Source organism: Paroedura picta, chromosome 3 (assembly GCF_049243985.1).
Source record: "Paroedura picta isolate Pp20150507F chromosome 3, Ppicta_v3.0, whole genome shotgun sequence".
In the NCBI taxonomy this organism is placed as follows: Eukaryota; Metazoa; Chordata; class Lepidosauria; order Squamata; family Gekkonidae; genus Paroedura; species Paroedura picta.
The window spans coordinates 161,214,952-161,341,783 of record NC_135371.1 but is presented as its reverse complement, the minus strand read 5'-3'; the positions used below and the strand labels follow the sequence as shown (position 1 = coordinate 161,341,783).

General features: G+C 46.7%; 3 protein-coding genes across 10 annotated transcripts; 2 read left to right on the top strand and 1 right to left on the bottom strand.

The window, feature by feature from the left end:
• The first annotated feature begins 17,714 nt into the window (after positions 1-17,714).
• NFE2 (nuclear factor, erythroid 2) lies at positions 17,715-39,066 on the top strand. Its single transcript, XM_077329074.1, has 4 exons — positions 17,715-18,147; positions 31,311-31,392; positions 33,437-33,649; positions 36,062-39,066. The coding sequence occupies exons 2-4, from the start codon at positions 31,342-31,344 to the stop codon at positions 37,052-37,054; spliced, it is 1,257 nt and encodes a 418-aa protein (XP_077185189.1). The 5' UTR covers positions 17,715-18,147; positions 31,311-31,341; the 3' UTR covers positions 37,055-39,066.
• Positions 39,067-43,163: 4,097 nt separating this feature from the next.
• Positions 43,164-48,934, bottom strand: HNRNPA1 (heterogeneous nuclear ribonucleoprotein A1). 7 transcript variants are annotated; one of them, XM_077329076.1, is made up of 11 exons: positions 48,220-48,409; positions 47,360-47,476; positions 47,077-47,223; positions 46,438-46,648; positions 46,213-46,305; positions 46,032-46,124; positions 45,295-45,366; positions 44,917-45,075; positions 44,125-44,253; positions 43,736-43,798; positions 43,164-43,496 (listed from the first exon to the last, which is right to left on the bottom strand). In XM_077329076.1, exons 1-10 carry the CDS (start codon positions 48,265-48,267, stop codon positions 43,743-43,745), a joined length of 1,125 nt encoding a protein of 374 aa, XP_077185191.1. In that variant the 5' UTR covers positions 48,268-48,409; the 3' UTR covers positions 43,164-43,496; positions 43,736-43,742. The 7 variants fall into 7 exon arrangements, with proteins under 7 accessions (XP_077185191.1, XP_077185193.1, XP_077185195.1 ...); XM_077329078.1 differs by lacking the exon at positions 48,220-48,409 and adding an exon at positions 48,763-48,934 and having other exon boundaries at positions 43,164-43,798; XM_077329080.1 differs by lacking the exon at positions 48,220-48,409 and adding an exon at positions 48,763-48,934 and having other exon boundaries at positions 43,164-43,798; positions 44,917-45,033.
• A 363-nt stretch (positions 48,935-49,297) lies between these two features.
• CBX5 (chromobox 5) lies at positions 49,298-109,812 on the top strand. Of its 2 annotated transcripts, none has more exons than XM_077329073.1 (5): positions 49,298-49,317; positions 82,422-82,599; positions 85,351-85,534; positions 97,792-97,889; positions 102,145-109,812. In XM_077329073.1, exons 2-5 carry the CDS (start codon positions 82,463-82,465, stop codon positions 102,293-102,295), a joined length of 570 nt encoding a protein of 189 aa, XP_077185188.1. In that variant the 5' UTR covers positions 49,298-49,317; positions 82,422-82,462; the 3' UTR covers positions 102,296-109,812. The 2 variants fall into 2 exon arrangements, with proteins under 2 accessions (XP_077185188.1, XP_077185187.1); XM_077329072.1 differs by lacking the exon at positions 49,298-49,317 and adding an exon at positions 49,426-49,616.
• Positions 109,813-126,832: the final 17,020 nt, after the last annotated feature.

The following is a 126,832-nucleotide window of genomic DNA, read 5'->3' as shown; positions in this document are numbered from 1 at the left end:
TTCCTCAGTCCTACGTAACAAAAAGGCCATGTTTAGAATAGGTAGTCAGTTGTCGGTGACAGAGGGGTGCATCTGTCAAAAAGCCACAATTCCTGATATGTTCCAGAAGGGCAAGCTGGAAGCAAAAGCATTGCTGAAACTCAAAAAGGCATCAGATTTATTGTGGCATGAGATTTCATGGGCTGTAGTCCATCTTGGTAGTAAGGCTGCAGTCTGCAGAAATTTATTTCCCAACGAATCTTAGTATTTAAAGTGGCACGGCTATTTTATGTTTACACAGTTTTCATCTTGGGGGAACCAAATGGCTACAAGGCAACACTTGGAGGAAAAAGCAAATAAACTGAGATGACCCTGAAAAAGGACAAGAATGCAATTAATAGGTTGGGAAGAATTTCACTGGATTTAAAACAAATATGTGTGTGATTTTGGACAACGATGTGGAGGGCTAGTGTCGGAGAAGTGCCCATAGAGTTGGCATTGTTTGCACTGAAAGAGGATGTTGCCGAGGGGAGGAGCCCCTTGATCAAGTGCGAAGCAGGGCATGTGGTTTTTCCAACAGAATCACCAGGCTATAAAAAGGAAGAAGTTCAGTCAGTTCAATTGCACAATATAGTAGCAAAATAGGCTCTTGCTCCCCCTGACAAACAGCCATGATTTCACTGCTGGGGTTTCCCATGTTTTCCACAGAACAGATTCCTCCCAGGTTGTGGAGTCACATGACAATCCATGTAAAAGCTTTTGCTTGAAAACACAACCTCTTTTGCCTGAGTTAGTCCAAGTGAAATTTCCAAAAATTCATAGGAGGCGGTGGGGGGAGGCAATAAAAGGGTTGGGTATACAGCTCTGGAGGTGAGTGAAGCTGCCTGCCTACTGTACAGAAATAGCTGGCTACAGTGAACCAGTGAGGAGGATTGATGGTTAGAACAGGAGCCAGGGGTCAGATTTGAAACCCTCATGATACCTTTGGGCCAAACACTTTTTCTCAGACTAACATACCTCATGGGGCCTTGAGGGAGGAGAAAAACATGTACATTGCTCTGAGCTCCTCATGGATAGATAGATATAGAAGAAGAGCAGTTGTTTTTATACTCCACTAAAGGTAAAGGTAAAGGTATCCCCTGTGCAAGCACCGAGTCATGTCTGACCCTTGGGGTGACGCCCTCCAGCGTTTTCATGGCAGACTCAATACGGGGTGGTTTGCCAGTGCCTTCCCCAGTCATTACCATTTACCCCCCAGCAGCAAGCTCGGTACTCATTTTACCGACCTCGGAAGGATGGAAGGCTGAGTCAACCTTGAGCCGGCTGCTGGGATTGAACTCCCAGCCTCATGGGCAAAGCTTTCAGACGGCTGCCTTACCACTCTGCGCCACAAGAGGCTCTTATACTCCACTATTCACTACTAAAAGGAGTCTCCTCCTCTCCCCACAATAGACACCCTTTGAGGTAGTTGGGGCTGAGAGAGCCATAAGAGAACTTCTCTGTGAGAACAGCTCTAAGAGAAGTGTGACTTGTCCAAGGTCACCCAGCTGGCTGCATGTGGAGGAGTGGGGAATCAAACCTGGTTCTCCAGATGAGAGGCCACCACTCTTAACCACTACCCCAAGCTGGCTCTCATATAATAGTGCTCTTCCATGCTGTATTGTTTAATAAAAAGACATGAGAGAGGTCTGTCCTTGCCCCTGGGGTAAAATATAGCTGGAGAGAGTAATCCAGGCAGCTTTTTCTTGTCATTTAGACAAAATCTGAGCTAAGGATCATAGGACATGCATTTGGACTGAGTAATCAGCACAGCAGGAGCCTCTTTCTTTTTCTTCAAGGGTGGGGGAGAAGATTGGAGACAGCAGAGGAGGGGGAATAAATCTCAGAGGCAAACCTTTGCCGAGAGAAGTTAGGGCTTCTGGAGCTTCTGCTGAGAGAAGTTATGGCTTCCCCTTTAAGGGAAGCTTGCAACCTGGGAAGCCTTTGAACTGATGCTCTGGCCAATCAGGGCTTGGAGGCTCAAGGCAGCAAGCTATTTCGGGACAAGAAGAGAGCTGCACACTTTCTCATGCTGATTTTTCAAATACCGAGGGTTATATCCACTCCAGGATATTTCAGGGGAAAGGTGGGGTCACTCCGTATCAATCATGCTTGTTGCAGAGGGAAGATTTTAAATCAGCCAAAATGAAAATGGAAATCACATTCAGTGGAGATGGCAGGGACTGACTCGACTTGGGATTGGAATAGGAATAAAAGCTCTGTGCAGATTAAGCCCTGGTTATGGGGCAGGATTTCAAGGAACTAAAGCGTAGACTTTTTTACCCCTGATAAAACTGAATAGAGCTGAATAGTTAGTTCCACCGAGTTCTTCAGATACTTGTCACTTGTTCCCATAACCAATATTCTCCTGAAATGTGCAGTTACAGGAGACTAGGGTTGCCAACAGGCCTGGGGGGGGGGGAGTCTCTCTTTAACAGAGGCTAAATGTATCAGGTTACCACCATGCTATGAAAACTATCACCTGCCCATTTCCACATGCTGAGATTCTATTCAAGGAACAGCATTTTTATCCCTCTGGATTGTGAGCAACAATACAGGAGAGTGGTGGATATACTCTTTGGCTACTTCTACACAGAGATGCTTTTCTGTATATTTCTCTTTGCTGCTGCAAATGCGGCAATTCACATCAGTGGCAGAGGATGCAACATTTAGCCCTGGCAGGATTGTTTTTATAAGCCCCAGTAGAGGGACAAGGGACCCCAACCGAGATTATTCTGCCTCTTTCTGAATCTGACCAAGGAACCATTTGCAGAGGTGATGAGCAGCCTGATTGCAAGTCTGGTGCTTGGAGGATAAGTGCCCTGTTTGCCAAATGCTCCGGGTTCCTTGTGTTGCAAGAAGGGCTGCGCGGATGCCAAAGTCTGCTTGTGCAGGTGAACTTTTCTTGAACCTTCCAGTCTGAACAGTGTCAAAACAGGTGCTTAGCTCTGTCGTTTGCATTACAAAGGTTGGGACTCTCAGACTCACCGCAAATAGGGTGTGATCTCAGCACACAAGCGTAAAACTGGTCGGAACAGAATGGAACGGAGAACCCTGTCCTGACATTGCACTGGGTGAGGTCTTTGCGGTCCACGTTGTAGAGGTGCCCATCTCGATAGAAGGCACGGTTCCAGAGCTCCTGCGCAACATTCAAGAATATGATCCTTCCGCTTTCTATTACCTGCAGTAGCCCAGGAGGCAACCCTTTCCTTTCAGGACTCTCTCACATTATCTTCTCAAGATGGGTAGATGTGTTAGCAGCAGTAGAAAAGAGCAAGAATCCAACCGCACCTTCAAGATTAACAAAATTTGGGGCAGGGGAGGAGCAGTCACTGGCAGTCTTCAAGCAAAGGTTGGATACGCACTTTTCTTGGATGCTTTAGGATGCTTTGGGCTGATCCTGCATTGAGCAGGGGGTTGGACTAGATGGCCTGTATGGCCCCTTCCAACTCTATGATTCTATGATTCAGTTACTGCTCACTGCTTCCGATACAGCAGCTAGAAGAGATTCCTTTGCTTAATACTCATTCCTCCACCTTCCAAAGGCAACGTCAATTTCACACATGGCTTTTCATAACGCCTTGCTTCACTTTGTTTGCAACGGGCAAGATTTTATAACTTTATTTCCTCATTGAGCAGTGCTTGGTCCCCGACAAAGAGAAGTGTCACATCACCTCGGAGGTCCCTGCAGCGTATAAAATAAAACAGCATGAAAACATGGAACACAAAACATTCTTAACAAAGTCAGCATTAAAGACACACCAGCACGTTAGAACATAGGTATCTATGTTCTATTTGAAAGGTTGTCACTTGGAGGAGGGCAGAATGCTGTTTCCATTGGCTGCAGAGGAAAGGACGCACAGTAATGGGTTAATTACAAGTACAACGATATAGGTTAGATATCAGGGGGAAAAAATTCACAGTCAGAGTAGTTCAGCAGTGGAATAGGCTGCCTAAGGAGGTGGTGAGCTCCCCCTCACTGGCAGTCTTCAAGCAAAGGTTGGATACACACTTTTCTTGGATGCTTTGGGCTGATCCTGTATTAAGCAGGGGATTGGACTAGATGGCCTGTATGGCCCCTTCCAACTCTATGATTCTACCTGAACAGCTTACAATGCACACCAGTTTCGAAACCATAAAAACAGTGGTAAAAAAATATCCCCTTAATGCAAAAGCTTTCAGCATTCCGCAGGGCCTACAAAACGGAGCTCTTCCACCAGGTCTATGGTTGAGGCCGGACAGCAAGGAGGATCATGGCCCCCCTACAGGAGTGGCGGTAGCAAATTGTACCTGCATCCTCTATGTCAGGGGTAGTCAACCTGTGGTCCTCCAGATGTTTGCTGGCAGGGGCTCATGGGAATTGTAGTTCATGAACATCTGGAGGACCACAGGTTGACTACCCCTGCTCTATGCACCCTTCCCTTCTAGAGGATATTGGGAGTTCTTAGGACTGGGGTTTTTTTCACGGCAGCATCTTTGTTTTTATGGGGTTATTTGTATTTTATTGTTGATCTGATGTCAGTTTTAAGGGGGTTGTATTGGGGTTTTGATCTGAATGTTGTAACCCGCCTTGAGCCTTCGAGGGGTGGCAGACAATCATAATCATAATCATAACATCTGACAAACAGAAATTTTTGGGCTTGTTGCCAGGCAAGCTTCAAGGGGAAGAGCATTCCACCGGCAAGGTGCCACTACAGAAAAGGCCCTGTCTCTGGTTGCAGCTGTCAGAACCCTCATTGATTGATGTACTTTGAACCTTATGTGTAACCATCTTGAAATGTATTCCATACTCCTGTTTTACTGTCTGTATCGCTCTTAGAATTAGGTGCTGTTCTCCAAGGTCACTGCTGCTGCTTGTTATCTTGTCTGGCTGGCCTCCCGGGCCTTGCACCTGCATCTCTAACTATTGTGTCTGGATGAGATGTGAATCTCAACCGGTCTGGGAAAGGCGGGAAACTGGGGGGATAAGAGCTGGGGTTTGAACTGTGCTTGTTAGAACGTCCAGGGAGTTCTGTTTGAATAAACTACAGCTGCCCACCTTAACTCTCAAGGCAGACATTTGTAAGGCAGATCTTAAGATGGACATGGGGGCTAAAAGATAGCAACTTCAGAAATGGGATTGTATGCTCCTACCATTTTGACTTGTGATTTACTTTGGACTCTTTCTGCTCTCTGATCTCTGTTCCTGGAAAATCACTCTCCCTAGTCTGTCCCAATTTTTGCCTTCTTAAAATAGTGTTGACTTGAATGAATTGATCATGATGTCACGCATCAAAGTGTACCCGTACACAAGTGTCAAGGAGCCATGCAGTGCCTACTATGCTGTTTCTCATACTGCTTCTCTGCTGATTCATCGGAATATGCTCCCTAACCAAAGTGGTCCCAAATCCTTTCTCTTTGTTCTGGGTGAAGGGGGAAATCCTTCTTGCTCAGAACAATTGGGTCTGTGTCCTGGGTGTAGTCTGCACGAGGCTTTTTACCCACCCCCAGTCTGCCGTCTACACTGAATTCGTTTTCCACTTTGATTTGGGACACTTTAAATTTTCCCTTTGCAACATGCATGATTGATTTGGAGTGACCCTACCTTCCCCCCGCGATATCCAGAAGTGGATATAACCCTCAATATTTGGAAAAAATCGCCATCAGTAAATGTGCAGATTTCTGCTTTTTGTGAATTAACTTGCTTCCTCGTGCCTCCAACGCTGACGTAGCAAAGCAGTCTTCCCTGATTGGCCAGGGATTCAGTTCAAAGACTTCAGAAGACCTCTTCCTTGCCGTTCTGAATGGCTGTATGCCGCTGTTAAAGATGTCTCCAGCACTTCCAACTGTGCCAGTTTCCTGCCGCCCTTTTCATGGCGTGATCTCCCTTGAAATCGACAAAGGGAAATTTATTGCTTGTAGAATTCTCAAAGGAATCAGAAAGGGATGGTAGAGGTCACAAAGGAAGATGTTTCGACCCGAAATGGATCCTTTCCAGTTCACCATTGTCTATGGTTAACCTCAAAGATACTCACACCCTCAAGTATGGTAAGATAAGTTTCTTGTGGTTCCATCGAACCTCAGTAAGAGATCACATCTTCCATTTTGGTGTGTTTAATATCACCACAACTCAATCTACTATGTCCAAATGATGATCATGAGTGATCATTAAAGTCATTGGTGACTTGTGAGCATATCTACTGATTTTGCCCATTGCACGGTATATTTCTGTTTGTGATCTTCCTTGAACCTTCTTTTCAGAATGTTTTGCATTGAGCGCTACAGCACCAAATCAATATGGCACTTCAGCATTACAACTGCACCACTGAGATGCATTGGGATTGCAGCTGATGTTGTGTGGAGACAGGAGGAGAGAAGTAGCTCACTGGCAACGGTGCTTCGAGCATCAATGATTCAGATTACAGAAGTTGCTAACCTGAAGTGTGCATAGGAAATGTCCTGATGCTTCATCCTCTCCTCCTATATGCAGGTAACAATAATCTCAAAGTATCTCAGTGGTGCTGCTGTATTGGTATAGCACAGCCTTTCTCAACTTTTTCACCATTGGGAAGCCCCTGAAATATTTTTCACGCTTCAAGAAACTCCAGAAGTGGCGCAATCATGCAGAATATGGTAAGGAAGCATAGCTGCATAAATGCCCATGTGAGGCCCCTCCCCTTCCCACCCCCTACAGGCCCATCATTGGCCATTTTGGGGAGGGGGGGCTCAACATGACCATATATGGTCATATAACTCAGTAAATGTTTTAACAAATTTAATATAAGGAGGTGGTGAGCTCCCCCTCACTGGCGGTCTTTGGGCAGCGGCTGGAAGGATACTTAGGATGTTTGAGGCTGACCCAGCACTGAGCAGGGGGTGGGATTAGACGGCCTGTCTGGCCCCTCCCAACTCTATGATTCTATGATTCTAAGCAGCAGCTGGACAGATACTTATCCTGGATGCTTTAGGCTGATCCTGCACTGAGCAGGGGGTTTGACTGGATGGCCTGTCTGGCCCCACCCAACTCTAGGATTCTAGGATTAGTTGTGTACAGTGCCAAGCTTCTCCTGCTGATTCCTACATACCAAGCAACTGTTAAATGCACAGTGTAAAGGCTTGCTAAAATGCCGATAACCATGCAGGGCGGCACTCTTGTCTTTTAGCGGCTTATGGTTATTTTTAACACACCATGGATGTGCATACCTAGTGCTGCAAGAAAGCACAGCTGCTGGAATGAAAGCCCCAGTGGCCACAGCTAGGGATGCCAGTCGCCTGGAGAAGAAAAAGGGCTGTCCCCTTTAACAGAGGTTTAGTGGGTTGTTGTTAACCTCCATGCCATTAAAGGCTGTTCACTCCCACCCACTATGAAGGATGAGACTCTAATCTCCAGGCCTGTTGGTACCCCTGGTCATAGCAAGCAACAACGACAGGAGACAGATCAAGCCACTTCTTTTTAATGGAAAGAGATTAAGTCCCTTTGAGGATCTGAATGAGAAGGCACAAGATCAACAGAAGTTTTTTTTGGGGGGGGCTGCTTTTATGGATGTTGTTTTTGTCCCTTCCTGCCTGTTGCAGGAAGACATTCAGTGGGGGCAACTTTCTTGAGTAGAATCATAGAATAATAGAGTTGGAAGGGACCTCCTGGGTCATCTAGTCAAACCCCCTGTACTATGCAGGACACTCACAACCCTACTGCTCATCCACTGTGACCTGCCACCCCCTTGAGCCTTCACAGAATCGGCCTCTCCGTCAGATGGCTATCCAGCCTCTGTTTAAAAATTTCCAAAGATGGAGAATCCACCACCTCCCGAGGAAGCCTGTTCCACTGAGAAACCGCTCTCACTGTCAGGAACTTCTTCCAGAGGTTAGACAGAATTTCTTTTGCATTAATTTCATCCCATTGGTTCTGGTCCGTCCCTCCGGGGCAAGAGAGAACAACTCTGCTCCATCCTCTACCTGGCAGCCTTGTAGAGTACTGCACCTACATGCTTGGGAAAGCTGTACTTGTTGAATGTTTTCCTGCCATATGGCTGTTAAAGCAGAGGTGGTTTGCTCTCATTTTGGGGTGGGCTGGCAAGGGTTGGCAAAGACAAGGGCCTTTAGGAGAACAAATTAAAAACAGAGAGGCTGGAATGAGCCCCCTGTGAACAAATCTTGTCCTCTGCTCTCGGGGAAAAGGCTAAGCAATTATTAAAGGAACAAGGAGTAACATTGCCAAGTTCAGTTCCCAAGATCAGGACTGAATCTTTATGGCAAGCATTCAATGAAAAGTTTTACTGTGTCTTTCCCCCATCACAGTGGTGGGAGAACCTACCTCTGGCACACACTTTCTCTCTCTCTCTCTCTCTCTGCAATTCTTACATCTCCAGAAACATTCTTAACATCTGGATATATCCACTTTAGCACTGCAGCCCACACCTGTTTGTATGGCTTCAAAAGCTCTGTCTTTAAGTTGGCTTTCTTCCTAGTGAAAAGTTGCCAACTCTGGATGGAAACATTTCTGGAGACTAGGGCCTAGTCTGCACACAATAGACAATGCACTTTCAATGCACTTTAGAAGTAGATTTTCCTGTTCTGCACAGGAAAGTCCAGCTGCCAAAGCACATTGAAAGTGCATTATCCTAAGTGTGCAGACTAGGCCTAGGAGGGTGGAGCCTGGGGATTTAGAGACAGGAGGGACCTAAGTGGGGCCTAATGCTATACAGTACACCACTCAAAGCATCCGTTTTCTCCAGGGGGGAGTGACTTCTGTTGCCAGGAGCTAAGCTGTAGTTCCAGGAAATCTCCTGGCCCCTCCTGGAGGTTGGCAACTTTGCTGAGAGTTTCTTTGCACCATTGCATAGACCTCTCAGTAAAGTCTAAGGCCCTGTCCTCTTCAGTATGATGCAAGGAAGAAGATTTTCAGGTGGATCTCTTGGGGGCTGTGACTGTTAGCTGGGGGAAGCGTCTGGCTAAGGAATAACGGCCACCGGAGCATGTTGCCTAGTTGTACAGGAAGTTAGGAAGGCGGATGCTTTGTGAGGAGCTGATAACTCACCCGAGGCTCCTTCCTGCCTCTGCCAGCTGCCTCCTCTACTTTGCTGCTTGCATAATAGACCACAAGCTGTGGGGAGCAGCCTGGAAGCAAGGGGGAAAGTTAGACTTGGGGCCCTTTGATGTCACACTGACCTTGCATAACCTTTTAAGGTCTTGTTTCTGGGGCTGGACTCTCAGACTTCCACGCTGCACACGAAGATACTGAGTTCCAGACCTCTTGGTTTGCCATTCTCCAGGGCTTGGCTGGAGAGCTCCCAGAATTACAACTGGCTTCCAGATAAGAGATCACTTCCCCAGGAGATAAATGGCAGCTTAGGATGGTGGACTCTTTGGTACTCCGCTGTGGTCTCTCCCCTCCCTAAACCCTGCCTGCCCCAAGCCTCATCCATCAAGTCTCCAGGAGTGTCACAACCCAGAGGCAGGCATGTCAGCCTCCAGGTGGGACCTGGGGATCCCCCGGAATTCCAGTGTCATCTCCAGGCAAGATCAGCTCCGTTGGAGAAAGTGGCTGGCTGAGAAGGTGGACTCTGTGGCAGGGGTAGTCAACCTGTGGTCCTCCAGATGTCCATGGACAACAATTCCCACGAGCCCCTGCCAGCATTTGCTGGCAGAGGCTCATGGGAATTGTAGTCCATGGACATCTGGAGGACCACAGGTTGACTACCCCTGCTCTATGGTATTATAGACCTTGGAAGTCCTTCCCCACCTTCTTCAGGTTCCACCCCCCAAAGTCTCCAGCTTTTTCCCATCCCAGAGCTGGCAACAAAACAGAGTTGACATTCCTATCCATTAGGGTTGTCAGACTCCACATGGGGCTTGGAGAACTCCCAGAATTATACCTGATCTCCAGATGCCAGTGATCATGATGTCTGCTTTGGAAGGTGGACTCTGTGACAGGGGTGGTCAAACTCTGGCTTTCCAGATGTCCATGGACTACACTTCCCATGAGTCCCTGCCTCATGGGAAGTGTAGTCCATGGACATTTGGAGAGCCACAGTTTGGCCACCACTGCTTTAGGGCATTATAGCCCACTTAGTTCCCTCCCCAACTCTGCCCCCAGATGGAGCAAAATGCAACTGCTAGGGTCCTCTCTAAGTCATCTTGGAGGACCCCCTGAGGCCAGCTGGGCAGGCAGTGCAGGGGATGGGCATTTTTGGCCCACACTGGACTGGTGGATTGGGAGGGAGAAAAGAGGGATTACACTGCCAGGGCTTTATTTTATTGGAGTTTTATTGTAAACTGCCAAGGGCCAGCTTGGACCAGGAGAGGCAGTCAATAAGTGGGTGGGTGGGGTGGACGAATCCATGAGTTCAGTAAAGACACGGCCACTTCAGCTCCAAACAATCAACTCTTTACTAAGAACACTGAACATCAACAAGCAAAACTGAACTCCTATACATGTTTGAGGCTCCTGCCATGACACAGGATTGGTCCTTAATGGAGTCCTCTGATAGGTCCATTACGAAGTCCAATAGATGATTAGGAATGGAGACGAATGCCAGAGCCCAGGATCCCAGTCTTTCATTCCAAGCTGCCTGCCTCAGATTGTCCACATACACAACACTTCCCTTCCATAGAGCCACTGAAGATCTACTAAGGATCCTTCTGGGAGAATGGGGGAGTTTTTCAACCCTAAGGGGAATCAGTTGGGTGGCCATCTATCACCCTTTCCAAATGCTGCCACCTTCTCAATCTTTAGTGTCTAGCTACTCTCAAAACAATAACTCTATACACCCCTTACATGTTGTTGTCTTCTACCGCCCATGGCTCTCCCCATCCCACCCCAGCGTGTGACATCTCTCCGTCTTCAGACCACATGTGCCCGAATTCCTTGGCTTGATGTAAAGAAGTCTCCAGGGAATATCCAGAAATAGATCCGGCCCCTGAGGGTTCTGAGGTGTCCATCTGGCAGAAAAAGACAGGGGGAGCCGCAAAAACCACACTAACTGCCTTCCTGTGGCAAACAGTGAGAGATCTGACGGTGGTTAGCCCAGCAAATTTGGACAAGGACTTGGAAGAAGAAGAAGATGATGATGAAAACAAACATTCCTGGCCTTGTTTACCCCCATTTTGCTCCACAGTAGAGGTTAGTTATAGTCATTGTGTTGCAGTCCTCTCCACCTCACAAAGCTGCCCCTATTAGGGCCATGTGATACTGCATAGCTAGAGCAGCTGTGGGCCATGGCTCCTTCTCGTCCTCTTCCCCGGCTGTTGCCTCGGGGGCTGCCCTGCCACTCTGCCGCCGGCTCACCTTTGGTGCTCTCCAGTGGCCGCCATGGCTGGGGCTCCCCCTCGGCTTGGCACTGTGCAGCTGCTGCTGGCAGCGCCCCCCAGTGGGCAGCGGGAAGTCAGGGGTGCCGGCGGGAAAGCAAGTGGAGCAGGGACTCAGGCGGCGCCGGCGTCCCTCAGCAAGACTACCCCCATCTGGGCCTCAGTTAAATTGTCAATCGTTGACCTGTCCCCGATGATAGAAAGGTTGGGAACCACTGGACTAGATGACCCAGGAGGTACCTTCCAACTCTATTATTCTGTGATTCTAGCAGGCTTTCTCAACCAGGGTTTTGTGAAAGAGTACCCCCCCCCCGCCCCGGGCCTCCGTAAAATTGTCAAGTGTTGACCGATCCCCAGTGATAAAAAGGTTGGGGACCACTGAGCTAGAGAACTCAGGTTCACCCAAGGTACCCATATTGCCTTATATTACTGGAAAGCTACTTGTTATGGTATAAAGACCTCTCTCCCATGGATATACACTTCATGCATCTGATGAAGTAAGCTCTGACTCATGGACATTTTCTTCTGGAACAAACAGTTAGTTGTTGTTTTTTTAAGCGCCACTGGGCTCATCTTTAATTTTGCTGCTACAGAGTAATGCAGCAGCAGCAGCAGCAGTAGTAGTAGTAGTAGTAGTAGTAGTAGTAGTAGTAGTAGTAGTAGTAGTAGTAGTAGTAGTAGTAGTAGTAGTAGTAGTAGTAGTAACCACCACCTTAAGTTTTGTAGCCTGCCTTTCCGGAATAGCTCAGAGCGGGTAGCAACATGGGTTAAAGCAATCACATCCGGTTATAATAATTTTTTTTTAATGTACTTGACATAAGCCGCATTTCATTTGAACTGGGGGTGGGGGACAAGCAAGATCTTTAGAGAGCTGGATTTCAGCAGTGACCAGAGAGGTGGACCAGCACTTCATGATGTTCTATCTGACCTCAACCACAGGCCTGAGTGGAACAGCTCTGTCTTACAGGCCCTCTCGATATGGTTGAGGTCCTGCTGGGCACTGATCTCATTCGGCAGAACGTTCCTCCAGACTGGGGCCAAGACTGAGAAGGCCCTGGGCCTGCCCATGGTCAAGTACACGTGTTGCTCTTGTGGCGGGAGGGGAGCATTCTACAGCTTTGAGACTCCTTCGGGCAGCGAGAAGCGGGGTATAAAAACCAACTCTTCCTTCTTCTTCTTCATAGGTAATGCTGTACAATACCTACAAGTTAATCTTCGTGGTCTCTCATGTGGATACGCTGGCTCCACAGTCCAAAATGTAACCTGAACAGAATCCAGCTGCTTTTTGCTCTGTAAAATACCTTCAAGGATATAGAGAGATCGTCTGTACCTTTAAGAGAAACGCCTGTGGCCACACGGTTTCCAGGTATTGGGGGGGAGATAAAGAGGCCTTTGTTTTCCTGCTGGAGTGGGATGGCCCCTTGGGGAGGGGGGCCCTCCGCAGCAGGTGGAGGAGGGCAGGGGATTCTTGGATGGCCAGAATGTTTGCTTGTAGTGCGTTTCTGTGCTTTCTTCCAACTGTTTTCCACATACTTTGTAAAAGAGCCAAGAGAGTAGAGTACGGCATAGAATAGTCCCTGTTCTGAGACCTCCTTTCTCTGGAAAATGAAGATGAAGAAGAGCTGTTTTTTTTTATACCCCACTTTTCACTACCCGAAGGAGTCCTAAAGCAGCTTACAAACACCTTCCCTTTTCTCTCACCACACCCTGTGAGGTTGGTGGGGCTGAGAGAGCTCTAAGAGAACACCTTGGCAAGAACAGCCCTAAGAGAACAGTGATTAGCTCAAGGTCTAGCTGGCTGCATGTGAAGGAGTGGAGAATCAAATCCAGTTCTCCAGATTAGAGGCCACCGGTCTTAGCCACTGCATCAGACTGGATGTATGGACAGAGTGGGCTACTTTGATGGCTTTAACAATTAGCAACTTTGGCAGAAATTGGCGTTACTGCAGAATGCTGGCCCGGTCAACACCTTATTGGCTTTCAAGACAGAACTACCCCATACACCTTTAGATCAGGAAGCATCTAGTCCGCACATACATTAACATGTCATGCTGGTGTAATGGTTACAACGGATTTTCTCCACTTTTTTAACATTGAGAAACCCTTGAAACATTTTTCAGCCTTTGAGAAACAATTAGGCAGAATATGGCTGGGGGGCAGGTCTGTGGAATATGCCCACCTGGGGCCCCTCCCCTTCCCACCCCTTCCAGACCCATCATTGGCCATTTGGGGGGCCAGGTAGACATGACCATAGTCTTATCACCTGATAAATGTTTGACACATTTTAAAAATATACACAAAATGAATTAAGTCCCACCCATTTAGGAAACTTTTCCAGGGTCATCAAGAAAGCCTGGGTTAGAGTGTCAGAATAGGACCTGGGTTAGAATCATCACTTGTCCCCTGGAAGCTCATAGAATCATAGAATCATAGAGTTGGAAGGGGCCATAGAGGCCATCTAGTCCAACCCCCAGCTCAACGCAGGATCAGCCCAAAGCATCCTAAAGCATCCAAGAAAAGTGTGTATCCAACCTTTGCTTGAAGACTGCCAGCTCACTGGGTGACCTGGCGCCGGTCACACCCACCCACTCAGCCTGATTGATGTCACTGGCTTGGAGTGAGGATCAAATGGCAGAGAGGGAAATGCTGTAAGCAGCTTTGGTCAACATTGGGAAGAAAAGCGGGATGCAGGTGGAGTACATGAAATTATCTGTTGTGCTCGTTATAGGAAAGGAGAAACAGGAATGCACAACCTTTAAACCTGACCTTTACCAATTAGCTAGTACCTCCCTTTGGCATGTCCTTACCCATTTCCATGCCTATCTTCTAGAAGAAGTGCTAGAAATCTGCTTCTATACAAGTTAAATCTCCAGGAGGCCAAATTTTGTGCCCAGTTTGGTGCAATACAACAAAACAAAAAAACACCAGCTGGAGAGACAATTCCAAGCGTGGCAGTTGTGTGTGTGTGTGGGGGGGGGGGGTGGATTCAGAGACAAGTGTCACAGGTGGGGACAGGATTTGTGTTTCAACATCTGCCCTTCTCTTATGCCTGAACACCACTTTTAATTAAAAAAAAAAACATTTACCATCCCCATCTCTTTAGGACTCTTTCCCTCCCACACAGCATGTCAATAACTTCCTCCTCTCCATGGTTCAAAGGCTGCCAGGTCTCCCTTGGCCAATAGCAGGGATTGGGTGGGTGGGTGTAGAGTTGCCAACTCCTGGAGATTTGGGGATGGTGCCTGGAGAGGATGATCTCAGTGGGATGCAACGCCAGAGAATCCACCCTCCCAAGCAGCCATTTTCTCTAGGAGAACTGATCTCTGTAGTTTTGAGATGAGCTGTAATTCTAGGGGATCCTCAGGCCCCACCTGCAGGCTGGCACCCTTAAACTCTTCCTTTATAAAAAGGTAAAGGTATCCCCTGTGCAAGCACTAGGTCATGTCTGACCCTTGGGGTGACGCCCTCGAGCGTTTTCATGGCAGACTCAATACGGGGTGGTTTGCCAGTGCCTTCCCCAGTCATTACCGTTTACCCCCCAGCAAGCTAGGTAATCATTTTACCAACCTTGGAAGGATGGAAGGCTGAGTCAACCTTGAGCCGGCTGCTGGGATTGAACTCCCAGCCTCATGGGTAGAGCTTTCAAACTGCATGTCTGCTGCCTTACCACCCTGCGCCACAAGAGGCTCATTTATAGTATCTCCTAAAAGAGACATTCAGGTCAGACAAAAAGAAATGCTTCTTTACACAGAGTGGTTAGCATGCGGAATTTGCTGCCAGAGGGCATAGTAGGGTTGCCACATCTGGGCAGGGAAATACCTGGAGACTTTGGGAGTGGGGCTGGGAGTGGGTGGGATTTGGGGCAGGGAGGGAAGTATAAGAAGTATAGAAGAGTTATAATTCCATAGGATCCCCAGGTCCCACATAGGGACTGGCATAAACAGCTTTAAAAGGGGATTAGATAGATTCATGGATATAGGTCTTTCAGTGGCTACTAGCCTTGATGTCTGAGGGGAACCTCCACGTTCAGAGGCACTAAACCTCTAAATCCCAGAGACAGGAGGCTACATCAGGGGAAAGTCTCAGCCTCCAGGTCCTGTTGTTGGCAACATCAACATCAATAAAAATAAAAATAATACTAATAATAATAATAATAATAATAATAATAATAATCTAACCTGCTGTTCCCCAAAGGTTCAAGGCAGGTAACACCACATATAAAAACACTGGTAAAATAGCAACAATTTTAAGCATTCTACATTGAGTTGGTTCAGACTGACGATAATTTCCTAGTGGGGGGAGCTACCAATGGCAATATGGGGAAGATCTGGCTGATGTTTGGGGCAGGGATGCCAGAATTTCAGTGCCGTTCCTGGCCTGAACCATAGGCCTGGTGGAACAGCTGTTTTGCAGGTATTACGGAAGGATTCCTAGTCCGGCAGGGCCCTGATCTCTCCAGGGGAGTGTTCCACCAGGTTGGGGCCGGATAGGAACTGACCGGTCACTGGGTGAGACAGAATGCTCCGTTGGACGGACCATTGGCCTTTACCCAGCAGGGCTCTTTTTATGTTCTTACGTTCATTCCAATATTTAATTTCTCCCTGGCCGGGCCCATCACGTGTTTGCAAAGAAATGAGCAGCTCCTTCAATCAAGCTCCAGGCCTCCTCTTCCCTGTAGACTTGTGGAGCTCTAGCTGCAGGTAGAACAAGAGCAACTGTACTAACTGGCCATGCTCTGACCTCTTGGCCTCCCTGGGCTGTAAATTACAAACCTTACTGTAGGAGGTAGGAGAACTCACTCAGAGGAGGAGTGGGGTTCGGTCCACCCCAGCCCCTGCTGAGGGTAGGGTTGCCTCCTCCAGGTTGGGGAGATCCTGGAGTTTTGAGGGTGGAGCCTGGGAGGGGCAAGGGCTTCAGTGGGGTATGAAGCTATAGAGTCCACCCCCCAAAGGAACCATGTTCTTCAGGGGAACTGATCTTTGTAATCTGCAAACTATAATTCCAGGGGATCCCTAGGTTGGTTGGTGTCCCTGGGTTCTGTTCACCATGGGGCACTGATGTAATGCACTTCCAGAGGGGCTGGAAGATGTACCTATAAGCCTGGGTAGGTAACTGCTACATATTGAATTGGTGGTATCCTCTCCTTATTCTGCACACTCTGGTGTGCACACTTATTCTGCACACCCTTTCAGTGTGCTTTTGCAGCTGGATTTTCCTGTGTGGAGCAGGAAAACCTACTTCTAAAGTGCATTCTTCCAGCATGTGTAGAATACGGAATTGCCCACAGTTTCCCCACCAGGCCAGAAAAACCACTTTTGGGAGGGGGAACACTGAAGCCATGTAATCCTCACATGCTGTGTGCCTGACCCAACGGACGTCTGGAGGTTGTCAACCCTATTACGGCCATAGAGTCCATCCTCCAAAGCAGCCAGGGAAACCATTCTCTGTCGTCTGGGGGTCTCTACATGGTCAATGTAATTTAACCTGGTTGAAGGCCACAGCTTTCTCCCCCAAGGAACCCTGGGAACTGTAGTTCCACAAGGGGATTAAGACTCCCCCTCAAGCGAAATTGTCAACACTGTCCCAAAACTATCCTTCCCAGAATATTTCTTTGATTCTAGGAGGAGAGAAGAGTTACCAGTTTTTAAAATCATTTAGGTAGGTATCGTAGGGCCCAATGAAACATTTGGGGTTTTAAGGAGCTGGAGTTCCCTGCAGCCACGGAACAAGTGTGGTGATAGCCATCTGACGGAGAGGCTGATTCTGTGAAGTTTCAAGGCGGTGGAAGGTTACAGTGGATGAGCGATTGGGATATGAGTGTCCTTCATAGTGCAGGGGGTTGGACTAGATGATCCATGAGGTCCCTTCCATTATTCTATGATTCTAATGGCTTTTAAATTTTTTAAAGGAGTACCCAAAGAGGTGCAGAACACCATTTCAGCGGGAGAAAGGGCTCCTGCCCTCTCCCCAAGCTGTTTTCCATCATGGAAATAATCCTGGGAAGGGGAGTTATTTTCCCATTTTTGCAAAAAATAGGGAATTAGCTCTTTCCCTTGATGACCCAGGAGGTCCCTTCCAACTCTATGATTCTATGATTCTATGGTTTTAGAACCTGCATCTAAGTTATTAAAAAAACAAACAAACATGTAGTTTGACCCATAAATACGTTTAGTAAACAGCTGTCTTTCTTTAAGGGACGGTCTCCTGTGTGACCAAACAGAAGCGTACCGTTTGTATCGAGTGTCAAAGCGAAGTCCTTTGCCTGTGTGGGTTGCCAAAATTCAATTTCTGATATGTTCTTTGACTTCCTTCCTCTCTCTTCTCTGTCTTCCCTGTGTGAGATACGTGCATGGCATGTACGTCTTAGCCTTTCCCCCTTGTCAGGCGTTATGCACGTTATGTGCGCTGTGCAGTTCCTTGCACCCTCTCGCCGGGAGCCCTGTGGCTGCAGATAGGAGCGTCTGTGGTGTCCTTTCCTGGAAAGGCAGGGGGCAAGGCGCAGCTTGGGGAGGGAAGAGAATCCTTGGGCCATCTCCGCCACAGAGCCTGTGTGGTTTCCCTGCCCCTCGCATGGGGCGGCTCCCGTTATGTAATATCAGCAGCCCCCAGCGAGGCGAGGCAAGGCGGAGCGCACCGACCAGCTCTGGGCCACCCAAAGCCTGTGGCACTGCCGGAGTGATGATGGAGGCACCCTGAGGTCCCTTAGCAACCCAGCCCGACAAGGGAAGCGGCGCTCGCAACGTGGGGGAATTTTGAAGGTCCTTTCTCCTGCATGCTCAGGGGGCGAGCCTTTTCTCCCCACCCCGCCTGCACACCTGGCTCAACGGCTAGGAATTCCAGCAGGTAAGGGACCATGCCGTGGCCTCAAAGGAGACCATTGTTCCTGTTCCTATGAGGGGGGTCATTTGTGTACTTGGATGTGTGAGGGCCGAAGGAAGGGGGGGACGAGGCCCAAAGTACGAGCAGGACGGGTGGAACGCCGATGGAGCCTCTCTCGCAAAATTTGCCCTTCTTCCGAAACTGGGGCGGCTTTCTGAAAATATTTGTTTCCCCGGCTTGCAAGGCTACGCATTAGAGCTCTCAGTGTGAAGAGAAGCTAGTTGGATTGTGGTTCCTGACAGAACTTTGGGGGCTCTCTCTGTTTCAAGTCCTTCTCTATGAACAAATTCCTTGCTCAAAGGGTCTAAAAATGCAACCAAGGTTCATGAAACTCCTGGTGTTTGTGTGTGCAGGGCGGGGGGGGGGGGGTGTTTATTAGAAAGCAAAGGAAGTTTCTATTGCTGGAGGACTTTGATTGCCGAGGATGGATGCATACACTCCAGTGGAGTGCTCAAGAAAGTCTACAACCCCCCCCCCCCCGCATAAGTGTACAGGTTCTCTTGTGCCAACAACCTAAATCCAAGCATTCTCTTGCCCAAACGGCATTCGGTAATCCAGAGAAGCATACGTGGGGTGCCTCCTGTGTGTTTCTCCCACATACCCAGCTGTTGGGAAGGAAAAGGCAGAAAGTCGTGGTCAGCCAAAGGTACAACTGCGAAAACATTTGGTATTTGCAAAATAAAAGGTGTTCTCTCCCCTCTCCCGGTTTATCCATGTAGCACGTCCTATGGTCCCCTCCCCCAGTTGTCTGAATATCGGTGTTAGTGTTCATATTTGGAATGGTTTATGCATTGTGAAAACTTGGACGTTCAAACCTTGCACTCAAGGCAGGGCTCGTAAGATTCACAACACGTCTCCTGTCCATGGACTGGCAAAACCCAGACGTGCTTATTTCCGTATCATATCAAACATATTTTGCAGTATTCTGCACTGGGTGGAAGCTCTGTGAGGCTGACAGTCTTCCTTTTGCTTCCCTAAGCTGCCTTGAGCGGGTCAGGACCCAGGATTTAGACCTAGAAAGCAACACCAGGTTCTGGGGAACATGTAACGTGTGGTGTGGCGGCTAGCACGCTTGTTTGGGAAGTCGGAAGCCCGGGTTCAAATCCTTGCTCAGCTAGGAAGCTCCATGGGTGACCTTGACCAGTGGCTCTAAATAATGTAGAGAGATGACCCGCGTTCAAGTGGTGAGCATGCCACTGGCCATCTGTGACCGAAGAGAAAGGAAACTTGTGTTGGGCGGTGGGTGGGTTGCATATAGAGAATTGATGGTGGTTTGAAAAAGGGTACCCGGCTCGCCGTGTGTATATTCATCCGCCTTTCTCTTTGTAAAGAAGGTTTTGCATTGCTTCAAAGAGTCTGTGGAACCTTTTCGGCCAGAGGCAACAGCGTGCCAAAAGAAACGTGTGCCACTGCCTGTACTACAGGAAGGGAAACCTTCCTCAGCTCACTTTCCACAAAGTTGCAAAGCTTTCTCCTGCCTGTATCTTCCGGCAAAGCGAATTGTACCCGTACCCTGCTTCCCCGGATTGCTAATTGTCTGCAGACGGCAGGGCCAGTTTATTCATGTAGCACGTCCTACAGACCCCACACCTCCAGGGGTCTCATGTAGTGCCTTTCCCCCCCCCCATGGATCGGGGCTGTGTTTTTTCTCCTCCCCTCTTTCCCTCTTTAAGGACACTCAGAGTGACACCCCTTTCCACTGGGGGGGGGGGAGTCCTCTGTCCCTAATCTGACTGCTTCCTAATTCTGCTAGGGCCCCATGAATCCTTACATTGGCTCTGGTGCGAGGGGCCCTGCGAATCCTTAAACTACTCCTGGCAGACAGTATGGGATCTCTCTGCACAAAATGTCACTCTGAACTCCTTGAAAGATGAGCAACATCTTAAAAAAAAACAAGTGGGTGCAGAGCGTCTCTTCTTAACCTTTAAAAGGTAAAGTTATCCCCTGTGCAAGCACTGGGTCATGTCTGACCCTTGGGATGACGCCCTCCAGCATTTTCATGGCAGACTCAATGCGGGGTGGTTTGCCAGTGCCTTCCCCAGTCATTACCGTTTACCCCCCAGCAAGCAAGCTGGATACTCATTTTACCGACCTTGGAAGGATGGAAGGCTGAGTCAACCTTGAGCCGGCTGCTGGGATCGAACTCCCAGCCTCATGGGCAGAGCTTCACATAGCATGTCGCTGCCTTACCACTCTGCGACACAAGAGGCTCTATTCTTAACCTCCCCCCACCCCCAAATCACAGCTGGGGAGTCAGCTGAATTCTAGAATCATCAGTTGAGCAGATAGAAATGTTTCTCTGTGTGCAGAGAAGAACCTTGAATGTGTCTCCTCCAAAGTGTATGGTACATTCATCTACATTATGCAAGCTCTAGCATCTGCTGGGTGGAGGACTGCCTATTCTTGCGCAAGAAGAATGGGGGTTGGGAGAAGGCCCCTGAGTCTGGGTGGAGGATTATTGGTTTCCTGACCAGCTTCCAGGTGATTGCTCATATCTGTAGCATCACCCTTTTCCTCCAAAGCTGCTGTCTCCTCCGGAGTTCTAAACAGAGGCTAACAGCAAAGGCAGAATGAATATAATTTGTATTTTGCAGAATAGCTCCATTTTACAGGCCCTGCGGAACCCTGAAAAGGCCTGCAGCTCACCCGGGAGCTCATTCCACCAGGTTGGGGCCAGGCGTGCTTCTTGGGGATGGAAAGGTCTCTGTAGGATGCTGTCAATGGCCTTCAGCAGGGGAAGCTGCTTTCTAGGTTTGGGAGCTGGTCAATGTTGCATAGGATTGGAATGCTGTATCAGGTCCTCTTTACAGGCAATGCTGGAGCCATTTCAGTATGATAGGTTCTCAGGGGTCCATGAGGGTGAACAATGCATCCAGTTCTTTCTAACAAGACTGGCGCCAGTTTGACCACGAACCCCCACACAACCAGCCCTAGCCACACATTTGTGTTATTTTGAGGTGCTCCACCTGGGTGTGTGTATCGAAGGCATTTTAGACCTGGTGTGGTATCATGGTCAGGGTGCCGGACAAGAAAGGCCCAGGTTCCAATTCTCACTGTGCCATTGAAGCTCACCAGGTGACCTTCACCTGATGACACACTCTCAGCCTGGCCTACCTCACAGGGTAGTAGTATTTGTGAGGAGAAGATGAAGAAGAGGAGACATTGTTATAAGCTGCTTTGGATCCCCAGTGGGGAGAAAAGTGGGATGTAAATAAAGATCCGGGCTCAAAATGCCTTACAAACCCCTTTTCCTTCCTCTCCCCATAACAGACACCCTGTGAGATAGGTGGGTCTGAGATAGCTCTAAGAGAATTGCTCTGTAAGAACAGCTCTGAGGGAACTGTGACTAGCCCTAGGTCACCCAGCTGGCTGCATGTTGAGGAGTGCAGGATCAAATCTGGTTTTCCAGATTAGAGGCCAACACTCTTAACCAGGGGTAGTCAAACTGCAGCCCTCCAGATGTCCATGAACTACAATTCTCATGAGCCCCCTGCCAGCGTTTCCTGGCAGGGACTCATGGGAATTGTAGTCCATAGTCATCTGGAGGGCCGCAGTTTGACTACCCCTGCTCTTAACCATCCTGGCTGTATATAGTATTTAGCATATTGGATTAGATTCCCAGCCTGGAATCTTTGCTCTGTCGTGGAAACTTGCTGGTTGTCATTCTCTCCCAGCCTAACCTGCCTCACAGGGTTGTTGTGAGAATAAATGGAAGAGTGGAAAATTACATAAGCCTTTTGGGTTCCAGTTAGGAAGAAAGGTTGGATATGAATAAAGTAAGTAAATAAATATTAGTTGTGACTTTCTCCAGTTCTTTGCCCCAGCATCTGCTTCTGAGAGACACACGACTGGCCTGTCACCATTCGTGTAGGTTGGAAGACCTCAGGGCTTCTACATTTGCTTAATAAAGGGTGGCTGTTTGCAGTGATTCCCTACTCCTACTGCAGTCTCCCCCACTGCTGTTCCTGAGGGTTTGCTGCCCCCCTCCAAACAGCATTTTGGAGGGCTCAGTTATCAGCAGCAAGAGGGGAGAAACTGGAGGAAACTGGTGCTCCGAAGAAAACGCAAATGCCCTTAAGTCTTGGAACTCTGTGGTTGGATACAGGCTGTTATGTCCGTGGGCATTTGGCCACTGATGCAAATGAGGGCTTCTGCCAGCCAAGGAACTAACCAATCAAAGGAACCTGTTAAGGTCCAACCAGATAGCTCTGCTTAGGGCCAATCGGATTGCTCTGCTTAGGGCCAATCAAAGGCAGCAGCGGGCTGCCTGAAAGGTATAAAAGTGCATGAGTTTGCCTGTTTTCCTCTGTTCAGTATTCGGAGTTTGTTCCTGGAGTTGCTAAGTAAAAAGAGCTGTTCTGAAGAACTGGAGTCTGTGATCACTGAACCCGCAGACTTAATACAGGCCATGATCTCTCACTGAGCTTCGGTTTGGCTTTTGTGGCTGGCAGCTCCTGACAGCCGCCTCCTTTATCTCATCCAATGCTTTCCCAAAAACCATCTCAGCTGGCAATATCACCCTACATTCTGTCTCCTGCAGCCGCCATCTTGATGCTGCAAGGGATCACAAGCAGCATGTGCTTGAAATAGCCATGCCATGTTGTTTGACCCCTACATCTAGTATCGTGGGGGGGATATATACTGTCTCTGTATGTGGAGGCTCCATAGATGTTTCAAAGCTAACAGAATGCAGAGAACTTATTTCCACAAATGGTATCACCTACTGAATCACTTATCCAATCATAAGTAGAGTTGCCAACTCTCTGGGTTGGGAAATGCCTGGGGAATTTGGGGGGTGGATTCTAGAAAGGACAGGTTTTAAGGAGGGGAGGGACTTCCATAGGCTATAAATGCCATGGCGCACCTCTTCCAAAGTGACAATTTTTCCAAGGGGAACTGATCTCACTTGCCTGGGGATCAGCTCTAATCCTAGCTCTCCAGCCACCCCTGGAAGTTGGCAACCATACCATCAGGCTAATGACCAGAGGGGCTTGCAGCAAACTGGATAAAGTCTTGTTTCTAATGAATGCAACTTTTGTCTCCTCCTCACCCCCCCCCCCCCCCGGCTGCTGCTGCCACTGGCCTCCATAGACTTGAGGTATCTAAGAAGCATTTGGTGTGGTTTTTCTTGGTCTTATGCAACATCCAAGCAAAGGGTGAGGAAATTGCAGGGCCCGTGTCTGTCGAAACACGCATGGGAAGAGCGGAGGCTGAGAGGCGATAACGGACCACAGAGGCAGGGTGGGGGAAGGAGGATTGGCGACATTTGCTTTCAGATCCCTGGGGCTTCCTAGAACAGCGGTGTTTGGTGTGGAGCGCAGCAGACATGAACCAAAATAAAAAGTCCCGGGGAAGGGGTGGGGAGGAAGCAAGCGCCTTACGGTTACGCTGGAAAACAAAGCTGGTGGTCAGTCGCTAAAGAGGAGGCTCAGAACTGCCAGGACTCAAATATGATTGGAAACTGCCAGGACTCAAATATGATTGGCACCCTGACCATGACACCACACCAGCGCTCACATGCCCAGCTCTAGTAGTTCATAACTGCCAAAACGTGTATTAGTCTAGGGATGCCGGGCCCTGGGGATCTTCCCTGAAGTACACCTCATCTCCAGGCATCAGAGGTCAGCTCCCCTGCGGAAAATGGCCACTTAGGAGGCGGGCTGTATGATGTCATATCCCACTGAAATCCCGCCCCTCCCCGAACCTTGCCCCTCTGCAGGCTCCATCCCCAAAGTTTCCAGGTTTTTGCCAATCTGGAGCTGGCCACCCTCTTTAAGGTGCTTCTGGACTCTTGCTCTTTTCTCCTCCTAGACACTAGGCTTGCCAACTCCAGGAGATTTGGGATACACGGTGACTTGCCACCCCCTTGAACCTGTATAGAATCAGCCTCTCTGTCAGATGGCTATCCAGCCTCTATTTAAAAATGTCCCAAGATGGAGAACTCACCACCTCCCGAGGAAGCCTGTTCCACTGAGAAACCACTCTGTCAGGAACTTCTTCTGGAAGTTTAGACAGAATTTCTTTTGAATTAATTTCATCCCATTGGTTCTGGTCCATCCCTCCGGGGCAAGAGAGAACCACTCTGCTCCATCCTCTACATGGCAGCCTTTTAAATACTTGAAGATGGTGATCAGATCCCCTCTCAGTCGTCTCCTCTCCAGGCTGAACAAACCAAGCTCCCCCAACCTTTCCTCCTATGTCTTGGTCTCCAAACCCCTCACCATCTTTGTTGCCCTCCAGTAATTTACCCCAATGCACAATTGGTCTCCTTCCCTTAAGGTATGCCATAAGAAAAAGAGTGGAGTGGTTTGACAGTGATATACAGAACTACAGTTATGTTCAGTTTTAAAAAAATATCTAAGGGGGGTCACTGAATACTCAGGCTCATATTCCTTTCGAGTAAATACGGTAATGCCATCCAAACTTCTTAGGTAAATGCGCTAGATTGCTAGATGCACAGGCATTTTGTTGTCTGGGGCTTTACTAGCTCGGGTGCAGCTCCGTGCATGCCCAGCGCTCATCTCCAGCCATTCATGGCGCACCCTGCTGAAACTCAATGACCACCTTTTCCATCACATGTCCTGAAATTAATGGGTTTCCTGTTGCACGGCCTGACCCAGACCTTCCTGTGATGGCTAGACAGGATGTAATTTCCCCAATCCACATCCCCACAAGCAGAAGCAAGCAAGGCATGATGTGTCTGCTTGGAGTTTTCCATTCTCACCATGTATTTATGTATTACGAGAATTGACTCAAAGGGGTTACCTATCAGGGTTTCACGGTATGCATCTTATTCTAATAATACACTTCCCCTTTCTGCTTCACCTAGAAATCTAAACAGATCTTTAACATGCCCTGCTCTACACAAAAAGGCCTGGGGAGGGATAGAGTCTGTAAGGGTTGCCAACTCTGGGTTGGAGATTTGGAGCATACCTTGAAGATGGTGGAGCTTGGAGACGTGAAGCTATGATACTATTGAGTCTGCCCTCCAACGCTGCCATTTTCTCTGGGGAAATTTATCTCTGAAGTCTGGAGATCAGTTGGGATTCCAGATCTGACCCCACTGAGTTCAGGGCAGCATGTATGGCTGTCCCCTCCAAGACGTTCAGCTGAAGGACCGCGTTACTGGATGAAGGTCAACCAGGGAGCTCCATGGTCAAGAGGGAAACTGAATCTGGGTCTTTCTGGTTAAAAATCTAGTTTAGACCTTGGGCAAGAGCCTCTTGTGGCGTAGAGTGGTAAGGCAGCAGACATGCAGTCTGAAGCTCTGCCCATGAGGCTGGGAGTTCAATCCCAGCAGCCGGCTCAAGGTTGACTCAGCCTTCCATCCTTCCGAGGTCGGTAAAATGAGTACCCAGCTTGCTGGGGGGTAAACGGTAATGACTGGGGAAGGCACTGGCAAACCACCCCGTATTGAGTCTGCCATGAAAACGCTAGAGGGCATCACCCCAAGGGTCAGACATGACCCGGTGCTTGCACAGGGGATACTTTTACCTTAGACCTTGGGCAGGATGGGTTAGACAAGTCAATGAATAAATGAAAAGGAAGCACATCCATTCCAGTAATCTGAGGATTCTGTCTCTGTAGCATATCTGCATGGGAGGACCTTAGCAAGTGGCTACTGCCTGGCCAGGAAGTGGTACCTGCCTGCCTGCCTGTGCTAGAGGAGCATGCCTTCCTTCCCTCAATGTGGGAGGGTTTTAGCTGACCTGAACGAAACACCCCAGCACTGTTCTTTATGGCAATGTTTTTTTCAGACTTTGCAATATCCAGGGCTGCTTTTCTGGGATGTTGCTTCTTTCTGGTATGTTTCTTCTTTGCACACCTCTACATTTTCTTGAAGATATACTTGAAAGTCTTATGAACAATGGCTGCATTTCTTTTTAAGGCAGGGATCTGACATGCACATGGATGATGGGGAGCTGTGCAAACATCAACACTTTTCCGCACCATTAAAGGCCTTCCACCACCCTCAGGATGGGTGTACCGCCCACTCTGAGAATCCCTATCCTAGAATTACAAGTGATCTCCAGACTACATGGACAGTTCTTCTGGAGGAATGGCAGGTTTCAGGGGAAGTCTCTATGGTATTCCATAGAGTCTAGGAGAAAATGTTAGTCCCAGAGTAATGTCATATTCCTCACAGAGCTCCTTCCCCAAGCACTGCACTTCACAGTTACCCTTGTCCCAGGAATGGCTAGATCCAGTGGCGTCAACTCTGCCTATGTACCTTGATGGCAGATCACTGCAAAAAAAACTGCACGTTGTGTACTTATTAGTAAGTCGAGAGCCAGCTTGGTGGAATGGTTAGGAGCACGGAGTTCTAATCTGGTGAGCCGGGTTTGCAGCCAGCTGGGTGACCTTCTGCTAGTCACAGTCCTGATAGTACTGTTCTGACTGAGCAATAATAATAATAATATCAGGGCTCTCTCAGCCCCACCTCCCTCACAGGGTGTCTGTTGTGGGGAGAGGAAAGGGAAGGCAATTGTAAGCCACTTAGAGGTTCCTTCGGGTATAGAAAAGTGGCATATAAGAATCAACTCTTCTTCTTCTAAATGAGTGTCCAGATTTCTGGAAAAAGCCAGTACCAGGGTCTGTTCCATCACTCCCATAAAGGTAAATGGTATAGTTCCCCCAGGACTATACCACTTCAGAACACTGAAGGGAAAATGCACGTGTTATCTTTCAGTAATGGCAGCCAACTGCTTTGACTTAATTCTAGGCAAAGTTTTCCAGTCATTGTCATTGAATGGGTAAATACATACCTACAGAACTGGTTGCCTTTATTTAGTTGTAAGCTGCACTGCTTGGAAAAAGAGTAAATCTTCAACAATGTCAGGAATAAAGACTATAGGAAGAGTTGTGTTTTCATACCCCACTTTTCACTACCCGAAGGAGTCTCAAAGCAGATGACAATCATCTTCCTTTCCTCTCCCCACAACAAACACCCTGTGAGGGAGGTGGGGTGGAGAGAGCTCTGTCAGAACTGCACTGCGAGAACAGCTCTAACAGGACTGTGGCTGACCCAAGGTCACCCAGCTAGCTGCTTGTAAAAGAAAGGGAATCAAACCTGGCACTCCAGATTAGAGGCTACGGGGTTTGGTGTTGTGGTCAGAGTGCCAGCTAGGATCTGAGAGGTTCAAATCCATGGAAGCTCATTGGGTGACCTTGAACCAGGCACAAACAGTTAGGCTGACTTCAGGGTTGTGGTGAGGATAAAATGGAGGACTTTGGCCACCCCCGAATTATGCAGTGTGGATAACTGAGCAGAATACAAAGGGTGCCCTGCAGAGGGCATTAGAGGAGATGTATATTTAGCATTGATTGGATAGGAACTTCCTGATCATTTTCAAATTATCCCCTCCAGTAGCCTGATTGGCTCCACAGGAGACTTCCTGTTTTTTGAGCCCCTCTGGATCCCTGCTGGGAAGAAAGGCACGGGTATAAATGAAGAAATGCATTTGGGGCATGGCTGGTTCTGGTGTGCTGTCGATAGCTCCAGTGTCCTTACTAGACTCTCCATTTGCAAGGGATTTTGATCAGGATGATATTCAACCAGCATCCCCTGCTCTTTCACTCCATGCCAAAATCAAGGTCTGAGATGCAGGCGGCCACGACGTTCAGTTTGAAGTCCAGGTTCAGATTCCCTCTGGAAATGGATGGGTGTCATGCTCAGACTAATTTCCCCAGCCGATTTGCTTCTCAAAAGGCAGATCTGTGTTCTCCCAAGTACAACTGGTTGTTTTAACGTTTATGATAGCTGACGGAGTTCGATTAGGGATTTTAGGGAAGGTACAAAAGCATTAATCGTTGTACATTGAAAAAAAGCGACAAAGGGTGTGTGTACAGAAAATTAGCTTGGCCAGGCCAGCTCCTCCCCTTCGCTTATCGTGTGGCTTGTACTCAGCCTGACTTCTGACAGCTGCAAAAGGAGCAGCCAAATTTGCTCTTTGTGCACAGTGGGGATGGATCCCAGCCAGGGTCTGTGTCCCAAAAAGAAATGAGGGTCAAGAACGAGTGACTAGTTTATGTCTGTCAGTTGCTGGTTGGGAAATTCCAGGAGATTTGGGGATGGTACCTGGGGAGGACAGGGTTTCGGGAGGGGGGCAACTTCAGTGGGGTATAACACCATAAAGAAGCTTCTTCTCCAATCCCCCAGAGGAGAACTGGTCTCTTTAATGTGGAAATCAGTTGTAATCAGTCTCCAGCCCCCCACTGGAAATTGGCAAGACTGCACCAATCTAAACAATTGGCTCCGGTGTCTCTTGTTTTCCACAATTCATTCTGCTTTGGCCAATCAGAGGGAGGGGGGAACAGCTGTGAGCCCCACCGCTGGCCACAGGAAATCTGATTCCAAAATGCCTCTGGCTTCTGACATTTCAATGAGCAGCACAGCACACGATCCGCTGTGTAAAGAGCCCATCAATTGCTTCCCATGCCATGCAAAACGGCTCACTTTTTGTTGCCTGATAGAGCTGCACTTCCCTTCCCCGTTCATTTTTTTTAAGGTAACATACAATGCGCAGGTTATGTAGGTTCAAAAGTGTCATCGAGCGTCAACTGACTTATGGTGACACCAGCAAGGGTCTTTCCAGGCAAGGGAGAAGCAGAAGTGGTTGGCCATGAGCCTCCCTCTGCAGAGCCTTCTTGGTGCTCCGGAGTACAAAAATATATCATGCCTGGCTACCAGTTGCAAATTGTAGGCACGGGATAAATAGGTGTGGAGGTTTTGCAGAAGTGGTTTGCCACGAGCCTCCCTCTTGTGGAGCCCTTTTGGTGGTCACCCTTCCAAATGCTGCCCCTGCTTTGCTTCTGAGAGTTGAGGTGATTTGCCATGAGCTATGCACCTTCCCAAGATGCAGGTTCGAGCAGGGGTAGTCAACCTGTGGTCCTCCAGATGTTCATGGACTTCAATTCCCATGAGCCCCTGCCAGCGTTTGCTGGCAGGGGCTTATGGGAATTGTAGTCCCTGAACATCTGGAGGACCACAGGTTGACTACCCCTGGGTTAGAGGATCCCCCATCTGGAATGAATTTGGCTTCCACAGGAAACAATCTCGAATGCAGCTGGGAGGGCATTTTTCAAAATGTCCCCTGGATGCAAGCATGGGAAACTTCCTAGGAGGACACAGTGTTATTTGGCAGGGCAAAACAGCCCTCTTGTCAAATTCTTGCCTGGCCCCACATAGATTTTTAAGATTCGGCTTAGCACATCAGAATCTCATGGCTGAGAGGCAGCTGTCCACTAAGTGGACCTTAGGGCTGTACTGTTGAAAGTCACAACCAGCTCTGTGGCCATATCCTGCTGCACATGGCACCATGCAGCCCAGTGGGAAATCTGGTGGGAAATCTGGTTGTTTCTCACAGTGATGTAGGGAGAGGAAGGCAGGTGCAGCCTTCATAGCTCTCTGCACCCCAGCAGGAGACAAGGAAGGCAGGGGCCATTTCCCCACCTTCCTTCAGAGCAGAGGGAGACAGCTTGGGCATCCTAGGCTACCGAACCCTGTCTTTGCTATCCATACGGTCAAAAGGAAGCCCCCAAATGCTCAGTCTGAAGGCGCATGATCCAACCACCTTGCTGATGCCAAGGCAGTTCCTGAATGAAAGATCTGTTGGAGAACATGCAAACACCATTTTGGGCTCTGGCAGGGAATAAAGGCAGGATGTAAACAGACCCCACAGCACTTAAATGATGCCCTGTAGAGCAGGGGTAGTCAACATGTGGTCCTCCAGATGTTCATGGACTACAATTCCCATGAGCCCCATGATAGTGTTTGCTGGCAGGGGGCTCATGGGAATTGTAGTCCATGAACATCTGGAGGACCACAGGTTGACTACCTCTGCTGTAGAGCAAGAAACAGAACGTTTGGTCCAGTCTAGCAGGCCTCTTCATCCGTGTCTTTTCTTCTGCTGCCGCCTCTGAGCAAACAGGTGCTCCTTGTTTTTGGAATAATACTAAACCCGCTTACAAGAGATGAGGATGGGATAAACTGTACACACTCTTGATGATACCCTGTACACACACACTTGCTTTCTGCTCTGAAAAATGATGCTCTGCCATCCCCAATTGTCTATTATCTTTATCCTTGCTGTGCAAAGACAGAAGAATGGATTCTGCTGTCAAGCTCTGCTAAATGCAGAGGCTTCCTCCAGAGGAAGAACCACTCTGGTCTCCCAAGAGGGTCTGCACTGAGCTGCAGGGTAGGCAGGGTTCCCAGCACCAGGTTGGGAACTACCTGGATATATTGGGGGTGAAGCCTTAGGAGAGAGGGGGCTTGGGGAGAGGAAGGAGTTCAATGAGGCAAATGCCATAGAGCAGGGGTAGTCAACCTGTGGTCCTTCAGGTGTTCATGGACTACAATTCCCATGAGCCCCTGCCAGCAAACACTGGCAGGGGCTCATGGGAATTGTAGTCCTTGGACATCTGGAGGACCACAGGTTGACTACCCCTGCCATAGAGTCACTCCCCCAAAGCAGCCTTTTTCTCCAGGGCTGATATCTGTTGCTTGAGATTGTGATCCCAGCTATCCAGCCACCACCTGGAGGCTGGCAACCCTAGGAGGGTACAGACAGCTGCCTTTGTTGCACCCTGTAAATATTTCAGGGGAATGATTGAGGAACGGTCCAAAGGGGAGATGGATTCTTTGCCTCCTGGAATTCAGTCTGAACAGATGGGAGATGGAAAAGGGGTTGCCAGCTCTGGATTGGGGAATACATGGAGATTTTAGGGGCGGAGCCTGAGGAGGACAGGGCTAGGGCAGAGCAGAGAGCTCAGCAGGGTATAATGTCATAGGATCTACCTCCCAAAGTGGCCATTTTCTCCAGGGGAACTGATCTCTATTGCCTGATTAGTTGTAACAGTGGGAGATCTCCAGCCACCACCTGGAGGCTGGCAACCCCAGTTGGAAAGGGCTGTCCCAGTGTAGAGACATTAGTAGAGAGAAAATTCCAAATTTACTCCTACCAAACCGTAGATTAGCACAATGCTTTCCCCAGCTATTCGTACTTCCCGTGTTGGGCTTAGGCCATTTCTCTGGGGATGATGCCTGCAGTGGATAGGTAGAGCAGCGGGTGCGAAGTTTCCCATCGTAAGTGGTTGATATGAGGACTGTTATCTTTTCCTTGCAGGGACGGAGCGGGCACCCTTGCGGCTTCATGAATGTCTGCTCCAGGCAGCTGCACGCTGCAGATTCGCAGAGCCGGCTCTGAGGTGAGGAAAGACAACTTGGGTAGCTTATCAAGGAACAGATGGGCGTCTCCACCCTCACCATGCTGGGGCCGAGGACTGGACCCCCCCCCCTACCCCACCCCAAGGATTCTGGAGAAGACAACCACACTATACGTGGCAGCAGAAAAGGAAACATGCCTGGCTGCCATTGAGACCTGCAACCTGCTATATATATAGTTAAGAAAGGCTAACATATATAAATACACAAACACACACACACACACACAATCTTAGCCTTTCTCAACTTTTTTTACCTTGGAGAAACCCCTGAAACAGTATTCAGGCTTCGCGAAACCCCAGAAGTCATGCAATTGTGCAGAATACGGTTGGGAAGCAGAGCTATAGACATGCCCTTCCACCCCTCCAGGCCCATCATTGGCCATTTTGGGAGTGGGAGGGCAGTTGACATGACCATATATGGTCATATCACCTGATAAATGTTTAACAAAATTATATATATGCGTGAGAGGAAATTGAGAGAGATCAATTTACTTCGACCCATTTGGGAAGCCCTTTCAGAGCTGTCAAGAAACCCCAGGGTTTTAGGAAATCCTGGTAGAGTTGAGAAAGCCTGATATATCTTAAACCCTACCTGATTTCTAAATTTCAAATCAACCCTCTAAAAAATTCATCATAAACAAATTTAATATTATCCTTCTGAGTAATTATCATGGAGAAAAATTTTATTCCAGCTAAAGGAATCCCTGGATCCTCATTAAAAAGGGAACAATCTGATTTTTGTCCACAAACCCTACATTTCCCAGCATAGGATCCAACCATTTTTGCTCTGTACAGGTCATACCACGGGCAATACAAGACTGTAAGATCCAGTGTTTCACACTCTCCCCATCGACATCCACAAAAATCTGTCCTAGAATATGATTTTCATATCGTGTTGTTTTAGGATTGTGGATGGGAACACATTAATCCAGGCTAGAAAAAAAATGCTTAACTATAGGTGGGAATTGTTCAAGCGACCAAATACGTTCTCACGGGAGCGATCTAATAATGCAATAGAACTAGCATTAGAACAATTAGAAAAGATGCAAAACACCATTTATGTTTAAATAGATGCAGAAGATGGCATTACAACAACAGAAAACAGTGAAGTAAGAGCAAGGTAATACACAGTGGCAGAGACTGGAGACCTGTGCCTTTTATAAAAAGTGTTTCCCCAAACCATTGTGTTACACCGTAGTCCTGGCCCCTTAATAAAAACACACTGCTGAACAATAATGTTTTGTATTGTTGGCTGTGTTTGTCTGCACAGCCTCTCTCTCTGGGTGTGGCCTAGTACAACCCATTTCACACCTACATTTATTTATTTAAATTAACATTCTTTGTTAGCCTTTCTCACTGGGACTTAAGACGGATTACACAGAATCAATAAAATCAATAGGATGGGAAATTTAAGAAAACAATGGGATAGAAACAAGATTAAAAAAAAACCAGCAAAGCAGATTCTTAGCATGGCACATTAAATGCAGCAAAATTTATATAGTGAGATCCAACAGACAGCAAACTAGATGCAGTAGTATAGGCCAATGGTCCCCAACCTTTTTATCACCGGGGACTGGTCAACGCTTGACAGTTTTACTAAGGCACGGGAGGGGGTAGTCTTTTGCCAAGGGACATCGCCGCCACGACCTGAGCCCCTGCTCCACTTGCTTTCCTGCCGGTGTCCCTGACTTCCTGCCACCCGCTGGGGGGACTGGGAGTTGGGGACCACTGGTATAGGCCACAGTCCCCGTTCATTTTCCCAAGTACCTTTGTGAACCATTGCCAGTTAAAAGGATCAGACACTAGACAATGGGAAAGACCTCTGCCCAAGACCCTGGAAACCCACTTCCAGTTTGAGAAGAGTGGACAATACTGACTTTGATGAACAAACTGTCTAATCGAGTATAAGGCAGCTTCATGTAACAATGTTCCTGCATCATGTGCCTTCAGAACACATCTTAGGAACTGGCACAGAGAATGGCTGAGATCAATCCGGTCAACTCTTTGTGTCTTTTTCTCTTTGTAGAACTTTGCTGCCACGGCTGACTTTGGGGGCACCCTGCTGGAGCAGACGCTGAGCAGGGCCCGGCCGGACAAAATGCCCACCTGCCCACCACAGCAAGGCTGGAGCCGGGGTACCTACCTCCCCTTGTACAATCCCCTGGCAGGGGGGGAACCTGGGCCACAGGGGGAGATGGAGCTCACTTGGCAGGAGATCCTGTCCATCTCTGAGCTGCAGGTAAGCTAAAGCAAAGCTAAAACCTGAGAAAGGTTATGAAGGTGATGGGGAAGAGTTACAGGCACTAACCAGAATGGCAACCAAAAGGAGATGGGGTGACTTTGGCCAACTGTTCTAAGAGGATGTGGTCAAAGGGAACAAGCAAGGAAGATGAGATAGTGTGTTAGTTTTCTTCCAAGGTATGGAAAACCATCATGGTGTAGGCAGGAGTGGCCAAACTGTGGCAATCCAGATGTCTACGGACTCCAATGAACATGAGCCCCTGCCAAGGGGTGGGGCATTCCTCCTGACTGGCCATTTGTTTGATGGCAGGCCAATCAGGGATGGGACAGCTGGGACAGCCTCCCTGATTGGTGGGTAGGCGATGAGTCCCAGCTCCTCCCAGCCCCCTTGTACCCTCTTATTAAGAGGGACAGATAAATGCATCGTAAAAGCAGTTTCTACCACCTTTTCCAGAACAGTCTGTAAAGTACGAAGCTTTTATGGTGGAGAAACTATCTAAAGGCAGTGATTCAAATTCTATCACACATCAAATTGCCTCAGAATGTTCAAACATGACAATAATGGGGACAGTCAAGGGAGAGGATTGTGCTGTTGGGTGCTGACGTCACAATAGCCATTCATGGCACTCTGAAGGATGCTTCTCATTATCCTTTGCGGGACGTGGAACAAGGGTGTGCACTGGTCATGCTCTCCAAGCTCAGTCTATTAACTCCCTGCTCTCTCTCAGGATTTCTGACAATCCCTCCCCGGGGTGTGGCAGCAGAGAGAATCCAAAGGCAGACAAATGTCTTCTCGGACATATGACTGTAGATATTATTAACTAATCTGGATCAGCCCTACCATCAAGACTTGGATACAGAACTAAGGAGCACAAACAGAAAGCAAGGCAGCTGACATGGGGTTTAGTCCTTCCCCGGAGGTGTGGACCGAGTCCCTGTCAAGGGGTGGCAGGTATCCATTACACACAGCTGCCTGTCTTTAATCTCAGCGCTCCCAACAGTGGCCCATTCAGCACCTGACCCAGGGGAGAAGTGGGGTAGGGGAAAACGGCACACAATGGGGGATCTGTGCGACGAGATGAATCACCCTTTTGTTCCGAGGGGGGAACGCTATCGACCCATCCATCGCTGCCAGCCCGGCACCTGCGTACGCCTCTTCAGCTCCCCCCTCCTCCTCAAAGGATGAGAGAGAGAGCACACCACACTGGCAGGAAGTCCAGCAAAGGGCACTGGGGGTGCTAGGCCCAGGATCCTACTTAGGCAGGGAACTCAATTAAAAACAAAAGGCAGAGCGACTTGCTTGTTAGAGCCATCTTCTGCCATGGAATGGAGCATGCTCAAAAGCAGCAGTGGGGTTCCTAGACCAACAGCGTAACCAAGAGTATGAGAGAACACGGAAACAATACAGCAAAGCGAAAGAGAGGATGAATCGTGTGGCCAAAGCGATGTCTTAGGAGCACAATGAAGAAAGGGTAAACAAAGTCTCTTGATTATATTTCATTTAAAACAGTGGTTCTCAACCCTATAGAATCATAGAATCATAGAGTTGGAAGGGGCCATACAGGCCATCTAGTCCAACCCCCTGCTCAATGCAGGATCAGCCCAAAGCATCCTAAAACCTTCTTAATGCTGCGACCCTTTAATCCAGTTCCTCGTGTTGTGGTGACCCCTCCAAAGCATAAAATTATGCCAGTGTTCTTTCACAGAAATTAAACCAAAACTGACTAAGGGCTTGAAGATCCCTTGTTCATGACTGTATATAAATTGGTTATAAATAATAAATTGTATATAAATTGTTGTGAAAGGGTCATTTGACTCCCAAAGGGGTTCCCAACCCTCAGCTTGCGAACCACTGCTTTAAACAATGATGAAAATTGAAGGAAACACAATCGAGAGACTTTTTATTTACCCTTTCTTCTCATTGTGCTCCTAAGACATCGCTTTGGCCACACGATTCATCCTCTCTCTTGCTTTGCTATATTGTTTCCGTGTTCTCTCATAGACCGTTTACGCACTGGAGATTTCATGTTGGGCTGCAGGCTGGAGTTTTAGTTGTGGCAGGTTGCCTGACCTCTTCTTGAACTCACATGGGGGAGCATTTGGGCTCCTGCACGGGAGCTGGGGCAGTGAAGTTCCCAGGGCATAAACGGTCATACTGCTGCTCTTGGTTACACTCTCCAAGCGTAGGGGATGGGGACCCACAGAGTGCTGTTAGTCAGGAACAGTCTGGGCGGTGTGTGTGTGGGAGGGGAGAACGCCTGGTTCTATTCCAAGCTCTGCTGCTCAGTGTCTTTGATCTCGCCTCAGCTATGCCTCCACTCCCTGCCGCAGGGGGAAGAAACAGGGTTTTTAATGATGCCTCCAGAAGGACGCCTGCTGTCCCTTAGTGTGCTTCTCCTTTTCCTTGCAGGGCCTGGAACTGCCAAGCGAGAGCTGCTACGACCCTGCGCTGTGCGGCCTTGTGCAACCAATAGGACTAGCTTCCAATTACGGGCCATGCACAGCGATGGGAGAGAGTTCCGGGTCCGCCTACGGCCACACTGCCCCGGCGTATGAACATCCGTACCTGGAAACCATACCCACGCCCCGGGGTTTGTACAGCTACACAGGCATGCTGATCTCTTCCACTCTCGAGTCTCCAGCAGCCACCACAGCAGGAGGGTGTAAAGGACTGGTCTTGGAGGGGGACGTGGTTAGTGCTTACGGACCACAGGGGTCTTGCAAGCCACAGGAAGACCTGGAATCAGACTCTGGGTTATCCCTCAATTACAGCGATGCAGAATCACTGGAGGCAGAGGGGATGGAGCGGGCAGAGTACACACCACTTTACCCTATGGACCACACCCAAGCCTACCCCATGTTGGCCTCCGTGCCAGAGATGCCTTTCCCCAGCCCGCCAATGGCCCCTCTAGAGAAGGGACGGAGCCCCCGCGGGGAACTGGCAGGCAGCCGTGACGAGCGCCGAGCACAGGCTATGAAGATCCCCTTCTCTGTGGAAAAGATCATCAACTTGCCCGTGGACGACTTCAACGAGCTGGTGTCGCGCTTCCCCCTGAGCGAGCCCCAGCTGGCGCTGATCCGGGACATCCGCCGCCGGGGCAAGAACAAAGTGGCCGCGCAGAACTGCCGCAAGCGCAAATTAGAGACCCTGGTGCACCTCGAGCGGGAGCTGGCCGAGCTGAGCCGCGAGCGGCAGCGCTTGCTGCGAGACCGCGGCGAGTTCGACCGGACTCTCGCGCTCACCAAGCAGAAGTTGGGGACCCTTTACCACCAGGTCTTCTGCATGCTGCGCGACGAAGCCGGCAACGCCTATTCCCCGGAGGAGTATTCGCTGCAGCTTGCTCTCGACGGCAGCGTCTTCCTCGTGCCACGCGGCAAACAGCCAGAGAACGGCGCTGATTGACAGCGTGGCAAAGAAGCAGACAGCAGCTGGACCGAAGCCAAGGGATTCCCCAAGAGTGACACGAGGTTGTTTTCTAGGCTTTTGAGGTCAGGGTCAGAGATTATCCAAATGCCAGGTTTGAAATGGCAAGGACTGTGAGCACCTGAAAAATTTATGCCGTGGGAGATTTAACCCGTCTTGTGCCTTGGGCGTTATACCCCCTCAAACCCACGATAAAAAGGAATGAGTTTCCATGCATCTGGGGAAAACAGGTGTAGGGACTGGGATGGGCAACTATTAGTCCTAATCATGAAAATATTAAAGCACAGCTAAGGAATAGAAGTGGCCAGGCTAGAAGATGGCTAGGTTTCTAAAACTAGGATCAATTACCTCAAGAGCCCCTTGCTTCTCTCATACAAGCGTCAACAGCATTGGGGATGTATGGTACCCCAAACAGGCTGGCCAGAGGGAGACTAGTTGCCTGCTCTATTCCACCCCTGCTGAAGGCTTTGTGCCATCACAGCCCTAAGGAATTGCTTTCCCGGTCTTCAGCATCACATCCAAGTCTCTTTCCCCCTCCGTGGTGAGCTGAATGGCCCCCAAAGTGGGCTGAAGCGATGACAAGGGGCCACCCACATTTCCTCAGGAAACGCTATACAAACACAAACTGTGCAGAACTCCACTCTCTGTATAATCAAGCACCTAGGCTTCATTTTAGGCTGAGGTGGACAAGCCGAAGTGCACATCCCTAATTCAGATTTCATCAGGCTGATACATTGATTTCAGTTTTTTCTTTGGGAATGAGTACAAACAGGGCTAGATTGCAGCACATGACTTTCACCTCTTAAGTGGAATTCAGCTCATCTCGATGAAGGAATCAGAACTAGAGAATACACGGCTGCTACCAAAGACAGCCAACTTTTTGTACCTTCTGCTGTCTTGCTTTAAAAACAAGGTATGGAGCAACTAGCTAGTCCTGGCTGTGTCAGGTATTTGTGCTTCCAATACAAAGCAGTGTTTGTGTAAATTAAAAATTGAAACAGTCCCTGGATGAGGGTGGTACAGCTATCAAAATCTGCTGAGCCAGGTGAGTTCTGTGCATGTCTCTTGTAAGTCACTGCGAGAGTCATGCTTTGAACCACATCAGTGTAAATATCCACAGACTTTGTATGGAATACACCACTGGTGAACATCTTAAGTGTCCCTTACTAAAAAACAGGGGATGTGTGTGTGTGTGGAGTAACAAAAGTTTATTTTACCAGATAAGTTTCACAGGGTAACAGTGTTGGCCTATATATTTTCAAATTTGTTAAACATCAGATCATTTATCGGATGGTCATGTTGACCTCCCTCCCCCTCAATCCCTGCAAAAATGGCCTATGATGGGAAGAAGGGCCCTGGGTGGTCATGCACACAGCCAAGCTTTCCAACCATATTCCGCATGATGTCTGGGGTTTCTTGAAGCCTGAAGAATGCTTCAGGGGCTTCTCAATGGTAAGAAAAGGCTTGTCTGCAGTTAGAACAGGGAATTCAAGGTCCATAGCACCTGGTAACATTTTCAGGGTATAAGCTATTGAGTGGTATCTAACAAAGGAACCTTTGGCTCTTGAAAGCTTATATCCCAACAATCTTGTTGGTCACTAAATGCTCCAGGGCTCCAAGCTGTCCAATTAGCTACCAACGTTTGCGCCCAGTCGTCACATCACATGAAGCTGCCAACGCTGACTCAGACCCATTGGTCCCTCAAGGACAGTATAGTCTATTCAAGACGGGGAATGGCTCTCCAAGGCCAGAGGCTGTTCACATCAACCTCCTATCTGATCTTTTGAAATTGAGATGTTGGGGGGGGAGGCATTGAACCTCTGTCCTTCTGCATGCCAAGCAGATACTCCACCTCTGAGCTACAACCCCAAGGAATGAAAGATCAGCCAGGATCAAGGTAAGGGGTCTACTGCTGGGAACACATGCTTCATAAAAGCCCATACTCAATAAAGCTCTTTACTTCTCTGAAGATTAAACCTTCTGTGAAACAATGCTTCTTTCTTGTACTGTCATAAACAGGTCAGGGAAGTGGCAAGAAAGAAAAGCCGAACTGCTGCAGGGGGGGGTGGGGGTGCGCTCATTTGCCCTAGGGATGAATCAGGACAAGAACCCTTAGGGGCCTTTTTGTTATTTCAGGCTCCTTACCTCCATCCCCTAACAAAGAACCGTGGATGGGCCCCACACCTAACTGGCTCTCACAGAAATTTCAGGTTACAGAGGAAAGAGCGTTTATACCTTCCTTGCTTAGAAGAGGCAGCAGGGCTGGCAATGAATCACTGGATGACCAGAGCGTGTGTTAGAGAAACAAAATATATTAATATGAAGCCATTTGTTCTTGGGCAGACATGAATTCCTCCTGGTCCCAGCAGAACTGTACTAAGGTCCAAACTCCATGTTACATAACCTCACTTGAGCACCATGGAGACTCATAGCAAGATACCAGCTGCAGATTTCCTATAGCTCAATTCAGAAGTGTCCCAGGGGCCTATATTGGACTTTGCCTGCAGTAGGGGCGGGAGGGAAGGCTTGTATTGTTTTCCTGACTCAGCATGACCTTCAAAAAAAACCTTACTGGCCCCGTGGTGGAAGACAGCCCATTGTCTGGGATGATTGCAGGTGCAGCCCATCCCAGACACGCATTTTCAAGTAAGACAGCCCTGCTTGCAGAACAAATCACCCCCCTACACAGTGCTTCTCGAGCGGAGTGGTGAGGCAGCAGACATGCAGTCTGAAAGCTCTGCCCATGAGGCTGGGAGTTCAATCCTAGCAGCCGGCTCAAGGTTGACTCAGCCTTCCATCTTTCCGAGGTCGGTAAAATGAGTACCCAGCCTGCTGTGGGGGTTAACGGTAATGACTGGGGAAGGCACTGGCAAACCACCCCGTATTGAGTCTGCCATGAAAACACTAGAGGGCGTCACCCCAAGCATCAGACATGACCCGGTGCTTGCACAGGGGATACCTTTACCTTTATAGTGCTTTTGGGTTTGGTTCACACGCAACTCACAACTCGCATGCAGTAGTGACATTTATAGGGTACAGAGCTGAAATGAGTTCTAACCTGCCTTGCCTCCTTGCAAACCAAGTACCCAGCTAGAAGTGATAAAGTGTCTTTGCTTAATCATTGTTTGTTCCCCCCACCTCAGGTACTGCAAGGAACCCACTGGGAATGCCTCAGCTATTAACAAAACACAAAGCAGTTACTACAAAAAGCTTTATTGAATACAAAAGAACGGTTCGTAGGAATCACTGATACGTGTAGCTACCCAGTAGCTATTTAACTTTCACTGAAAGATACAGGGTATCCAAATTGTGTCCTGCAAGAGAAGAAAAATAACCACCTAGTTATAACACCATGATAGCAGCATTAAAGCATATTTTTGGAAACACATCCTCAGTTTTACCAGCAGCCTCAAGTTCCCTTAGCTAGAAACATTAAGACCCTTGGAAAGCCCACCCCTAGCCCTACACACTGACCGGAGAGCTAGTGTGACTTCTCTGGCTTGTTTATATCAAGCAAGCTCTCTGAATAATGCCCTGATACATTCTACTTTCTCACATGTTGGCTTTACCTTTTTTTGAAAAAGGGAGATCCACAGACATCCTAGTTCCTGCGCAAGTACGTTTGACACTGGGCAGCTCTTCTCCTATAAAAGGAAAGCCTGTTAATTTCACTTGATCCAAGCTCTCCGCCTTACATTCAAGAGATTCCTCACATGAGCCTCCCCACTCCCCCCCCCCAAACATCCTGCCGCATTTATAAGCAGCGCAGCCAGTGCATTGAAATACTGGTCTAAGTTTTTAAGCTGGCAAGGCCACCCAAAGAGGGTGTTTAAAAGAGGCAACACTTTTCAACATTAGGTAAATTTCACCAGCCACTGTCATTCAAGGCCTGCGAGCAAATATTTTTAATCTTCCAATCGGCATTATATTCTAACCCATCTACGGCTTGTATATTACAGCACTGGGCAATGTTATAAAGCAGTAGCTGAACCGATATTTAGAAGGTAAACTTTCAGCCTCTGAGAAAGTTTAGCAGGACAACAAAACTGTATATGACATAAGTAAAATCTGTTCTTACCTACCAGTACAGTAATATAACCTTTCCTTCCTTCTGCGTCTGACTGCTAGTCCTAAGAGCAAGGATCCTTACTCTTGTCTGCCTCCTTCCGGTGGTCACTGAGCACTCCCTTCTAGTCAGCAGAAGCCTGCACCTGGCTTATCTGTCCACTCGACTCAACACACGTGTCTACTCTCAGCTGTGGTAGCGTCTGGGCTGGAAGCCATTCGGAGCTATGCTTGCTAGCCGTTCCTAGTAGCTCAACCATCTGCATGCCTCCTGGATTTGTAAAGCTACTTAGTTTTCGGTTCCTGGCGAGCTCTCCTCTGTTGTGGGTATGCTACCATGTCAAAAACGAGCATGGCTCCATGAATCCTGAGGTCTCGTCTCCCTCAATAGAATAAGGATCCACCTGCTATTGCAAACTCAGCCACATAAAACCCATCAGAGCTAATCATTTTTTTTGCAATCTAAAAAGCCATTTACTCATCAGAAAAAAGAAGTTATACATACACACCCCACTGTAACTTTAAGCAGTTTTTAGCACACTCTCAATGGTCCCTTGTCCACAAGACATTTGATGTGTGCTCACATCACTGAAGATCAACTGGACTTACAGTCCTCTCCACCACTGTTTAAAGTTTCAGCTCATGTAATGGATAGAGGAAATAACTAGAAGGGAAGATGGAGCCAGAAACTGGCATCCAACTCTCAGTTTCTGTTGCAGACAGGAAACGTGAACAGATTCCACAGCAGCTTTGAGGATTCATACCTCAAAGGGAACACTAGTTGAGATGTTCCAATCACCTCCTCACTGGAAGAACCATTGGTGGAAGAAATACAAATATCTGAGTGGCTACAGAAGACAGCTAAATCCCTAAGGGCCCATCTTATCATTGCTTTATTACTCCAGTGAGAGGATGAGAGGATTGTCAATTTCACTGTTGCTCTGGAATCTTGCTTCCTGACAGAGGAACTTAATCCAGGGGTAGTCAAACTGCAGCCCTCCAGATGTCCATGGACTACAATTCCCATGAGCCCGTCAGCAAATGCAACCCACCAGTTCAAGCTGTACGTGCACATGCTCATGGGAATTGTAGTCCATGGACATCTGAAGGGCCGCAGTTGGACTACCCCTGGCTTAATCTAATGGCAGCGATAAGGAACACAATATTTAATCTGTGATGGCTTTTAAAGCTTTCACCCAATGTATCCAAATCTAGTCCAGTTGCATTCAGCACAGAACCTGACTTTTAATTATTCTACAGTGTTACCCCACCACATACCATAGAGTATGGCTGCTCAACAGTTTTCAGATTGGTTTTAGCAAGTGATGGGTGCTTTATGACCAGTCTCAAAACATAGGACTAGGAATGAATGGAAGTTTGTTTTGCCAGGAGTATTCCTGCTTCCTTGTTACAATTCTAGAAGGAAAGCTTTGTGAGGGTAACCCTTCCAAATCTGGCAATAGCTCCTGGAGAGGAAATCCCACAACCCCGTAGCAAGCTGACCCTCTGTGACCATTTAAGAAACTTCTTCGGCAAGCCAATGATATTGATACAATAAGAATAAATTACATTGCAAGAAATGAGGAATACTGGATTTGGTGGTGTTAGGGCTGTCTACACTAGCAAGAATCACACCCATTAAAGCTAAAAGAAATTTGGTAGCAACCTGTCTCCTTACTAATCTGCTCAATGTTTGGAAACTTCCTCCACCTCTGGTGGTACTTCTGAAAAATTAAGGTGGAGAAGATAACAAGCTATTAAAGGCTTGTTGTTGTTGTTAAGATGGAGAAAAGTTTCCAACTTCTGCTGAACAGAATGGTAGAATCCAGGCCAAAAATCCATCCTGGCTGCTGTGCCAGTTTGCAAGTGTGGACAGCCCTGCCATTGACTTTTAATGCAGCATTATCAGCAAGATTCCAGTTTCAAGGCATCGGTGCCCTTCTGAGCTAACCCAGGTGGCACCAGCCATGCAGCTAAAACCCACACATGTTAAACTTACAGTAAACTAATTTTACACAGCATGTTTAAAAAAAGAGACACATTTATTCAGCGTCATGATCAGTCTAATACAGTTAGCAATCGAACAGCATGGGTGTGGAAAAAATTAGTCTACATAAAAGCCCTCGTTGGAATGCTTTGCACTTTCCACAGAACACAAAAAAAAACTAAAATATCCTGTTATACAGTTAGTCACAAATACAGTCCTGATGTTTGTCAACAAGCGTTTTTTTCTAACACATGTCTTCATGAGGCAGCTCTACCCTGCCACAACTGTGTTTGGCTGAGTTCACAACTGTGGTAACCTGTAGCTTCCCTGTCACTTCTCTGGCTCTCCTCTCCTGCTAAGCTTTGTTTCCTGTTGAATAATACGGAATAAAGTTGTTAATCTAAACACATTTGAGACTCAAGGCTACAATCCAACAGCATGTTTGTTCCCACCGACTGCCAATCCATACATTAGCTTTTTAACATCTGCATTTTAGTCCAAATATGCTTAAAGCTACTTGAATAACTTGCTCGGCTACATTAAGCATTATGGTTTACAGTACATTGACACTGCACGCTAGCGGAGGGGGTTAAAGAGGAAAGCCTTACCGAGGAATTAAAATCTCCTTCCTCCACCGTAGCTACTGCCACTGCCAGAGCCACCATAGCCACCTGCAGGGGGGAGAAAAAAAGAGATTCCAGTTTTCAGCACAGAAAATGGGCACTAAAAAGCAACAGAAAGATTAGAGTAGGTAAAGGGTATAAAAGCTCAGCAGAATGGCTACAGGACAGAGATATAAAGGGGAGGGGGTAGATTACCAGAGGAAGAAAAACAGGCAGAGATAGAAGCACATGATTGAAAACTACAACTGTCAAATCTTTTAATTGGTGGCCTTTGGTATGTTTCTAAATGAAGACGGAAGAGTACAAACTTATGCATGTTTATCTTTCTGGGCCCGAGCATGGTAGAGTTTTCATTTTTGTTTAGCAGCACTTACCACCACTTCCACCGTATGGTCCTGAGCTCCTGCCTCCAAAGTTCCCACCTTTCATGGGTCCAAAGTTTGAAGACTGGCTGTTGTAGCTGCCAAAATCATTGTAGTTTCCGCCTCCTCCAAAGCTGCTTCCTGAATAGAGAAATGTTTTACATTGCCTTGTCACAGATGAATCTCCATGCGTCAGTACACTCATATCTACCCTTCCCCATTCCATCCAGGCAGCAAAGATGTAGTTAGTTTAATCCAACAAGCAACTTTTAATTGACCATTATCCTCGTTACAAATAACATACAACTTCTCCTTAGGTGGCCACAGCAAGTGACATAACATCAAGGTAAGTTTTCAAAAATCAAAACAAATCATCCCATCAAGACCAAGCTAGATTTCCATCTTGTTAACCCTAAAACCTTAAACTCGTAATAGATCTTTTTACACATAAACCACAAAGAAAGGTCAGTGTAACAATATCCAGCCAGGTGGCATTCTATCATAGAGTCCGAAGGGGCCGTAAAGGCCATCAAAACGATTTGTTTTGCTTTCGTATCAAAATAGTGCAATCCCAAATATATACGTACAAGCTAAGCCTGGATTCCTTTTTTTTTTAAAACACTGTAGCGACTTTTCTGCTGTCACTTCAACAACCAACATGCTACCCAACAGCCAAAATGAGATTTAGATCTCAAACGATTAGATCTCCCGAGCCTATCGGGAGAGGCGGGAAATAAATATAATAATAATAATAATAATTCATTTGTTCAAAGTAATGGCAGACAGAAAACTGGCCATACTTACCACCACTGCCACCGCCAAAACCTCCTCCTCCTCCTCCATTGTTATAGCCATCATAGCTACCACTACTGCCATAACCCCTGCTTCCTCCAGAGTAGCCAGGGCCACTGCTCCCATAACCTGTAGGAAGGTCAGACATGTTCTTGGATCCACTGGAAACTTCTGCTGGTGGAAGGGATTTGTCAGCAGAGGATGGCTTTCTCCTGCCCACCCTGCTGGAGCCCAAACCACTTCTCCCAGGGATTAAGAACCCCTCCCCCCCACAAGGGGGCATTGGCAAAAGATGACCCCCATCATGGACAGTCTTACTTGGATCCAAACCAAGGATGACTTTTTAACTCCCCATAACTAACCAGATGGCTCAAAGACAGCTGAGCTTACCATCATTGCCAAAGCCGTTGTAGCCGTCTCCGCTGTTTCCGTAGCCACCTCCGCTGCGACTACCAAAGCTGCCTGAGAAGAACCGGTTCAGTCATTATTATATTCCCAACATGTAACCCAAACATTATTGATTAAATTCAGGCCAGAACACTCAAGGCAGCACTTAAGCACAAGTGCAGACCCTGAGGAGGAACTCCTACTTTAACTCCCCTGCTGCCACTCCCCACAACCCAATAGTGCCAAGCTCACCTTCCCAACCCATCTTCTGGTGTCCCTATCTTTCCCCCACTAGTCATTGCTATAACAACCTAAATGCTACTTAGATGGAGTATTTTTCCCTGCAATGTTCATAGACAGGTGTACCCATTTAACAAGGGTAAGGGGGCTACTCTCTAATCCCCAGCCAAAAGAGCAGATGAAAATACGAGAAAGCAGCCTGTAAGTGGCGTATTCTTCTACCCCTGTTCTGGGAATGAGCCTTGGTCTGCAGTTACTAGCTGCTCTCAATTTTACAAGTTGAACCAAAGCAGCAGAACAAAGTTGGCAGTCCAGTGGCACTAAGAACAAAATTTAATTTTATTCTGGGTATAAACTTTCATGTACGCTATGCTTCAGAAGTGTACTGATGTAACCTGTGAGACTACAGTTCAAATCTTCCTGAAGCCCATTAAGTGGCCAAACAGTCAGCCATGAAAAAAATCTATCAAAATGCCCATATAATACTTGAAATTAATTACCACGGCTACCAAAGTTGCTACCACGGTTGAAGTTGTCACCGCTGCCAAATCCACCTCCTCGGCTACCACCAAAACTGCCAGAACTACTACGACCTAAGAAGAGCAACTATCAGTAATTCTGAAGAGAACCTACATCACAAGGTTTGGGGTGGGGGGGTTCTACCAATGAAATGAAATTCACCTCTTTGACTGGATGTTGCACTGGCCATTTCCTGCTTTGACAAAGCTTTCCTGACTTCACAGTTGTGTCCATTCACAGTGTGATATTTCTGAACTAAACACAGAAGACAAAAAATGGTGCCAGTGTAGCTTTACAAGTTGATCAAAGCATATGGATAAATTCAGGTGGCCAGCCAAAGTTGGCCTAGAACAAAATCTAAGTCCAGCAAGCTACTAGTATACTTACTGACTATCTTGTCCACAGAGTCATGGTCATCAAAAGTAACAAAAGCAAACCCCCTTTTTTTGCCACTTCCACGGTCAGTTAGTATCTCAATCACTTCAATTTTTCCATACTGCTCAAAATAGTCCCTCAAATGATGTTCTTCTGTATCTTCTTTAATTCCTCCCACAAAGATTTTTTTCACTGTTAAATGAGCTCCAGGCCTTTGAGAATCCTACAGTAACGAAAGAGCAAACACACCATCAGGCTTTCAAAACAGCAGGTAAACAAGTCCCACTGAATTAATTGGAGACATTGTAACCAAAGATGTTTAGGATTAAGTTGCAGCTACCTAATAACTAGGCATATTTATACAAAAGCTACTCTAGTTTTGAGTTAAGTAGCTAACAAGTGTTTTAGACTAGGGGTAGTCAACCTGTGGTCCTCCAGATGTCCATGGACTACAATTCCCATGAGCCCCTGCCAGCAAATACTGGCAGGGGTTCATGGGAATTGTAATCCATGGACATCTGGAGGACCACAGGCTGACTACCCGTGTTTTAGACCTTCAGCTTGGGGAGAGCAGCATAGCAATGCATTGCTTTATTTTTTAAAGCATCACATCTAGAACAGGTTTTTAGATTTGGAGAAAGCTGTGCTTACCTCTCTGGATACGGCTCGCTTTGGTTCAACAACTCTACCATCTACTTTGTGTGGCCTGGCGTTCATGGCAGCATCAACCTCTTCTACTGTGGAGTAAGTGACGAATCCAAAGCCCCTGGAGCGCTTTGTGTTGGGGTCCCTCATTACCTAAGACAGCAAAAATTAGTGAAACTAGATCACATGCTCAGTTTACTATTTCTAAGACCATATTGCACAATCCATTTGTGAAAATAAGGGTCACTAAACATTCTAAGTAAAAGCTATTTTTCAACCCTTCACCTACCACACAGTCTGTAAGTGTGCCCCACTGTTCAAAGTGATTACGAAGGCTTTCATCCGTTGTCTCAAAACTTAGGCCACCAATAAACAGTTTACGAAGTTGTTCAGGCTCTTTAGGGGACTGCAACAGAAATAAAAAGGAATCAGGCAAAAAGGCTGCCTACATATACATTCCCCCTCCACCCATGCTAGCTGAGGCTGTTGGGCAGACCCCCAAAAAACTACTCCGTGAACAAGCAGGCACCAATTGTGTGACGTCTCTATAAAAACCATCAAGAACACATTAACTTCCCAACAACAGGAGGAAGACAATTTGGACAGGAGTTCTTCCACCCACCCTTATAGCATTTTAACTGCCTATGGTCATCTCTCTCATTCAATATTCTGGAAATTTCAAGTATTATATGGAGTCAAGCCACTGACCTATGTCAAAATAGGAAAATTGCCAAATAGCCAATAAACCTATGCATGATGCCCACACAGTCAAAACAAATGGATAATTCACCCTAGTTTCTATAATCGCTACTTGAGTGGAAAGATAAGTGATAAGAGAATTATCAGAGGCTTTTTGGGTGGTTTAGTCTTTTATAATCTCCCTTTCTTGCTGACTCAAAACAGGTAACTATTCTTGAATACAGCTGAAATTACTTTTTTCTACCGTGAATTAGTCTTCTTTCATAAAAATGACATGCCCTGAAAGCTAGTGGCCAGCATAAAGCATTCAGAAGACTGACAACGAAAGGAGTAGAAAACAAAGTATTAGTTTTTATGGTTATATGTCACTGTACACAGAACCACTATTTCACAATGAAAACATCCGTTCCTATTTCTAGCACAAAAACTTCGTATCCTGCGCATACTTACTTGGGAATAACCCCATTGGTCTCTGGGGTTTTTCTCGTAACTACGCATTACTTTCCTCTCTCAAGGAAAACCACAGAAGGTAGAAGCGATTCGGTGCACCGTGCGATGCTGCCGAGGGGAGAACCCGCAGACAATGCGACCGAGCACGTGGCACGCCCCAACCCCCACAAAGCTCCAAAGGAAGTGAGGAACAGGGATATACGCAAGCGCCTGAATGCCCACCTCCCCCTCATTGCGCAGGCGCCTCCCAAGGAACTTCGGGGAACGCCACGCAGCGTAAAAAATGGCGCCTTCCCTTTGCGCACTAACGCGCATGCGCAGCTCGCACATAACGAACGAAGAAGGCCCAGAGAGCAAAGCTCCATTAAAAAACCGGCACTAGAAAGCGAGATAGCAGGACTAGTATCAAAGGCGGAAACAGGCTTTTGATCTCACCAGTAAGCGGATAATTAGTAAATAACAAAAAAAAGCATAGAATTATACAAACGAGGAGAATCGCAAGGGAACATCCAGAACGAGAAAACGCCAAGGCCGAAGCGTTACCTCAGACTTCGACATGATGGCGGCGGTAAACCGACGAGGCCTAGCCAGACTTCAAGACGAACGATGCTCCCTCCCACTACAGCCGAGTTAGAAAGGGAGTGAGTCACTCCTGCGCCGTCGCCTAAATATCAGGGCCCGCCCCTTGCTCACTCCTATTGGCTAGTCGCTCCCTCCTCGGCGCTTCTGATTGGACCAAGGCCCAGTCGCCGATCTCTCATTGGGAAAGCAGACAGGGAGCCGCGCCTGCTTGTCTCCTTGTCCCCGCCTTCATCCTCTTTCTATTGGCTAGTTGTTTCTTACGCCCTTCCCTCCAGGGGAGCAGTCTTGCCCTCTTTTTCCCTCATTGCCAATCAGAAAAGCGGGTTCCCGCCTCCGCCACATAGTTTCTCTGTGATTGAGTAGTTGGGTATCCGGGTTTTATTCCCCATTGGCTGGGACAACCACACCTGGTTTCTGATTGGCTAGTCTTTTCTTCGTTCTAGTCGAGGCAGAAACTCAGTCCAACGTTTATCAACCTTCATGTTTAGTGATGGCTTCACTTTTGAAGTAGTGAAAGTGTGTGGTAACGGAGAAAGGCGGGGGCGGGCGAATTATAATTGCAAAAAACGCTTCCAGACGCTACAGAACCAAGCGAGGCGGAACAGACTTACTTGCGCATGCGTCAAGGGTCGCGTGGTAGGGAGACAATTGCGCGCGCCTCACGGCAGCGCAGTGAGCTTGGGAAAGGGCGGAGGGGTTGGCGCGTGCGCACTGGAGGGCTATTTTGGCGGGCGTTGCGCAGGAGCCGCGGCTGTGAGGGGTTACAGCCCAGGGAGGGGGAGTTGGTTTCGTCTCGAGCCCGTTACTTTCTCCAGGTGAGCGATCGCGGGAAACGGTCTGGATGGGTAGCTCGTTACCGAGAACGGGCAATTCTTGAGGGGAGGGGGCGTGGCCTCGGGGTTGGGGAGCTGAGCCGTGAGGTACCGTTGGAAAAGGGGGCGGGGACTGTCGCTGGGGCAGGGCTCTGGGAGGTGACTGACAGCGTATCGGGTCGAAGGTTGGGATGGTTGGAGGCGCGGGACCACGCGAAGAGCGGCAGGCGTTTCCGCCAATGAAACAGCGGGGCTTGCGCGGGAGGGTGTACCAGCCCCCTTTGATTGACATTCAGGAAAGCCAATGAATGCGCTCCCAGCCACTAGCGGTTTGGAGTGTGTAGCATTCCTGCGGGGTGGAATTGAATGCAAGATACGGGGGGGGGGGGTAGGGTTTCCTGCCAGGAACCCCCTAGAGGGGTTCAAGCGGGTAGCCGACTTGGTCTGAAATAGCACAACAAAAACGGAGTCCAAGAGCAGCTTTAAGACGAACACAGATTGATTCAAGGCGTGAGCTTTCGAGTGCATGCACATTGTCTGAGGAAGTGTGCTTGCACACAAAAGCTGACACCTTGGATCAATCTTTGTGGGCTTAAAGGTGCTCTTGCACTCGGTTTTTGTTTCCCTGGAGGGAGATGCCGCTGTTCTTCTACACCTCGCCCCATATAGCGAGCAGAAGCGTCTTTTCATTTCTTCCTGCCAGGGATTTCGAGCTCCGTTACCTAGGCACGGTGATCCACATGCAATCTGTTGAATTTCCCTGGAGTAAAATGTAGTGGGAGGTTTGGAGTCTGCACTGTTGCCTTGACCGGTGTGTTTGTGTGTGTCCTTTTTCTGTTACAAGCTATCACTTCTGGCATCTCAGGCCCAGTCCCACTTTAATGCGCTCCCTACTCCCCCTCCTTTCCCCTGACTTGTCTTTCCCCGCAAATCTCACACTCTTGCAGATCCGTTCCTAAAAACCTTCATACAAACGAATTGTATTCTCAGTCGCACAAAATCCATCATCCTGTACTGAGTGCTTCAGAGTTGCAAATGCAAACCTTAAAAGCGCCGGGAACTCACATTGCCTTTAACTCCAAATGATATTTCTTAGCCTATTATTGCTTGTCTTTTATGGGCCAACTTTGAAATTCGGTTTCTTTTTAAATGGAGGGCACTTGTGTGGCAGGGGAAAGGGCTGTCACATTGCATTCAGTAGAATGTAACACAAGATACATGTTTGCACAACTTTGCAGGCTCTGATTGACTTGTGACTGGTTTATTACAATTGTTATGTTGGTCGGCTACTGTTACTATTTTGAGAAAAAGTTGTCCAGAAAACCAGATGAAATCATAAGAAACAATAATTGCAATATGCTGTATTTAACTGCCCTATGTGTCTTTGCAACAATTATGTGAGCTAGTCAAGCATTTTATTTAAAACTCCTTCTGTGCTGAGCGATTAAAGATGTAGCACGTTTTGCTATGGCAGCGTTGACTACGGTTCCCCTGAAGAAAACTGAGATGTTTGTATGTGATTGACTCTCCAATTTTATGGAAAGCATGTTCAAAATTTCCAAAAGTGATGTTTTAGTTCTTGCACTTATTTATTTAAAGAAATGTATTTGTTCAGCTGACTAATTCCCAGATGTACTTAATAAACCTCTTCTTCAATGTCTAAAATAGGGGTAGTGCTTCCATACAACTTTCCTTTCCTTTTAACTCACATTTGAATCCTTTTGCTGTAAGAGGAAAAAGCCTTTATGTTGGTGGCCAGACCTCCTCCTCACTTTGAGGGGAAGTTTCCCCGCAAACACCCTTCACCAAGATCATCTACATACCACCCTCACATTGTCCTGCAATCACCTTGCTTGGCGGTAATGTACAAAATGGATGTCAGTTGCATCTAAACTGATCAAATGCTCAGTCTGCTCCCCAGCAGAAATCACCTGCAATCACCTTGCTTGGCGGTAATGTACAAAATGGATGTCAGTTGCATCTAAACTGATCAAATGCTCAGTCTGCTCCCCAGCAGAAATAAAGCTGTATATGTCAGTTCTATTTCTTTGGAAACCAAACACTTTTTTCCTCAAAGGAAAGAATCAATCCTGGCTTTCCCCATTTCATTGGAGCAGGAGGTGCTTTGGAAGAGACAGAAGGATTGCTGTTGCATTTGCATGGAGTGTCCATCTGCAAAGCAGCAAGCTCCATTACAGGAGGACAATTGACTTGAAATCTCCCAACATCTTGAGGAACCTTTCAATATTTTGTGATTTGTAGCACCATCCTCAGCAGCCATTTTGAGGTGGCATTTGTTACCGTCTCTCCAAATTCAGACAACTTCCATGGGCTTAGCAATAGTGGGCTTCCTGGGCTGAAGTGAAGGACAAGACTTGAAGGCCTGGTTTGTTTGCACCAGTGCTGAACCAGCACTGAGGCAAGTAGTGTCATAATAATGCTTGCCTTGTGATGTGTATCTGTCAAGCAAAATATAGGGATTATATCCACTGGGGTACTGAAAAGATAGTAGCTGGCTCCCAATCCTTATTTAGTGGGGGTGATTTAAAGGAGATACTTGGTGCCAAAAATAGTAGTGCAGGATTTCATATGTTATAATGTTTTAAAGTTTTTATTACAGACTGCACCTTCTAGTGTGGGGTCTATATGGCAGCACTTCAGCACATATGGGATAGAAATGCTGAGTATATAGGGCCAATGCTTTTCCGTCTGGACCTTTGCTTTGGGGTACTTTTGCTTACTCAGTGTCTTGCTGAAATCTGTATTTATGTAAACTTTTAATGTGCCTTTCTTTGGAAAAAGATCCAAAGCTTGTTTACGTATACATGAAACTCTATGATCCTTCAACAGGTGTCAACCTGCTCCCATGCCTCCCCTTTCTGGGACAGGTTTCTCTCCAAAGAAGAAGAGTTGGTTCTTATATGCTGCTTTTCTCTACCCGAAGGAGGCTCAAAGCGGCCTTCCCTTCCCTCACCCCCCAACAGACACCCTGTGGGGTGGGTGAGGCTGAGAGAGCCCTGATATCACTGCTCGGTCAGAACAGTTTTATCAGTGCCATGGCGAGCCCAAGGTGACCCAGCTGGTTGCATGTGGGGGAGCGCAGACTTGAACCTGGCATGCCAGATTAGAAGTCCGCACTCCTAACCACTACACCAAACTCTGCTCCATAGTTGACAGCCCAACCCTGAGAATATCAAAGTTTATAAGAATGAATGTTGCCGTAGGCAATGAACTACTGCTAAGAATCTTTGGCAAGAACCTGAGAAGGGGTGGGGCAGATGCTCAACAGATCTTTCCTAAATGGCCATATTTCCAAACAGTGGGGAGGAAAAGAGCTCCAAACGTCTAAGGAGAGAGAATTCTACTTGTACTGTTTTAGATGATCATCTTCACAATATGGGTGATTGGAAGGAAAAGGATGTGCAGGTAGACTATGAGGCTGGCAGGTAAACAGTAAATTGAATGGTGACGTTTAGTGGTGGCTAAGAGGTAAGGAGTGTGAAATCTGAAGAGATGAGGGTGCTGCAGGGTCTATCTGTTTCAAAGTACTGAAGTTGCTTGCAGACTTGTACAGAACCCCTTGCTTTCAAAGCTCTTGTAGGGGCTAGTGGGATCTAAGTGTTGGAACTGTAGTCAGTTTGTATTGAGAAACTTTATTGATTGTTTTGGGACTGGATGAATTGATTTAAATTGAGGGGGGAAAGACCTTTAATTGCAGTTTTCCATTTTAAAATTAATCTATTTCCTGAACAAGGGTTTGTTTTAATGATTGTTACACCAAGTAAAACACACTATTTTGCAATTAGAGTATTTATACAACCCAAGAGTATAATCCAAAATCTTTGGCCACATGAGTTGCAGATTTTTTGCACTGCTGAGTTATTTCTTCTTGGCTTCCTGTACACATGGAAAGATACTAAGCAAGATTACTTGCTTCTTAATATGCAGAAGATTCCCTGCCTTAGCCTTAAAGTAAAATTCATTGAACAAAGTGGATTTTTTTCTCAGTAAATGTATAGGCTTGTACCGTAAATGCCCAAAACGTAAGAGCTGATAGTTGGAGCAAAATAGTATTTTTCCATGAGATGGAAAGTAAATTTCCATGTTGTTGGTTTCGTAGAATCAGAAGTATTCTTAATTTGAAACTGAGCATATTACAGAGCATGGGTATAAAATAGTAGCGTAAGGTTACTTATGTGGGTTTAGTTTAATCTTGTTGCAATATAGAATAGTGTATCCTTGGATCCTTGCCCTTGTGACTGCTAGTGCTTAGATCCAGGGAGAAGTCTATAGCAGGGTTAGTCAACCTGTGGTCCTCCAGATGTTCATGGACTACAATTCCCATCAGCCCCTGCCAGCAAATGCTGGAGGACCACAGGTTGACTACCCCTGGTCTATAGTAACAAATGCAGCATGTAAATATGTATACAGCCATTCAGCTCTAAAGTCTAGTTTCCCCCCCCCCTTTCAAGTTTAAAAAAGTATAAAAACAGTCTTTACAGCTGCTTAACTGGCAAATGTGAGTGGGTTCTAGAGAGGTTTGGTACAGATTTTGGGTTTTTTTAACTAAATTAAAAAAAATCATCCTGTTAGCAACAACCCTTCTGGCTATTAGAAAAAATCTACTAAAGATTCTCGCCCCTTATATGGAACATCTACATAAGGGGCAAGAATCCTTGTCCCCTGCCCAGTCACCCCTCTCAGACATACCACCTAGACTCCCTCTCCTCCACTCCCTTTTCCCCCTTTAGCTCTGGGCCTCTGAAGACTGGTGGCCACAGCACCGAGCAGCCAGCCTCAGCACTGAGGCCCACTTGTTCTGCTGCTGCGGACCATCTCCTGGTGCACTCTCTAAGGTGGGACAAGGGACATTAGGTCCATTATCATTTCCATTATAGGGACCGCGCCAGTAGATGTTCCACATCAAAAATACTGGGAAGGCTGTCTTTAGTAGGGTCATGGTAATTGAGATTAGCTTTTAGACTTTCATCCAAACCCCCCCCCCCCCTTACTTGTACACATTGAGAACACAACTGGGGGGAATTTGGTTCAGCAAAAAGAGCATGTTGCACAAACAACTAAGGATAAAAAGAAACATTTTTACAGTGCATTGCTAACCCTTGTTAGTTCAGAACGCTTGCAGATATTCCCACTTGGAACAGTCTGGACCTGTACTTCTCCGACTGCGGATGCAAAGATAATGCACCCTGTATAGGTAAGTAAGGGAGGGGAAACCCCTTCTTCATATGTTGAATAGTGCAAATGTCTCCTACTTTTTGTGCCCCAAAACAAATGCCCGCTATGTACTGGATCGACAATTTTGTTCTCCAGCAAGGTTGCTAGTAGCGAGTCTGCACAGTGCAGAAAGTCCCCCCCCCCCAAGGATCAGCTAACAGATTGTGACCACATTGTTGGTGTGATGTCATGCCTGTGTAACTGCTTATGCAAGTATGGGAAATAGGGAGGACAACCCCCAGCTACTCCAGCCACTGTTACTGCTGCACAGCAATTATAACCTCATTTGTCTTACAGAACAAGAGCCCTACAGCGCAGTCCAAACAAAAACTGCACACAGAGTTCCAAAACAGCTCCCTACAAGTAAGTGCTATCCCAGCCTCTTTCAACAGAGGAATCCCTTTGTTTCAGAAATGGTGGTTTGTCAGGAAAAGGTTCTGATGGTTATGGATTTTTCCTGCTTTCCCTTCAGTCAGTAGTCCCAGGGACAGAAAGTTTATTCCTGGTATTGTGGAAGAAGAGGCTAGAATAAGATGTTCTGTCAACAAGGCTTCACTTTCGGAAGAGGAATAAGAGCAATTTCACTTCTCTTCACTTTGATCCAACAGTCGATGTGACTCTTAGTCCACATGGGTCTTGCAACCCTGGGAATAAATTTTCTTATGACTGGTAAGAGCTGCTGTTGGGGGGAGGGGAGAAAGTGGGGGAAACCTGTGATCCTTGCTCTGGATTTAGCTGAAAACATGAGGATCCCTTGGAGGCAAGTAGAGCACTTGTACAGAATGCTTGCTGTCTGTTGTTGCTATTACTGTCCTTGTGTCTCTTTCCTGTTTGCAGGTAGTCTTCCAACTGGGTAGAGACCAGGACCTGTTGCAGTGCCAACCACCTGCTGACCTAGCAACATTATTGGCATCCAAAGTGACTGTTCCTGACTTTTCCGCTGTGGGGTTGCCAACAGCCTCGTTTTAGTTTGGTGCCTGTGGCACTAGAAGCTGCTTGATAGTCAACTGTTTGTTCAACGCAGTTGTCCCTGTCACGGGGAAAGAGTGACAGGCTCAACTCAACTGTCCACTATCTGTGCAACTTTTGAAGAGACACTTAAGTTAGCAGCCTCTTTTCTCTGACTTCCATTCAGCACAGCGTTCCTGATGTTGGTCAATAAATGCTCGATAAGTGTTAAAATCCCCCCCTCCCCGTCTATACTCATTCTTGATTTTTAGCATCGTGGCTGCCTTCAGGATGGGACTCCCAGTGGCAGAGGACCAAGACGTTCTCCTGCTGCTTGCATATCTGCACAATTGAGCTTTGACATGGCAGAGGCAGGCTTCATGGGAAGTTGCTAAGGAAAACATTGGGGTCTGGAGCAGCTTTAAAAGCACAGTCTTCTTGCTTTCTCTTATGTGTGATAAAGTGATGGAAAGCAGAGACACAGAGCTGTTGGGAGGAGTAGCTGCAAGTGATGGTAATGAACCTCAAGAATGCAGCGGAGAGCAAGGTCCATGGGAAGGTGCTAAGTCAATTGACGGAGCAATGAATCAGCGTGGGCAGCTCATCCCGATTAATTGGGTCTGACAATGCAAAATCTGAGCTGTGGCTTGAATTCTTAGGGCCGTGAACCCTGTGAAGCACTTGAATCTGGGGCCATGGACATGGTAAGTTTATTGCTCACAGTGTCTCTCTTGGTAGGCTCTTCTGGACCGGTATATAAAACCTCGGAATGGAGGATTCCAAATGTCCTGTGATTTGTATCTTCTGCACATGTGTTGGACTTTGTTTAGAGAATTGATCTGCAGTGTGTGAGGTATGAGTTCTAGTTATGCCTTCTATTTTTGCTGCAGGCCGAAGTGAATTTTTCCTTGTTGATTGGTTTGCTCTTAGTGGGGTTGAACCTCATCACTCCTGTTTTTCACATGAATATACCCCCTGTGAGGCGCTGGGGAAAAGGACTGAATAACTGTGAATGGTTTGGGTGCCCTGGTGTCCATCCCTCTTATCTTGCTAAAGACAGCTCCTTAGGACATTCTTCACTCCTAGGTCCAGATCCTTTGTCCTTTCTGACATGATTCCCTCTGTTAAATGAGGAGATGGAACAGTGATGCTATGTATCCACTAGTCAAAAGGGAACATGTTTGCAGGGTGGGATTGTAGAAATCAGAGTTATAGGACTCTTCCTGGGCCTGTTGTGGTTCTCCCTATAGGAGACGGTATTGTTTCAGATGTGTGAGAGATTCCAGCATTACCATGCATTACGTTGGCTGCTTCTGCATATGGCTGTTATAGGCCCATTGTTAGCATTCAGCTCTCTGATTGGTAAGTGTGGGCAGTGTCCTTGTAGATTTTTGTGCCACTGTCATTTTTGGAGTTTCATCCTTTGGCGTTTTCTTACGGACAAGATCAAAGACATCCATTAGCTATGTGGTCTTGGACCAGCACTGGTGATAAACTGTTAAGTCAGGGGAAGTCAAACTGCGGCCCTCCAGATGTCCATGGACTACAATTCCCATGAGCCTCGGCCAGCAAATGCATTTGCTGGCAGGGGCTCATGGGAATTGTAGTCCATGGACATCTGGAGGGTCGCAGTTTGACTACCCCTGTGTTAAGTGATCTAATTCCTTAGAAAAAACCCATATTTAAGTGATTCGCTATCTGTCCAACACAGCTATTGTGAAAATAATCAAATATTTTGCTACAATCTGGACTTTATCTGATTATGTTTAATCTTTATTAATGCAAACATCCTGATTTTGTGAGAATGCCTATGCCTATTAAAATAGAAACCAATTTAGACCAAGCATATTGGCACCTATAATTTATGCATGTATTTTTTCCTCGCATTGTAACTTTTATCTAGTTATTGTATATTGTCTTCCCCAGCATGTTGCCTGAACACTTCCTGAACAAACAGATAGATCTGCTTATTAGCTGTCCAGGGCTAATTTGAAATATGTAACGGAATGTTTGTGTCCCTGATTTGCTGTACTAATAAAATCCTTTTCATATCCTAAAAGAAGTATTTCAGTAATTTAAGTGACTGAGCTGGAAATGACTAGTGATATTACTATATCTGTCAACAGGATAAATAAGTGTTTAAGAACTTAAGCATTTTCTTATTTTGCAGGCTAGTTTATATTTTGCTTTTAAGTTGAAAGCTTAAATCTTGCACAAAGCTTGAATATCATTGTTGCTTCTCAGCAGGATGGCTAATACCGATTTCAGGATCAGAAACGGCCACGCTTGTATCAAGACAGAGAATCTTAAGAGAATTTTCTGGTCTGTTCAGTGGAAGTTCCCCAAGCTACTGCACTGTTCCTGAACTACTGCAGGTGCCGGGTAACTCCCACACTGTCAGATATTTGGCAAGGCCATGCACCCAGGCCTGCTAATTGAGTTCACTTAGTTCAACTGTGAAAGGGAACTCACGGAAGATTCCATTGACAGTGTCCAGTGATTGGCTCAGATGGTCAAGAGACTATGGCTTGCAGTATTTTTTAAAAATAAAATTAGTGTGAAGAGGTGTTATCCTTAGGTCTTACCCTTTTTTCATGCTGCCAAGAAGACGTCCATATTATGCTCAAGGACTCCCTTCTTCCAGAGCCAGCTGCACTGTGCTAAAGGTAGCTAGTTAGCTTTCTTGTTTCTTGTGCATTTGGCTGCTGCAGAACTATATGCCTGGCTTTTTTCTTAATTTATTCCCAATAAAGCTCTGTTTTGCTTTATTGGCGTGTGTTACTTGGGGAATTTCTGAGACCAAAACCAGGTTCAGCTTGGTTATGTTACCGCACCAGGGCAGATTTGTGTCCTGAAAGCTTGAATATCAGATTTAGTTCTTGGGAATGGCAGAGAACGTACAAAATACAGACGTTAACTTGCATTCATCATTTTGAATTGGAAGTATTGGTATCTCTGCATTTTCAAAAGACAAGATAAATTGTTACAGGAAATTCCAGGATGCCTGAAACATATAGGAAAAACATAGAAGACAGCTTTATAGAAGACTGTCCTTTGCTCTTGGTGAATATTCAGATAAATTGTGGAGGGAATAACTTGAAATTAATAATGTATTCACCAAAAAATTGTGAATACCCATAATGCTCCATACACAGTTCTATATCTATGGTTGAATACTTGTATAAAAGTAGGCATTAGCTCACCCAATTCTACAATGGGTGGAATGATCTGTAGTATCTCTCTCATCTGGTAAAAGTTTTCATCTTTTTTTTTTCCTGAAGAGGCTTTCCATCTTGCTTGAAAACATGACAACTAACGTTCCAATTTAGGAAATACAATAAATCAGAAGCGTTTTGATCTACTTCCAAAATAAAATTTTGCATAATTGTTCCAGGAACACATAGCATAAACAAACTATATTTTTTCTTGTGATTTGTATATGGCTGTTAAAAAACAAAATGACACTGCTGTCAGAGCACCTCTGAAAATCAGATTTGTCAAGCCTGAATTGATTTGAAAGCAACCCAGGTAGTTCTCGCTGCAAGTCTTTCTCATTTTACTATGCCTCCAATTAAAAAGTTTAAAGGAGAACATAATTGTCTGAGTCTAGACAGCCCCATACATCAGCAGAGTACACTTCTACTTTCAGGAGAAAAGGCTGCCAGTGTTTTTATTCACTTAAGAGTCGTTTAATTCTGCACAAGAGCAGTTCTGGGAGGCATGAAGCTGGCGCTAGAAGAATTTAGCATGAATAGAAGTTGATATTCAGAATCTTCTGGGTTTCGACTCCCACTCTGATGAATCCCAAAAGAAGAACCTCTAGGAAAGTATTGTATAAGGACATTCATAAAGTTAAAATGTGTGCGTAGTTTGGGGCAAAACCAATTTTTAAAAATGAAATACGTTCTCTTTTGGAGTGAACTTTGCAAGACAAGGTTTACTCACTTGAAATGTGTAGTATGGAATTGATAATTATTTCTGTGGGTACAATGGACAGACGCAAAATGTTTTCAAAGAAACATTTAAATGTGAACAATTTCGCTAGCAGTATTTTATAATGCATTTAATGATACATTATAAGGAAGCCAATGTTTGCAGCATTATAACATTTAATTTGATTCCCAAATGTGCCGGTGGTCCTATTGTTGACTGCACAAGACTGTTTCTGTTCAAGTTACACTTTCTTTTGGTTGCAGCAATTTTGTCTCATTTCAGTCTGTGCTTTCTCCTACTTCTCAGGTAGCAGAAACTAAGAAATTAAAGGGAGCACAGGGTCCCTCAGCGTTTGGGTATATTTGCAATTTTGCTTCTAGAAAAAAAGAACAGGGCTATCATTAGCAGAGTTAATCCTTTCTAAACCCATTGACCAGTAGAAGGGTGGAACTCTTTTTCAGATCACCTGGTAAGAAGTCTCCACATTGTGTAAATATGTAAAATAGTATAATTTTATATGCCAAGCTCTTGGTGGCATATTTTATGTGGTTTACGGAGTGAAATAGATTCAGGTGTGATGATAGGAAAATAAGTGTATATAATTAAATCCTCCCAATTTCCTTTTTTCCCTCCTAAAGAAAGGGGTGAGGTAGGGCCTATGGCTTCTGAATATTAAGGAATTTTACATTTCTGGGATGGATATTGCCTTTGTGCTTTCTCAAAGATTTTCTGGCCATGTCCCCCACCAGTTCTTTTAAATCCTCCTTCATAAGACTCACATTGGTTTGAAAGAGAACTCTGAATCCGTTTCCTCTTTATGTAAACCCGCGCCTGCATCTTCTGAAGGCCATAAAATACTTCATGGACTGAAGAACCGGGTTTTATTTCTGGAATTGTAGTCATAAGAATGATTTAATCTGTTACAGCCTAAGAATATGAACCTCAACAGCGTTTCTGTAACTATATGCTAAGTCACCTTCACATTTTAGAAACTGTGTACTTTTAGTATAACTATCTTAACTTTACTGGTCTGCCGTTTCTGATTTATGCCCTTTGAGGGTGAAGCCCTTGCTTAAGAATCTATGCGACGGTTTGTGTTAAGAAACGTATGCAATGCAGTGTATGTTTACTCTAGAAATAAATTCTCCTGGCATGTATATTATCACTTCACCAAACCAAGTTTGGAGCCTTCCTCTAATTTGTGGCTCTTTCATTGCAGGAAGAGCCACTTAAGTTGAAAAAAATAAAACCTCCTTAGTTTTGAAGGGAATTTTCTCCAGCCTAAAGCAGGAGACAGCTCATTGATGTCAATGTAATTTGTTTCCAATTGGATATAGGTAGGATTGCTATGTGCGCTTGTCAACAGAGCCTAGCCCCCCCTGAGCCTTCGGGGAGGGCGGTATATAAATCGAAAAAATAAAATAAAAATAAATAGTTTAATACAGCGATGGTTCCAAGTGGACTGGGAATGCATTTAGACATCGCAGCAGTCTGTGGCGGGGGAGACATGACGCATAACAAACACAGCTTGCACATTCCTCTCTCTTCTATCTTTTCTATCCCTTTCCACACACACTTTTCTGAACTGGGATGAAACGGATTTAGAAACCTGTTGGGGTTATAAACTCTATCCTGTCTTGGTGCCTACATTCGGATATCAGAGTGAACTGGCTGGAAGACTCCAGTTGAGTTCCCCGTACCATGGGAAGTAAAGACTAGAGGAATGATTCATGGGTATTCTTGTCATGGAAGCCCTCTATTTTAAGGGTTTTCCTGACCATTGAAAAGCAAGACTATGTTCTGCTTAAATATTGACCGCTGTGTTAGAATCCTGATATGCATTTCAATTAGTTCATACACTTTTTGAAAAAAAGCTTTGCAATGTTAAACATGGAGGGGTGTGCGTGCAACATTTTGACAGAGTTACTCATTCACGGTCACCCAGCAAACTTGGTGACTGGAGTTTGAATTGGTATTCTCAGTTCAGTTTCAGTCATTTATACCACAGTAGTTCTGTAGGTAAAGGGGCAAATAGGACTTTCAGTACATTCTAGTGGGGAAGACTGGGAAAATGATATATAACACTCTCTTTGTTAAAACGCACTGCTTTGATTGTGGCCAGTGTGAAAACAATACAGAGGAAGGTGTTGCTTCTGCGTCAGTATTGAAATGGCCATGTGTTCTTATAGATGGAAAATATAACAAGGCCAGAAATCAAAGTGAATTACCTGTATTTTTTATATATTCTAAAATAAAACGGCCATTGCATCTTTGCCTCCGTAGCCTCTGCAAACAAGTTCAGATCTTTTTTTTCTTTATTTTTTTTTGGGGGGGTACTTAGTAATCCTTTGTTCCATCTTAAAATGGTTACAGTCTGCAGACTTTGGGAGTCGATCATGTTCGGCAACGTTTCCTCTCCTGTTTTTGTACTTTCCTTAACATCCAGCCTGGAGACAAGCTTAGCTGAATTTAAAAGATTGCTAACTATTTTGTGGCGTTTTCGTTGGTCTTCCTTGATAGTACCTTACTGTTGCTTTCGGCTCTTAAGGCACAATGCAATCTCCTGATACCTTGCTACAGCTTCAAAACACAACTTGAGCTTTTCCCGTAAGCCTTTCTTCTTGTATTCGAATTTGCTGCACATTCTGAACTTGAACTAACAATTTTTAAGCTAAGACACCGAAGCTACTGAAGCTTACCAGGCAATATGCAAGCTGGCTACAGACAACTTATAAGCACAGACTGAAGACCTGTATTATTATATTACTGATGTTGAATCTTCAGCATTGTCATTAGGACGTATATTCTGACTTCTGAAGAAAAGGTTCTATCACAAAAAGAAAATAAGGCACAGTTCCTGGCATGCGTTGATTAAATCCTGATGAGGACAAAAGTTATTGACCTATTTTAAGGTATGTATTTGATGTTTCAGTGTTTTGTTTTTTTAAAAAACTTTCATATTATAACTTTCCTCATGGGTCAACATCCCCTGGTGAGAGGCACAAACCTGTGGAAGCAGGTTCCTGAATGTCTGTCCTCTCAGACCACTGGTGTGGATTGGAGATTGCACATATGGATGGTCTTCTGCTACAGCCACTGGGCCTGTGTATACATTATCTCCCTTCAGGTCATTAGCCAGGGCATGGAATAATTTTTGGTGGGTAGGTGGGAGCCCAAAGGCTTGTGGCCATTAAATGTAAGTGAAATTTTTGATACCAAGCTAGAGCAGTTTGCATGCACCCTATATGACATCGTGTGCTTTTGTTGTACTTTGTATTTAAATAAGTTGCTGTTTGTTTCACCATGTCATTTTTTCACATTTTAGATTGAAACCAGAAGAACACAGAAGTGATCTCCCGATCGATGCTAACATAGTGCACTGACGGCATTGGTTCTGCCATGGAAGGGAACAGAGAAATAGGCCCTTAAGAGAAGACGCATATTTGTTTGAGAGGAAAACACTGTTTAAGATATTCCTCTGTCCCGGATTAGTCAAATGTGTTAATGCATGGTCTCAGTCATGTGGGTTATATAACTGAAAAGAAGAAATTGGACTGGATCATGTGAACCACGGACGGGAGAAGTTCATAGAACAGAAGTTCATTCCTTTTCTCCACTACAAAATGTTTGGCTACAGGTCTGTGTATTCAGAACAAATAATTTCTGTCTAAAACAGGATTGTGAAACCAAAATGCATCATTTATGTAAATTTTATTTATTTTTTTGCAGGTGATGTTTGTCAGCAAATCAGTCACCAAGAAACCAAAAAAGCAGTAATTAACACAGCTTTAATTAACTTGGGACAGATTAGCTAGTACCTCAACAGAAAAGGGGATAGTCCCATGTTCTCTTATACAGGCAACAATTCTTCCTCTTCAGGAAAAATCAATTGCATGTGGAAAGAGTCTGACTGACTTTAGATCTCCAAAAACCCAGGAAGATTGGTTATAGAGTATTGATATAACATGTACCAGCACAGCAGTTCTAGGTATTTCTGGATGTTCCTGTCTATCTAGATTCAACCAATTTGGCTTGTTCATGGTAAAGCCAGCTTGGTGTAGTGAGTAAGAGCAGTAGCTTCTAATCTGGCAAGTCAGGTTTGATTCACCTCCCTTCCACATGCAGCCAGCTGGGTGATCTTGGGCTAGTCACAGTCCTGATAGTGCTGTTCTCACAGAGCAGTCCTGTCAGAGCTCTCTCAGCCCCACCTACCTCACAGGGTGTACTGTGGGGAGAGGAAGGGAAGGCAATTGTAACGCATTTTGAGACTCCTGATAGTGGAAAGTGGGGAATAAAAACCAGTTCTTCTAAAGAGATGACCCTGCCTGCTCTGGTGCAAGGTCATTTGTCATAGGCTGGGTATCCAGGTAACACATTTTTTAAATTGAATTTATTGGTTGCTATTGACACTGAGGATGCTAATATTTTATAATGTGTCCAGTATTCTGTTGGGGAAATGGCTCTCTGCTGATTTCATTGCTTTTTGTTCACATAGATATGGAAGGTGGCTGTTGAGGATGCCATCTTGACCCTTAGGAGGTTGAATGGGTGGTGTTCCACAAGATTTCACAGTATCGTAGATTTAATAACTTTATTAACTTTTGAGATGAAATATTTTGGATAAGGTGCCATAAGTATGCAGATGACACCTAGCTCTAGCATTTCTGCTCTGAATCAGCACCCCTGGAGGCTACGGTTTGATGGATTAAGGAAAACAGACCAAGATGGTAGGTTTCAAGTCAGAGGTTCTATTCATGGTGCTACCTGTGGTTATAATTTCTCCATCAGAAGTATGAGGTCTGGGAGTTCTGTTTGACCAGGTTCAGCTATAAGGTAAGCATGTGGCCATGGCAGCAGCAAATATTTTTATGAGCTCCATCAAATATGCAGAACACCACCTGAAGTGAGGTGGAAGTTTATTCAGAATGTTTCCTTTGCCATCCTTCTGAAGTTCAGGATGGCTTACAAAAATAAAGCACACTTCTGGAAAAGATAAAAGCAAAATAAGCCCACCGTCAAGACTAACACTGCTGCTTTCACTAAATAATCCAATCAAGAATGTAGCTGTAACAAAAGTTGGTGAAAAGGACAGAATGACACTTCTTTAAAAAGAGGGAAGAGGAGAAACTCGTCTTCACAGTGGAGTGTTTCCCTGTTTGGTTGGCTGAACTGTTAAACAACTTTGGATACTATCAACTATAATATCCTCGTGTATTTGCCCCGTATACCTGGGATATGGGGATTGGGGGACCTTGGTCTAGCTCAGGGGTAGTCAAACTGCGGCCCTCCAGATGTCCATGGACTACAATTCCCATGAGCCCCTGCCAGCAGACGCTGGCAGGGGCTCATGGGAATTAGAATCATAGAATCATAGAGTTGGAAGGGGCCATACAGGCCATTTAGTCCAACCCCCTGCTCAACGCAGGATCAGCCCTAACTATCCTAAAGCAATTGTAGTCCATGGATATCTGGAGGGCCGCAGTTTGGTCTTGCTGGTTGAATATTTTCAGAAGGGTGAGTCTTGAGGGAATATTGCTCTGTGCCATGGAGTTAGGTCATAGTGTTCCACAAGATGCCGGTGTTTTTCTTGATACTGGTTACTATGTACATGAGCTACTGAGAGAGAGAATCTACAGTTATTGAGTGAAGGGTCATCAACATGTGCGTGACAATAAAACCCTTCCTTCCTTCCATCTGATTCAAGAGGATGTTCTGGATCATTGTAGTTTCGTCTTCCCAATGAGGACCCAGTGAGGCTATGTTGTTTCTTCCCTTCTGTTTTATCCTCACAGTAACTCTGGGGTAGGTTAGGTTAAGCGCAATGACCGGTCCATGGTAGAGTGGGATTTGAATGTAGGCTGATTCTGTGCATATAGGATAATGCACTTTCATTGTGTTTTTGCCGCTGAATTCTCCTGTGCAGAACAGGAAAATCTACTTCTAAAGTACACTGAAAGTTCATTACACTTGTGGTTAGAATAGGCCCTGGACTCCCTCCTTCTGAGGTTGATGCAGATGAGGAATAGGACCTTTATCTTGGATATGCATTAATTGTGTAATTTTTTTTAAAAATTGAAGTGATTCTCTGAGCATTATATTGTTTTAAAATGCTTAAATTGGAGAAATTTGTATTTGATTTGCATTACGTTGGGCATTTTGCTTCAGTATGATATCTCTGTGCCCTGTCCTTCCTGTGTTGAGTTGTGATCTATATGTCTCTGTCCTTTGATCTAATATTGACAAGATCCTCATCAAGTTTATGTACTTCAGTCAGTTAAAAAAAAAAACCCTCAAGGTTGTAGCTACTTGGCTGCAATATATATTGGCTTTATGTTCACAGAGACTGTTAATCACAGTTAGGCCATGTTTAAAAAATGGCATAGATTAATTTTAACTAGGGGTTCAAATAGGCGTGAAAACCTTGCAGGGAGAAGTAGAAGAATTTTTGAGGCCCCCTCATTTTTTTTTCCTGAAGACCTGTTTTTCATTTTTTGTTGTGAAAAAAACTGGGAAATTTAGGAACTCACTGGGGAAAAAAAGATGAAATCATGTTCTACTTCAGGCAAGTCATCCAAGGATGGTTATGTCACAGCTCTGCTCACTCAGGTAGGGCTATTCAAATTCAAATGAATTGGGTGGCCTTATCTGGGTGACCACGTTTTTTAAAATAATCCTCTGGTCAGGTAGAAGGCTTGTGGCTAGCTCCACTCAGTTAAATTTTCCAAAAGTCCTTCTCAAAAAAAGAAACAAAAAGGAGCAGGAGAAGAAGACATCCTACCTTCGCTATGGGTGGGACATCTGCTCAAAACAAAAAGATGAAGAACACTTACCCAAAGGTTTCTTCTCTTCAATAGGGCTAAGTCATCCATTTCCCAACCAAGGGAACTGAAGAAAGTGAATGGACACGTAAAAAATGACAAAACAGTAGGAAGGCCTGCATCCTATCTAGATATGCATTGGTGTCGTCTGGGACGAACAGAACACATGCGGTCATCAGGACTGACATGTTCACATAAGAGCTTGTTAAATGAACTGGAAAGTCAGACTTTGGTCACCCAGATAAGGCCACCCAATTCATTTGAATAGCCCTACGTGTGCGAACAGAGGCGTGACCTAGCTATCCTTGGATGACTTCGCCCCACTGAAAAGAAGAAATCTTCAGTGTTTCTAACAAGGTTATATTTTCTTCTATAGCAAATGACCAATACTGAACACCTCTTTTCTTTAGTCTCAATGAGATATATGAATATGAGATCATCTGCCCTTTCTATTTGTTCCTTTTTCTGATGTGTTTTCTCATAGTATTTTCTCCATTTTGTGGGTTTTTTTAGACTCCCATTGTCAGTGTTCCTTTCCATGTACATAAAGTAATTTTCTACTACTTATAGGTAATGATGCCTGTAGTACCCCACATACATGTATACAGCTCTGTGTACTCCTCTGCAATTTCATGTTATTTTTTCTTACGTATGCTATAAACTTATCTTCTCTTTTGCATGGATCCCTGCACTAACTCGTTCTCCATATAGAATCATAGAGTTGAAAGGAACCCCCTGGGATATCTTGTCCAACCCCCTGCACCATGCAGGACATTCACATCCCTGTCGCTCATCCACTGTCACCTACCACCCCCTTGAACCTTCACAGAATCAGTCACTCTATCAGATAGCTATCCAGCCTCTGTTTAAAAAATTTCCAAAAAATTTGGAAATATATGTGGAGAGCATTGTTAGAGAGTAAAATGAAATCTGCTATACTCTCGAGTTCATGTACCTGCACCTCATGCAAAATGTTATGTCATCAGCTCTGTGGTTTGCATAGAATGAGCATGGGAGTTTTTGCATAATAAAAGGATGAAGAGACAGAAGGCTGAACAATAGAATTGGCACCAGTGGATAAGCCAGCGGGTGAACATGGCAATCTTCCTGACTTCAAGGACGTTGTACTCAACTGAAAGATACTTAAGAATTAGCTGAGTAGGAAGCTACTGAACTAGTTTGTGGGCAGACTAACTTGACATATATTGATGGAAGTTACTGTAGAACAGCCTTTCTCAACTTTTCCACCATTGAGAAACCCCTGAAACTTTCTTCTGGCTTTGAGAAGCACCAGAAGTAGTATGATGGTTCAGAATATGGTTGGGAACATAGCTGTGGACATGCCCACACGGGACTCCTCCCCTTCCCACCCCTTCCAGGCCAACCATTGGCCATTTTGGGAGCGGGGGCGGGGGGGGGGGCGGGTTGACATGACCATATATGGTCATATCACCCAATAAATATTTTAACAATTAAATATATATATATTTAAAAATTAACTCCTACCCGTTCGAGAGACCCTTCCAGGGCCATCAAGATACCCTAGAGTAGTGGTTCTCAACCTTTTCTTTGTCGCCACCCCAACACTCAGGGGACCCCAACTCACGGGGACCCCAATTCACAGGGGACCCAGCCGGAGGAGCTGCCAGCTAGTGCTATGGAGGCGTTTTTACCACCACCACCACCAGCCGTGGCCATGGGCAACTCCCCTCAGGAGGTGACTGCCTGGGGGAGGGGGCTACTGCCGCCATATCCACGTTGCTCGCTGTCCCTCTCCAGGCTGGACTTGGACGTGTGTCTTCTTTGGTTTGCTGCTTCTCTTCTTTCTTCCTTTTTTTAACCGCCGGATGGGGGCGTTCTGCAGCAGCCCTGCTGCAGAGCACGCAGGGCTTGCCTGACGGAGTCGGGTGGGCTGGGCCGACTTTGCGCATGCACACAACAATTGTGGTGGCATGGAGGCCGCCATTGCCATGGCTCCACTGCCTCCTCCGGCCACCACCTCTGCCGCTGTGGCGGTGGGCAACCTGGTGACCCCAAAACCTTAGTTTAGAAAGCCTGCTGTAGAATGTTTGCAGTGTATTTTAATTTCAAAACCATTCCTTTAACCACCTTCTCCGATTTATACACTGGTGTTGGGTACATACACACACCTTTTGTAACAAATACTGATTGAAAGGTCTTCATGAGCTTTTATGCAGCTAGTTGCCTCATGCACTGGCCTTGGGAGTGGCGCCACCGGAGGAATTCTTTTTCTTCCTTGCTTGTATTACTAATTTGTGATTCCAGTCTGTCCAGCAGCTGGAAGAGAATCGAAACAATGGGGAAAGATGGCAGCTTTCCTCAATAACTCCTATATTCATCTGAAAGTCGATGCAAGCATCCATTCCCCCAGAGCAGGGTTCAAATGGCAACTGGGCACGAATTCACTCAGTAGCTCCAGTATTCCCAGTTGCCAGTATGTTTCAGTAAACATTTGCTTCCTGGTGTGAAGCTACTCTTGGTTATCACAGACAAGCAATGATGTGAAATTTAGGGGCCTGCGCTGGTATAGACAAAAAGCTCCTGGACAAAAAGATCACCTTTTGTCTCTGGTATTTATAGCTGTATGCATGGAAATTGCATCAAAACGAGGTATAAATTTCCCTTATTTATCTCAATGGAGTGTTAATGGTAAGGCCTAGTTGTCACAATTTAAATGCTAATGCTCCTAAGACAGTGGCCCATCTTGAGTCACTAGAATGTGACTGTAAATCATCTGATGCAGACTTTGCTGTGAACTTTTGAAACTGATAGATGTTTAAGCTCAGAGTGTACATGAAGGTGATATTCTACTGGTCTGACAGTTCTTGCATAGAACAAAGACTTCTTTAAATTCACAGGGCTTGATATAGTTTCCCCTCTTTTGGGTAAGTCCTTATAAACCAAAACTGCCCGGTGAAATTTAGACTCAAGAGTGCTGTTCTGTCTTGTGGGCAACCTTTCAAAATGGTTGTATGGAATGAACATTAAAACTGTATTACTTATTAGTAATTCTTAGGGGGTTGGTTTGATTATAGGTATATGAACACATGCTAGCCTAAGGGTGTCTAATGTGAAACAAGTGTGACATTTCTCTCTGTGTTTTGATGAAAATGGTTATCAATATGGCAGGGGTGGCCAAACTGTGACTCTCCAGATGTCCATGAACTACAATTACCATGAGGGAGAGCTGCAGTCCTTGTGGTATGGCAGTGAGAAATCTGAGTTCATCTGCAGTTCATATCATTTAGGGCCAGTTTGGTGTAGTGCTTAGGAGTGCAGACTTATAAACTTGCGAGCCGGGTTTGATTCCCCGCTCCCTCACATGCAGCCAGCTTGGTGACCTTGGGCTCACCACAGCACTGATAAAGCTGTTCTGACTGAGCAATAATATCAGGGCTCTCTCAGCCTCACCTCCCTCACAGGATGTCTGTTGTGAGGAGAGGAAAGTGAAGGCAAATGTAAGCCGCTTTGAGCCTCCTTCGGGTAGAGAAAAGCGTAAGATAAGAACCAACTCTTCTTCTTCTAGAAGCTGTAGATAAGATTTTTGTTTATGATAGTAGGGTATATGGAAGATGCATCTATGTGTGGGTGGTGGTGGGGGGATGATAGAAGCCCCTCCAAAGTATATGGAGTTTGGTGATTATTCTATGTTGTAAAGTCTGGTTATACCAGTGGTTCTCAAGCTTCCTAATGCCGCTACCTTTTAATAAAGTTCCTCATGTCGTGGTGACCCCCAACCATAAAATTATGCCAGTGTTCTTTCACAGAAATTAAACCAAAACTGACCAATGGCGTGAAGAAGATCCATTGTTCATGATTGTATATATATTGTTGTTTTTTCCGGGGTTTCTCAGTTCAGTTCTGCCTCTTTCCCAACCATGCCGATCTCACTCTTTTCTGCTGCTCCAGACAGACGAACGCTCTATCTTGATCTACCCCACAAGGCGGTTGTGTGGATGGCATACCCCACCCTGGCCAAGCTGCTTGCCCAGCCGCGACCCCTGTGAATGGGTTGTTGGACCCTCAAAGGGGCCCCGACCCCCAGGTTGAGAACCACTGGGTTATACCTCTGTACTGGCAAACGCTGCAGAAGAACGATTGTGTGTTTTAACATGGAACTAAAATAGCTTGTAATCAAGTGTAAAATGAACTCTTCTGTAAATAGACGTATAAAATCTATATTACACTGTTTGGAGAGAAACTATAATTCCAGGACTGAGGTCTGTTGGGTTTTGTGTTTGTGAATCAGGTGAACAATACTGGGGAGAAGAAAATACCATTTGTACCAATTCTCCAAATTAAGTCACTGAAATTTCTATTTCAGAGCAGCAAGGTTATAAGAGAGCTTTCTCTTTCTGTAAGTAGTGGCTGCTGCTTCTTTGGAGCTGATTTTTTTTTTGGGTGCCATTTAAATAACAATATATCTGCAACACTGAGCACATTTTATGATATTGTGGCACAATAATTCACACTTAAATGTCAATAGAGACACTTGAGAGAACCTACAAGGTTCAATAACTTCTGGTGTGGTTTGTTTCTCCTGTCATCGGCCATTATATTTTTTACAGCTTTTAAATTGCTACAGAGAGAAATTGCTTTGGATTATAATGGATGGTTAAGAGGCTGCCAAGGGTACCCTTGCACGGGGTGGATGAAAGTTCAGTACTATTTTGGTTTTATGTGTCTAAGTTCTAGGCTATATAGCTTAAATATAATTTGTTTGACAAATGCATTGAAGTGATTCGAGAGTACAAAACTATGCTGTGCATTAAAAGAGGTGCTGCCAAACCCTTCCATCAAATTTTTGGGAGAAAATTAAACTTCGGCCATTATCTTACTTTTGTGAAAATGTGCTTGGAATGTCTCCAGGCCTTGGCAAAGACATGAACGTTCTCTCCTCCTCCACAAGAAGACTGGGTCCAAGTGCGGAGCTTCTACTAGTTTTTGCTTTGCAGTGTTGAGGGTAGTGAATTGTGTGGTCATGATCTCATTCTGAGTAGCATAGGCCAGGGGTAGTCAACCTGTGGTCCTCCAGATGTCCATGGACTACAATTCCCATGAGCCCCTGCCAGCGTTTGCTGGTCTTAAAGATGCCCTTGGGCTCTCAATTTGCTTGGCTGCCAGCGTTGGCTGGCAGGGGCTCATGGGAATTCTAGTCCATGAACATCTGGAGGACCACAGGTTGACTACCCCTGGCGTAGGCTGCTTGCTGACACCAAACTCAGTGAGTCTGTCAGGTTCTTTAAGAGGCTTATTAGCTTATCAATTAAATTGCATTCATAATTTTTTTTTGCTAGAGATGTGACGGTCCAAGAGATTCGGGATGGAATTGGATTGAAAATAATTTTGCGTCTGTCTTTCAATTTTTTTGTGACAAGAAATTTTGGGGAACGGGGAAGGAAACTTAAGAAAGATTTTCGCCGAGTGAGAACCTTGCTTTACAGAGAAAAGTTTGAGTCCAGTGGGACATTTAAAGCCCGCCAAGTTTACTTCTGAGTGTACGCTTTTGCTCCCAGGGGAGATAAAAACATAAACAGGATTAACCATGACTGGTATTTAGATGGGTTGACCTATAAGGAATACCCGGATTGTGGCATAGGGGCAGGCAGTGGCAAACTGTTTCCGGAAGTCTCTTGCCTTAAAAACCCTACAGGATCATCATAAGCCAGTTGCGATGTGAAGGCCAAAACATTTCAGGTCAATCACGGGAAAAATGATTTTGAAATTCCCATGCTGCCCTCAAAGCACTTCCTCGAAAATTATCTAAGACAGTGGTTCCCAGTGTGGTATCATTGTGAGCCAAGACCCTCTCTGGCACCTTTTGTGGCACCCACCAAATGTTTTAAAAAAGTGGGTGAGGTTTTTGTCCAGCAGGGCTTCTGAAGGGCCATTGGAGATCTGATTGGGGGATTTTTTTCCCCTTAAGTTAAAATATGATTTCCTTTGTTTTGTTTCAGTGGGGAGTCCCTGTTAGGTGTTTGTGCTCTTTCTGTGCCCATAATAGATCAGTCCCTTCACCGATGAGCAGTATGTTTTTATATTCTTTCATTTATATTCATTTCTACCCTGGAGGACAGAACAAAATAGTCTGTCACTCTTTTCTCCATTTTATCCGCACAGTAAGCCTTTGAGGTTGGTTTGCCTGAGCAAGTATGACTCGCCAAAGTTTACAAAAACAAGCTTCATGGCAGACTGAGGATCTGAACCCTGGTCTCCCAGATCCTAATCTAGTCCTCTAGTGCTAGATTCACATTGACTCTCAAGTGATGGTAAAATAAGGGTAAGGCAAACTGACCAATAAAGTTATGGGCAGAGGTGACAAGGCAAATTAATGCATGATGTCAAGGAACCAGAATTGCTAATCTATTGTTCTGTGTTATAAGTCCAATGTTATGCTTTATGCACATAGATACATAGAAGTTTTGGATCCTTTTCAGGATTTTTGTGGGGAACTTTTATCTTCTCCCCCCCCCCCATTTTTTGCTTTCTATTATGGCTGCTGCTTGCTAAATATTAGGTCCTCCTCCAAATATGCTCTTATAAAGTGAAGGGGTGAACTTAACATGTTCTTTGGTTATCTTAACATTTAGAAGGCTTGGAAACATATGTAAGGATTATTTCTGCATCAAACAGCACCGTAATTCAGGAATCTTAACAAAAAATTATGGTTTGGAGTTACCGGAAGAAAAGCGCATCGGGGTATCTGGACTGTTTTTGTAACTATGTATTTATTTATTTTTAATATATTCTACGCTGCCCTTCCCCGAGGGCTCAGAGCAGCTTACAAAATATATAATAAAATCATTAAAACATTTGAAACATTTAAAAATAATCAGGCTTACAGTAAAAACGATATGCTTAAATCTTAAATGCTGGGTTATAGAGATTACAGTATTACCAGTATGTTATAATTGCAGCTATGATTTGTACATAACAGCTAGCAGTCAGACTTAAATGAAATGTACAAGCTTCGCATTTTCTCTCTTTATTCTACTTTTTGTGGACAAGCACAGATGACTTGGTAATATTTGTGATAAGAAGTGTGAGGTTTACCGTGTGAGGTTTATCGCATACAAGAAGAAAACCTATACAAAAACAAAACACCTGGACCATAGGATTGTTTGTGTGTTTCAGACTCTGCTGAAGGGTTCTGTAGCTACCCGCCTTTTTTGGGAAAGGCATTATCTTTAAGAACCATGAGCTGCTGGGTGAGGCTTGGTTTGAATGTATTAAACAACAAAACAAGCTGAGATTTTAATGTCGCTGTCTCTGCTCCAGAGATCCGGTATAGTTAACATCACTTTTAAAACTCATCATCCAAAATAAAATGCGTAAAACAGATGAAAAGACATCATGTTCAAAACAAAACAAAACAAAAGCAACCATAACTCTTGCCTCACGTTAATTCTTGCCAGAAGTGGCAAGTCTAAATAGAAAGCACTGTTTCCTCAGATACATATAAGCTACCAAACCTAAGAATCAGAGACACCACTTTTCTATCCAAATTTGTTGAAACAAATTTTCCTGGGTGCCACGTGCAGGAAAGCCTACACCAGGGGTAGTCAAACTGCGGCCCTCCAGATGTCCATGGACTACAATTCCCATGAGCCCCTGCCAGCGTTTGCTGGCAGGGGCTCATGGGAATTGTAGTCCATGGACATCTGGAGGGCTGCGGTTTGACTACCCCTGGCCTACACCAACGTAATTTTATTAAGGCAGATGGAGCAGCGTCCTGCAAGCGTCCTGCCTGGAGCAAGCGTCCTGCCTGGGCCTGTTAGCATTGGTGAGCTTGTTGATTCAGAGTGATTCCATTACGTTCACTTCAGTGGGGTTTCTCCTATCACGGGTGTGTTCCTGTGTCATTTAATTTCTCCTTCAAAACAGATTGTTCCCCCTCCCACCACTTGCACGTGTGTTCACCTTTAATGTCCATGTCATGTATCTGATGAAGTGGCGTTCTGTGAAAGCTCCTGCCACAATAAATATATCTCTAAGGTACCGAAGGAGTCTTTGTTGCGTTTCAGCTTGATCCTAAGCACATTAAATTTCCTTGTGTCCAATAGGAATTGTTCTCTTGGAAGCATGGCTGGAATTGGACATTCAGTTTGTCAAAATTATAAATTTACTCTTTTTTAAAATAAGTGTTTTTATGAAATAATCATACCGAATCTTTTTCCTGGGGAAAAAGAGTCAACCTTTTGTGCTTGTAATAAGAATTCCAGCATATGACAGGAATCAGTTGTTTTTGGTTAAGAATAGATGATTCCTAGATTAATGCAGAAATTCTCAAGGTTGTTTCCTGGGAGTAAGCCCTGTTGTTTAATATTTATTTCTAAGTAGTCCTGTTTACGATTGCCCATAACTTTATTAGTCAGTTTTTATCAATCCAGAAGATTCCAAAACCTTAACTACCTATTCTCTAATTATATTAGAATAAATGCCGCCCTCTTGCACAGTGGTAGTCAAACTGCGGCCCTCCAGATGTCCATGGACTACAATTCCCATGAGCCCCTGCCAGTGAGCATCTGGAGGGCCACAGTTTGACTACCCCTGTGCTAGCATAAACCTAGGCGGTTTTTGCTGCAGCTGACAATCATTACATTCATATACTTTTTGTCAGTCATTTTTAAAAACACACAAGTATAAAAGTTTAAAAATTAATTTCCAGATCATTTTCCAGAAAGATTGCTTGTCTGTAACATTTTGTCACTAGAGCAACTGCATTGTTTAACAAAAAAGCTTGCATGGTCCATCAACTTCCTTTTCACCTAAAAAAAAAATTGTGCACTGAATTGCGCTACAGACTAGTCTAGTACTGGTAATATGATACAATCTAGCGAGGGATTAGAGTGGCTTAGGTTGCACGAACTTGGTTATTATTACAGTGGCATTTGAACTACATGAATGGACCTCCCAAGTTGTTGGTATCCTCTCCAGGTCACGAGGCCTGCCAGCTATCAGCTTCGGGTGACAACCTCTCAGTGGTGGAAGCTGAATTTCCTTAAAACTGCTTCTCTGAAATGAAATGTACGTTGGACTGGTAGATTGGGGTGTATTTCTCAGTTCTGGGACAGAGGAGATGCCTTTGCATAGCCAATCGCACCACCTCTTGCACACTCAAGAGAATACAGAGTGAAAGCAAGAGTCTCAGTTAATTATTCTCAGCATTCCACAGTTAAGAAGGGTACATCCGCCCACCAACCTCTGATTTTGATATATTAATTTCCTTCACCATGTTTCCTCCTGGAATTAAACCCAAACAAATGGTGACCATATAAACTGCTTGTTATTCCAGTTTGGGCCTTGCATCTGTTACACACTATTATTACGCTGTATGAATTATTGCTGCTCATGTGTGGAGTGGTAACTTTCATTCGGTTTATCCGAAGAAGTGTGCGTGCACATGAAAGTTTATAGCCTTATTCCTTGAATAAAGCTCTGTTAGCCTTAAAGGTGCCACTGGACTTGAACTTAGTTCCCGACGTCACTCACACACATGGCTTCAGATGCGTCAGTTTTTCATTATTTGATTTTATAAGATCTTGACAATCACATGAGTGCTGTGTAATGAATTTTCTAATCGCTAGGTTCATACATATCAGTTGCAGAGTGTATTTTGATTATTTTCCTTGTGTATTTCTGATGATTCAAGTAAGCTTCCTAAAAGCTGGATAGTACTGGTTTTTCTGTTTCTGATTATTATTGCTAACTTCAGGTGCTGTAGAGTGTTTGTTCCTGCACAGCTATTTAGTAGGCATAGACTTCTCTGCACAATTTACTGTTTCATACCACAAGGCTAGACATTCAGCTCTCAAGTCTGCCCGCAGCCGAGGTGTATTTTAAGAGATGATTTCAACCCTACCTTTAGTATCTACTCCATATGATATCTGATAGTAGTGACTCCCCCGATAATAAAAGCAGCAGTGCCTACTTACTGTAAGACTCACCAGGTATATAAGAATATATGTAAATTAATGGAAAATACTCAGATGTGGTCTGAAAGGCTGTATATATAAATGGAAGTTAGGTGGTGAATGTGTGTGAAAATTAGCCTGTCAAGAGATGGGGGAGTTTTTAGAATCAGTGCAGGTGAAGACTGGGGAAGAGTGGGAAAGGGATTTCAAAGTGTTTGTCCCTCTCGTGGTTTCTTATAGACCCCAGCTATATATGTCTGGTTTGGGGCATTACATGGCCAAAATCTGTGGTTATTCAGCAGTATTCCAGATAAACCTAGGTGTCAACTAAAAGCCTATTCTTTAAATCAGTGGTCCCTAACCACCGGGCCGCGGCCTGGCACTCCCCGCCCCCCCCAGTGAGAAACTTCCCAGGCCACAAGCAAATCAGCCGCCAAAGTGGCCGATTAGCTTGCGGCCCAGCAAGCTTCTTTTTGTGGGGGGGGGAGGGAAGCAGCGCCGCCGGCGCAAACGCGCATGTGCGGCATGTCCGCGCATGCGCGTTTTCACAACACGCGGTCGCAAATGCACAGGTGTGGCACTTCCGCGCATGCACGGGAGTGCCGCACATGCCCGTTTGCGGCAGCGCATGGCACAAACGCACATGCTCAGCCGCTGGATCGCCCTCCCCCCCACCGGTCTGCAGCCTAAGGTTGCGGACCACTGCTTTAAATGACACTCACCCCCCCCACACACACACACACACACTAATTTGTGTTGATTTCTGCCTCCAGCTGCAGCTCCCTTTGCCATGTTTCACGCTACCCTGGAGCATGAGCAACTTTAACTCTCAGCAACTTTGTTTCTTTGGGGAGGGGGAATTAAGGACGTAGACAGAAAGAGAAGGTAGGAAAGCGCCATTTCCCATGTGGTTCGATTGATGTTTGTCAAGATTCCCTCACCCCTTTGATTTAATTTGACCGTAGTTTGATGACCAGATCTCCAAGGATAATGGAGACACGATGTGTTTAGTCATGAGATTTCCATCAGCAAAATTGTATGACATTCACAGGCCATGTTCAAACGGCCTTTGTATTCCGTTTTAGCAACTGGATGCTAATGGATTTCCCCCCCCTGTAATTTCAGACAGGCCGGTTTTAGTAGCTGGGCCGCGAGTGGAATTTATTTACCCCTTCATATAAACCCATTTGTGTCGGGTTAGCAAACCGTGGTTGAGCCTTTTTTGGAAGGAATCTGCCCTCTTCCATTTTCTACTTCTTCCTTGTGCTTCTGAATTGCTGTGGTGTGCTAGCGCTTCCTACAGTGCCACCCCCCACCCTATTTTTGCTATGCTATTTTCGGCAGAGTATTTAAAGTTCTAAGTTGACCACCAAGATAGCACTTCAGTACTATCGCAGCACCACTGAGTTGCCCTGGCTTCATCACGTGCTAGAGCAGTTTAGGGCTCAAGTGCTCAATGTAGAACATTCAAAATAAGCCCCCCTGAGAAAGATCGCACTGCAAAAAAGGAGAATAAAATCAGAGTCCAGTAGCATCTTTAAGACCAACAAAGATTTATTCAAGGTGTGAGTTTTCGAGTGCAAGCACTCTTCCTCAGACTATGGTGCTCGCACGCGAAAGCTCACGCCTTGAATAAATCTTTGTTGGTCTTAAAGGTGCTACTGGACTCTGATTTTATTGTGCTACTTCAGACCAACACGGGCGACTCATTTGAATCTATCCTACTGCAAAAAAGGGTGAGGGAAACAAGCAGGGCTGTTTGAAATGACCGTAGCACTCCAGAGATCGCTGATTAACTGAAGGCAATTTGGTGCACCAATCACACCCCTGTATCACTTGACTCCCAATCAGGCCAACAGCAAATGACATCCGGTTTAGAACAGTAATATGAAAATCTTCACGGATTAGCCCAGTTCTGCACCGCAACAATGAGGTTAGTAAAAGGACAAGAGGATCTCTGTGGCTCGCGTCGTTTGGAGCACCATATTTAAAGTTCGCAAACGATTATATCAAAATTGTGATTTAAATGCATCAGTCTTTCCCACCTGTCCTCGGGTTACATTTAATAGATTTTAATCAACGGGAGTAGCGCCACTGGGATCTTTTCTGCAGACTTGGAGATACTTAATCCTTAGGATTCACAAGATAATAAAGATTTATTCAAACAAGGTGTAAAGCATGGCCGTGATTGCTCACAACATCATCCCAGTTGGCTTTAACGGTATTATTTTCCGTTCTCAAGTGCAAATGTTTCAGTGGTTAGAGGCACAGAGCGACTTAACAGCATGTTGTTAGCATTGCTGTAAAATGACAGTGTGATCCCAGCTGCTGCTGGTGGTTTGGCTTCTGTCAGATGAAACGGTGACCCCCTTCCCTTTCTTCCCGCTTTAGAGCTTGAATGCCTCCAAAGCAGCATCAGGAATGAGGTGCGCAGTTTTGCACATGGCGTGAGAAGGCTGTGCAGGTTGAAACTTGCCGCGTTGACGCCGCTGTCTTGAGCAGAAAAATAAAACGTCCAAATGCTATAAATTTGTTTTCGTGCCGTCTTAGCACCCGCCGTATGATGATTTTTCCGCCTCCCGTCAGATACCAGTTTGAACTGGTAGAATCAATAACATCATCGTTCCCAGTTGGAAACTGGATCATGCCTTTGCATCCGTGGTAGAGCATCTGTCTGGTGTGCAGAAAGGTCCCAGGTTCAGTTGCTGCTCTCGCCAGCTAGAAGGATCGGGTAGTAGCAGATGTGGCGGGCCTCTCTCCCAGAGCCACTGTCAGTCTGAGTAAATTAATACTGACCTCGATGGACCATGCGTCTGAGTCAGTATGAATCAACGCTGTGGGTTCTTCTCGCGAATGCATGCTTGCCCTCCAATGGCACAACTAGCTTCCCTTCCCTGGCTGAGCAGGCCCTGTGACTTGCTATGTTTTGCTTTTTTGCTCCGGGACAAGCCACTAGGCCCCTATAGGCAATGTTATAATAGCTGACATTCTTTAAACAGCTATTTTGACCCAAGCTGGCGCACGTCATGAAATTCCAGTTAATCAATAGAAGCTTGCTGAAACACGGCGTTTCCTGATTTTTGTCAAAATAAGTCTCCTCCTAGTCGTGTTTTTTTTTTATAATTTCTTTTTAAAATGCACTTAACGGGCTTGTAAAAATACTCATTTTTCCAGGGCACTTGTAATGTGCCTCCATTTGGAAAAATTATTAAGGACTCCCATTTATAAGCCTCATAATGTGTTTCATTCAAGCCGGCAATACTCAATTTCACTGGTGTGGGTGGAATGTGTAATTAATGGTGATGGGGGGGGGGGCAGGTAGGTGTGTGTTCCACAATGGCAAAGGTCTCCAGTAAGGGTGGGGGCAGCAGGGTGCAATCTGTAAACAAAAGTCGAATAAAAATTTCTGTGCCCAGCGTCTCTGGACCACACAGTGTTTATGGACTAATGATTTGCTAAATTCAGACTTGTTAAAATTGGAAGCTGTATAGTTTATAAGAGCACAAAGCAACTATAATAACTTTTTCTTTTTCAGTCTTGTAACTCCAATGGCGTAATTGATTTCTCTTTCACATGCGCATATTCTTTTTGGGAGGGGAGGGGTATTAAACTTCACTCAGGGTCTGAGGCCTCATAAGCCCGTATTTCAAGCTGCAGTGAATTTTTACGGCCAAGTTATAAATCCCTGAAAAAATATGCCGTTTTATAACTAGCTGTGACAGAACTTTAACCACTGATCCATGAATACCAGCAGGGCTACAGACCGCTTTATTGCTGTCATAGTAAGCCGGCCGAAAGAATCAATCCATTTTAGATTTCAGCCCTGCTTTCGAGTCCAGTTTTTCTCTGGTTTGTGTGTGGTTTCTTTTGTGTTTAAATAATATATCAAGCTGCTAATAACTCACATTGCACTTTCCAATTAAGGACTGCCTGCTCCAGAAACAGTTCTGCCACGCAACTGTCCCGTGGATGGTAGAAATAAATAATATCTAGATCTTACTTGGAGGGGGAGATGCAACTGGTTAGAATAATGGGGTTAAATTTTTAGAAATACAAAAGTACCACAGCAGCTCAATAAGTAATTTATGCAGAATAAAAGAAATGAAGGATTTAACTTTGGTTTCATGGTAAGAATCTTTCTTGCTTTTTTCATCCTTTCCTCTGCTGTTCCAAAGTATCATCATGTTCAGTTGTAAGAAATTCGTTTGCATTTTGAAATCAGAGTCCAGTAGCACCTTTAAAGCCAACAAAGATTTATGCAAGGCGTGAGCTTTCGAGTGCAAGCACTCTTCCTCGGCTTGCACTCGAAAGCTCACTCCTTGAATAAATCTTTGTTGGTCTTAAAGGTGCTACTGGACTCTGATTTTCTTGTGCTGCTTCAGACCAACACGGCTACCCATTTGAATCTTTGCATTTTGAGTTATTGTTAGAACAGAATGTGGATACCTGTCAAGGGATCTGGGTTCCAGCAGTTGCTCAGGTATAGAGCATTTTTCTTTTATTACAATGCTGGATCTTTTCGGAAACTGTCTTTGATCTCCCCCCCCCCACCACTAACGCTGTCCGAACCTCGTCTTTCTAATATACAGCAAACAGGCCCCTTCAGCCCCACCAAAAGCAAACACAAAGAAATCACAACCCCACAAAGCATGAAGACATTTGTGTTTTTGTTTGTCTCTTTGGACTCTGTTAATGAAATAGGGCAGGCTTTATCTGTCTGTAATGGTCCAGGAAGCTTTAACCAGACAATCAGTCCTTCAGGAGCTTATTTTATATGGCCACCTGATGCTCCTTGCCTTTCTTCCCTCATGGGCTTCAGAATATTAGGCTGAGCGGGCTCACAACCTCTTGGTCAGGTTGTAAAGCATGACTGGTGTCATGTGCAAAGTGAGCATGCTATGCCTGCAGCCTGTTTACTCAAAAGTAAATTCAGTGGCACTCGTGCCCACCTAGACCAAGGGCCTTTAGGATCTGTGTGGTGTGGGCTCACCTAGACCATGTGTGTGTGCATTTGTGCCTCCTGTTCACATCTGGCAGAGTGTGGGGTCTGCTTTTACGTTCTGTATCCAGTGGAGCTCAACCCGTTTTTATAATGAATTATTATTACTAGGATAGGATGACTAGGCTTTGTATAATATGGAATAACAGCTGTGGTTTCCCGTGTTAGATACAGTATGTCCAATGTTGACCCTAGTCAAATCTTTACTCAGCTCATGTATATTCTACAGAGCCTTGGTCTGCCTTTTAGTCTGCAGTCCCAGTGTATTGTGAGAAGCTTGAACAACCTCACAGGGGCATTTTAAGGGATAATTTTACTTATTAGAAGTGTCGTGGTAAAACAGTTTAATATGTAGGCAAGACTTGAAGTGACTGAGTAGCTTCTTTTTCAGAGGTGGCTGCCTGCCTAGGGTATTGGGGGTGGGCTGGGAGGTAAGGAAAAAAATAGTCCTTCCATATTCCTAATGAGCAACCAAGCAGTTATTCAGTATTGCTGTACTGGTATCTAAATCCTGAAATAATGTTATCTTCATTCTTTGGTTTCCTCTATGGTAAATCCAGCCACCCTTCTTGTGATGCTCGCTAACAAGGAGTTCAGAAGGGGACAGTGCTTAGTAGTATGAGCACAGTCCATGTTCAGCTGAACATAAGCAGACCTGATCCTTCAAATCCATGGCTCCATGGATTACCAAATTTGGATCGAGGTCCATCATAATTTGCTGACGAAACCTGGAATAAAAGGCCTGATGCTTATTTCTCTTGTATGTCATATTCCTCTTCCTTTTATTTATAGTAGCCGTTTGCCTCTTCTGCTTTTCAGACCTTTGTGCGCAGGCCTTGGATGTTAGAACTCTCTGAGAAGGGACGTCTGGGTGGGTGAGATTCTGGAAAGAGAAGCCCATTTCACTGCCACCAATTAACATTTCACTTCCGATTTGCAGGAATTGGGTAGCCTTGGTGCGTTAGGTGCAACTTCCACGCTATGGGCAAGAGAAACAAGAGGACAGCAGATAGTTCGTCCTCTGAAGATGAGGAGGAATATGTTGTGGAGAAGGTTCTAGACAGGCGTGTTGTGAAGGGTCAAGTGGAGTATCTTCTCAAGTGGAAAGGATTCTCTGAGTAAGTCCAACTTTCCTTCTGACATGGGCTTTGAGCTTCTTTGTTAGCAGAGCTCCAGACAGTGCTTCAAATTTAACTTCCATTGCCCTCCTCCAAGCTTTCCTGAAAACCTTCACGGGTGGGAGCTTGCTTTCCTCACTCCAGACAGAGTGGCGTGCATCCATTTAAATTAGTGGGTCACGAGGCGAGGGCCTGGGACCTTTGAGGGTGTTTTGGAAATGCTGGCATCTTGCGTTCCCTCTCTCACTTCACAGAGTTGGTAGTTCCACTTGAGTTATTCACCAGCACTATCGTCTGAATAGTCTTCCTCTTGGTTTTGGGTATCAGGCACTTTAGGATTTTGGGTTAAATGACCCTTTGGATCGTTGTGCATTGCTGCTGAGGGAAAGAGATCGTAATCCTGTTCCCTCCTTACAGGGTTGGGTGAACTCTGCCATTACAGAATTTTGGGATTGGGTGCTGGACTGAGCATCTGAGAATCTCTGCTTATTTATATATATAATATATATATATTCATTAAAATTTCTAGCAATCAAGAAATGGGGCTGCAACAGCCTGCCTACTTTGGCCCTTCCCCACAATTAATCATAAGTTATAGAAGACAGAGGCATGCAGATTTGCCTAATTTGTACAGGGTGCAAAATTCGGGTGGACTCGATGCAGTATTTGGATTTTTAAAAAAAAGATTACACAGCCCTTTGTTCTCACCTGCCCCAGTACAAAAGAGCTGCTCTTGAGGCAGCGCTTTGCATGTTTGTCTGTCTCTGTAAGTCTCTTGCTTTCTGGCAAACTGCTTTAACTAATCTGTAAAGTGTGGCCAAGATATTTTTTTTTTTTGTCTACAGGATTCCTATTTGAGGCATAGGTGTTTAAATGGATGCACACTACTTGGTTTCTGGGAAGGCAAGTTAGCAAGCCGACAATGAGCCCTGCTTTCATCAGCGGCTCCACAGCAGCAGGGAGGATCGTCCTCCAGTGATTCAATTAATCAAATGGTTTCCATGTCCCGGCTAATCAGAGAACACATTCTGTTGGAGACCATTTGCTTTTGCATTTCTAAAGGGAGAGTCCCATTGCTGTTTCCTCCCTGTCCGCCTTGATGCAACTTTGGACGTTTTGCTCTCGGCACAAACTAACCTCATCTAGTTCCTGAAGAGCTTTGAGCTGCCTTGAGACTTAAAGGAAAGGCACGCTACAAAATTACAAATGTCTTTAGATGAACTGAGCTTTTTGAGCCACTCCCTTAAGACCTGTCAGGTATTGTAGGTGAGGTTTCTGCCATGCTCTTTACAAGCATCACCTTTCTCTCCCCGAATGCACACCTTGTGGGGGGGGGGGGAGGAAGGAATAGCCTGAAAAACTAAAGCAAGCTCACTGCTTGATGACATGTTAGCTGGTCCAACTCCTAATAAAGATAATATGGTACTATCACCATGGGATAGTATGTAGTTGCCTGTGCACTTTTCACAGCACAGCTTCTGTGTGTTCTGTTTGGGTAGCAGGAAGGGTCCCCTAAACTTATGTGGTTTGCATGATAATTCATTTATGACTAAATCCATCATACCCAGTGTTCCCTTAGAGAGCCAGCTTATAAAATCATAGAATCATAGAACCATAGAGTTGGAAGGGGCCGCACAGGCCATCTAGTCCAACCCCCTACTCAACGCAGGATCAGCCCAAAGCTTGGCATAGGGGCTAAGAGCAGTGGCCTCTAATCTGGACAACCAAGTTTGATTCCCCAGTACTTCATATGCAGCCAGCAGGGTGATCTTGGGTCAGTCACAGTTCTCTCAGAGCTCTCTCAGCCCTACGTACCTCACAGGGTGTCTGTGGTAGGGAGAGGAAGGGAAGGTGATTGAGACTCTTTTGAGTAGTAAAAAGCAGGGTCCAAACCCCAGCTCTTCTCTCTCTCTCTTCTCCTAGGAAAAGCACTCTAGCACGGGGGTCCCCACTGCCATGCCTTGGTGCTCACTGACACCTTTCCTAGTGTACGATTGCTGTTTTTAGAAAACAAGCAGGACCAGTTTCTGATTGGCCATTAGAGATTTGATTGGCTGTGCAGGTTTTTAAAAGATGCTGCTTTGGCCGCAGCTGCCACCACAGCACAAAGATCTTTGAAGGGAAGCTGCAGTGGCCATTTTATGGCTGGCTCCACCTCCCGTGGCAGCTATTTTTTGGGGTAGCCATTTTGTGGCTGCAACCACAACCAAGTTCACTGTCAGAATTTCACAGGTGCCCACTAGCTCAAAAGGTCTGGGGACCCCTGTTCTAGCATATGTGAGACTTCAATCAAAAATGCATTTTATTATGATGCCCGGAAAAAATGCTTTAAATGTAGAATCTCATTTTTAGCTGCCAGCCCTGTGCTGGAATTATAGGGACAGGGGTGCATGTGGCAATTTTTTTCTTAAATTATCAAATCTTTAAGACCCAGGGGGCAGCTGTGTGCTTTGCATGCTTCCAGTTGTGTCCCGAAATATCCCCAATTTCGAACAGAATCGAGTTTAACTGAGGATATTAAATCTTTTTTTGAGGTTAATAATCATGAGAAAAATCTACCGTACTCGTTTCCTAAGTCTCCAGCCATCCTTAGGAAAGTGGTGCAAACTTCCAGTCACAGATGTCTACACTGTAGTTCTTCCCTCAGTTCTCCGTGAATGCCTGTCAATTGGATGGGAGTGCTTATACTTTTCCTCTGTCTTTATTTTTCCTCTTCCCTGCCCCCACCTTTCCTTTCTTTTATCGTGTCAGGGAACATAATACGTGGGAACCTGAGAAGAACCTTGACTGCCCTGAACTGATTTCTGAGTTTATGAAAAAATATAAAAAAATGAAAGAAGGTGAAAACAAACCCCGGGAGAAATCGGAGAGTGCCAAGCGAAAATCGAGCCTCGCCAATAATGCTGAGGACCTCAAAGCCAAAAAGAAGAGGGAGGTAAGGACACAAGCTTTCAGGAGTCAAAGCTCCCTTTGTCAGATGAAAGGAGTGTTGACTGTGTGACTGATGAAGGTTCTACTGGACTCCTATCCAGCTGTTGGTTTATTTAAATAAACGGCATGAGTGAAACTGTCGGCTGTTAAGTTCTCTACTTGGAGTTACGAGGGCGTCTTTTCCCAAGCAAAACCTCAGGCTGGCTGCGTTTCATGGTGCCAAATCTTCGCGCCACTCTTGAGGGGGGAAAGCTACCCTGTAAAACAGGATGAGCTAATTGCCACCACTCATTTTAAAGAAAAGAATCGCTAAAATAATTATGGCCTTTAAAATATAATAAAGATTAACCATCGAGCAGGGAACCACTCGGTGCTGTCTGCAGCAGATTAAGATTAGGGAAATGCAATTTACTGTTTGAAAGCCCGGCCGAAGCAGGATTCCTTTTAAAGTGCTCTTATAATTGTGACGATAAACAAGCCAGCGTCAAGTCTAAAATTCCCCATGCATCTGCACTCGAGCCACTCTTGTTGGGATTGTTTTTGGCTGTCGCCTTCTTTCTCTGTGCGAGGAGCAGAGCTGAAAGCAATAAGTCTCTGCAGCTTAGAAATCCTCTACTAAGAATGTACTGCTCAAACACTGTGTCTCTAGTCCCTTGATCTTGTCATGTCACTTTGCTCAGAGCAGCTGTGCTATGTCAGGGAGGGAGGGAGGGAGCTGGAGGCAGCTTGATGCTGATAACTTGGTTGGGGTTCTGAACATGCACAGAACAGAGGTGGAGTGGATCTTTCGCAGCTGCCGCAGCTGTCTTGCAAAAGCACAGCCACACCTTGTGTTTGTGACGACCTTGGAGGAATGCTAGACCCATCGCTAAGAAGCCAACACTTCTCTTCCTCCCCCACAGGTTACTCAGGCCACAAGTCTCCTGAATTCTGGTTTTCATTTATAAATCTGTGACAGAGATTACTGCAATACAGGTGACTGGGAACTGGCTGGCAAGGATATTGGTTGAAGGTTGTGAATTAAGTGCATGTCCAAATGGTGGCTTTGGATGAAGACTAATGGGTGTTCAAGGCAAAAGCATCCATCAGCATCCGGCAGGGCTGTGAGCAGGTCTGGTCCTTCACCTAGAGCTCATCTATTCACCGGGCAGCTATGATGAACATGAAAGGACAATATAGTTACAGCAAGTGAGGTGGCTCCCATAATAGTGCTCACTGACACCTTTCCTGGTGTCCAATTGCTGTTTTTAGAAAGCTTTGCTCGCTTCCATTTTTTATTTTTTTTTAAATTTATTTTTGTTTACACTCCACCTTTCTCCCAGGAACTGAAGGCGGATTACGCATAGCGAATCAGTACAATCCACAGAAAAGGCATCCAGGAACCAATATGTTAGGATCTTAGAAGTGTGGAACCGCTAGAAAAAAACAAAGTGTAGAATAAGTAGTCACATGACCGATTAAGCCAGGGGTAGTCAAACTGCGGCCCTCCAGATGTCCATGGACTACAATTCCCACGGGCCCCTGCCAGCATTTTCTCAGGAAATTAGTACACAGCATCATGAAGACACCCCACAAATATGCACCATAATATCTTGCTAGAAAAGCAGAGTGCACACTTCCTCAGCCATTGGAATAGGGTGCATCAGGGTGCAGATGTAGGAACAGAGTACAGTATTTGCTGGCGTATAAGACTACTTTTTCCCCCTGAAAAACATGCCTCCAAGTGGGGGGGTCGTCCTATACGCCGGGGGCACTTCAGTTGGGATAGACATAGCTGCCCATAGTGGCCCATAGTACTGTAATGTAATGTAACAAACTCTATATTTTGAGTGGAAATGTTGGGGGGTCGTCTTATATGCCCAGTCGTCTTATACGCCGGCAAATACGGTAAATTAGCAATGATATCTGCCACTAATCGCTAACCTTAGCATTTCTATTCCCCGTATGTTTTCCTGAATGGCAATTTAACCCAAAGGGCTGATAACTCTGCTTTTCTAGCAAGATATTGTGGGATGTCTCCATGATGCTGTGTACTAATTTCCTGAGAATTTGCACAGTCCTTATATCTGCATTCTGATGATTTCTGTTTCATTGTCCAAGGAGGTGTGCCTGTACACGGAAGCTCACACCTAGAATAAAATGTTGCTGGTCTTAAAGGTACCATTGGACTCAAACACTGCGGCCAAATGGTTATACACATTTGCTTGGATAAGTGATTAGGATTGCTGTGTACATCTTATTGCCGGTATTCTTAAAAATTCCAGCATTCCAGGTCAGTAAGGTCCCCAGGGTAGCAAACAACAACACATTGAGGCATTTTGACATCAGAGCATTTGAGACATGAAACCAGCATTTTGAAATTTTGGAGAAATAATTAAACTGTTCCATCACACATTTAAGATAAGCACAGTTAATACCTTCAGGGAGGAGGGCCAGAAGGAATTTTGTCTGAACTTGGCTGTTTGGCAAACGGTCGTCTGCCACAAAAGTGGAACTGATTCAGTAGCTTGCTATGAACAGGCAGGGAAGGCACACAGATCCCCAAGGATTCCCCCCAGCTCATTCACATAGCAACGAACTCTGGTTGCCCAGTGGCTGCTGGCAACAAAGAGTTTATCGGCGCTGCAAAATATTGTGAAGGTCAAATGCATCACCTTCCTTAAAAATTTGCCCCCTTTCCTTTAAAATTTGCCACATTCCCTAAGCTAATGCATGAGGAGGTAGGAGAACATGGGTTATTAAAACAGATCTTTATTGGAGAATGTGAACATATGAAATCCTATATAAATGAGGATGTGTTGAGTGGCGTTTTATGTCTTGCCTTTCCCTTCCTGGAGGAGAAAAATCTCCTGCAGTTCTGTGTGTTCGTTATTTTTTTATAACCTTATTTGAAGAAATGCCCTGCCCTTTACAGCTGTGTCTGTACAAAATTATGGCTAAGTCACTAGAGATTCAAACCTGTGCTGCTACTGTCGGCCCTTAATGAAATCATAAGGGGTAATAAGGTCGTATATTTCACATCCAGCAGGTTATCCTTAGTGCGTTTGGATTACAGTTTTATAACCCATTATGTATTCTCCTGAAAGTTTTGGAAGTAAAACTGTCCACTGTGAAAATAAGTGGCTTGGTTCCTGTTGAAGCATCCTGTCCCCTTCACAGGGGATTTTTCCCCCCGACATAATTCCCTTTGGAGTTGGGTGCCTCGAGTTGGGCTGGGCTTGCCCATTATGGCCTCGCATAGACATAACATTTTACCACGATTGGTAGAAACTGTGGTTTAGAATCTCAGTTGCGGTTAAAATTTGATATCTACGGTCAGTTTAACTCGCTGAGCAGATCATATGCCAGTGGTTGGGCAGATGCTGTAAGCTACAGCTGGCCACTGCCTGGAAAAGTCACTGAACATCGCCATCTTTATTAGCTTTAGTGCATTTGAGGTCAGATCCTGCTGACATTTCCGGCCTAGTTAGCCCGTTGTTCCTCTTAGGTGACCGGCTAATGTAGTGGCAGTGATGCTTCTTTTGGAATATCGTGCAAGACGCAGACTGACTGTCCATCCAGTTCCTAAATGAAGCAGCTTTGCTTTCCAGAAGAAGGAAGGTTGTTCTCTCCCTTCCTTCGCTCTCTCTGAACCATCTTTTCAGCAGCTAACCGTCTGGCCAGTTGTCCTGCCATTGCCCAGCAGGCAACGAAAGTAATCTGGTAAAGCTTTCCGGCTTAATATTTGCTTGCCAGGCGTTTGTTAAAGGCACAGGAACACTATCAGCAACCTTGGCTGCTATCTCATCCTCCTTGTGGGCATTGTTGAGTGTCCCCACAGTTCCTTCCTCCATCCGCATCGAACCCCAACAATTGTGGGCTCGACAGCAGTTTTTACAGTGTGCTGAGTTTCTGGGACTTGAAGCTCATAGTACTCTTGCTTAATTCTTTTGGGTTTGAAATACTTTCCCTTTTCTCCTTCCGTAAAACCTAACCCTTCTCAGTTGTGCTAAAGGTAAAGGTATCCCCTGTGCAAGCACTGGGTCATGTCTGACCCTTGGGGTGACGCCCTCCAGCGTTTTCATGGCAGTCTCAATACGGGGTGGTTTGCCTGTGCCTTCCCCAGTCATTACTGTTTACCCCCCAGCAAGCTGGGTACTCATTTTACCGACCTCGGAAGGATGGAAGGCTGAGTCAACCTTGAGCCGGCTACTGGGAACGAACTTCCAGCCTCGTGGGCAGAGCTTTCAGACTGCATGTCTGCTGCCTTACCACTCTGTACCACAAGAGGCTGCATCTTACTTAAATGGAGAGCTAGAGCTGCTTTTTTTTTTGTACCCCGCTTTTGACTACCCAAAGGAGTCTCAAAGCGGGTCACAATTGCCTTCGCGTCTCCTACCCTGAGAGGTAGGTGGGGCTGAGAACACCTCTAAGAGAACTCCTAGCTGGCTGCATGTGGAAGAGGAGTGGGGAATCAAACCTGGCTCTCCAGATTAAAGGTTGCCGTTCTTAACTGCTACACCAAGCTGACTCCTCGGAGTCAGCACTGGAGTGGTATGTGTTTTGGGGAAAATACTTCCTGCAGCCTGAAGTTCTGCTTCATGAAATGCACAGCAAATGACCCTTCCTCTACCCCCCCATCACTATAATCTAACTGCAGCACCAGCGGCCTTTTGTTCTGCTTCCTAAGTTATCCTGAAGTGCAGGTTAGTAACCAAAGAGCCATTGAAAACAGTCACAGCCACAACTGCTGTCGAGTTAAAATACTGCCCCTGTCACCAACCACTTGGCTTCTGTTAAGAAATTAATATGCCCAAGATTGTATGGGTTCTCCTGACGGATATGTCAATATGCTGTCCCTATCGAGGTGCAGGTAAAAACCAGGCATCAGGTAATAGAAAGCTGGGCAAGATTGGTGCAGGAAGGAAGCACTCCTGTTCCTTGCCGGCTAGGCTGGTGGGGAGCTTTCACCTCCTCCTCCTCCATTCTTAGTAGATGCTGCAGGAGTGCTTGCTCACAGATATTGAACCAAGGTCCTGATGTGCTCTCCTCGCAGACATGTGGCTGCTGCCCCCCAGCTGGGGGGATTGACAAGGAAGTAATAAGGAGAAAGTGATGATACGGAGTGGTGGGATCCCCTCAGCGAGGAACAAAGGAGTGCAAAATAACGTAGGGCTGCATCCCTCCCCCCCCCCCCCCCCGGCGTATCTTGAAATATTTGCAAGACGGATTACGGAATGGAATTTTAAAACACTCCAATGCAGAGGTGTTCACTCAGCAGCTCACCGAGAGCCACATTCGCAGCTCCCATCCTCCACAAGAGCCATCAGCCAAAGGCATGGAGGCCTGTACCTCAGGGAGCCCCGCACTTTCCCTGGGCTTCTGGCAGTGGCTGTTTCAGGGCAGGAGCCATCTAGCCTTGCCTGCTTCCCTGAGATATGGGGCAGGTGTTCCATTGAGGACCAAGCAGGCCCAGTGGCATGTCAAAAGAGCCACATGTTGCTCTCAAGCCAACAAGTTTGGTGTAGTGGTTAAGAACGCCAACTTCTAACCTGGCGAGCTGGGTTCGATTCCCCACTCCCCCACATGCAGCCAGCTGGGTGACCTTGGGCTAGTCACAGCATTGATAAAGCTGTTCTGACCGAGCAGCAATATCAGGGCTCTCTCAGCCTCACCTCCCTCACAGGGTGTCTGTTGTGGGGAGAGGAAAGGGAAGGCAGTAATATCAGGGCTCTCTCAGCCTCCCCTCCCTCACAGGGTGTCTGTTGTGGGGAGAGGAAAGGGAAGGTGAATGTAAGCCGCTTTGAGACTCCTTCGGGTAGAGAAAAACCAACTCTTCTTCTTCTTCAAGTGAACCTCACTGATCTAATGGAATGATGAGTTGTGGATTGCCACCTAATGGGGGTTCCTATGCAGAGGAGCATCCTTCCTTGGGACCCTGGGCTCTCCCTGGCCTTTCCTTACGTCTTTATTTAATTAATGTCCCACCTTTCTATCCAGCAGGGACCCAGCGAGGCTTTCGTTGATGTTTGCTCTAGTCCAGTGGTCCCCAACCTGCGGGCCGCGGCCCGGCGCCGGGCCGCAAAGGCCATGGCGCCGGGCCGCAGCTCCCTCTCCCCGCCCCCCCCCCCGCAGTAAAAAACTTCCCAGGCCGCAAGCTTGCGGCCCGGGAAGCTTCTTACTGCGAGAGGGCGGGGAGAGGGAATCAGGGCCGGGCCGCGCCCGCGCGGCCTGCGGGTGCGGCCCGATCCGCGGGCGCGGCCGGGCGCGGCTCGTGGGCGCGGCTCGCGGGCGCGGCCCGATCCGCGGGTGCGGCCCGCGGGCGCGGCCGGGCGCGGCCCGATCCGCGGGCGCGGCCGGGCGCGGCTCGTGGGCGTGGCCCGCGCGGTCCCTGCGGGCGCGGCCCAATGCCCTGCCGGTCCCCAGCCTAATAAAGGTTGGGGACCACTGCTCTAGTCTATCCTTTTCACCACCTTGTGAGGTGGGTTAGGCTGAGAAGAGTGCAGGTGCAACCCAGTGACCTCGAGTCCTCAGACTGGTGGCCAAGGTCCCAGTGGCTGCCCTCTCAGTGTTCCTGCCTCCATGTTGACAGTGGCCTGTAGAGCTAGGGCTATAACCATGGCTTATTCTTCATTGTCTTTGATGTCTCACATGTAGAACCAGATGATGCTCAGATCTCCACTGCTGAGGGAGAGATTTGCCTCTCTTGACCTGCTCTGAAGGGCAGTGGCCAGCTCCTCCATGCGTAGTTCTCTATGTAAAGGTAAAGGTATCCCCTGTGCAAGCACCGGGTCATGTCTGACCCTTGGGGTGACGCCCTCTAGCCTTTTCATGGCAGACTCAATACAGGGTGGTTTGCCAGTGCCTTCCCCAGTCATTACCATTTGCCCCCCAGCAAGACTTCTATGTTAATAGCAAAACTCTCAAACTCCTCCCCCCCAGACTCTCCATCAGTTTTAGCCTTCTTGAGGCTTTAGTTTCTGAGATGAATATTGTCCTTGCATTCATTTCTCCAGGGTTTTCCTTTCCCCTTTTCTCATGTACCCCTGAGGCACAACAGCTAACTTTTGTGTTGCAAAACGGCACAGTTTGTGTTATCTCTTCCTTGCTGGGAAATAAGATTTGTTTTCTTTTCACTGGCTTCTCATTCCTGTCTGCTGCAGGTCACAAACCACAGTTAGGCCGTTTGCCCCTGATGTTTTATGGTGGTCAAAGACTCGTTTCTGTACAGGTTCTGTAAGGTTCTAGAAAACCCTAGATGAGTGTAATCACTTAAAATCCTAATCCAAGAAATGCATCTTGCTCATACCCCTATTACTACAGAGTTTAAAAATTGGAGGAAATACTGTGAAACCACCCTCAGAGACAAAATCAGCCATCAACAGAGATTAAGACTAGGGAAGCAAACCATAAGAAATAGGGCACTCCTCAGATCAAAGTAATAAGCAGCTTCTCCCAGCCCCTGGTCTTTCTGTCACCTGTAGGTAGGGGGCGGAGCTGCTGCTCTGCAGGTAGAATGAAGGGCCCTAAATAGCAGGGATCCTCTTCGTTCTCCAGTTCCAGGTCTTTCTGTTGCCTGTAGGCAGGACGCAGAGTTGAGCCTCTTCAGGTGGATTAAGGAACTGGCAGTCCACAGGCCTAAATGGTAGAGATTCTCTTCCTTCTCCATTTCCGGGTCTTTCTATCACCTGTAGGCAAGGGGGGGCGGAGCTGCAGCTCTGCAGGTGGAATGGGGATCTGCAGGCCTTAAAAGGTAGGAAGCCTCTCCCTTCTCCAGTTCCAGGTTTTTGTGTTACCTCTGGGCAGAGCTGCAACTCAGCCTGTAGGATGAAGGAGCTGGCAGTTTTGCAGGCCAAGAAGGTAAGTAGTAAGCTGTTGAGGATGAAATACTTGAGTGAATGTATCAAGTTGCCTTGTGCTGAATCAGGCTGTTTGTCCATCAATTGCCTTCTACGAGTGGCAGTGGCTTCTCAAGGTCCCAGGCAGAGACCTTTCAGAGCACCTATTTACCTGATTCTTCTGACTGGAGAAGCTGGCAATGGAAGGTGGGACTTAACGCAGGCCGTGGAAGAGCTGGAGATAATGGAGTTCAAATTTCTTCTCAGCCATGAAGTGCACTGGATGGTCTTGGGCAGGGGTAGTTAAACTGCGGCCCTCCAGATGCCCATGGACTACAATTCCCATGAGCCCCTGCCCGCAAATGCTGGCAGGGGCTCATGGGAATTGTAGTCCCTGGACATCTGGAGGGCCGCAGCTTGACTACCCCTGGTCTTGGGTCTGCTTCCTGGTCCAGCGGACCCCACAGATTTGCTGTGGCAGTAGTGGGGAATAATAATAATATATATATTGCTTTGAGTGACTTGGAGGAAGAGGAGCAATGCCAATGCAATTGAGAATTCATAGCTAGCCTTGGTTAAAGGGAAGATGTCTCAGATGCTCCTCCCTATAGGACTAGAATGGCTGACAGCTAAAACATTAAAGTTTATTCCAAATGTATATTTGTGGGGGGGGGGGGAACAATCTATATCTGCCTGGCTCAGCTACTAAGAGGAAAACTGTATGAGCAGGTTTGCATTTGTAGTCTTCTAAGGGACTTGGCATCTCAGATCATGGGTGCAATTATCAGTGTACTCTATAGCATGTACAGCCCCTGCAGTGTGGGCAAGGAAGGATGCAAATCATGCTTGGCAGGGATCACGAAGGGAGCTGTTGCTTTTAATTATTGTTTGCCTCTCCTTAGGGTCACCTTACCTCAGCATTTAAGAAACATACGCCAAGGTTAATTGCTTTTGTTTTTCATTTATGGGAAAATCCACACACACACAGAGTACAGCTTCTGTGGTGGCTTACCTTCTGACAGGTGGTAGATGAGCATGAACAGCGGGAGATAGGTTGGGAGAGGGGGACTAAGGGAAAGGTGTGCATCTTATTTCCTGTCTCTTGATCTAGGGAGTTCAAGACTGTTCATGACCTGTCTCGCCTTCCTCATGGCTCTGCATGCTACTGTGCATGTTTTCTATGCCTGTGTCGGATTTGGAGCAATCTACTTTTTGCCTCGGCAAGGGGGTGAAGGAGCCGTTGTTTGCACGGAGCACACAAATGCCTTGCCAGCTCATTGCTTCGGACACCCCCTGTGTTCCAACGTGGCGAAGGGGTAAAATTGAAGTCTGAAGTGAAGCCTGACTTTGACCAAATGTCTGAGAACTCCAGTGATACAAAATCCTCTCCGGCAAGATGGTGGCTTAGTACAGGGGTAGTCAACCTGTGGTCCTCCAGATGTCCATGGACTACAATTCCCATGAGCCCCTGCCAGCAGACGCTGGCAGGGGCTCATGGGAATTGTAGTCCACTGACATCTGGAGGACCACAGGTTGACTACCCCTGGCTTAGTAGACAGACATTCCACCTGCAGTTTTCATATAAATGATGATTGGGAAGGCAGAGCAAAGTGAGATGGCTTGTTTTGGTTCCACTGGGTAGGGAGGGGGGAGTGTTGGGTTGGTTATGATGGCTGTCGGCTATTTCTTCTGCACTTGAAGATAAACTTTAAGGTCTTTAAAGATGGGTCATAGAATCATAGAGTTGGAAGGGGCCATGCAGGCTATCTAGTCCAACCCCCTGCTCAACGCAGGATCAGCCCAAAGCATCCAAGAAAAGTGTGTATCCAACCTTTGCTTGAAGACTGCCAGTGAGGGGGAGCTCACCACCTCCTTAGGCAGCCTATTCCACTGCTGAACTACTCTGACTGTGAAAATTTTTTTCCTGATATCTAGCTGGGTCCACTCCAGTCAGGTGTAATAAAAAGCTTGAAAGGGTCACGGGCCTTCCCTCCTTCCAACATTTTACCCAGATAGCCCTTTCCTCAGCAAGACCTGCTTTCCCAGGAAGAGGGAAATTTTCACATGTAGGGAAAACTGTTCTTTGTTTTTTGGCTGAGTGGTGGGAGTGATAGAACAGGGGAGAGTACACCACCTACACCAGCTCATGTGCAGCCTTTTTACTTTAAACTGCACCTTCCTGCCCTGTGTAATTGGGGCAGATCTGGATTTATGCAGATATAACACACACACACCCGTATTGTGTATGTCAAATCTTGTGCTTAGCTATCTGTTACTGCTGTCGCAAACGTCCTTTACTCAATACAGCATGGAATTTATGTACTGTAATACTTTTTATACATGAAGATCTATCACTTTATTCCACGTATTTTGAACTAACATACTATGAAGATGCCTATACCAACCCCTGCACTGAGTTCCACGACATTTAAAAAAAACTTTCTACCTCAAGGACTTCCATGTTCTTCAAGTTACAATAATTGCCACCAATTTTTGTCTTTGGCTTTAGTGCTAGATTCCTTTTAACCAGATTTTACTTCTTAAATGTTTCGTTTTTCCTTAATGTTTGCTTGAAGGGCAGAGATCTGTGCTAAAGGATTTCCTTGGGTCTGGGGATGTCTTTGGGTCTTGTGATACGATAAAGGACTTTCAATTAAAAAAAAAAAGCTTGAAAGCCGCTGTTTAATTCTTATGAGAGAGTTTTAAAACTAGCAACAAAGAAAACAGTTGCTGAAGAGGCAATATTTCATCAAGATAGCTAATAATTTTGGCTCGCACATAATTCTGTTATTATAGTTTATCTGATAAATCTTTTTATGCGATAGATATTTGCTTTAAAACACTGTTATGTTTTTCTAAGTCTGCAAGGAGGTAATAGTGATAGATCTTTGTATGCCAAACTGAACTTGATGTCATGGGAACTTCTGGGGGAGAAACATTCCAAATGCCCAATATTGAATCTCATTTATCTCACTGAATGAAGTTTGCTGCCCTAAGTCTGTAAGTTTTGGGACCCGAGGCCCATCTTATAAACAGATCCTTTGATTGGTCCAATGTGCACATGTGCTGATTTGGTTGGTCCACTAAAAGGTAATGCATGGTTTTTGTTCTTGGTTTTAGGGGATGTTGTGTAGACTAAATACCCTGTGCTGCTTTTCCATATCCCCCTCCCCCCCCCCCCGAATTATCACTTTGTGAGAACTTAAGAGGTGGCCTGCTCATCCTCACCTTTTAATGCATTAACTTTCGGGTGAAAACCAGAGGCAAACATCAGCCCCAGCCGCCTTCAGCTATGCGTTTGAACTGGATATTGAGAAATGCAAAAGGCATTTTTGATTTTTTTTCTTCTTCTTTTGCATCGTCTTACACGATTTGCGAATTCATTCACTGGGTCCCCCCCCTCCCCCATCGCCGGTTAGCGCAGTTCTGCTGCAATCTGGGTTCTCCGAGTTTATCTCAGCTAGAGATAGATATATATCTCCCCCCCCTCCGTCCCCCCCCCCCCTCTTCTACCTCTTCATTTGACAGTTGGGTTTTAGTACCTCCAAATAAGCCAGGCTCTCTGCCCCGTCTCTCTCCCGTCTTTTGTTAAACCGCTCGGTCTGCCTAGCCGCATCTGCTCGGCAGAGTATGTGTAAGCAACAAATGCGTGGCTCTCCAGCAGGATAGCGTGTGGTGGTGGTGGTGCTGCTGCTGCTGCTCTCGCAGCCGGGCAGGGAGGACGCGCTCGCTCCAGGCTTGCAGCGCCTGAAAGCTGTTACCAGCCTTCAGATGGTATGTGCAGAGGGAGCTGACCGACCCTTGTCTGGGGCCCCCGGTTGGTTTAAGCTCCGGATTGCCAATAAACCTTCCCCCCCCCCACCACCACCCCACAACAACGCATGAATGGGACACACCCATTGACGGCACCGGCACAAAGACCTCAAGGACCGCGTGAGCCCGTAGAGGTGGTGCGCTCTGGAGCGGGGGAGGCGTAGCAGGGATGGGGAGCTGTGGAAATCACGAATGGCTGCTGCCGCAGCTGCGAAGGCAAGATGACTTAATTCCCCTGGTCTGCCCATCGATGCCTGTCTAGCCCCCTGTTTAGATGGCGACTCGTATATGTGGTCTTTTTTTTTTTCTTTCTCTCTCTTTTTTTAAAAGATTTCTTTTTCTTCCTCTGGCTGCTTCCCTCCCGCAAACATTTAATAATGGAGTGATTGGGGAGGGGGGGGAATAGAACCCAAAATATGAAGGCCTCTTCCCCCCCCCCTCCCCGTCTGTTAATTACCATTATTAAGCCACGTTTTGCATCTGTTTGTCACCTGGTTCCCGTCCCCTTCGAAGCCCCTCTGCTTCATGGTTGAGGGAGATGAACAAATGGCCGGGGAACAGGAGGCAGAAGGGATTTCTTAACTCTTTTTCTCTCTCTCTGTCTCTCTCTGTCTCTGTCTCTCTCCTCCAGAGCACCGATATCGCCAGGGGCTTTGAAAGAGGATTGGAGCCGGAAAAGATCATCGGAGCCACAGACTCCTGTGGCGATTTAATGTTCCTAATGAAATGGTGAGTGTGCTTAATTCTTCTTCTTCTTTTTTTTTGTTTTGTCTTTAACACTATTTTATTTTGTTTAAGCTTGTCTGTTTCTCAGACCCGGAGGTTTTCCTCCTCGCAGCAGCCAGCCAGCTAAGAATCCAGGCTCGGGTGAGGCGGCTCGGTTAAATGGCCCAGGGGCAGTTCATTCTTTCTGGCCGCGGCTTTGTTCTCCCTCGAGTGGGTGTCGTTCAACCTCTGCTCGGTAAATACAGTTCAGGAGGCGCCGGCGCAGCCCGCATGGCTGGGCTGCCGTCTCCCGAATCCCCCTCCGTGCCCCCCGAATGGCGAGATCGCAGGAAATCCTTCTGTGGAAAAAGGGTTTTTGACTTGTCTCTTGTCTTCGCTTCTGGGCTTATCTCTGCGGGAAGCTCTCTGCGGGCGGGGAGGGTTAGCTGTGTGTGCACTTACACATGCAGCGGCTGCCCCTCCCCCACAAAGACAAAGAGCCCTGAGCTTATCTGCCTGGCAGAGGTTGTAGCACAGCTGTGTCCCAGAGAGCTTGCCTTTGCTTCCCCAATCTCTTTCTTCCCCCTCCCCCACCCTGCCCAGTTTCCATGCTGGGGGTGGGGTGTAGTGGGGGGGGGAAGAGTTTCCCTGTGGCAATGCAGCAGGAGAATAAGCCTCTTGTCTCCCTTTGCTTTCTCCGATGCTGGCTGGGCTGAGATGGATGGTGCTACTTGGAATGCAGCGTGGGGGAGGGGACCCAGCTGCTCACAGCTCTTTGGGGGAAGGGGCTGGGGAGGGGGGGGGAGAAGGCAGGGGCACCAAGATGCCGCCACGGTGGCTTTGATTCCCGCCCCCCCCCCCCCAATTTGCTGTGTGACCAAATGCAGCAGGTAATGAACGAATAGCGCAAGGTGTGTTTTCTGATGCGTTTAGCCTGCTGCCAGGCACTGCCATGCCCCACAAATCTCACGATCTCAGATTGAATTGAGCCCTCCCCCCCCCCAATAAGGATGGAAGAGCCCCTTTGTAGTATATCACCTGAGTTTGCAACCGCTGTTAACGGCCATATGCACGAGGCCTGGTCCCAGGCGATGCATCGAACAGCGGCTTGGTTTGTGCGGTGATTGATGGTCTCTCCGTAAGCTGGCTTGTTGCCGTTTCCATCTGCCCTGAACGCAGACCGACAGGGAATCCGCTCCACGAAGCCAGCGCTCTGCCCATGGCAAGGATGCTTTCTGGAATAAATTTTGAGCACGCAGAGTGCTTTCCCGTATTGCCATTGATTTAATTAAAGATTCCAAAACGGTTAAACACTCTTGCCATTTTACAGGCGGGAGTTGGGGCTAGGTCCCAGCCGCTAGGAAGATGAGCATGTCCAAGTCTGAGAGGATCTGAACCCAGGGCTTGCTGCCCTCCAGGCCACAATGAGTCAGAGTAAATTAAGCACTTCAGAGGAATGTATGATCTTCCTAGATATTGGGGCGCTGGGAAATGATTCCAGTTATAAAACTCTGAAGAAAGGTGGGGGCGTTTACACCGATTTTTGATTATTCTGTATGATGTTATGTTGCATTTTTAATGCTTGGCAGCTCACAACATTTTTTTTTAATGTATTACTTTTCTGGCTTTTTATTAGCCAAACCACTTAAGTTTTGTGGGTCTCGGACAAAGGACAGTTTCTTACCTTAGTGGGAGGAAGAGGCACCTTTTGAAATATTTTATTTTTCCTTCAGTGTGAGGAATATGGAATAGTCTCTAATAGGTCCTAGCCCAAACGGCTTAAACCCATCTAGCCATCCTGGCTTGAAAAGATTTATTTGTACTGATTTTTCAGTTAGTGCTATCAGGATCAGTTGCCTGTTGCTGAAGTCACGAGTAGAAATCAAAATTCGCCCCGGAAAGCAGTATGCTAATGCTGGCTATAAATATGGAAGCAAAATCCATTTTTAAGGTTTCTGTTTTTCCGGATAGAGCCAGCGAGAGTGTGAGGTCTGCACAGTGGCAAGCTTGCCTCAGGAGTCCTCCTGACTCTGGAATCCTTGGTTGTCTCACTGTCTCATTAATTGCTTGTGTGGAGGGGCCTGTTAATTGACTAGGCCAATTAATGTTTGATGCCTAGCATGTTACTAGGTAGCTGGCACTTGTAATTAGCGTGGAGTGTGCTGGTTTGGCAGTAGGGAGCTATGGGGCTAAGGATCTAGATGGATTGGCAGGTCTCCATTGTGCAAGGCATGCAGATGGAACAATAGAGGGCTGGGGGATGTTCTTAAGATTAGCGATCCCCAACCTGTGGGCCGCGGACCACATGTGGTCCTTCGACTAATTGGAGGTGGGCCCCGAAGGACGCCTTCTCCCCCCCCAGCCCTTTACTTCTTCCCCCCCCCAGCCGTTTACAACACACTTCATTGTTGTGGTGTGTCTGTATCTTATTTTGAAGGGATGTTTAAACATTACCATAGCGATCAGAGAGCATTAGGGCAGTGGTTGAGAGTAGAGGAGTAAACTAACCCCCCCCCCAACCAGGCCTCAGTAAAAGGCGCTGAGTGGTCCCCGTTGAGTGGTCCCCAGTGATAAAAAGGTTGGGGACCACTGCTTAAGATATTAATGTATCTGCCTAAGGAGGTAGGGATCTGCCCCTCACTGGCAGTCTTCAAGCAGCAGCTGGACAGATACTTATCCTGGATTCTTTAGGCTGCATGGAGCAGGGGGTAGGACTAGATGGCCTGGATGGCCCCTTCCAGCTCTAGGATTCTATATCAGTGGACATATCTCAGGAAGCTGTGAGGCAGCATGTCGGGGTGGGAATTACCAGGACTGGCTGTCTTTGTTGGCTGAGCTGGTTTGCCATCATGTCCTTTTCTTATCTCCCCTTATTTTCGATTTCACAGAAAAGAGGTCTGATTGTAGGGCTGGGTTTGCTTGGTCCTTGCACCTTTCTCAGCCACATTTCTTGGTCCATCGCTGGGGATCTTCACAGCTCACCTTATGGTTTAAAACATGTCTTAAAATGGGAGGCCGTTTTGAGAAACAGGCATCACCCCCCTCCCCCGTCTTTCAAATGAAAATGGCACCAAAGGGAAGGGAACAGACAGACAGGTATGGTGCACTGTTATAAGCCTTGGGCTTGTTCATTTGGCACCAGCAACTTTTAAAGGCAGGTGGTGGAATAAGGAAGGCTGTGGGAGTCCTGCAAAACCCACACTCCCCCCGAGGAACTCTGCAATTGCTTATGAAGTGGGCAGTTGCAGGGACCAAAATCGGTGCAGGCAAAGATTAAAGGAATTTTCCTTGTAGCCTTCTTTGCACAAAGAATGAAGAAATGTAGAATGTCTCCTCTCCCCCAGCTATCTGGAAACGCCAGAAGGCTGTGTGGGAGATGCTGCTTTGTACTCCCCCTCCCCTTTTTCTGGTCTTCCATAGCAGAGAGCCCTCCCTCTTGCAGCTGAACCTAATCTGGAACTCCATTTTAGGGATAAAGGAGGTGCACGAAGGAGTACATCTTTGTGCTTCACCAATGGGGGGGGGTGTTCCTTTTTGAATGAGCAGTGAGGATTTAGCACCTTGGAGGCCCCTGAGCCAAATACCATCTTCTGAGGACTGCTGACCTGGCCCTGCAGTTGCCAATCTAGTAGCAAAACGGAGCTGGAGAAACAGCCTCCTGTGGCACAAATATCCAACCTAAAACAAATGCTGCTGGTAGGCAACTTTTGGGGGAGGGGGTCTGCTGTCCCTTGTCACAGTGCCCCTTTCCCCCTGAAAATTAATTGCTGAGCAGGGCTCTACTCATGTAACTGTGACTATCCAACAATTAATAATCAGTTGATTGAACATTCACCTTTTGACCAATTGCTTTGATACTGGAAGAACCGTAAAGATAATGTAATAAACAAGTATGTGTGTCGGGGGGAGGAGTCTTTGTACAGTGCAGGAGTTCATGGGCCAGAGCTCACTTCCTTGGGAACCATGTAATAACCAAACGCTGCTACTCGTTGTTAGAAGGAAAGACCTCCCCACCCCCCTTATTTTGTGTCCTGCTACAGTAGCCCTCATGCACTACTTTAAAAACCGGCATGCTACCAACAAGCTGGCCAAAATGGATCTCTGCCAATCAGCTCAAGTTTTGACCTCCCGCGTGGAGCTTGCGCCCCCAATCTGACATCCCGTTGAAGCCAGCGAGCCCACGGCATCGTTTCTGTGCGCGTTCAATGCCGCCTGGTGAGGTGCCGCCGTGCACAATGCTAACAGGCAGTTCTCTTTGTTCTCGCTCACCCTTCTCCAGGAAAGACACGGATGAGGCTGACCTGGTTCTAGCCAAAGAAGCCAACGTGAAGTGCCCTCAGATTGTGATAGCATTTTATGAAGAGAGGCTGACCTGGCACGCGTACCCAGAAGACGCCGAGAACAAAGAGCGGGAGGCGGTGAAGAGCTAAAGTGACCGGGGTCCTCCGTCCGTCCATAGTTGTACATATTCCACCCCTCTGTTCTCCCCCTCAGCCCAAACACATCCATGGAAATGTGCTTATTACTGTGTCCCGCAGGAGAAACGTCGCTATTGGTTGGTTTAGTCACGACATAAATGGTGTTAAGTCGCGTTCGGTTTTTGCTCCAAGGGATTGACATGCTGTGTGTGCGTGTGTTCCTCCCTCCCCTCGTGCCCCAGCCCCCCAAAACACGATTCTCACTTTGAAAACCCTCTTGGAGGCTGCAGGTCCTTCTCCCCCCCCCTTTTCCTGCCTGGAGGATCGACTTCCCTGTCACTTTGCTTCCTTGCAGGTCATTCCGTACCCTTGCTCTAAGAGAGAGCTATAAAAGCGACAAGAGCAACCTGCGTTGGGGGAAAGGCACCCTCTGACTCAGTACACGGTTTGGATTCTGAGATAAGCCATCCCCCCTACCTCCATCAAGAAACCTTCATTCACCCCATTAGTCAAGGCAGATCTCCACAGGGCTCCTTTTTAATGGCATAAGAACACCTATCATCCTGCCAGTTCCAGAATGCCAGTTAGCAGGTCTCACCTGGATCCCCAAGGCCGTTTCCTTTTGCACCAGCCCCATTCCTTCCTAGCCGGTGTCCGTTTTCTGACTGCCAGGCAGGAGAGCGTAACCTTGGAAAGGGAATCACCCGGAAATGGTTCTTCCTTCTCTGCCCCCGCACCTGCCCAGTCTTTTCCAGCTGCCATTCCCAGTATCCTTGTCTTCTGGTTCTCATTTCATGCAGTAATTGTGTGTTACGTAGGTGTGACCATTCCGTGCCATACTTAGATAATCTGTGCTGTCTGTGACTCTTCCTCAAAGGGCCGAATGTCACAGTCCCCAAAAATCCGATCAGATCCTGGGCTCGGCCGCCGTGAGAATGGGGAAGGAATCCCTTGCCTTCTCTGTCTCAATAATCTCAGGGCGGCAGAGTCCTTCCTGAGTCCTGCCTTTATTTCTAACAGAAACTGTTCACCCTGGCTGTGCTTCCCACATTGTCTCTTGAAGCAAAATAGCTCGGAGGAGAAGCCTCCTGTCAGCACGCTGCAAGCATCTGGCCCTCACCTGGCCAGGTGTAAGGCATCTGCCTAGAAACAGAAGCTGCAAGAGCTAATCAGGTCTGGCATTTGTTTGCAGAGAAATGTGCTTTTTTTGTTTTTGCCCTGGTGTCGTGGCCATTGAACAATTCCAGGTTTAGAGTTTTGGGACTGCTGGCATTAAGACATTATTTCTGGAAGTGCTCCCCCCCCCCCCCCGTTGTTCCAGCAGGGGAAAGGGCCGGAGGAACTGGTCACAGAGAGCGAGTAGCTGAATGCCCTCTGTGTTGCGTCTTTCCCATCACAATTCCGATGCATGTTTTGTTTTGTTATTTTTTAATTTCATGCGGCATGTCTGTGTTGTGTAGTGTAGGCGGGACACAGGGCCCTTCGGAGTTTTAGTAGCTCATGAATCGTTCCATCTTCGCTTTCCCACTTTGCAGGACAGACTTGTAACTCAACAATAAAAAGGAAAGTTTTGACAGTATTAATTGGTGCCAACTTCTCTCCCTTCACCCCCCCCCCCCACTTTCTGATTGCCAGAAGGTAATTACCACGTAATTACCTTCATGGGGCTATTGGATAAGGCTATGGAGCAGAAGTCCATCAGTGGCTGTGAGCCTCACAGTATACAGCAGGGGTAGTCAAACTGCGGCCCTCCAGATGTCCATGGACTACAATTCCCATGAGCCCCTGCCAGCAAATGCTGGCAGGGGCTCATGGGAATTGTAGTCCATGGACATCTGGAGGGCCGCAGTTTGACTACCCCTGGTATACAGGGAATGTTGTGTGTGGGGCAGGGATGCTCTGTTCTTGGTGCTTGGGGGAGGGGGCAGTAGCGGGCAGGCTTCAGGCTGGCCCCACTGGTGGGCTTCCTACGGTACCTGGGCTTTGGCCACCGTGTGATACAGAGCGTTGGATGGGATGGGCCGTTGGCTTGCTGCAGCATGGCTTCTTGCACGTTCCTAGGGTTGATAAGTGTTGCGCATGCTTGATAACGGAAGCCAGGATCGGTTTGAAGCGGGCCAGGTTCCTTGCTGTGGGATAGAAGCGTGGCTTGCCAGCATTTCCATCAGATCTGTTTCTGGGTCTGACTTCTCCTCCCCTTTGCCCATGTCCTTTTCCTATTCCTCTTTCCCCTGTTTATAGAGGTTAGAAGGGCAAAAGGGCATTGCTTGAAAACCCTGCTAGAAATTGCCCCGTTGTTTTGTGCTACAAAGCCCAGCTTTGTCTCCCTGTTGCTGACAATCCAAAGGGTTCTTCCATTCTGTGCTGCTGAGCCCCAGAGCTGTCCGTAGTTGCTCCTGACCAGAGGTTTGGATATGGAGCGTTAGCCTCCGTAGAATTTCCGTCCAGTCACCATCAGCATACATTCCCCCGATTTCATTTCCCAGAGCAAGAATAGCTTTACAGCGTTTCTTCAGTCTCCGTCCCAGGATGGAACCACCCACACCAGGGTAGAAAGGAGTCTGGGTGGCAGAGAGGTCCTCTCCATACCTAACTAGGAAGATCGTGTTAAATGGCAGTTTTTGGAGGCTTAAACAAAGTCATGCCTGACCCAAAGATGTTTGGTTGGTCAAGGACGGGCCTGAAAACAAAATCTACTGCCTGCTTCCCTAATGCATGAGGACTATCCCCCTGTACCTTTTAGGTGTTCCATTGGGGTTGCTGAGCCAAAGCTGATCTTTCTCGCTTAGTCGGGGCTGCTGTGGAAGGAGGCGGGAAACGCTAGCCTGTTCGTAATATTTCAGTTTTGGGGTCCCTTTTCCGGCTTGTCCAGTCGTCTGTGAAAGAGCCATACTCTTAGAGTTCATTTGAAGGCTTGCAGGCAGCCCTACACTTCTGGTGCTTGATTGAAAGCTGCCTTGTCCTTACAGAAGTGTAGCAGAGAGGCGAGGAAGTGCCCCACCCCCTGGATTTCTAAGCCTCCCTGACCCCATTGGATGCCACACTCTGATCTTCCTCTCCTTGCAGGCCTGTTGGTGGTTGGCTGCGACAGGCTCTTCTGAACCCTGACTGAACTGTATCTTTCCACCCACCACCTCTCTCTATACACACATGCTGAGTTGGGAGGCAAAATGGATTTTATAGCTTGCAGGTTCAGTCAGTCACAATCAGGGGCATTTTGGGGGGTCTGGGGCTCTTACATGTAGCCCTCTTCAAGGGAGACATTCCCCATGCCCTTCCCCCATGCACATTCATGCACGCACATGCATGTTCTCAGAAAGCCAGCTTCTCTCTCCTCTAAAAGTTGGAGAGGGCCAATCAATTTTGGCTTTGTGTTCTTAGCGGTTCTTAGAGCCCCCCCATCCTGTTTTTTTCTTCAGATTTAACCACCCATTTGAGCAGAAGAATCCCAGAGGAGAAAATAAGGCCTCGGATTCTTCTCGTCTCAGTTGTGAACTTGAAGTCTCGAGGCTTTGTTCCTTCCACTTGGACACTCCTCATCGCTTCTGATCAAACAAGATTTTGTTTTCAGTTGTCGGTTACTTAGCTAGTGGGGTTGAGAGGGGGAAGAGCCAGGTTCTGTGGCCTCAAGTCGAGGAAGCAGCCTGTGAAATAGGGAGAGGATTCTGCACCTCCAGAGGCCAACTTAGCCTGAGTCTGTCTTTCATCTCAGCCCCGCCTGAAGTTCTAGAACATGCTGGGACTTTGCCGGGGTCTTCTCTGATTGAAGCATGGTCTGGAATGTGGGGGAAGCAGGAAGCGAAGTCCAGAGGACGCGTGGGAGTCTGGCACTGGGGCCTGGGATGATTAGCAGCCTGCCCTGGGACACCTCTTGCCTGCTCTCTGGGCCTGCAGAATGGCAGCTTCAACATGAGACTTTCTCTGGTGGGACCAGCTTGTTTCTCTAGCCAGCCCAAGAGCAGCAGCAACAGCCAGCAGCTCCTGTGCCAAGTGACAGGTGGATTGGGGTGTTCTTAAAATAGACTTTTCCCTTTCTTGCATTAGTGAAGAAGGAACTCCCAGACCCCTTTTGATGAGACACCAAAAATGACAGAACTTCAGAAGCTCCAGCCATCTTCTGCTGCTGTTACTGAAAAGCAGCGGTTCCCAAGCTTTTTGGGGCTGCTGCCCCCTTGGCTCCCAGGCCACATTCCTCGTGCCCCCCCCCCATACACATACAAAGACACATCTCTTTCCTGATGTTGGGTCTACTGCATATTCAAAAGACACAGTTGCCTACACTTCTTTTTTGGTTGCTGTGCAGCGGCCCTATTTGAGTCCGGGGGAAAAATATATATGTAAAGGTCATTTGTAAGAGCCTCTTTGGGAAGAAAGACAGATGGGGGGAGAGAGAGAAACAAGCCATGAAAAATACCATGGCCAGGAGCAAGCAGGAGACGGTTTCTCCAATCTCCCAAAGATGGAGGCTTTGGGAGAAGGGTTGCCAACCCTGAATGAAGAAATTCCTGGAGATCTGGGGTGGAGCCTGGGGAGGCCAGTCTGAAGAGGGGAAGGAGCTCAGCAGGGATACGATCCCATCCAGCCCGCCTGAAGCCGTCGTTTTCTTCCACCAAGGCAATCCAGGGTCGCCAGAGGCAGGCAGTAGCAAGCCACCTTGGAATGTCTCTCCCTAGGCAAACCCAGCTGCAGCAGGAAAAGCCAAACAGTTGCCCCCTTCCCCAAATTTCCTTACCAGCCGCCTCCCGCATTCCTCACTGCCCTCCCTGGGGAATGTACAGCCCACTTTGGGAACCCCGTACTGTAGAGTAGGTAGGGAATGAGAACAAGTGCATGTTTGTGGTTTTTCCTTACCTCCCCATCCACTCTGCAGTGCTAAAGGGATCTTTTTGCACAAACTGTATACTATTACCTTCCAAACTCTGAGCAGAATGACTTCCTGTGCATCCATTAAAGCAGGGGTATTCAACCTGTGGTCCTCCAGATGTCCATGGACTACAATTCCCATGAGCCCCTGCCAGCAAACGCTTGCAGCGGCTCATGGGAATTGTAGTCCATGGACATCTGGAGGAGCACAGGTTGACTACCACTGCACTAAAGCACAGCACAGGTAAAACTGATGGGAAATTAACTGGTGATTTGGTAATGTCCGTGTCCAGGGAGGGAGAGGCCCTTACAATAATCTCTAGCTGGCATGTCTCTTCCTCTGCTACTATTTGTGCTGTCATTTCTTGGGCATGCATGTGTGCGTTTCAACCTGTTTGCTAATAATCTGCTCACATCCCGTCCAATTATCCCGTGTGCACATGCAGGCATGTAGGTGTGTGCTGTTTGAGCAGGTGGAGAAAAGGGTAGGCAGCAAGTGGTATCCACCCCAGCCCTTTTGGGGGGAGGGGAGATGCCCCCTTAAGGCCTAAAATGTCACACACACCCCTTTTTAGCTGGCCAACTGTGGCACAAACTTGGAGGTGCTCTGAGCTGTATACCAGCAAAACGTGTCTACCCGGCACCCAAAAGGACCGCTTCACCTACCAAGATGGAGAACCTGAAAATCCCCTTCAGCCTTTTCAGTGAGCCAGACAGAAGGCAAGAAAAGGCATACAGTCAGTTTCTCACGAGGTTACTCAATAGTGTTCAAAAAGGGCTTGCTTCCCTTCCCCTAAGGCTGCTTTTTGAAAGAAATTTGTTTTCTTCAGTCTGTCCAGGTGGCCCTATGTACCAAGATAGGGGGAACATTCTGCTTTGCTTTTCTCCCCACCTCCCTCCGTTCCGCTGAAGACCCCCTAAGTTGTGTGTTTCTTAGCGCAGTAGGGCTAGCCAGCTGATTTAAAACAATCCAGGTTTTCTGAGCCATTCATGCTGCATTTGGGTGGCTTCCGAACGGAACCCACCTCCTCACTTTTTGGCTCCTGGTCTCAGTGTTTCAAGAGCAAACCAGAACCTGCTGGTGGTTAGCCTATTGGTGTCTTATATTTTTGAGGCTGTGGGGTGTATGTGTTGGGGAGAGGTTTGAATCTCAGATCTGGGGTATTCCCCAGAGGTTTGTAACTTGTATGGGATACTTTTCTTTTTAAATCTGCTTAGGGGCCTTTCCCCCTCTCGAGTGAGTTCTTTTTAAAATTGAGTACTTCCTCCCTGAATTCATCACGGACCAAGTTCGTGGTGAGACATTCAATTTGCAGGTGCGCTCGTCTGATGCTGCCTGTTCTTAGCACGCTATCAAAAAAAAGAAGGGAAAATGAATTGTTGCCCAGAGTTGCCAAGGAGAAATAAAATACAGTGAGGGAGAATTAATTTTGTTTTAATTAAACTCATTAATTTTTTGATTAACGGTCTGCTTTTTACCTGGGGTGGCATCTAAATCTTTTTCTCGGCTGTGCGAACTGTTAATGGCGCTCTTGTCTCCTCCCCTTAATTGGAACAGTGAAAAAGGCTGGGGGGGGGGAGTGTATGTGGGGAGGGACAAGCAGGGGGACAGTGGATCCATCCAATGGGATTTCAATATTCTCAGATCCCATCTGTTGGAGGGGCCTTCTGTGTGGAGCGCACTTGATTTTAGGCACAGCCCTTCACTACAACCGGTCTGATCCTGCATTGAGCAGGAGGTTGGACTAGATGGCCTGTATGTTCCCTTCCCACTTTATGCTTCTCTGAGAGTTGGCATCCACAGCTGAATCATGGGTGTCAGGATTCTTGTTTTTTGGGAGGCAGGTGAACCTCAGGAACGGGCTGTGTCCAATCTTGTGTTTCCAAAAGGCAGCCGTTCACTAGCACTGTCTTCCCTTACATAAATCTGAGCCCCAAATCCATGCTCGTGCCCCCAAAAATGCCCATCACTATGAGAGCAAATGCCCAGATTTCGTCGTACCTTCTGAGAGCTGGTTCGTGTGGCATTTCCTGTCATGACCAGGAACATCAATTCCCCTCTCTGCTCACAACCCAGCTCTGCTTTTGGCAGGGCACTGATCTGAATTGTTCCTAAGAGTGAAGTCGCCATTCTAGAGAGACTAAAACCGTTTTTGCTTAATGCTGAACCTTTCAGACGACCCCCCAAAGCGCTTGGTCTGATTGGATCTGGCAGGAGAGCAAACCGGACTACAGGAGAAGCGGCTCTGAGCGGGCAGTTGAGATTCCGGGGATCGGCCAGGGAGAGAGAGGCGGGTTGGATTTAAGCAGCATTCGAATGCTACCTTGAGTCAACAGGGGCTTTGGGGCGGTGGGGGCTCCCCTCTGCCCTCCCAATCATGACGCCATCCACAGCTGCTTGTCAGTTATCGTACATGTATGCGTGAGAGTGAATGAGCACGAGCTACCCTTTTGGTGACATTTTAGCCAAGACCTCTGACTCCCCCCCCCCCTTAGCTACATTATGCTGATTTTTAAAATGTGTACCATGTTTTTAAGAACAAGAAGCTGTTGGTCGTTACAGTTTGCCATGATGCAAACAAGCCTCTCTCCTCTTCCCTGTATTCCTCATCCCCCCCACTCTTTCATACTTCTTGTATTGGTTCTAATAAATGGTTACTTTTCAATACAGGCTGTTGTCCTTCTTCTCCCCCCCCCCCCCAATGCAGACATTGAAATCCTAGCATCTGTGTCGCCAGCCCGGGAATTTGCAAGCGGCAGAAGCAAAAAAATGGGCTTTCCATCCTGCACCACTTTCCATCGCAGCTCGACACGGTGCACCGTCAGCATTTCCCAGCCTCTTTTCTTTTAATGTTTTTATTTTATTATTTTGTTTGTGTAAATTTTTTTAATGGCTCTTGATCGCGGTCAGCACCATTCAGTGCATGGTTTCTGGCACTGTCCCAGACAGCAAGGAGTACGAGGGCTTGGAAAGGGTGAGGCGGATGAAGGAGTCCCAGTGAGATACTCTGACAGCTCTAGATTGGCCTCACCCGCAAGCCTTCCTCTCTCACTACAGTATTGTGCTGCTTCTTCCATCTCATAGCCCGGCAAAGATCTTTCTGTTTATCTGCCTGGCATATTAGGAGCTCGGAGCAGTATATGTGGCCATATGTGGTTAGCCCATCCATTTATCTTCCCAACGATCCTGCCGGGTAGATGGTTGGATTAAAACAGGCTTTTGCAACCAGGGTTTCTGATGGCCCTGGAGGGGTTTCCTGAATGTACAGGAGATGATTCAATTTTTAATGTATTTTTAAAAACTTGTTAAACATTTATCGGGTGATGACCCACGGTGACCCACCTGCCCCTCCCAAAATAGCCAACGGTGGACCTGGAGGGGGAGGGAGGTGTGGGCATGTCCACAGCTGTGTTTCCCAAGCATAATCTGCCCAATCGTGCCACTTCTGGGGTTTCTCGAAGCCTGAAGAATGTTTCAGGGGTTTATTCGTGGTAAAGAAGTTGAGAAAGGCTGGATTAGAAAATGGGTGTGTTATCTATGAACTGATACGCTGGGCTGAGCGACAGAAAGAGTTGTGGGGGGTGGGAATGAACATGCAACAAAGATTTTTTTTAAGTCAAGAGAAAAAGCCCGGTATTTAGAAACCAATAAGATCCAAGCTAAGTGTTCTGAACTGACTATTTTAAAATGTCCCACAACAATCATAACGTGGGACACAATTATCAATCAGAACAGGAGAACAAATGCATTTTGACATCCCTTTCTTCCTGAAGGGTCCGACAATATACAGTGCTCAAAATTCAACACTCTGCTATGTCAGTGACAAATGTGCATAAACCGTACGCAAGGAACATAGGTACAAGTCATTGCGCACTATTGAACATTTCCATCCACTGAGGTAAGAAACAATTTGGGGATTTTTTTAAGTCAATAAAAAAGTATTACACAAGTTAAAAGAAATTCTGACTATACCATGATCGTTCTTCCTTGGATGGTTAAGAAGGGTGTATCACAAGTCACCAAGCAGGCAAAATCTCTTAGCAAAACTTAATTTGGGTGACGATCCAAGGCTACTCTCACGTAGGAGACAGGAGAACTGGGACATTCTTCGTAGAAAGAGTTCAAGTTGTTTATTGTGTCCAAAAAGCTATCACGAGAGAGATGACTATGGACAAGTGGCTCAGTCAGTCTTAGGGTACATATAGACAACCCCTTCACCCACTTTCCTGCCATTTGCTCTTCCCATGGCAGAAGGGCTTTTATCTTCCACGGGCAGCTAGAGCAAAGCAAAATCTCCATTTTTACACCTAGTAGCCCAAAGGTGGCCAGATCTATTCTCAAGAGCTATAACATTCAGAATAGGAGATAGCCTTGTGAAGGACATTTTGAAGTGCCTGGAGACAGACTACTCTGTCTGTGTGTGAACGCGCAGAGAGTCAGGGGAGGGAAGACGGAAACAGAATCAGAGCCCAGTGGGTCCTGGGCTTTTGGTCCATATTTCCTGAAAATCAAGCAAGGCTACATAACAATTTGCCGTTACCGTAAGGGAGCCTGGAGAAGTTTCTGCTGCATCAGCTTATCTGCTCAGATGCTTGCATCCTGTCCATACCCCGGAGTCGTTCTGTGCATTTGAAAGCAGGAAAATGCTTGACAAGCAGAGGCTGCATCTTCCATAGCTTTTGGTTTTGCACATCCTGGTCTTCATAGCCGTCTTAGTTTTTAGGGTGCCCCTGGATTTCTTTGTCTGCTACACTAGGCTGACACTTGTTTCCGTGTGAGCTTTGGTGGTGAGGAAGAGCACACCCCTCTCGTGCTGTTTTCGAAAGGCACATTCCGCAATTTGATAGAAAAATTGCCAACGTCATAAACCTTCCAGGTGGGGTTCTCTCGTCATACCGACGTATATTCAGTTTGCTGGGGTACTGTACAGCAGGGGTAGTCCTCCAGATATCCATGGACTACAATTCCCATGAGCCCCTGCCAGCATTTGCAGCTGTACAGCATAGATGATTCCCAGGGTCTGCAGCTCACAAAGGAAAAAAAACAACAACACCTAGATTCAAAGATCTTATAACTCATAGAGCAACCTCATTTTTTCAGCATTCTTGTAACCACCTGTGCTAGAGAAATTCTAGAAATGAATGGAGGTTGGGGAGGGGTCTAGGAAATAAAAAGTGAAGCCTAAAGGGGTCAGTGGACCCGTATGATGACGGAGCAAAGCTTGGGTGCTTCCCAGTCATTGAATCAGAATCATAGAGTTGGAAGGGGCCATGCAGGCCATCTAGTCCAACCCCCTGCCCAACGCAGGATCAGCCCAAAGCATCCTAAAGCATCCAAGAAAAGTGTGCATCCTTGGTCCTAATCTCCTAGCACAGGTATGGCCAAACTGGCTTTCCAGATGTCCATGGACTACAATTCCCATGAGCCCCTGCCAGCAGACTGACCGTTTCGGTCTTCAAGAGCCCTTCCTCGATTTTGCAACTGAGATCTGCATTGAGATCAATGACTTTAGATCTCAGTACGGACCCTTTGGGAGTCAGAAGATCTTGGTGCTTGCAAAACTGAGGCTCTTGAAGAGCGAAATTGTCAGTCTGCTGGCAAGGGCTCATGGGAATTGTAGTCCATGGACATCTGGAAAGCCACAGTCTTTCATTTGGTCTGTTCATCTTGCTTTGCTTTTCTTCACCTGGATTATTTATCTGTATGGTTTTGCTGCACCTTCATGACCATTTGATTAGCATCCCTGCTATGTAGTTTAATGCCTTGGGGCAACACACAAGATAAATATCTCAAGTAAAAATGAGATTGAGAAATTACCATACTCTATTTGTGCCGTTACTCGGCTTTTCTGGTCTGATGTGTTTCTGTTGCGGCGTATCCTGTTGTGTTTGTGGTTCTGTCAGTGGTTTTGCCAAGGTCTGAGCTTGAGGTCCAAGGCAGCATCACAGCAGGCCAATATGCTGCTAGATCCCCATCTGCAAGATCCAGTCAGTTTAAACTGAAACTGACCCAACCACACACCCTGGCAGGAAGATCCATTGTTCATTTGTGTTATATATGTTGGAGCTCTTGAGGGGTTTCTCAGTTCAGTTCTGCCACTTGTGCCCCCATGCTGAGATCCTACTAAGGAGCCAATTGAACTCCCAGTGGTCCTGGCTTCCTTCCAGCCTGTGGATTTAACACACCCTCTATTGTTGGACATTGAATCCTTCTCTGCCAGGTAAGCTCACAAAGTGACTGTGGAGGTGGCCATCCATGGCTCTCGTTGAGAGGAAGAAATGGAGGGACAAGTGGCTTTGGGGAGCAAAGCAGGATATAAATATAAACATGAATATAAACATGAATCCCACTCTGCCAGGTAAGCTCACAAAGTGACTTTGGAGGTGGCCATCCTTGGCTCTTGTTGAGAAGAAGAAATGGAGGGGTAAGTGGCTTTGGGGAGCAAAGCAGGATATAAATGTAAACATGAATGAAAGAGAGACCATGCATTAACAGAACTAGGTGGGCTCAAAGTATTTCCTAACAGCATTTGTAAAGAGAGCTGCTCACAGGTGTGGCCTGCCCTTTAGCAGAAGCTTTGTAGAATGTTATTCTCCTTGGGTCACAAAGAGCTTCAGCTGTCCTGTTTCCACATAGAATCATAGAATCATAGAGTTGGAAGGGGCCATACAGGCCATCTAGTCCAACCGCCTGCTCAATGCAGGATCAGCCCTAAGCATCCAAGAAAAGTGTGTATCCAACCTTTGCTTGAAGACTGCCAGTGAGGGGGAGCTCACCACCTCCTTAGGCAGCCTATTCCACTGCTGAACTACTCTGACTGTGAAAACTTTTTTCCTGATATCTAGCCTATATCGTTGTACTTGAAGTTTAAACCCATTACTGCATGTCCTTTCCTCTGCAGCCAATGGGAACAGCATCCTGCCCTCCTCCAAATGACAACCTTTCAAATACTTAAAGAGGGCTATCATGTCCCCTCTCAACCTCCTTTTCTCCAGGCTGAACATTCCCAAGTCCCTCAACCTATCTTCATAGGGCTTGGTCCCATGTTTGGTGTCCATTAAAGGGACGGGACATTTTGCTGCAGGCCAGCTGGCGATCCAGTAGGTTGACAGGACCACCTTGTTGCAGGCGGAAGACTCAGACTGGAAAATGGGAACTTGCTTGGGGAACTCACTGAAACTGGACCAGATTTCTGGGCTCAGCTCTCGCTTTGGGCCAGAAAGAAGGAAAGGAAGGCTTGAAGAGTGGTGAGGGGAACGACCTTAAAATCATCATTTCTCATCAATGAACAAGCAGCTAAGAAATTGGAGAGTCGTTTTTAGAGTAAAAGGGGCTATATAAAAAGCCATGCACTAGCAATTCTCTTGCTGGTTGTGCACAGGGGCAACATCTGTCTCAAGGGTTGGATTTGTTAAATCTCCCTTGAAGCTGCTTCTGCCTTGTTACGTTTCCTGCCTTGTTACGTTTCCTGCACCACTTAAGCTCTTTGCACTCGGGGTTTGTTCAGACCTTAGAAAGAGAATGGAGCGCAGGCCCCAAAAGGCCTTGTATGCTTGGAGCCAGATGTGGGTGGCCACCCGCTGGGCCAGGCGGTTCCCGGCGCTTTTCCTTGACTGCCACCTGGTGGTGGAAGTGCCATTCTGCAATGCAGGTGTTCATAATCGGCCATGAGGGTAGCCGGTGCCCTTGTTCTGTCCACAGGAGGAATCAGGCCTTCAACAAGAGGAAAAGGAAAAGAAAGCCCCGTAAAGGATTGCAAAAGAAAAAAAAAGTTTCCAGATAACAAGACGCTGTGCCACTTTCCAACTGCGGCCTGATCTCTTCGTTTAAGAGAAATTCTAGGAAAGCAGTGAATAATACAAGAATTGTGAGGAGAGGCGTTATAGACTGTAGAGGCCTTTTTTGCTGACAGGTAGTTGGCTATTTGCGGCATGGTCTGAAATCATTTGTTTATTTATTTATATTTTATTTATTTGTCCGATTTATTTCCCGCCGCTCCCCAGAGGCTCGCAGCGGGTTACAACTTTTATTAAAACCCCAATAAAAACCTGATAAAACAATAAAACGATCTCTGACATAAAAACCAACAAGACTGCAAAAAACCCGGTGGTAAATCTCGTCCCAATTTAGTAAAACCCTAATACCATCTTAAAGGGGAGGTGGAGTGAGGGAGAGGGTGCTGATGGAATTCGCTACCACTGATTCTATGGGAGGGCCCTGATCTACCCGGCCGCCTGGCCTCACCCATAGACCTGGCGGAAGAGCTTCGTTTTGCAGGCCCTGTGGAAAGCCGGAAGCTCCCGCAGGGCCTGCAGCTCCTCTGGGAGTTCATTCCACCAGGTCGGGGCCAGGACCGAGAAGACCCTAGTCCTGGTAGAGGCCAGGCGTACTTCCCTGGGGCTGGGAATGACCAAAAGATTTGCACCTGCAGAGTGTACGGGGGAGCATAGGGTGACAGGCGGTCCCTCAAATATATGGGGCCCAGAGGTTTCTATCCTGTAAGGTTTCTATCCTGTTCTTCCACTTAAAACTTCTTCTTTTTCTTTTTCTACTTCTACTTCTTCTTCTACTACTACTACTACTTCTACTTCTTCTAACTTACAAAACTAAATAAAACAAAAATGACAATTAATTGAACAAAACCCACGCAAATTGGAAAGACGTGGTAGATATTAAGATCCCCTAACAGTGCAGTCAAGGCCAGCTTTAAATCCGCAGATTGAGCAGCAACCATAAAAGGATGCCCAACTCAAATACATCAGCAACAGCCTTGATATAAAACAGTTCAACACCTCTAATAATTTGAAGGAAAAGATATTGCCGTGGTCTGGCCTGGCCTTGTTGGCCCAGTCTAGCCTGATCTTGCCCGAACTCAACAGATAAGCAGAATCAGGCCTGGGGAGTAGTCGGACAAGAGACCATGAAAAGCAGGCCCAGGGTTGCCTCTGCAGCGGCAAAACCAGCTCTGTTTTGAAAGCCATATTGGGTCATCATACGTCAGCTGTGCAGACTGTACTTTCCACCACCAAAAGCTGCCATTCTTGCCATGCCGGCAATATTGGCAATGTTATTATTGTTTTATGGGGTTTTAATGGGGATTTGTGATATTGTTACCCGCCACGAGCCGCAAGGGAGTGGCGGGCTATAAATATAATAATAATAATAATAATAATAATAATAATAATAATAATAATAATAATAATAATAATAATACAGACACATGGCAAAAGAACTTTGGCCAGGTTTTGATTTCTAGTCAGTGAATAATAATGAAGTCTGAAATCCAGTGGGAGACCGTTTGGTGCGTTGTTTGATGCCCCATATCTAGAATCTCCATCCAATCAAGAGGTCTGGTAACCTACTCACCTGGGGAATAAGGCATGAATATTTGACCAGTTGTGTGCAGGATGCTGGGTTCAGAAGGAAATGGGGACCACTGACAGAGGAGAGGTCTACCGCTGACAATCAGCTGTGGGGCGGAGGAGTCTGGAGGCGGGGATGAGGAATCCGGAGGAGTCCGGAGGGGGTAGGGGCCTGTCGGCGGGTGAATGTACCCTGCTTGCAGATGTCTAACTTGCCATGGTTGGAAACAATATGCTGGACTATCTGGGCCAGTGGTCTGATCCACCACAGCTATTCTTAAGTGGTTATAAGGTTGTTCTTGTCCTGCCTCGTTCTGTGGGATGGGGAGGGCATTGGGGCTTTCAAACCACGGACTCTATTCTCCTCTACCTCCAGATGAGGATGAGGCAACGCCTACACTCAGGGAGAGCCGTATGTTCATCACATCCCCTGTCCGAGCTGTGGAATGGAAGTGTGCACATTCTTTGGGTTATCTTAGGGGCTCTGTTTTTTTTATTGCGGGGCCGGGGGTGGGGAGCTCTGACTGTTCCTGACAGCCTGGAATGGATGCCTTTTGTAGGAGGCAGAAGCGGAGTTGGAAGATGCTGCATCGGTGATCCTTCTGCCACAACTGCTGTTAAAGCACTGAACTGTTACAACAATCCTGCTAGGATGGGTCTCGCTTGCTTCTCTCTCCAGGCACACCGAAGGGTCTGGAGGCGTTCTGCTTTAGGGGTTAGGGCGCCCCGGGAGAATAACTGGACTCCTGTTTAAGATCAGTGCCTGTGGAGAACCAGCCATAGAAGATCTCATTCATTATGTGCTTCCTTGTGCTCTCTACCAAGAACCAAGGGCCACCTATTCGGAACAAGTGCTTGATGTGTGTTGTGGGCATAAGAGGATGACCTTTTATGCATCTTGTGGCCAGATGAACATTACTGCCAAAGCAGCCTTCTTTGCTTCAGCTGCAAAAAAAAAAAAAAAAAAAATCAGGGACAGGTTTCTCAAACACAGTTTGGTCTGACTTGTCCAGGTATTGTCATTCTGCATAGATGATTTCCACAGGAGGTAGTTTGTATAGTTTTAAAGTCGCCCATTGTAAGGCTTGCAGCAGCCATTGGCTGCAGGCAACAAACTGAACTCGTCCTCAATGCAGGAAAGCACTGCCAAGCCCCAGTCAGTTTCTGGAAACCCCTCACAGAGTTTGCAAAGCAAGAGACGGAGAGAGGTGCCTCTGCACAACAACCCTGCACTTTCCTGGTGGTCTCCCACCCAAATACTAACCAAGACAGATACTGCTTAGCTTCCAAGATGCAGTGAGATGTGGATAGCCTGAGCCATCCAATACAAAGATGACTATAGTGACCCATCTTTGATGACCTTTCTAGTCTTCTGGGTTTAATCTTTCTAGTCTTCTGGGTTTAATCTCTGGGGCCTTGTTAAGGGACCCTGACAAACGACCCAGAAGCTAGCAATAGCCTAAGGCTGCAAATCTGCTATCCTGTGTACACTTACTCAAGAGTCCCTTGCACTGGACTCAGTGGGATGAGCTCCCAAGGAGGTAGGCGTAGTATTGGTGTAGTGGTTGGGAGTCTGGACTTCTAATCTGGCGAGCTGGGTTTGATTCCCCGTCCTCCCACATGCAGCCAACTGGGTGACCTTGGGCCTGACACAGCACTGATAAAGCTATTCTGACCGAGCAGTAATATCAAGGCTCTCTCAGCCTCCCCTCCCTCACAGGATGTCCGTTGTGGGGGTTGGAAAGGGAAGATGATTGTAAGCTGCTTTGAGTCTCCTTCAGGCAGAGAAAAGCGACATATAAGAACCAACTCTTCTTCTTCAGTAATATCAGGGCTCTCTCAGCCTCCCCTCCCTCACAGGGTGTCTGTTGTGGGGAGAGGAAAGGGAAGACGATTGTAAGCCGCTTTGAGACTCCTTCAGGCAGAGAAAAGTGGCATATAAGAAGCAATACTTCTTCCTCTTCTTCTATTAAGCTGAGAACTCCATGTTCTTTCACTTGCTTTGAGGAGGTGCAATGATTCCATGACTTTAAAAGGCAAGCATTAATCTTCATGGGGGGAAAAATAAATCCATAAAGTCATTCAGAGTCTCTCAGATCTCTTGGACGCCGGGTGTATGTCACTCTATTCCGTTATACAACAGAGGGGGAAAAAGAATGCCATGAAAGAGGGAAGTAGGGGATATAATTAGACTATAACGAACCCTTTTACTATCGGTGATATTTTATACTTTCTGTATTTATATGCTGTTAATCCACACCAACAGAGGCCTGGAATTTACTGCTATTTTATAGGACACGGCCAACTTTATGAATTTACCGTGCATATTTATTAATTGTCAGAGATGAATCAATTTGACATGGCTTTGTAAACAGATTGCGCTTGGTGTGCTCCGAATGGCCACCAGGTGGCGCCTGTGCCCAGAAGAAACCAAAGGGGCTCCTAAGCGCAGGGTGGGTGAGTTCATTTACTTGGCTCTGGTGCCAGCGTTGCAGCGAAAATGGGAACGCAAAACAACATCCTCCCGAAATTATGTGGTACAACATAGGGTGCTTCTGCTGCAATTCTTAATGGCTCAGCTTTGGGGTTGGCTTATAGTGCTGTGTAACAGGGTGCAGCCGTGTGGCTCAACAGCCCCCATGCCCACAAATGTGATGTCCAACTGAATACAATAATCAGAACCATCAGTGGATGCATTAAGAAGAGTTGGTTCTTATATGCTGCTTTTCTCTCCCCGAAGGAGTCTCAAAGCAGCTTACAGTCGCCTTTCCTTTCCTCTCCCCACAACAGACACCCTGTGAGGGAGGTGAGACTGAGAGAGCCCTGATATTCCTGCCTTCCCTTTCCTCTCCCCACAACAGACACCCAGTGAGGGAGGGGAGGCTGAGAGAGCCCTGATATTACTGAAGAAGAAGAAGAGTCGGTTTTTATATGCAGCTTTTCTCTCCCCGAAGGAGTCTCAAAGCAGCTTACAGTCGCCTTCCCTTTCCTCTCCCCACCACAGACACCCTGTGGGGTGGGTGAGGCTGAGAGAGCCCTGATATTCCTGCCTTCCCTTTCCTCTCCTGATAACAGACACCCTGTGGGGTGGGTGAGGCTGAGGGAGCCCTGATATTCCTGCCTTCCCTTTCCTCTCCCTACAACAGACACCCTGTGAGTTGGGTGTGGCTGAGAGAGCCCTGATATTACTGAAGAAGAAGAAGAGTTGGTTTTTATATGCAGCTTTTCTCTACCTGAAGGAGTCTCAAAGGGGCTTGCAGTCACCTTCCCTTTCCTCTCCCCACAACAGACATCCCGTGAGGGAGGTGAGGCTGAGAGAGCCCTGATATTACTGCTCGGTTGGAACTGCTTTATCAGCGCCCTGGCAAGCCCAAGGTCACCCAGCTGGCTGCATGTGGGAGAATGTGGAATCAAACCCGGCTTGCCAGATTAGAAGTCCGCACTTCTAACCCCTCCACCAAGCTGGCTCTCTTAGACCCACTATAGCCCATTGTCTACCTACATTGTGTTGCGTCGCTCCACTGCACCTTCAAAGGCATGATGCTCTTCTTTGTGAATATAGAAAAGGCTGTTGGAAACTGAGAGCTGCCAATCCACAAGGGAACAGCTGATGTGGGCTATCTGCACAAATCCTGCAATCACACAGTTTCGATCTAGGGAATGAATGGCTGAAGCCATGGATGAAATCAGTTCCTTAACCTGGTAAACACCAATGAGAAGCCTGCAGGATTTGACTCCCTACCACGTAAGGTTTGGAAAGACGGCTTGTAGATTATGAACAGGCTTCGGCAGTTCTGCAGGCCTGTTGCTTAAAGGCCAGGCCAAAGTCAAAATCTTTGACCTAGAAGGGCCAGGTGCTGGATGGGATTGTGGGGCGGCCCATGAAACTATTTCCCATCTGTCGCAGGAATGCGAGCGATAACGTCTGTTTAATCGGCAGGAATGTGTGCGTCGTGCTTTCCAGGAAATTGTTGTCCGTGGACATCTGAAGAGCCACAGGTTGGCCACCCCTGCTCTATGGCATTATGCCCCACTGAAGATCCTCCCCTCCTTAAACCCCAACCTCGGAAGTCTCCACCCCCAAATTCTTCAGGTTTTTCCCAACCCGGAGCTGGCAACTCGGAGCTGGCAACCCTAGCTGACCTCAGTGGTGTACAGCAGGGGTAGTCAACCTGTGGTCCTCCAGATGTCCATGGACTACAATTCCCATGAGCCCCTGCCAGCGAATGCTGGCCAGGGCTCCTGGGAATTGTAGTCCATGGACATCTGGAGGACCACAGGTTGACTACCCCTGCTGTACAGTACCATAGAGTTGTAATGAGTTGTAATGGCAGGAGAGCTCCAGACCCCGTTCCCTTAGATCTATTTCCCGCAAGAGCCTTCGACTTGGGGCTGCTGGGAAATGAACCGAGGCCTGTATCCTGTTCCTTTTCATCCCACATCTGCCGGTCCATGTCGCTGGCGGTGGCAGCAAATGACAAAACCGGGACGGTCCCTGCCATCTAAACAGAAATCACGCTTTGGGAGGGACTGCTTCGTACGTCCCTCAGTCCATCCGCAGGCTCTGAACTTGTGGGAAATGGCGGCAGATGAGAAGCGAAGTCAGAAGGGAGAGCTGGGGGGTGGAGAAGCGGCGACTGGCAGCTCCCCGTTTTCTTGAAACGCCATGAGATCTGGCTTTCCCCTCCTTCCCTTGGTGGGCTCCCCTCAAACTTTCACTCTTTCTCACCACCCCCGTATCTTATGGCCTCTCTCACGTTTCCCTGTTGAATTATGGGTAAGGCTGCGCATGGCCTCGTAAAATATTATGAAGACATCTGTAGCACCGGCTGGGTTTATGATACGTGACCCTTGGTTGGTCGCTGTTAACTCACCGGCTGTGGTGGGGCGGCAGCATCTGGGAGTTGTCAGCTGGGTGGCTTCAGGCGAATTCCTCAGGTGTCGGACAGAGAGAGAGAGAGATCTCACCTCCCCCACCTGCCCCCAAGACTGATTGATTTCAGAGAGAGAGAGAATGGGATGGAGGCTGCCCAGCCATTTTTGCCCCCAGCCTCTCACTGGGATCGCTTTCTTTGGTGAGAAGAGCTCAACCTGAGAAGGTGCGATTTGCTCAAACAGGCCTGTGGCAAGTTACGATCAAAGATCGAAGCTTAATTGGATCAAGAGATGGCATGGGGTGGGGTTCAGATGCTGGACTCGGCCCCGAGAGGGCTGGGTTTGAATCCTGCTTGTGCCCTGGATGACCCTGGCTCCGTCACAATCACTCAGGCTGACTAGCCTACCTCACAAGGTGGCTGTTAAAGGTAGATGCAAGGGAGAAGCTGGGTTGGTCTGAAGCAGCCAAGTAAATTTTGAGTCCAGCAGCAACTTTAAGACCAACAAAGTTGTATTAGATGTGTGATCATGTACAGGAAAGTACTTACCTTGAATAAAACTTTGTTGGTCTTAAAGGTGGCGCGGGAATCAACATTTATCCTGCTGCTTCAGACCAACCCAGCTACTCCATTGCATCTACCTTGTAGGTTCCCTGCTTTCATACCCTGCTTTTTCTCAAAGGAGTCTCAAAGTGGCTTACAATCGCCCTCCCTTCCTCTCCCCGCAACAGACACCCTGTGAGGCAGGTGGGGCTGAGAGAGCTCTGAGAAATGCTCTGCAAGAGCAGCCCTAAAAGAACTGTGGCTGGCCCAAGATCACCCAGCTGGCTGCATGTGGAGGAGCAGGGAATCCAACCCAGTTCTCCAGGTTCTGCTACCAAGCTAGAAGTCAGCGAACTGTTCAAACTGTGCTGGCCAGCCTTTTCTTCTCTGCCCCCGCAAGTGTCTTGCATCTGCTCCATCATCTTATCCTTGAACACATGGATAGATTCCCTCCCACCATCCCCTCCCGTTGGTGGCTTGATGCTAATGTGTTTGGGCAGAAGTGAGCTTTCAGGATGCTAAATTGTGTCTCTGGTACTGAATCTCGAACAGGCAGCCCCTTAAGTGGGGTGTGCTCTGATGCCACCGCATGCAGGGGCTTAAAGGTTCTGTGGAAACTCACTCAGCAAAAGGAAAGCCGGCCAGGACTGTATCATGTTATGTAGCCTTCTCTAGGTTTCTGCCATTCTGTAGTCACATCATGATACAGAAACCATGGAGTCATCAGAAGGGCCAGCTCAGCTCTCGGATGGTGATCTCCCTTTAAGAATCTGGATGTATGTTATCCTTGGCAGGCGAAAAAGGATCCACCTTCCAGAGACTCCCCAAGACAGACCAAGAAAGCTGAGAAGGATCAGAGGGAAAGGAGCTGCTGCTGTCTCTTTCTTTCCTTAATGGCTGATTTGCCCTGCTGTTCTCCTCCCAGTTCCTTGGGAAAATGAGCTGCCAGAGAGAATCCAACAAGAGATCTGTGCTGGCTCTAGCTGGCCTGGGTTTTTACCTGTGATCCCCTCCAGTTTTCTCTGCCTAAGCTCAGGGGTAGTCAAACTGTGGCCCTCCAGATGTCCATGGACTACAATTCCCATTTGCTGGCAGGGGCTCGTGGGAATTGTAGTCCATGGACATCTGGAGGGCTGCAGTTTGACTACCCCAGGCCTAAGGGGACTCTTGATCACTTGCAATAGGCTGCCCTGGTGACTTATGACCTAAGCAGCATGATAGGTTGCATCCCAGCATCATTTCCCACTAAGGAACGGCGCTTCCGTCCATAGCATGGAACTTTTCTGCCTCTCCCGTCCCGTATTGCTTCCCAGGGAGATAGAGGAACCAAATGGCCTAGAAATCAGGGGTCTGCAGTGGGAGGACAGAATACACAAAAATGTCCCCCATTATGCGGGTAGAAAGTTTCATCATAATACAAACCAATGTGCAATGTGTGGTGTAATGCAGTGATTCACATGGGGGGGCCCTGACATATTTGAAGGGGGGCACAGACTGAAAGATGTGAGAAGGGGAGCCCCAAGGGTTTATGGAGGGCCCTGGTAATGGAACAGATGAAATACCAGCAGGGGATCGTGGGAATTGTAGTCCACACGCATCTGGAGAGCCTCCGTTTGGCCACCCCTGGGAAAAGTGGGGGGTTTGTCCTCTGCTGATGGAGGTTTGTATATATGCAATGCACTGCACATACACCAGGGGGTGCTATCCTGTATAGGCTCTCCTTCCATCCACCCTGGCCATGAAACTCTGACCTTTTCTGAGTATAATATACCTAGCATTACCTATACCAATCCATCCCTCTGCCTTCTCTTTTGAAACTCCTTGTACTGCATCTGTGCTTCTGCTTCCAGCTGTGATAGGAAGTACAATGTACGTTCTGTGCATGTTCTGTGCAGCGATCAAGCCAAATTTTCCAGCCTGGGTGATGCATACAACAGGGAACTTGACATTAATTTACACTGAGTCACGCAAAGGCTTTTGCATCTGTTCGCTGTCAAGTGGAGGCGAGGAGCCATGAGGAGCTCTAAAGCTCTTCTCCTACTTTCTGGCCAGTGAAGTTGTAGCCACGATCTGCCCCCACCCCGATCTCTGTAGCAATTTTACCACCGTAGGTTTCACTGCAATAAGGGATAGAGAGTTGTTTCTCCCCTTCCCCTTTTGTTTTAAGGAGGCAATGAGATTCTCGGGCTGTTGGATTTTGTCCTCCAGTGCCAGATTCCTAGCTAGCACGGTGTTATTGCAGAACTGAGAGATGCGGCAGGTCTCTTTCAAGGATGAACACAATGGCGCATGGAGCTACCGTTAGCTGTTTGATGCCGTACTGAGGAGGTCTCTACACCTCCCTGCAAACACTCAGGCCAAGAGTAGCCTCACATCTGGCACTGGCCTGCTCTGGAATACCCTGCCCCAGTTCTGCACCATGGCTTGGAATCAGGGCTGCCAACCTCCAGGTTGTGGCTGGACATCTCCCGGGGTTACAGCCAATCTCGCAGCAACAGAGACCAGTTCCCTTGGAGAAAAGAGCCACTTTGGAAGGGGGACTCTGTAGCATTCTGCCTTATTGAAGTCCCTCTCTCTCCTCAGGCTCTACTCCCCAAATCTCCAGGTCTTTCCCAACCTAGAGCTGTCAGCTCTACCCCAAATATTCCTAGCGAGGGGCTCCCTGCAGAAGGGTCCCTTCCATACCAGCCACCCAAGCTACATTTTGATCCTGACATGACCTCTAAATCATTTGAATGTGGGGTTACTCAGGGGCAGCCCCATTCCCCTTGCCTTTGGACCAAAATGTGTACCATTCCTAGCTATCCTGGTAGTGTGATGTATATGTATTAATATGGATTATGGGCATTGGTCAAAGTATATTGTTTAGAAGGCATACTAAGAGGCAGTGAGGGACATTAATTAAATGGAGCCGGGTACTATACAGACTGGATTGCACCAGAGCCTGGTCGGAACTATTCTGAATGGCTAAGCCTGGTTAATAGTGTCCAACTTAAAAGTGTTATCCCCATAGTCATGAGCAGGACCCTGAATCTTTCCATTTGCTTTAATATAATTCCTTCCTTCCTTCCTTCCTTCCTTCCTTCCTTCCTTCCTTCCTTCCTTCCTTCCTTCCTTTCTTTCCTTCCTTCCTTCCTTCCTTCCTTCCTTCCTTCCTTCCTTCCTTCCTTCCATCCATCCATCCATCCATCCATCCATCCATCCATCCATTTTATTTTTGGAAAACAAACATGGTATAAAGAAAATACAGAACAGGAAAATTAATTATTTATCCTTAACAAACAAAAAGAGATAACAAATATTTCCCCTCAACATCTCTTTAATTACATTAAAGGGTTTTGGGAACACTGTAAGGTACAATAAAAATTAGTTTTGTTGGGATACATGTATATTCAACATTTTACACTTCAAATTTCATAACGAATCTGTTTCTCAAGTAAACGATCAGTTTCTCCATTGCTTTCAACCTCAGTACTTCCCTACCTTTGCCATTAATGCATGCTCGCGGTTACTTCCGGCAAATATGTAATGTGATGAAAATACAAAAAGGAAAATAGCTTATATATCATATGACAGAAAATGTTCCTCCCTAACACCCCCTTCATTACACAAAAAGATCTTAAAGCATTGCCTATGGAATGCCGTAAAAAGGGTTGCTGACTTTTGATTTGTAAAAATACTAAGAAAATCTTCCTACCCCCAGAGAGAGGGAAAAGCCACAATGATGGGTACACAACACATTTTTTGACTGACTGAGCTTGCAAAAAATTTCCGACTTGCCCAAGGATTGTCATTGTTGTCCAGTTAATAATACAGTCCGGGCTGTCATGTTACGTTACGACTCTGTTATACCACCTGGTGTTATGACTGTTATTGCATTGGTACAATATTCCATGGAAGCATTCCACAACGTTCAGTGTAAACCGCCCAGAGCCGTAGGGAAGGGCTGCATAGAAATATAAATAAATAAATAAATCTTTCCCTTCTTCATAATTCATTAAGGGCTAAGTGGGCGGAGAGTGGGCGGAGAGTGGACGGGGCCCCGCCCACTCTCCACCCACTTAGCCCTTAACGAATTATGAAGAAGGGAAAGATTGGCTGGCTGGCAACCCTGCCTGAAAATCTGGCCCTGTACTGAAGCACTCGAAAGACTGACTCTGCCAAGGAGCTGACCTGTGTCGGTTTCCAAAGGAAGGAGCGCTGCAGAAAGCAAGTGCCGCATGTGTCCATCTGTCAGCCAAAGCCCTGGGAATCCCTTGAGCCCCACATTGCATTTGCACAGACAGCCAAAGAAGCTGGCAGGGCCTCCCCCTTGGTTACGACATGCTGCTGTCCAAAGGGCCTGTTTGAAGTGTCAGAATGACAAGGTGCAGGGTGCCAGCCAGAGTCCAGGGGCTTCAATTGGGTGCAGCGAAGAGACCAGTCGTTGGCAGGGGGAGAAGCTATGCCGGGGAGACCTTAGACCAAGGGTGGCCAAACTGTGGCTCTCCAGATGTCCATGGACTACAATTACCATGAGCCCCTGCCAACACGATGCTGGAAGGGGCTCGTGGTATTTGCAGTCCGTGGACATCTGGAGAACCATGGTTAGGCCACCCCTGCCTTAGACCACCTGTAGCCTCTGCTTTTATTCAAAGGCTCTTCAGAGAACACGGCTGCAGTTTCCTTTGGGGACTGGCACATGGACAGGAATCAGCCCCGGTGGAGGGACACTGACCCGTGTGCAGGCAGATGTACAAAAAATTGGCCCTGTTTCTGCTTCTGCACAGAGAAATGTTTGCTAGGTAAGCTTTTCCCAGGATCTATGCTATAGGGGGGTGGGGGAGCAGGGGTAGGGTTGCCAACCGGCCCAGAGAAAAATGCCCTGTCTTTCCAAATAGAGGCGTAACATGTGGGAATGGGTGGG

Coding starts and splice junctions, on each gene's coding strand:
- NFE2 (XM_077329074.1), top strand. CDS start 31,342: ATGTCTGCTCCAGGCAGCTGCACGCTGCAGATTCGCAGAGCCGGCTCT. Junction 31,393..33,436: donor TTCGCAGAGCCGGCTCTGAG/GTGAGGAAAGAC, acceptor TTCTCTTTGTAG/AACTTTGCTGCCACGGCTGA. Junction 33,650..36,061: donor TGTCCATCTCTGAGCTGCAG/GTAAGCTAAAGC, acceptor TTTTCCTTGCAG/GGCCTGGAACTGCCAAGCGA.
- HNRNPA1 (XM_077329075.1), bottom strand. CDS start 48,267: ATGCGTAGTTACGAGAAAAACCCCAGAGACCAATGGGGTTATTCCCAA. Junction 45,367..46,031: donor TAGCAACTTTGGTAGCCGTG/GTAATTAATTTC, acceptor GGTTCTTCTCAG/GCAGCTTTGGTAGTCGCAGC. Junction 44,254..44,916: donor TTTTGGCGGTGGCAGTGGTG/GTAAGTATGGCC, acceptor TTCTCTATTCAG/GAAGCAGCTTTGGAGGAGGC.
- CBX5 (XM_077329073.1), top strand. CDS start 82,463: ATGGGCAAGAGAAACAAGAGGACAGCAGATAGTTCGTCCTCTGAAGAT. Junction 82,600..85,350: donor AAGTGGAAAGGATTCTCTGA/GTAAGTCCAACT, acceptor TTATCGTGTCAG/GGAACATAATACGTGGGAAC. Junction 97,890..102,144: donor TTAATGTTCCTAATGAAATG/GTGAGTGTGCTT, acceptor ACCCTTCTCCAG/GAAAGACACGGATGAGGCTG.